The sequence below is a fragment of the Platalea leucorodia genome (assembly GCF_965183815.1).
Source record: "Platalea leucorodia genome assembly, chromosome: 3".
NCBI classification, from domain to species: domain Eukaryota; kingdom Metazoa; phylum Chordata; class Aves; order Pelecaniformes; family Threskiornithidae; genus Platalea; species Platalea leucorodia.
Window position 1 is genome coordinate 9,018,724 of NC_138825.1, and position 138,333 is coordinate 9,157,056.

Here is a 138,333-nt window from a genome sequence, read left to right on the forward strand (position 1 = left end):
AGTGTAACACTGGAAGTGAGTGGCAGACCTGAGAGGGAATTCAGTCTCTGAATTCATGCGTTTGAACCACAGAGCTCCCTTCCCTTTGAGGGCATGCTATCATCACACAGGTCTTCCTTTTTAAATCCTATTATCAGCATCATCATCTATCATGTATATGTGGGTAGTTTTATTAAGATGACTAACATATTAATAACAATCACTGTTCATTTTTAAGATTATTAACAGACTACTTAATTATTCCTCAATGGCATAATGGGTACGCTCAGCCCATGTCTATACAGCAGTGTCAAGCTGTGACAGTCACCTGTTAACCACGGTGATTCAGTGTGTGATTTTTTTTTTTTTTTTTTTTTTCCAAAGTACATACAAATGAATGATATTGGTCCATCTGCACTGGCCTATTTCAGGCAGAAATGGTATTGGGAAGGTAGCAGGAGTGGAAATGAGATGTTAGTGGCTGGCATTCGCTTGATTGGATGAAAGAGAAAAAACCAACAAAAATTCCTGGACCTTTTGTCAAGGAGGGGCTGTTTTCTGGCTGTACCAGTTTGGGAATTCGTTTCGGCAAAGAAGGGAGAGAAGGAGGACTGTCGTACTAGGACATTGGTGCTGTCTCTTGGGCAAGCAGCGCAGCAGCGTTGTGCCACGTACCTTGGGCTGAGAGCACAGCACACAGCTCTTCTTGCTCCCACTAAATGCTTTAGAAACTGATTTATAGGAATTTTCTTGAGAGCCAGCATAAGGGAGGTTCACTGATTTTATCTAAACTGTTTCTAAACTGATTCAGTTAAACTGCTAAAACTTTTTTTTCCCATTATTTTTTCCCCAGCGCGTATTCAAGGCCTTTGTAGGTTAAAGACAATAGTTACCATTACTGCTAAGCTGCTTTCATCCCTAGAGCTCAAGTGCTTTGCAAGGATGAGTAAGTGTTATCAATCTGATTGAACAGTTACATATGCCCAATTACAAAGACTTGAAGCAATTGTTGGAGAACCTAGTGAATGAAACTCAGGCTGTATGGGCTCAGAGAGCGGGGAAAGCTTCCTTGACCCGCTTCTGTGAAGCTGCCTCTCGCTTCTCAGAGCTGGAAGGTGGTCGTATGTGTTTATCAGAGTGAGAGGGTATATAAGGAGGAGCGTAAAGGAAATAAACGTTGGTTTATAACAGTTCTTGCACTTTTGGAAATTAACTCTGTGTAGTATTTAAAGTGAAAATAACTATTTGTTCTTTTGACTGACTTGATTTTTCTCTCCTGAAAAGCACTCTATCTTTGCCGAAAATGGTTTAAAAGGAGCTGGAACGGCCACATATTTCTCCTAAAACTGAGTGACGTGACTGTTACAAATCCTCTCATTCCTAGGATAATATCTGTTGAATACGAGTACTGCCGGTCATAGAGCTGTTCTGACCTTTTGGCGTTGATCTGAGCTCAGGAAAATGGGAAGGGTCATTGCTGCTGACTTGATGAAGTCCATGTGTTGAAACAGAGGCAAATACAAGTCAGCTTGTCAAATCAGTAAAGCAGATAGTGCCATCCAGGCCACAGAGTACATTTTATTAAAGGGTCTGTCTTGGAAAGGAAGGAGAAAAAAAAAAAATCTAGCAATGGAACTGAGGCTGTAGCTGTTCAGATAGTAAACATGCAGAGATTTCTTGTGCAAGGGGCTGAATGTCCTCACTTGTTGTCTCTTGAAAACGTAGATGTGGAAGGATCATGATTTCTTAGCTGGTGCCTGGGATCCTCAGCTAAGAGTGAGTAGTTCTAGGCTGTAGTCCCTTTTCCAAGACCTTGTTATATTTCTTCTCCAGTGACTGTAGATATGAAGTGCATAAATAGTCTTTTTGCCATGTCTGTGCTTTAGGTAATTATAGGCTAGGGGATTTCAGGATTGCGTTTCTGGACATGGCTAAACTTTAGCTCCTTGAAGCTTTAAACCCTTTTTGGGATATGGTACTATTGCACATTGGGTCATAAGCCTTAGATATAATACACAGGATTTAGTTACTGGAGTCAGAATGCGATTTCAGTAGTTTTAGTTTCCAAAACTGAATTGGACACACATTTTACTAAGGTTGTTTCAAAATGGAGGTTTGAGTTCTTGTATCGCATCTATGTGTTGAAAACTTTCTTCAGGTTTAGCGATAATACAAATGTTCATGCTTTTTTACTCCTCTATTTCATGCTGTCACACTTTTCTTTAACAGCTTTCACAGATAATTCAACAGTTCAAGTAAAAAAAAAAATTGAAAATAACTTTTAAACTTTTTTTTCAAATTCCATGGGCCAATGAGCCAACCTAGTGGTGCGGTGAACTGGCAAAGAGCCCTGGCTTTACAGCTGTTGTACAACACGTGAACATGAGCTGTAACCCACTGTGCTGTTCCTGGTGGAAAGATTTGTGAAGGTGAATTGTGGAAGGGGGGAGCCATCGGAGGGGGCTGGAGTTGTTTTATTAACACTTCTGAGTAGGCTGCGGCTTTCAGTTGGAGTAATTGAACATCTGGTTATGGACTGTGTTTATTTCTAGAGTAGTAAACAGAAGAGTTGAGGCCAAAGTTAGAATAAAATCTCTTATTGTATAGATTCACTGAAGTGTTGTACGCACATTTTGAGCAGCGTGGCTGGCGCCGCCTCAGTGAAACCTGCATGTTTCACCAGCTGTTAGAATATTACCCACACAGTAAGGAGCTCAGAAGAGAGGCACCGAAAGATTTAGAGCAATGCCACCTAGTGATAAAATATAATCTCCTGAAATAAGTCCATTTTAATTTTACAGGCTTTAAGATGCTTATTTCTTTACTGTACTCTTTGGCAATTCCATTTGTTAGTATTGAACTTGGACATCAAAAATGCCTTGAGGCATAGTTGGAGCTTTTGCTCAGCACTAGCTTAGATTTGTAGGTATGGCTCGTATCCCACCGAGAGCAGCGGGCAGAGCTGACCAGGAGGAGCCCTCTTGCCTCACTTCTTTTCTCCTGTCTTATACCAGTTAGTGGCTGAATGCTGATACCACTACTTAGCAGGAGGGAGTGCATCTGAATCTGACCATTTTTAGCCTTTGATGCCTGATAGTGAATCATTCCCCCCCACCCCAACAGCTGCTTGAATAAGGTGACCATCTGTTCCTTATTAAAAAAAAAAAAATCCTTTATTCAGTGCTTAATGTTCTGCAGCCTATATCAATTGAATATAGGGTGTACTTTGTCCCACATTTCAGCAATAATCACACAGAGGAGTCTATACAAAGATACAATGGCGTGATTTGCTAAGATCCATGATTGTTGCATAGCAAATAGAACACTGCAGGCTTTTCTTTCCCTTTTCCAGTGCGCATTTTTTCTGGTTTTCATATTTCTTTTCATTCTTGTATTTCCTGGTAATGCAAACAGTTATTCAGTATCTACAACACATTACTGTGGCCCTTTAATAGCCAAAATTATTTGGACTGTTCTATATTATGCACTTCCATAAGAAGATTGAATCGATAAGTTTCTCACTGAGATTATTTTTGCCTTGTGATGCCCTTCGTGATGTTGGTGATCCTGCTGCTTGATTTCCTCATGCAAGGTATGGCCGTGGTTCAAAGGGATGGCTCCTGAGAGTAACCTGAACAGGATATGGCAAAAAGAACCTGCCAAAACAAATCGTCGGGCAAAACACCGATGCACATTTGGGGAGCCAGATGCTCTTTCTTTTTGATGTTTTTAAAATAGCAGTCTGTGGCTCCGCCAAGACCAGTGTCCTATCACAGATATTAGGTGAGATACATGTACAAAGGCAAACCTGTGGTAAGGAGCAGACCTTTTGTTTCCTTTCCCATCTAAATTCCTTTGTCTTGAATTTGAAACTGTTGATTTGAAATGAAGTGTCAGCCTCTCCTCTTTCTTTGGTATTGTTGTACTCTCTTCTCTGAAGTGAAATTCAAATGGAAAATTTGCTGAATCCCATGTCCTCCCTTTGGATGCCGACGCAGCTCTGCTCCCATTGAGAGGCAAGCGTTGCAAAGAGCTAACAAATCATTGAGAAGTCTCTTGAAGGCCTGCTCCCCACTGCCCTTGAAGCCAGCATGGTAGTTCTGATGGAAAATAGGTTCTCACTCCTTAAAACCTGATCGTGTAGCAAAGTAAAACCAAAATCGGACCTGAAACAAAACCCAAAATAAACTAAACTTCAATTTTGCCCATACCAAGATGTTTACTGAAGATGTGAATTCTCATCCGTGCCTCATGGCTTCTCTATTTTCTACAAGTAAAATTTAGGCGTAGCCAAATGCCAGGTTTTTGCAGTGGTTTAGAAGTGAGCTCTTGAGCAGAGCCTGCACGTGTTTTTGTGATGTTCATTATAGTTATCTCGCAGCAGAAGTAATAACAGGTAATGCATTTCTTTATGAAGAGAATGATGATATGAGAGCAGTTTAGGGGACAAGCAATGTGTTTTTCCTAATGATTTATTTGCTCATATTTTTTCCTTTTTTCTTACACTGTCAGAATTGACTTTTTCTTTTTTAATTATGAATGTGCAGTGGCTTTTTGGTGAATTGTTTAGGAAGCCATGATACTGCTTAGTGTGACAGTATGTGTATATACACATCATAATTATTTGGAAAAGGACAGTGCTACAGAAAAGAAGGTGTAGGAATAGATGTGTTTGTTTTCATGCCAAAAATCCAGACAAAATTATTTCTGCTGGGGAGAATTTCAAAGAACAGATAGGCTTTGTCATCCATCTCCCACTGAATTTCAGTAGGCTTTGTATGGCCTGCCTTTTAGAAAATCCTCCATTTTTCTTTACAAAAGGCTGTTTATTGTTGTTGTCTACAGCACAGCACTTCTGAACCTCAGACTGGAATGAGGTTTCATTGTGTGAACAGTCTTAGTGATCATTACACGAGGTGCATGTGAGATGGAGGGAAAAAATTGAGTTTTCATTTCTCCCTATGCCTTTCCCATAGCTAACCTGTCTCCTCTGCGCCAGCTGTGGCTTCTAGCAAACAGCTCTTTGTGGCATGATTGGTGACACGGGTGGGCTGGTGGGTGGTGGCAGCTGCGCTCAGTGCCACCACGTCGGGATGTGGCACAATCTGACCCCTCCCAAGATCTGCAGAAGACTGCAGCGTCCTCTGAGCTTTGTGCCCCAGTTTTCATCCTGTGCCAGCGTCCCAGCTCCAGCGCCTCTGTACCAGGAGTGTGAGAAGGTCACTGGTTGCAAGGGGAAAGGTTTTTAGGCAGGGCTGGGGCATGAGACAGCTGAGTGTGACAAAATCTAAAGGCAGGTATGCAGAGATCCTGAAGGAAATGGACCTTAACAGGGGTAAATAGCTATTAACTTAAAACTGTTATTCTGCTATGAGGCTTTAAGCTATTTCAGGGGTTTTCTTTTCTATTTGTTATAGTGATGATTAAGACTTTTTTTTAATTCATGATGACATGAAGGAAAAACTGCTGGTCTGCAGCCTGTTCCAGGGAGGGAAGTGAACTGCAGGCCTGTGAAATGGGTACAAGAAAGAGCACAGATAAATTCACCTCAGTCATGTACCAAGCCACTTAACTCTAGCAGTACTTGGCAGCTAAATTATGAGAAAAGTGATCGAAGCAACCCAGCAGAGATGGTGGAGATTTTTTTTTCCTATCTTTGCCTCTACTTTTCAGTGGGCTGCAAGGCTTTAATATGAAATGGAAAATATAGAAATTTTGTAAGTAAGTTCCATCAAAAGGATATTCATACAATGAAGTCTTTAAATGTTTATTTTTCTTACTGCAATAAGCTGTGGTTTTGGTGGGCAGCTGTTTTTGTCCTATGTTTCAGCCAAACATTCACAATTAGTGCTCCACTGAAGTTGAAGAGCTCATTATTAGTTGTGCCACACCTGTATGTTGCTGCCCATTTATCTTCATCAAGGAGATGAACAATTACAAGGGCTCAGAAAGTTGAATGAACTGCGATTACTGCTCTCTCTTCCCCATCCTCCCTGAGCCTTTCTGTAATTCACTTGGGACACAGTTGGGAGCTTTCAGAGACAAACAGATTTGTTAGTAATTTGTGAAAGTTTTATCACCCATGTGGGTGGATTTCTTGCAGACTATCTTGCTGGATCTTTTGATGTTCCCTTTTGAGTTCAATTTTCAGTGTTTCTTCTGATGCATGATCTCTGTCCCTAACTCCACCTATCCAGCCGCTTTCCTTTGGGCCAGTCATTCCCATGGTTCACAGACATCTTTTTTTACCTTGACTTTCTTTTGGCCTTTTTCCTTAAGTCTGCTGCTGTTTGTTGGGTTTTGGGTGGTTGTTTTTTGTGTGGGTTTTTTTGTTGGTGTTTTTTTTTTTTTACACTAGTATTTCCAGGTCTCACTTAGGAGCTTTCTTTCACCCATTGTTATCTTCTAAAATGTCACTAAGACCATCTGCTCCAAACTGACTCTGCTGAGCAATTCTATTTCTCTATTGTAATTTGCACAGACCTCTTTTCCAGACAGGCTCGGTCTTCAGCAAAAAACTCAGTAGCATAAAACCCAAACAAGCCTGGTAAATGTGACAAGCGTATCCTTTTAGTATAAATGAACCACATATTTTCATTACTTTTAGTACCTCTCTGCCATGGCTGCCTAAGCTGAACATTTGTCTACGTGGATATTAAGCAGTGGCTAAGAGTCAGATTCAGGAAACAACTTCAGCACATGGGTAATCATATTCCCATTTAGCAGACATGTACACATGCTGTTGTCCCAGTGAAATCCATGAGGCTTTCAGCATGGGCCTAAACTTAAGCATATTCAAATGCTCAGTTAAACACTCTCTTCTTCCAAGGGCTTTATTTTTTCTGGCTTGTGAACATGTATTTTACATGCATGCTATTTGTTCTGTGTCCATTTCTAATTGTAAACTCCTAAAGTAAGCATAAGAGATTTGCTGTCAGTGTCTATATCAACAGTTATCACCTTCTGCCTGTCAGACACCATGTTGCTTACCAGCCCCTCTGTTGTTCCTTGTGTCTGGAGGTAATAAATGAAAGAAAACCAAAACTGCTTGAGGGGGAGATTCCACCCTTCCTTCTCCCATCCTCTTCGCTCGGCCCAGCTGGCCTGCAGTCAATGGATGCTGAAAACCAATTCTTATACTTTTCTTCTTTACTGTTTGCATTATGTCACTACACTAGTACATACAGTTCTTGTTCACTCTGACACTTGGCAGTATAACACTTGTATGGTTAAACGTGTGTTGAGAGGATTCTGCTTGCAACTTAAATTCTAAGTAACTAGAAACTGTGGATTAGGCTTCCAGTCTTCGTGTGTCCTTTAGGCTTGAAAGCTCAGTGCAGTCCCACATGGTGATGGCATGAAATATTTCATCTTAGTTCTTAATTCCTGTGTCTGGTAACTGCCAGCCTTCCTGGGTTCACATATCTTAGATACAAAGTGGTGCCTGCCATAGCTCTCTCTTCACTAACAGCATTTAACATATATAGCAGATCAGGAGCCATGTGCCTGTCAATAATGCTGCCGTTGTTAATATATTTGTAACAGTAATAAAATATTCTAATAGTATAAAGCAATGAAAATGTTCAGGCGAGTATTTTTAAATAGGGCAAATGATCTTGAAATGATCTAAGGTAACTGCATCCCAAGCTCTTTCATCTAGAACCTCTGCACAGAAACACTGGTTTTGCTTGGCTTCATCCGTTTGCTACGATAACTCACACATCCATCTTTTCACTGTTGTGCTCAAATGGCCCAGATGCGTTTTATGAAAACCCTCTTCGACAGTCATGGCTGATTTGGCAATCAGCCCAAAGTGAGCAATAGTAGCTGAGCTCTCTCTGAACTCATTTACTGTGGTTTCTGCTTTGCTTTCCTCATATCCGTGCTGCTCAGTATCAAAACAAACCAGTTTAAAGCTTGCTCTTACACACTGTCGTAAGATGATCCACAGCAAGGCTGAAAAATAGACATACCTTTAGAGTGCTTGTTCTGCAGTCTTTCTGAAGTGACTTTTATCCTGTAGCTGAAGTGGGCCAACTCATAGCAGTGGGTTGCCCCACTCGGCCAAGTCGTGGCAGTGAGCTGGTCCACTCAGCTGCCATGGCAGTTCCCGATAGCATTTCACTCCATTCTTTTCATACTGCACGTTCAATTACACAGCTTCTCTTGTCTTCTTGATATGCAGAGGGTATAAGGCTGTTCTTGCTTTTCTTCAAATAGGTCTGTTCATTCCCTGTCCTAGTGACTTCTACACAAGATTGTCAAACAATACTGTTTCACTTTCAACTGTGGGCTTTTTAACTATGCATCCAATTCTTCCCTTTTGAAATCTCTTCTTATGCCTTTTTAGTCCCATTTCTGTTGCTCCAAATGTAGGTATTACCTTTCAGTCTGCTCCAGGGTCCACTTAAAGCGTGGTTGTATGCTCACTTCACAGCTTCAGAAAGATAGGTTTAAGGGAGACTCAGAGTTGTGCAAAAGGATGCTCACGTGTTTCGCTCTCTCGTAACATGTGAAGTTTGATTATTGCAACATTCTGTTTCCAGCTCTTCAGAATGCTACTGCTTGCACATCTGCTAGGATGAGCGATTAAAGATGAAAGCAATGTAAATCTTGTACTTAGGACTTGGTTGACTTTCACAGCAAGGAAAGGAGTTCTTAAAACTTCCTCCTCTGCCATATTGGTCTCTTTTGGCATGGTGGCATCCTGTGCGGTCCCCAAGGAAAGAAACACCTCCTGTAAATGTTAGTATTTTGTTGACCTCGTACTGAAAGCCAACTACTTGTTGTAAAATAATCGTAGTAATTTAATGGTTGTTTAAAGATGTAGTCACCAATCCATTTGGGAACTGGAATTGTTAAACTAATTTTATATCATTTTTTAAACACTGTTGTAGTTTTGACTGCTAAAACGAGTGGTGGTGTTTATTCGCCTTCTGTTCAGATGAGCCAAAATTTATGGGGAACCTTAGTCTCTTTTACTGGACCAACTGGTGTAGTTTGGGGGGGAAAAAAAAGCAGTTTTTTTGATCCATCATATCTATGATATTGCTTGTGTCTGGGAGACCCTTGATATCGCATGACATATTGGTGAATAAATTGGATACAAAAATCAAAATGGCCTTTATTGAACAGACTAAAAACTGATTAAATGCTAGGTTCTTAAGTATAATTACAAAGTGGGAATCATTGTTGAAGTTGATTTGTTTCTGGAGAGGTTCCAGAGGACCGGGGCCAAGAAATGATCTCTGTAAGATCTTGCTAAATCCAGTACATCGATGTAAATTCATTACTGATAAAGTTTGTAGGTTAAAGAAGGAAGTTGTAAACTCTAAAAGAGCAGAGTGCTGAGTGATCTGGATTGTTTGGAAAGCTGCATGCAAGTAAATGATGTGCATTTCAATAAAATAGGGTAATACATATCTAGGGACAAAGATCATTGGCCATGCAGGATATAATAACCTGTCCTAGAGAGCGGCAGCCCTGAAGAGGGCTTGTGGGAGATAAGAGGTGTACAAGTCAGCACAGGTACTCTGCTGCACATCAGGGACCCTTGGTGGTAAGGAGACTGAATGAAATCCTTGGCTGCTGAAACACTGGGAACCCAGTAAGAATAGAAATATGACTTAACATCCATGTAGCGCTGGCCTGACCTCTGCTGAAAAACTATCTGACGCAGCTATGGTTCACAATTCGTGGATTAAAAAGATTTAATGGGAATGGTGGAAGGGATGGAAAATATGCCTTACACAGAGACTCAGGGAGTGCTATTGAGATGTCTTCATCATCACAACCTTAAAGCTACCATCTGGGGAGGAAAAGTTCAATACAAGTTCAGTAGTTACATGGACAAATTCATAATAAAAACAACACCTAGAAGTCAATGCAGGACCAATCAGTATTTTGAAGAGAGGCAGAGTTACAACTTTTTACAAATGGTAAGCAATCGTTGGAACATTTCCACAATGGCTGTAATAGATCAGTCTTGATTTTTAACTCGACTGGTACATGAAGGAAAAAAAGGACTACAAACCAGAAGTAAGAATTAATACAGATAAAGCCCTACAGTTTACATAAAGCACTAGGTTGAAAATCCTAGTGGTCCTGTCTGGTCTTAAACTTCTATAGTTGTCAACTCTAATGAACTTTGAACTGAGTTTTCTCTTCTTGGTGTTAATTCAGATCTGACTTTTAAACCCAGTCTTTCCTAATGTAATCTCTCTTTAATTTTTTTTAAATGTCATCGCTGTGCTGGTTTTGGCTGGGGTAGAGTTAATTTTCTTCAGAGTAGCTGGTACAGGGCTATGGTTTGGATTTGTGCTGGAAACAGCGTTGATAACACAGGAATGTCCTGGTTACTGCTGAGCAGCGCTTGCACAGAGTCAAGGCCTTTTCTGCTTCTCCCCCCACCCCACCAGTGAGCGGCTGGGGGTGCACAAGAAGCTGGGAGGGGACACAGCTGTGACGGCTGACCTCAGCTGACCAAAGGGATATCCCATATGGTATGACATCGTGCTCAGCAATAAAACCTCGGGAGAAGGTTGGCAGGGGGGCTGCTGCTTGGGGACTGGCTGGGCATTGGTCGGTTGGTGGTGAGCAGTTGTTTTCATTTGCATCACTTGTCTGTCTTGGGTTTTATTTATCTCTTTGTTTTTTTCCCTTTTCATTACAATTTATTATTATTATTATTATCATCACTATTTTAATTTTATTTGATTTATTAAACTGTTCTTATCTCAACCCATAAGTTTTCTCACTTTTACCCTTCCACTTCTTTTCCCCCATCCTGCTGCGGTGGGGAGGGAGCGAGCGGCTGTGGTGCTTAGTTGCCAGCTGGGGTTAAACCACGACAATCACATAGACAAAACCATCAAAGCTCAACGTTGTGAGGTTTATAAACTAGAGCCAGTTGGTGCTATCTCCTCAGCATCGCAGTGTCCCTGCCATGTAGTTCTTCTGTGGCACCAACGTGCGGAGCGGTACTGTCAGCCGGCAGTCGGGGATATCGGAAGATACACAGTGACTGATTTAGTCACACTCCTCACCCAGACCTGTGATATGGTCGTAGTTTCTGGATGTGTGCAGGATCTTGGCTTGCTGATTTGAGGGAGCCAGGAGGGGCTGTTCTATTGCCTTTGTTATTGATGTTCCTCTTTCTATGAACTGGCAACAAAATTGGAAGAGGCATGTCAACCAAGGGAAGACCTCTGGGGGAAGAAAGGCTTATACATATTTTCACAGACAGGAATTTAAAGTAGAGAAAATCCCTTTACCCTGCTTCTTTTTTATTTTCTTTTAGTTTCTAATCCTGAGGAGCAGCTATGGATGGAAACCAGTAGGGCCTCCATTGGCTGTCAAGCAGCCGCCAGCAGGTATTACTGACCCGAGGGTCTCACGGGCCCCAAGTCACCTGGAGTCATGCAGCAGGATCTGCTTTAATACTGGGAGAGATGATGTGAGGAGAGGTGTTGCTGAATATTGATGAAAACAAAGAACTTGGCTTTAAGAAATAACATAAAGTTGTTTTTAATAACTGTCTATGCTTAGAACAGGCATCTAAAAGCTGGGTTCTACTGACACAGTCTCTTAATGAGGCTGTAAAGATGTTTTCCTTCTCTACCATGCCATTTCTAATGTTTTACCTTTCCCTTGTGTTTGATTCCCCCCCCCCCCCCGTCATTCATTTACAGCACTTCTGGTGATTTAAATGGGCTTTGGATCAGGCTCCAAGTTACCATTTCCCTTCTGTTTGAATAGGGATTTTCTTTTATCCAGAGGAAGGAAATCAATACTTTGTCATGACAAACCCATGCTCATTTGGATTCACAATCATGCGCTGAGCTCCTCTGTCATTTTCTAAAGCATTTTAGGGTAATGGGAGAAGAGTCTCACTTGTGATCTTTCCTGTTTTCCTTTGTTTTCCCAGATTGATTTAAGTTCTGTACTCCATTTGACCATTTGTAGAACAGATTACAGTAAATCTATCATTTTGTTTGTTTTAAAGGCAGTACAAACTTTCCATGCTTTCTGTGCCCTGAGTCTTTCCCAGGGGATCATTCCTAGATCCATTGAGGGATTAAACTTTGGCATGACAAATCAACAAACATATCTGTAAGAACAAGCTAAACTATACTTTGATTTAAGCTTGCATATTCTGTACCATTTGTTTCCACTTGGAGTTTTGTAGATGGCAGAAGATTTTTTTACAGAACCTCTGAAATCCCGCAGCTCCCCATCCTTGGCCGTCTCATCCCAGGGCACGCCCGGGTGCTTTCTTGCCTCATGTTTGGGGGTTGCTCCGGGACCCTGGACCCCTGCGCAGCTGAGCGGCTTGGCTGTGCGCACTAGTGGTCGGAGCAGATTGGGGGGGCCTGGCCCTGAGGCTTTGGGCTAGGATTGCTTGCCCACCTCCCTGGGCCTAGTCTTCTGCGGTCCCCATTGCCGAGTGCCCCGGGAGGGGCTGGTGCGGGGGGCAAGCTCCAGGGGGTGTGCGGGGGGGCACTCCTGCCACTTTGCGTTTGCTGGCCCTGGCCGTGGGGCTTTTGCCGAAGTGTTTAGCCCTCCTGCCCCCGCAGCCACCCGCCTACCCGCTCCTGCTCTGGGGCTCTGGCTCTGGTCGCCCCCCCAGAAGAGCTGCAGGGCTTGGGGCAGGTCCAGAGCTGGGCTCGGGGTGCTGGACTGGGGCTGCGGGTGTAATTGGGGGGAGGGGGGGCTCTGTAGGGGGGGTTGCCACAGGCGCGGGTGGGCGGCGTACGGCGGGGGAGGCGCCAGGGGCGCAGCGAGGGCGGCGGGGGGTGCGAGCGGCGGCTGGGGCCGGGGCGATCCCGCCTCGCCCGTGATTGGCAGCGCGGCCGCCCCCCGGCGGGGGCTTTCCCTCCGGCCGCCGCCGAGCCGAGCCGAGGAGGGGCCGGGGATGCAGCGCCGGCAGCGCGCACACCCGCGCTCTCCCGCACACGCACGCCGGCGCCCCGCAGCAGCCCCCCGCCGCCCGCCGGGTCCCCGCCGCCCGGCTCCCCTCCTGCCGCCGCCGCTTTGATTTTTTTTTTTTTTTTAAATCTTCTTTTTTTTTTTTTTTTTTCCTTCCTCCCCTCCCATCTTTTGGGCGCTTCCCCGCCTCGCCCGCCCGCCCGGCGCCCTCCCCGCGGCGCGGCGGGCTGCCTCCGCGGGCGCGCAGCGCGGGGCCATGCCGGCGGGGCCGCCGCTGCTGCGGGGCTCCCTCCTCCTCCTCCTCTTCCTCCTGCTCTTCCTCGGCGCCCCGGCCCGGGGAGCCGTCTACACCAACCATTTCTTGGTGGAGCTGCACGGCGGGGGCCAGGCGGAGGCCGAGCGGGTGGCGGCGGAGCACGGCTTCGGCGGGGTGCGGAAGGTAAGCCCCCGCGCAGGCTCGGGGCGCTGGGGGGGCGCGGTGCCCTTCACGATGGGCTGAGGGCAAGCGGCGTCCTCCCGCGGGTGGACCCGGTAGGGTCCTGCCGCCACTTACCTGGGGAGAGGGGACCGAGCGGGGCGCGTCCCGGCTCTCCCGCGTTAATCCCCCCTCTCCGAGGCGATTTTAGGAGTAGCGGTGCCAAGAGCCATTGCAAGCGCGCCTCAGCAGCGGCCCTGAAGGGTGATTTTCTTGGACGGGAAAGCAGAGGAGTTTCCCACATGGTAGCTCCGTGCCTTTTGACTTACTATGTAAACATCCTCCCATTGAGCTCCCATCCTGCGGGGTCGGGGTCGGGGCTGGGCGCAGGAGCGGCTGGGTGTGCGCGGGAGGGCTTCCTGTGCACGGCTGCAATTGAAACCGCTCCGAGCACTTACAAAATAATTAAAGCCCTATCTCCATGGAGAAGCTCGCACACAATTTAAATGAAAGATTTCATAGGGGTTTATGACACTCAACTTCATGAGGCTGGTGGCTTCTTAATATCCCTGCTGTTCTCACAGAGAAATAGGATGCTCCTAGGCTGAAGAAGCTGCTCTAATATTAAGCATGATAAGCAATCAGTGCTTATCACTAATGAGTGTAAGTTGGGAAACTTCAAGTGCCAGTGGAGGTTTTTCTCTCTCTCCTGAGGTCCCAGGAAATCTGAGGTAGCCACAGTGCCAGAGACTCTCTTCCCAGCTCCTGGGGAGCCCAGCTCCACTAGAAATCTCTCCTGTTCAAATAATAATTAGGTCTCTGAATGTTTCAGGGTACGGTCAGATCTGGGGTGAAGGCAGGGAGAAGCTAATAGACCGCCCTGGTCAATATAATTCCTGGTAGAGTTAATGCCTGAGCAGCATTGGAGGAGTGTGGAGGGAAAGTGAGCTGTGAGCATTGCTGCTGCTGCTGCTGCTTGTTTGAGTTTTTTTCTTTCCCTGGTAGTTATGCAATGAGAGCCTAATCTGATTTCCAAGGAAAGGAATGAGAATGGTACCCTGAACTTGGATGAGTGAAATGGCTTAAGACCTTGATTAAAATAAGATATCAAAAATTAAAAAAACATATGTAGTGAGACTCCCTCCCTTCGGCTGCCTTGTGTCAACTCCAGTGGGGACTCATTAGAGAAATGAGGACAAGATCGTTGTTGCTTTGACCCAGCACACTCCGGCTGCTGCTAAGGTGCTTTTGGGCTCACAGCCTTGTCCTGATAGCGACAGAGCTGGGCTGCTGATGCCCTTGGGAAAGGATCCATTGTGGGGATTAGGTCTTGTTGTATGAAACCTAGATACGGCTCTTTGGTCAACAGTTTTCCCTTTTTATTCCTCTCCTGTTGGCACTTCCTCCCTCTTATCCTGGGGTTATCTGACTGATAAGGCCTTAGGAGGAGGGAAGGGTACTTTTCTGCAGAGCTGAATTTCTTATTGCTTTTGCTAGATGCTTTCAAATGATCCTCTGACCCATGTGGGGAAGAGACAGGGAGAGAGGGGATTTTGTAGGATGAAGAAGTGCAGCGTCTGGGCTGTTACAGTCTTCTCCCCTCCACCATGCCTCTTCCCAGGGTGCCTGGGGCTCGTTAGGAGACATACAGATTCTTCATGGAAATCAATCTTGTAGCTCATCGTGGCAGAGAGCTGGAGGGAAGTCCCCCGGGTGTGCGAGAGGAGAGTACCTGCTTTCCAGTACATGCCGCGGGGGGGCTGTTGACCGCGGACGCGGGTGTCTCTAGGAACGAAGCCGATGTGCGTGTGCTCGCAGGGTGGGGGGGCAGATGGTGGGGGGGCAGATGGTGGCGGTGGCTCCTGTACCGAGCACATGCTGTCCCAAGAGGTTTCTAGGTTACATCATCCTGCTCCCTGAAAAGCTAGAGAGCCTCCCACCCCTCCTCCTCAAGTGCAAGAGAAAATAGCACCCTACTATCTGCAAGGCAGTAATCTTAAGGAACAGAAAAAGTTGATAGGGTTTGGCATTTAGCCTTCTGTGTCGGAGGATAATCTACGAGAGGCTGATAGCAATCTCCGTTCTGCAGGGGAAATCTGTAACGGGGCTTGGGTGCCGGTAGTCGGGCATTAATAAAAGCTTGTGCCATCTACTCCGGTGTCCCTTCAGTATTGCTGAACTGAAGAGTCTCCTAATCTGTTTTGCTATCATCAGGCTTGTCTAGCGTCTCCGCTTACTGTCTGCAGACTCAGCTTTCATGGCGATAACGACAGTGCAGAAAGTTGAACGTGGCTGTGTGTGTGTATGGAAACAGAGCTGTTAGTGGTAAGCTCTTGGGGGAAAGTACCATGTGTAGATATGCTGTCTAATGAAATATTCAAAAAATACTAGAAAAAAACCCAAATCATACCACAAGGAGAAGTGATCTTTGTATACTTCAACCACACATACTGTTTGGACAATATGATAAGCTATTTACTTAAACCAAATCCAGTTTTACCTTTACCCATATTGGAGAAGAGCTGTTGTCTGAAAATAATCACCTTTATTTCAGTGCAGGTACTTTCCCATTAGGAGCACAAAGGCAGATTCAGCTCTTTACTGTGTATGGATTTAAGATGCGTATGAGAGAGACTTCTTTTATGCATGCTGTGTATCACAGACCTCCTTTAACATGACTTTACGGGAGCTGATTTTTAAATTATGTATTTTTATGGCACATGTTTTTTTCCTAATAACAAGTAATCTCTGAGCAAGTGCATGTTACATTTACTTAACAGCAGATTTCTGTAGAAATACAAGAGAAAACATTGCCTTGAAGATGAATGTTATGAACTGTGCGATGTGCTAATTGATTCTTTGGCCATGCTTCCTACTGTCATTCTGAAACTGCTACAAGGCTTCAGGTGGGCTAAAATGTGTACTTTAAATTCAGTGCTTGATGAATTGATTGAGAAGGGCTTGGTACTTACGTAAGCAGGTGCCTATGTTTAGATCTAGGATCCTAGCATGAGACAGAATCTCAAAAACACTGGTCATTTTTTCTTTAACCTTCCCTGAATTAATCCCAAATACAGACCTCTTTGCAACTCTGGTGCTCCTTTATTTTTTTTTTTTTTAAATGTTTGCAGTTTTAAATCCATTTGTACCTGCCAAAACTGATTCTGTATATTCCTGGTGAAACAGATACTGTGGTAAAGCATATTCTTTGCTTAACATGGTTAGCCTTACCATCTTCGAGCATTCAGGAGTCATGAGGATGTCCACCTAACAGCTACGTGTTAAATTGTGAGAACTGCAAAAGGAACAACAACTTTTTTTCTCTCTTCGTTTTTTTTTGCCTCCTGGCATGGTTGCCACCAGAATACGTTTCTTAATGCAGGCTGAAAAAAGCTGCTTTCTGACCTTGCCGTGCAGTTCTTAATTCATCTCTAACAAGGGGAGTTGGAAGAAGCATTTGGAAAGGTCTCCTAATTGGAGATCACAGTTTAGACTTCTCTTTCCATTTCATCAACACCACCGAGAAAATCTACAAAATGCCACTGTAACTAAATATTTTGCTTCTGGTAGCGTTGAGGTGAAGGGTTTTAAACAGTTGGTATTCAGTGGTCTCAGATTTTAAAATAAGAACCAAGCAAGAATTTCAAAAGATGGAGAATTTTATGTGCCCCAAAGCTGGTGTGTTTTTTTCCCTTGATATATCACCTGATCACCTCTCCCTCTAAATCTTGCAAAACCCAAGGTACCTCTCACAGCTGTGATTTTTCTGCTTCCCATTTTTCCTTAGAAGGCTGCTGGTTGAGAACCAAGCTTTCTGGAGCTGGCCAGGATTTTCTGGATGAAATGTTTGGAGCTTTGGTTTTTTTTACATTGCATAAATACAGACTTACCAAAAGCGAAACTGAACAGGTAAAGAAGCTATATTTCTTGCTGCAGCAGCCCACTTCTCTGCATCTAGGCTGGGAGCCTGTGAGGTGGGAGTTGATGTGGTGTGGAAGGCAGACTAGGAGGCAGAATAATGGGTTTGCAGCCTTGGGAGCTCTTTGCAGAGATTTCTTCCAGGGATCCTGAAATTTCATCCCGGAGTCCCCACACTAAAGCCCTGAAAATCCCTTCCTGTGTAGATCAGCCCCTAAATCTGGAGAAGAGGTGTTTGCCTAGCGTGATATTTAAGGTGCCAGGCTATGTTTCTGCATGCCCAGAATGCTCTGTGATGGTCCGACAGGATTCTGTGCATGTGAAAAATACTGGCTGCGAATGTGTGCTGGTATGTGTGTTTATAGATATAGATATATGTGTTTATACACATACATGTGTTTCTTGTTCCTTTTCCCGTAAAATACCTATGCATGGAGCAAAGAAGAGGAAAGAAGGGTGAATTCTTAGCCAGGCTCCTGGCTGACCCTGTGTGTATAGATATTAACCAGCTAATTTGTGCATATATGTGGTGGTCCATACTTTACAGATCAACAATCTTGTGTTGCCTTCACATGTGCTGCTAACCCAAGCGCTCGTGAAAGTGTTAGTTCTGGCTAGGTGAAGGCAGCGTGGAAACAGATGCTGAAGCAATGGAGCATCCCATGCAAAGAGGAGGCAGAGCCCAGGCCTCCCCACGTGGGCCTGCTGGAGTCCAAGGACTTAAGATCAAGCCTCAGACTGCAGTGTTTCCATGCACTAATACGTGTTTAATAATTAATTAACTTTGTGTTTTATGCTGGTCTAGAGGAAAGGGTGTTTGTTTGCAAAAGTAATCATTTATTATGGAAACAGAAAAACGTCTTAGAAACGGAAGGTACGATGTAAATTTTTTGAGGAAGAGCTTTAATTTCCTAGCTTTCGCTGTTGCAATTTTGTATTACTAGGATAAGAAAAATTAAATTCCATGCAAATGCTAATTGTAAAACTACTGAGGTTTCAATAGGTCATCTCACCATAGCAGCAAATGCTTCCGTTTCTAAAAGAGAGTCTGAGCCGATGTGTTTAAATTAGGGGGAAGAAGCAATTAACTAGCAGGAGAAGTTTGATCCTGCTGTGGGAAGGCACCCTGCTGGGTGGTGATGGAGAGCTCCCTTTTCCAGAAAAGCCCTGGAAGAAAGTAACTGAGGAGGCACAGAGAGAACAACCATCTGCCTTTGGAGGGATCCTCATCAGCTCCTCGTGGGTCGAGTCCAGGCGTATCACTGGGCACAGACTGGGAAGTCCTGTTTGCTCCTATTTACACTCAAGAGAAATGTTAGTGGAATGAAACTAGAGTTTTCCTTATATGTGGAAATACTGTATTCTTTCAAAATTATGCTTTTTTGATTTGGGCTTTTTAAATTTTATTTTGCATTCTGCCTTGGATGCAGAAACAGCCCCAGGAGCAAACACTGTAACTGGCTAACTCAGAACAAAATAAGTCCCCCATTAGTTAAATATACTCATTTATGAAAGCTGTAAAATTATCAACAAGAAGAAGAATGTAAACCACAGGCTCAAGTACATCCCTAACCCAGTTTCTGTAGAGCTCCTTCTCTACCAGAGACTCAAACTGACTGCTTGTTGGATGTGAGGGTTCTGTTTGAGGTATAAAATAATTACCTTGTCAGATTGTCATAGCATTTATTATTTGAGTGTAAAACAAGAAGGTCAGGCTCCCCTACTATAGATCCCTGCAGTAATTGCTCTATTACTGTTTCAAATACATGGTGTAGTTCTGTTTCTTGGTAAAACATGCACATTAACCCTTATCTTTACAGATAAGTTTTGTTTTGTTTACTGGGCTACAGGTCAGTAAACAGAAAGATGGGAAATTCTGGCTATTTATAAAGCTGCTGCATTTATAATTTTATTTCATATTGCTTGAACTCATTGGCGAAATTGAACCTGTGGTAGAGACCCAGGAAACGCGCTGCGAGTAATTCTCTTTTCACTTGGTTTTTTGATGCTACAATCCAGCTGGGGATGTGCAGTTATTTGTTTTCATTTAAATTATATTTAGTTTTGCCAGTGTCAAGGAGAAAAATAGAAAGAGAAGATGTATGAAGAAGTGAACAGCATTTCCAGAACGCTGTGATCCCAGCACAGCAGAACTAAACACGGTGTGTAATAGCTTATCTCCTGCAGTCCGGCCCCGAGTGCCTGCCCAAGGGAAGCTTGTTGCGGTGTGGTGTGAAGGCACCAGGGACAGCTTTCTGCTCCAAGAGCTAGTAACTCCAGGTCTGAGGGGCTTGAGGAGCATCAGCGCTCAAAGCGTGGATGCTGGGGGGTGCTACCTGCTGCCTGCTCCTTCCCTGACGTTGCCAAAGGTGGTGGAGCAGGAGCAGCTCACCCAGGCTCCTCGCTGCCAGAGGCTGTCTGCACGCCACCAGACCGCAGCCAGCCTCCCTGGCCAGCAGTTTTAGGATGGGGTGGAAAATCACCATGGAAATCAGAAGCGGCCCCCTGAGTTGTTTTCTAGAGCCTCTGCTCCAGAGAGCACTTGCGAGGTGGGGGAACCACAGGGAAACAGCTTGTTGCCCTGTACTGTGTCTCCTAACCCTGGTGATGTGCCTTTTCCTACTCCTGTGAAATCCCTTCCAAGTATTGCCTGTAGTGACTTCAGCTCCCCAGGTTATTTCTCTCCTTTGTACGCCTCTGTGTAAAAGAATCGTGTTGGCATGTGGAGATTTCTGTGCCATGCAGATGAGGGTCAGGATTTGCACCGGGAGAGACAGGATTAATATATAGGAAACAGATCTCTGGCTTTGTTTCCTTCACTTCGAGTCTGCTAGTTCCTTAGCTATTTCAGACCTGTGCTATGGAATTTATAGTCGAAGGTGTTATTTTAATATCAACACTAGATAAACAAAGATCATTAGTATGGTATCACCATCCTGCTGTCAGTCTGGGATCTCCTTCCTTCTGCCCAGATAGCTTTCTCGTAGATGACTTTCAGGCTATTTCTGGACTCTGCAACATACGGATATATTAATGGCCTGTATGTGTTTGAACTTTGGGATCCCATATGCTGTGGCTCTGTCTGGGGCCCTGTTTGAAGCTCTCATTCCTCTGAGTAGGTTTTCCATGTGTTGAGAGCAGTCTGAGAGCCATTTCTAAGAACCAATATGGGTATCTGTTGCTATTACCTACACCAAAGTTGAATTTGTCCCCAAACTTGAGGTTGCAGAGCTGTGCAGCAAAAGGATAACTGTTTTTGTAACAGTACCCGGTCTTGAAGATTTGGTTTTTGGTATCAGGCCAGATGGACGGATCCTATTGCTGTGCCTACAACCAGCCCCAGATGGTTTAGGTTACTGCGAATGAGGTAGAACATTTTGTTTCTAGCTCGGGAGTTCAAATCCAGATTAAAACTCTAGACCAAAATAAATTGTCAATTCACTCCCAGCTCGAAGTTCTTCCATTTCAGAACCCGTGGCATCCTTGGCATTTGTTTATTAGCGGGCAAACGGTCCCAGAGACTGACTGTGCTGCGAGGCTTGGCTCCTTCAGAAAAGCACGGTGGTGCGTTGTGGGGTGCTTGAATTTGTTATCTTTTAGAAGAACCAACCTTTGTGTGAAGGTGGAAGATAGCCGCCTATCCTCCTCACAAAATATGACAGGTGACAAGATGTAACACCCTACCCACTCTTAGAAAACTTTTACTGCTGTAACTGTACTGATGTAGTTAAAATGGGAAAACCAACCCAATTGCAGTGCTGTTACCATTAGTGTAGCAGTGCTAACATCTTTAATTCATTCCACGTCAGAGCAGTATTAGCAGAAATTTCATTTAAACTAGAGCTTTTACCAGTAAGACCATGTTGATTTAAAAAAAAAAAACAAAACCCCAAAAAAAAAAACCCCAACAACAAAAAGGAGGAAAAAAAAAGCATCAGACTTGCTGGCATAGTTGTACTGGTAATACTGTATAGCTAACGAGAAGTTTGTACGTGACCCTTTCCCTCATCCATCTACGGAATTATTCCAATTAAAATTAATCCATGCAACTCCAGTTTCAAGTGCTTGTAATAAAGTACTTACAAAGTAGTTGCTGAAACGTATGTAGAATTTATTTGCTAGATAGTTTCAATTAGTAAGTCCTGAGAAATGTCCGTGCTCATGGAAAATTCTGTGAAATCAAGCCAAAATGCTAAAATGAATGATAAATTCTGCCAGCTGTTATTGAAATATTATACCTGGGAAACACTCCTGTGCAGTTCCAATCCGTAGCATGGGTGTCTGATTTCTGTGAGAGCTGTAGTAACAAACTCAATGCTGTAGTTAATGGATCTAAAATTTACCCTTGTCCTGTAATGCTATCCCAGTCATCAGAAACCCTTTTCTTTTTTTCTTTCAGTTTTTCAGATAATTAAATGGGTCAGGTCTCTACAGGATGCTGGCTGCATGGTGGCTATAAATATTGCAGTGAGCAGCCCAGAGCTTCCATCCATCACTGGGCTCTGGTGGGAAGAAGCCGACCTGCTCGACTATTTGTCAAAGACAGGATTTCTCTAAGTAACCTGAAGCAGTCTGGTGTGTTGCTCTTGTTGTAAATCAAGGCGAGCTCTACATTTAACTCTTGTAAGTTCATTGAAAAAGCTAACCCTATATTACTGAAATGGAGATTTAATTCCAGCTCAGTGGTCCCAGGCTGTGCTTTGGGACAGAGCGAGCTGAATTTGGTGGTGTGTTGTGTGAAATTCTGCGTGGCCACCACACACAGTTTATCAGCTGGCGTGAAATCCAATTTGGTCATGGATTTATGACAGTAGCTCAAAAGTCTAACTCAGCTGAATTCTGTCTGTGTTCAGCACGTAGCGGGAGCTTGGACCTAAAAAAAGGAAATTACGAGCTAGCCCGATCTTACCATTTATACACTGGGATTATAAACAAATAAATTAGGTGGTGATGGCTCTAGTTTACTCACTGAAGGACTGAACTGGGCCGTAATGTTCTTTGTCGTGTATTACCTACCTTCTCAAACAAAAGTTCTGTGTAAATGTTATATTCTTAACTTCTTTGTCCACAGAAAGCAAATGGAAAGAGTGACCTCGGTGTTTACATCTAACCAGTCGGCAAGCGTGTCCCAGATACTCAGGACTGAACTCGATTATTTGCTTACCTGATGAGTAAAACAGTAATATGTCAGAGCTGCTTTCTCCTAGAGTATAGAACCAAACTGTGAAAACCTGAAACCCAATAGGTATATATTTTATTATTATTATTATTAAGTAGAGAAACTGGTACTGTTATTAGATGGGTGTTGGATGTCAAACTAGAGCCAAACAGGTGAATCTCTTCCTTGAATGGGTAGTAAAAGAGGTGGGATATAGCCTCTGCTCTCCTGATGACAGAGGATCCTCCTGTCTGCCTATTCGCTCTTCATGAAACACCAGTGAAAGGAAGAGGTGTGATTCTGAAATCCGCTCTGTGGGTGAGCACTGTCTTTGTCAGGTACTGTGCCACACCGAGTGCAGCAGAAGCTTCTGTTCAAGGCTTTTAGCTGCAGCCAAGATGCGGTGAGTTAGCTATAACCATGGCTGGTGGATTCCCATCGGTCCCACAGGGACCTTATGCTTCCCTGCGTCAATTAATTTTAGAAATGTGTGTCAACTAAATTTAGTGATGTAGAAGTTACTCTGAACCAATTGTAAAGCGGAATTGTCAATTCTGAATTTGGGTGAAAAATCAGAATGTGAACATACGTGCAGGTTTGGAAAAATGGGTTGTTAGCGTTGGTGGAATGACAGTTGTGGATCAGGACATCAACTGAATTTTGATTTTTGCAGCATTTCAGTCTATTAATTTTTACATTACCATTTAAATCCTAAAACTTCATAGGCAAATGTACTTTTCTTCCGTTAACTGTAAAACCATTCCATTTCTCCTACAATTCAGATATAGTTCAGAGCAAAACCCAGACAGAACAGCAAGTGGATTTTTTTTCTCTTTCTTCTGGTGGAAATTAAACTACTCAATTTCATTCTGTAAAATCCCTTTTTTTCCCCTTCTAACTGAACATATTTTATTCACATTAAATATATTGTACCTTGGTAGGAAAACCAGTATTCCAGGCTCTAAAGGCTGAAACATGCTGAGCGATTAATTAAGAACCTACATTTGCCTTGCTCGACTGATGTAATAAAAGCAAGATAACATATCAGCACACGTTGGATTGACCACAATTTCTGCTGGCAATAAACTTCAGTCATTTATTAATTGGTAGTAACAAACAGTAAAAAGACTTATTTCACAGCTGCCTGAAAGGTCAATGAGGTAGGTTCTGGGAGGAAGAGGTGGTGGTGCTATTTTCTTCTTGTCTCATGATTATTGCTAGCATTGAGGCAGATTTGGGTCATCCTTTTTCTTCTGTCTAATACGGAGCTCTCGAACCCACTCGGAGCGGTTAGGCTCTGTTGTGAAGTGACGATCGTACTGTTGTGTCCTGGAGCCGAGAGGAGCTCTCTCCAGCTCATGATGGTATAAGTAGTGGAAGAATTTGCCTCTGACCTGGTCTTGTAATAGTGGGGATTAATGTCTGTGCCTTTCTCTTAGCAGAGTCAAGCAACTTTACAAAAATAAGGAAAACAGCAGTGTCCTAAAATTTCTCTTTTCCTTGGCTCCACTGAAAATGTTTTTCTTAAAGGTTCCTTGCCCTGCTCTTCTCAAGCCTACTATCTTAAGTTTAAAAAAAAAAAAAGAAAAAAGAGAAGCAACAGTGTGCCCCCCCGCCGTACTTTAATGTCACATCTTTACTTACATCACAACTTTAATTGTTACCCATCAGCTTCTTTCCCATAAAGCACATATTTTTCTCCAGGAATTGGCTGCTGCTCTGGGAACTGGGAGACTTGTTCGGTGTGGTCTAACAACAGCAACCTCCCTGTGAAGCACTCTCTGTCAATCGGCTATTGCTTGGCAGCCTAGCATTAAACAGACATGGAGAGAAAGGAAAGAATAAAGGTTTTGAATAGAAAGAGAGCTACAAATCTTCCTTAAGTGTTGGTAAGGGCTAGCATCTTTGCATTAGTGCAGTTCACCTCTTCTGTGCTTTCTTGAGTAGCTCTTGTCAGTAACCAACTAATTTTGGTCTGAGCTGCTTTTATAGCACTACTTCATTAGAGCTTGAGTTCATGACGTTGCTTTTTGGTGCTACATTAGCTGAGCACTTGCACGCATGTTTGTGTCCTGCACACTTTGCTACATGGATGTAGATCTAAAAATAATGCTGAAGTGCTCTGCTGAAATGTCAGTGAGTAGCCATGTCTTGCCCCCTCTCTGTCCTTAAGATACAAGTACCAGTAATTTTTGGCTGGGGCATGCTACATCTTAATGCTGTTTTAAAAATAGCAAACTTTATCTCATGGCTTTTATCTCAGTGTTTTTAGAGCTGATGTGACACCAGGTTCCAGTGTGACAGTAGTAGTCAACCTGTTTGGTTACGTGCTTAAAAGGAGAGCTGGGTTGTAGATCAGGAACGAGGCAAAGTGGCCTTTGTTAGTAGTGCTAATTGCTGTCAGCAGTATTGATCCAGCTTAGTTAGAAATGTACCGTGGTCACTTCGATTTGCAGACTATACGTAAATCAAGTTATTTCTTATAATGTGAGTTTTCCCTAAGGCAAAAGTACTGATATGAAGAAGAGATATCCATCATGTATTATTTAAACATATTAAAATCTTTACCAAATATCTGTTGCTAAAGAGGTACCTGATTACAGACATACATATTGTATGTGTAGATATACTCATTAATATATGTTGACAATGGCACTTGGCATTTTATAGTTGTAGTTTTATAGCACAGTCTATAGTGCTGTGCAAACATTAATTAAATGAATCCTACCAATAAATAAACAAGTGCTTATTAGACTATGTCATTTTACACGCAAGACAACTGAAATAAGAACATTACAGCTGTAATTACCTGAGATTCTCCTGGTATTAGGAGGCGCGGGGGTTAGCCAGTGTACTGGGTTTGCATGGCAAGATTTTGGTAGCAGGGGGGTACAGGGGTGGCTTCTGTGAGAAGCTGCTAGAAGCTTCCCCTATGTCTGACAGAGCCAATGCCAGCCGGCTCCAAGACAGGACCCACTGCTGGCCAAGGCTCAGCCCATCAGCAATGGTGGTAGTGCCTCCACAATAACATATTTAAGAAGGGGAAAAAAAACAACCTGCGCAACTGCAGCCAAAGAGAGGAGTGAGAATATACGAGAGGAACAACTCTGCAGACACCAAGGTCAGTGAAGAAGGATGGGGAGGAGGTGCTCTAGGCACTGGAGCAGAGATTCCTTTGCAGCCCGTGAAGATCATGGTGAGGCAGGCTGTCCCCCTGCAGCCTGTGGAGGTTAATGGTGGAGCAGATACCCACCTGTAGCCCGTGGAGGACCCCACGCTGGAGCAGGTGGGTGCCCGAAGGAGGCTGTGACCCTGTGGGAAGCCCGTGCTGGAGCAGGCTCCTGGCAGGACCTGTGGACGCGTGAAGAGAGGAGCCCAGGCTGGAGCAGGTTTGCTGGCAGGATTTGTGACCCCACGGGGGACCCGCGCTGGAGCAGTCTGTTCCTGAAAGACTGCACCCCATGGAAGGGACCCTCGCTGGAGCAGTTTGTGAAGAACTGTAGCCCATGGGCAGGACTCACGTTGGAGAAGTTCATGGAGGACTGTCTCCCGTGGGAGGGACCCCATGCTGGAGCAGAGGAAGAGTATGAGGAGTCCTCCCCCTGAGGAGGAAGGAGTGGCACAGACGACGTGTGATGAACTGACCACAACCCTGTGCTGCTGGGGGGTGGGAGGTGGAGAATTCGGGAGTGAAGTTCAGCCCTGGAAGAAGGGAGGGGTGGGAGGAAGGTGTTTTTAAGATTTAGTTTTTCTTTCTCATTACTCTAATCTGATTTGATTGGTAATAAATTTCCCCAAGTCTAGTCTGTTTTGCCCATGACTATAATTGGTGAATGATCTCTCCCTGTCCTTATCTTAACTCATGAGTCTTTCGTTACATTTTCTCTCCCCTGTCCAGCTGAGGAAGGGGAGTGATAGAGCGGCTTTGGTGGGCACCTGGCGTCCAGCCAGGGTCAACCCACCACACCCAGCATCTCTGAAGAAGAGACTCTCAGAGCATTGGCCAGGGCTAAGGTACAAGGAGTATTTAGGATACAGCTGAAACTCATGTCTTGTGAGTTTTAGTCCTGGCTGTGTTCTACAGCAGAGTGCTACCGTGTGAAGAAGCAGCAGAGAGGGAAAACACAAATTAAATGGTCCTGGATAGAATGATCTTGGTGAGAAGGTTATTTGAAAAAGTGTGAAAACTTTCACAGAGTATTATCGTCTTGGCAGGTGCTTTGAAAACACAGAAGAGCCTTGAAAGAGTGGCTGGATACCCAGAGGAGCCCCATTGCTCCAAGCAGAAGACAGGCACGAATACCAAAAGTTTTGTTCGCCTTTGGTCATAAAATGTAGAACTGGCAAAACCACTTTTGGGGCACCATCCTCTTTTTCCTTGTATTCTTAAAGCATTGACTGTCACAGGCTAAATGAACTACAGTTAGTTAACTGGCTCAAGCACTCACCGGCTTTCTGGCTGTGACGTTATTTACACTGCACAGTTAAGGAGCAGTAATTCCTTGAGGTCACTACTAACATGATCAAGTTAGGAAAGTTAAGTCTAGAAGCAAGTGCCCCTGAAGAATGCCTGGAGTCTGATTTCTGTTTGTCCTTTTCTGGATTTTTGGGGGGCATTGGGGAGGGGAGGGTTGGTATTTTTTTCTTTTTTTTTTTTTTTAACAGGATGAGTAAAATTCTCCCAAATTGTGGAAAAATTTCATTTTGTGCTACTGATACCTGTTTTAAGAAAATGTGATTAATTCAACTGCTGATGGAATCATATTTACTTTATTATTCAAGATGATGTGTATGTTTGTCTGTTATGTGTGTGGTTGTTACGGAGCCATGTAGGTGAGTGATTGGAGGGGGCTGTCTCATTTTCCCGGTGGCCATTTGTTGGTGCTAAAAATGACAACACAACTGTTAGATGCTCACAGTGACGCTTCTGGGTGCTGAGCTCCAGGATTTCTCCGGGTGCCCAGGGCTTGGCTGAGGTGTTCTTCTTGCAGGATCCTCCACATCTATGTAAGAGGACACAGTGATGATCGCTAAGCCTTCACTTCAGGCTGTCAGCCAAACAGTAACAGTCACCTGCTCCAGGTAACGACGATCTGGATTAATCCAGACAGTCCAATGCGAGTGCTGGTGTATAAGCAAGAACATTCTCCAAATCTGGAAAGTATCCTGCTTTCAACAGTGCACGTGGTAGAATCGATAGTGGGTTTTATGGTTACTGGGGAGTAACAGATAAAACTCTCTAAAATGCACAGATCTGTTCACATAAACTAGAATAACTCTTTTAAAAGCCTCAAATGGCTTCTCCAATTCACTGATAAAACTATCAGCAAATTCACAGTCTTATCACTGATGGCTTATATGACTCTTACGGGCTTGCAGGATGAAGCTCTTCAGCGACAAACTTAACAACAATATAAATACAGTAAAGCGTTAAACCTCTATGATTCATTCAATTGTAAATCAAATTCCAAATATTGCCAACTTGAAACCAAACCAATGGAACAGTGCTTTGTAAGCTGTTGGAAGCACTATGTGTGATAATGCAAGAACAAAACTGATGAGAAAATGAGAACTAGACATTTAACATCAGAATTGATCTACCTGAATGTGGACAGCTGCGCTCCTCTTATGGTCTCTGGAGCGAAAGAGGTGCTCCTGGGACTCGGCTCTGCTCATTTTAACGTGGTCACCTAAAATGGGTCAGATGAATCATGCTCTGAAAGTGCCTCTTTTTTTTTTTTTTTTTTTTACCATGAATGGTATGGGGAGCTCAGATGAATTCCACATGGACAGACTGGACATGTAAGGGTAATAGCAGTCCACAACTGGTTCTATTTCTTCCATTTACTTCCCTGTATTTACTAAAGCCCTCATGTCCAACTGTTGGGAAGACTGTTTAACCTTGTGGTTGGTGCGTGTGAGAGGGACTAGATAAAAGGCTTTATTTTATCCTTTTGGATAAAATAAAATCCAAAGGCATATATTCTGCAAAGTCTTTGGATATCACATTTGACTTTACACTGTTTTTAGAGGAAAAGACATTTCACTGTGGCGGTGAGGGAACCTTTCAGAAACCATTGGAAACTACCGCTGGCTTGAGAAAGACTTAATAGAACTTTTTAAGCCAGGTTGCCATGTTCTTACAGGGTAACCAGTATCCTAAATAACAATAACAGGCAGCCTTGTTACCTTGCATATTATAATATTTCCATTGACTTTTGGAAAAAAGGAAGAACAGATCAGTGACCTCTCACCCAAGTAGTCACAATCCTTTCTTATTACCACCACCTGTTGCTGATTCCCTTAAGGGGTGGTTGGATATGCATATGACACAGAGCTGAAAATGTATCTAAGTCAGGCATTTCTGAATTATTTTGTAGGAGAGATGTTGTACTGTGTGTTAATCAGTTGATTTCATATGGATCATCTGATGATGATGTTTTAATACGAGGTTTACATTTTGGGAGTGTTGAAGCTACGGCTAACACCTCCACCTGCCAGATTTGCCAAGAGAAGCAGGTTAGGTTTTGGTGGAGGCAGCTAAATAAGACACAGGTGCAATGAGAAATGAGCCAGGAAGACTGAGTCATAACACTCGGACCTGGACCTGACTGTGCCAGTTTCAGGGCTGTTTGGAGCTTGTGCAGATCCCAAGCTCCACCTGAAATCCTTATGCTGAGCCTTTGGAGTAATTATAGCACACTAATGAGAAAGTGTGAAATCCTTGCCTGGGGCCGTGGGGACACAGCGGACTGGATTTCATGTTGGGTAAGCTCTGGCACAGCTTTAGTTCTCTGCGCTATTTCACATTTCTCCACCAACATTTGAATTAATCCTTTCTTGTTCGTGCTTTGTTCTGTGTTATTCCGATGCCTGGGGCTGCCTGTGTTTCTAGCTGGCTCTACTCTTACGTGGCCCTCGTCGCTATAGTGAGTGAGTGCCTTTGACTTCAGACTTGGCTCCTATCTGCGTATTTAAAAGTAAAACGATTTCTAATGCTAATTGGGGTGAGGGAAAATGAGAGAAAGAGAGTTTTAAAATTCATATTGAATATTTATAAGCATCCTCAGTGCATTTGGTGAAACTGGGATTAAAAGGTTTCTAATTTCTGCTGGGTGGCACTTTGTTGTGCTTCAACTATAATGGCAACTGAAGGAGTGAGGCTTGTGGGGCCTGTGGAGACTCCAAATACATTTTACTCGTGCCAGGTTTAGGTTTTATTTTCCGTTGGTGTAATTACTGAGCAGTAATGGGATGAAGAGCTCACCTGTGCAAGATTTATGGCCCCTTTTAAAGTCAGGAGCTGTGCTTGGGCTCTGTGGGGGTGAGATGCTTTGTTATACTTAAAAAAAATAATAATTTTTTTTTTTAATTTCGGGAATGGGTATTGTTTTTTTCCTCAGAGCAGACAGAGTTTCTTTAGCAGCAGTGTTTGAACCCTCGCGTGCCTGGCCACGTATTCATGCTAAGGCAGGCAAGGAGCCCTGAGGAGGGTCTTTGTCAGCCTGGCTGGATGAGGGCTTTCCGTGAATCCTGTTCACTGACAGGTCCATTTATGCTGATTTTGGTGACGATCAGAGAAGGCGACCCTCGAGTAACTTGTTATAAATCACCCTTTGCTTCTATTTTTAAATGATTTTGCTCCAAAGAAAGTTGTTACAGACTGTTGTCTCCATGGGTGACTTAGGAGAGGAACCTTAACAATAGGTTCAAGTAAGCTGGTTTTAGAATATTACACTATCAGGGAGAAATAGTTGGAAATGATGCACAAAAGCTAGCGCTGTACTGTAGGGATGCTGTGTTACGTGATACAGCATGAAAGGCTGCATGGGAAGACTGGGCAGAGATCAGTCCCATTAAAATAGGAGGGGGCAATCCAATCTGTTGTTAAGCTTTCTGCAGGCACCATAATTTGCTTGGGAGATGTATGTAGATAGAGCCCTGAAGCGAGTCAGTAAAATTTAATGTTAATGATAAAGAGTCAGTAACATTTAATCTTAAAGATAAGCCTGAGAACCAAGGTTTCTCTTTATTTTTGTGTTGTATTTGTCTCCTCTTAAAACTAGTGACAAGCTGTGAATGCTGGACCTGTCTCTGAGAGCCAGTAAAGTATTGATGCCACTGGCAGCTTTATTCAACATATTTTTTTATTTTTTTAAAATTTTTTTATTTTAGCATCTGTTCCTGCTTCGTAATACCTTTGCTACAGATAGGCTCTTCTGGTCAGATGATGCTGATGCTTTTACGGTTATTTTTCAGTGTTAGCTCTGCCCAAGGTGGCCCCAGTGCTGCTGTTCTAGAATGAGGAACAATGTCTGAATTTAGTCTTTCTGTGGCTTCTTTTCTTTAAACCCGTGCACCACTTTGCAGCTGATATTGATGCTCTTTGCTTTCAGACAGGCAAAACTACATCTGGTGCCACCACGTATATTGTCCGAGGCAGGACCAAAAAAGGACAGTTTGATTTTCTCTGTCAAGTAGACAAAATGGGATGGGAGCCATCAGTGCTGCCCCATCCTAGATCAGGTGCCTGTGAGGAACAGGCTGCCTTATACCTGATTTTTCCTTCGTGGAGCAAGATCAGTAGTTGAGGGCTCAGCAGTGGAGTGTGTCTTTTTTTTTGTTTGTTTGTTTGTTTTTCCTTCTCCCTTTCAATACCAGGGAATGACCGCCCAGAAGCAAGGCCTGGCAGGGGAGAATTGTAGCTGCCTGGTTACGGTCCTTCTTCCCGGGGGTGGCATCTAGGGCAGCCCAGAGTAAATTTCCTGCTCTTTTTGCTTGCTGGGGAAAGATTGTCAGATGTAAGGAGGAAAGTACAGAAAGGCTGGGAACCACAAATTTAACTTACTTATTTTTATTTCAATAATAATTATACCTGGACTTCTCTGGTGGAGCAGTAGTCTGAGAAGAGCCAAGATACCTCAGTCAGAAGTATCGATGCTAAAACTGTGCACGATATGAAGCGTTTCATCCTTCCTTCTATACCGAGTGGTACATCCTAGCCATTTTGCTTTCTAGATAAGCCTCTTCCATTTAAAGAGTTTTTCTTTCCTCCATTTAGTTGAACACTGAATTTTTAAAAGTTATTTTCTGGTCCATGTCCTTTTCAGGAAGGAGGTTAACAGGATTTCATCTCCACTTTAGATAGTGGTGTTAATAACCACAAGGAGGCTGCAAATCTGAAGAAAAGGAGGAGACAGGTGGATATATAAGGTTTTGCTCTACCAGCTGTGTTGTATTTGTGATTCTGGTTTTGCTTGTATGTGTTTTTCACCAGTAACTTTATCCAAATATCGCAAGTAACAAAGTGCCTGTAATTCCTGAGATTCTTAGAGTCCTACTTTGTATTGGACCATATTTACACATCAAGGCAATAATAGACTCTTTTCTAACTCTAAATAATCCTCCTCACTTGAATGTTCAAGTGCTTGCCAGTAATTAGTTATCTTACATAATTGCTAATTTTTCTCTGAGGGCAGGAAGCTTTGCTTCTGTCTTAGAGAAGGAACCTGAGCCACCAGGCTGGAAGCATTATTCCTCCGTGTTACATGCAGAGCCTGCTGCTGCTGAAATAGGAATTTTACTCAAATACGATTCCAGCTTTACAATGAGAGTATTACAGAGTGGCTACTGCTGGTGAGACTTTGGAGTTTTTTTATGTACAGGAGCCCTTCTGTTTTCATTTCACTTCATTACATGCACTGTTCATTTTGCTATTTGCTATTTTGCTTTAGCTCCAAAGCAGACTAGGCCTCCTGGAGAAGCTAATAGTGGGAATGTAAACCCTGCTGGGAGCGACCTGTGTCCTGCCGTTTGGTCGCTGCAGAGGAGTTACTGACTCAGTAGCAGGAGTTCATCAAAACCGAAGCACTTCAGGGGTTGCTTGTGGTATTCACAGATCTCAATGCAAAATCCTTATCAAAGCGTGCACCATTTTAGGCCCTTTGCTGGCATCTGACTTTTCCTGCATGTACATTCATTAATTTTAAGGATTTACTGAACAGTTTAGGTTCTTCCTGCAAATTGCTTGGTTTCTGCTATTAATTATTCACAATCCATGGTGTTTGATTGCGTCACATTTCAGGTATTGCCTTGCTTAGCTGCCTTCCTGTGTGTCCCCTCCAATTTCATTGAACCAGTGTGAAAACCACGCGAGTGTAAAATATCCGAGTTTCTCAAAGATTACTGGGATATCTGTGGAAAGAGTGGAATAGTCTGAGTCAAACTTATTCATGTCCATATGTCTGGTCGTTGTTGTACTAACAGTAATTGCTTTTGCTTGTGGTCAGACTTGAATACACTGGCTTTAAAAGTTCACAATATATTGCTTCATTCTAAGTGGCACTAGAAACTAACCCTACACAGGCGAACAGTGAATATGTGTTATATATTTCTAGATATCTTCAGAATTGCTGAGAATCTTCCTTAATGGAAGAACATCCAGATCAATATTTGACTGGAATTGATATGAATAGTCAATCCCGAGATAAAAAGAAGGAAAATAGACTGATTTCATTGAGAGAATTAGAGGGGTAATTGGACTACAGCTTGCAATGGATGGTAACGGTTAGCACAGCGAGATGGATTTCAAGCTGTAACTGATCTGGCTATTTAGATTTTTTTTTTCCCCCCCCCTGCATATTTTTGAGGCATAGAGCAATGTGTCCGACGTGGGGGACGGGCCGTTTCCTGGACAGTCAGATCTGTTGCCAGACTCTGGATTATGGAAATACCTTGTTATTCAGTTGGTAAAGATGACAGGGTTAGACTTTTTAAACACAAAACAAATCCGTTTTTTAAAAAAATTACCTAAACCCAGACAGAATTTGAGGTTTAAGAGCTGTGGCTCTGAGGATGAATGTGAAGCGTAGGAGACTTTTGTGGCCACTGCCATGAGCTTTTGTAGCCTTGTTTCTTCTTCTGCCTCAGCTGTTGTGTTCTTCACATGTGTATGGAGCTGATGCAAAATATTCTGATTATTTGCCCAGAAAAGCTCTCCAGTCAGCCCTTCAAATCAGCTCTAAGGGACCATAATGATTTTGACGAAATCTCCTTAACCTTCTATATACACTTAAAAAGAGGTCTTTTTATCGGAGCAGAATGCTTTGATTTTTTTTTTTTTTACAGTTACTTTGCATTTATGTATTACGTATCATACACAATGGAATTTTAAAAGTGAAAATGAAATGCTTTGATTTCATGAATATTAAATGTTTCAATTAACATAAAAAAGGACGTTGTAAGAAAAAAAGAAAACCCAAACCCTCACATACTCATTTTTGGAATGTGACCAAATTTTACACTTTCAGAATTCACTGTGAGTCTTCCATTCCCATACCACTCCACATGTATGCCAAAATATATTTGCAGAACTGCACCAGATACAGTGATAGATTTAATGAACCAGGAGATAATTTCATAGAAGGAAAATTATATTTGTGAACTGTATATAACTGTATACAGGAACAGAATCTGTTTTATTGCAGCAATATCCTGCTACCCTTATTCAACCCAGGTTTTCACAATGAATATTCTATTTAGACATCAGTCTCTTTTTTTCAGTAAAGAACTTTGAACTCCTGCTAAGAGGTTTACATTATCATGAAGTATAGATAATAAAAAGGAGAGGAGCAGGGCTGTCATGGCTCTTCTGGAATATCTCTTTTAAGTAGTTATTTTACATGCAGGGTAGTCTAACCTTTGAAGTTGAAATGTTCACAGCATTAACATATAACTTCCCAACAAGAGCCTTTTTTTTTTTTTTTTTTTTTTTCAACTTTTACAAAGAGAAGCTTAGTTTAAAAATACACAGTTACTTGCTTAGATTTAAACATTAAACTGGAATCTCCCTATTAAGTTGGAAAGGGGAAAAAGCTGTAGAATTTGAGATGCAAATGGAGCTTTCTAATTGACTGCTGGAGGTGGGATGCTGTTCTCTTAACACTGTGTCTTTTAGCCTTCTCCAAGCTAAATGTCTACTAGCCTTCCAGGCACTCTGCCAATCCTGTGGAGATGCATTTAGTAATGGCCATGCATCTTCCTTCCCTGGCACCTGCCTTAGGTGGGCCTGGAAAGCCCTCGGGAGGTGTTTGCTTGCTGCCTAAATGTCTTAGGCAGTAAAGCTGTACAAGACCGTTCCCACCTGGACGCTGTGAGCTCTCTGTTTTCCTAATATTCTTCTTATGTTCCATTTCCTGGTGTTCAGAAGACATTCCAAATACCATATTTTTCAGAGTGTGGAAATCGCTCTGCTTTCTGCCTTACTGCTTACGGCATCAGCTCGGGCGTGTTATAACGGCTCAGAAAAGGACTTGTGTAATGCCTTATTGCTGAGGGATGGTTTGTGGTAGTTTCAAGTCATTTGCAGTTCATTTTGTTCTTTTTTTCTGGCTTTTTCAGGAAATAGGAAATAATTCTGATGTGATTTGGGAAGCCCTTCAGATATATTGGCACTGTTGACCTTAAACATAAGGTGAAAATAGTACCAGTTGTATACAAGTGAAGTTACGCATTGTAAACCTGTCGCAAATAACTTTAATGCTGCTGGGCACACTTTTCAAAAGTAACTTGGAAGTGACATTCTTAAGAGCTATTTGAGCCTTTTGGCATAACTCTTCATAAGTCTTGGTGTAGATTCCTGAGTCACTTCACAGGTAAAAGTTTTCCATGTCATCCTTATTAGTAGCCAATAGCTCCATGATGTTTTTTTCTCTCTCTCTTCCTCAGCTCCCCTTTTTAGATACCGGATACTTCTTTTATCACAATGGCATTGCCAAGGCCAGGAGAAGACGCAGTCTTCAACACAGGCTTCATCTGGAAAAGGATTCCAGGGTAAGTGTTTCATCATTACGTGCACCCATCATGTTTTCTTTGTGATACAGGCTGTTTTTTAATGAGATCAGGGTGATGATCAAATATGTGGTTATAGCTACATTTTTTTCCCCATGCTTGTTTCAAGCTTGGTGACTGCTGTATGCACACACCTCCCAAACAGCCTCAGATTTTATTTTTATTTCACTACTACAAATATTCTTACGTTCTCTAAGATGTATCCTCTGTCCAGTAAGACTCAGTGATGCCATAGTGTCCAGGACATCTCAGTGCACTCTGTACTGTGGGGAAGGGCCATCCAGGGTACCTCCCCCAGTCATCCCCCAACCTCCCCCCGCCCTCCCCAAACTGCTAGTCCGTGGGTCATCCAGCCCAGAATACCTTGTGGTGTGAATAGCGATGTTTTCTCTGCAGTCACATTGGGACTTTTTCTCAGGGAATGGTGTACAGAAAGTGTATGCTGTCAAACCTCAGTATGTCTTTTAGAGGCTCTTGCTCACAGTCAGCAAATAGTGTGCTTGGTTTTCAGAAGCATAAACCACTCAGGAGGGAAAGGCCCCTTTTGCAGAAGGCTACGAGCTGGCACTAGCAAATTCTTTTTTCTTCAGAGTTCTTACACCAGTATAATACTGGCCTGGAGTGGAGCCAGGCAGTACAAAAGCGTACTTACTGCCCAAAGAAAGTAGATAAGCCTGAGGAATGATATCATGACAGCAAATAGATCTTTTTTTTTTTTTTTTAATCCTTCAGAAGGCTTTAAACTCTCTGCATTGTGAGCAAAAAAGAGGGGGGAACAATTTTATTCCAGACAGAATTTTATTGCCAGATATTATATGGTATTGGAACACCTATGGAAATGAAAACTGAGTAGGAAGAAAAGAAAAATAGGTTAAATAAGATCGCAATTGTTGTGACACCAGAGCAAGCAAGGTCTGATGAATTCCCAGCTTAATTTTCCTACTTCTGCAGAAATTTCAAGTGGTTCTGGGCCTAGGTCCAACTGGGATGCACACGGCTAGTCACTCCTGCGGCTGGGAGCCATGTGAGTGAACCACACAGATTCTAGGTGCTGCCTGCCCCCATCACTTCATCCTGAGACCTGAGTACTGGCAGCTTCCCTGGGGCTGCTGCTGGTCTTCCAGCGCTCTAAGGTACCTCTTCCTGGCCCCCTTCTCTAAAGCTGGTACCAGGTACAGATGAGGGGCTGCGAGGAAGAGACCCATTCAGCCCGCCTCAAATAGAAATTCTCAGGCTTCCCTTGTTTTGTTTACCAAGCAGGGATCAGACAGTAAACCTTTCAGAAATCATCTACAATTAGTGGATACTAAGCAGATGTCCTAGGAGAGGTGTCTTTCATTTCCCTCAACCACCCAATCTTGTTAAAAGCTATTTCAGAAAAAACATACAACTAAGTGAGTACGTTGCAAACTAGTGGCTGAGTAGAGTCATTGTGCAGGTGACTCTGTACTGGAAATAAATATTTCTGTAAGCCTCTGAAAATTCTACAAATATCTATGCTATTTGTATGAATCCACCAATTCTCACTGCAGCCTCAGTTATCACATGGCTGAGCACTCCCGTACTAATTCCAGACTGGCTCTTGCATTGACTACCTCTAGACTAAGTGTCTGCGGTGCTGTTAAGAACAGCTTAAATGAATCTACCTTCTCTTTCAGAGATGTTCTCTTTTGCAGTCATCTGATATTTGCGGTCTCTAGACTCTTGGTTAGCTTCTATCGTGTGCAATGAAATCTTATTTTTGCTGTTAATCTCCACTTCTTCCTGGTGCTGCATACCAATGGCTCGGCTCTCGTTGGCTCCCTCCTTTGATCTCGGGGAATAAAGCCCTGTGTTTAAATAACTTAAGAATATCTCCTATGTGAGGAAAAGGATGATCCTGGGTATATCCTGACCTCGTGGATTACACTGGGGGATGGAAGAGGGGTGGAAGCAACACTTCATTTCCACATGTAACATGACATTTTCTCATCTAGCCCTCCTACTTACTGTCCTGTTGGGTAGTCCTTTGAGCTCTTCTGATGCCATATAGGTCGGTTGCTTTTTGTAATACAATTTGAGCGCAATTAAAATCATTACTCTTATTTCCCTTCTTTCTTTTATATGTGGAGTTTGGAGAAGTCATTAAAATTCCTGTCGTATTTGCGTATAAGTGGAAAGATGAGTTGTGTTGACAGTACTTAATTTCAAACTCCAAAAATAATTTCTAAATTTAATGGCAGCTTTCTAGACCATTTACATTCAATTTTACTTAGCAACAAATGTCAGCACTGTCATGGTTAATATTGTAACGCATGAAGCCAAGAATAAAATGTTCCTGTTGTCAGGCTAGCCGGGAAGCAGACTTCCACCACAGGGCCTTACAAATGTCTCGGGAACCACTATGGTAAATGCTGTAGTTGCTTAGCCCTACCCAAATGTTGTGAGAAAGTGGCCTGCAGTTACTCTGTATACTTTTCACTTTTAAGGAGATTACAATTCCTAGCTAATTTTAATTATTAGTTGAAAAACAGCACAGATGTTCACTCAATTAATTAATGTTCTTTAATCAAGTAAGTCCCTTGAGGAACCATGTCAGTTTTTCAAGAGTCTGGGGAGATAGATGGCAGAGCACTATGCAAACAGGTTACCGCATCATTTTCATGCTCTGCATGTCTTTTAAAATGCTCGAAAAAGCTTTGTTGTGTAAAATTTACTGTATGTTTCTACCAAAATAATTTGGAGATCTGCTAAACATATGCAGCGGTTGTGTGATAAACATCATCGCTGTCAAGGGGGTGGGAATGGAGCATTATTAAGATGCCTTCCTAGAGATCCAGCAAGAACTGAATCTTTGCTCTGAGGAACAGCCTCATATACGATGGATTTGACGTTATTTAATACATTAGCGTTGCTGAAGCCTGAAGCGGTACCGGCAGCAGGTGCAGGCATATGTAATAGCGTCATATAGTGTGTTGTGCTATTGAACTGTTGAAGAAAAAAGTGCAGGCGCATGAAGCACCGTGGCTTTTGCTGTCAGTACAGTCCTCTCACCGTAGGATAGCAAATGCCACAGTGAATTGAACTGCTTCAAATGGAGACTGTTTAGTTATTTAAATTACGTTCTCTGAGCTACAGAGAAGCTTCCAGGAGAGGTCTGCTCAGAAACAACTCTTTTGTGTCAGTTGCAAATTTCCATGATTTCCAGGTGCACTTGCATTGTGTTATTTTACCCTGTGTACTTCTGGGGCCAAATAGATTTTGGGTGGGAAGAAAGTCCCCTTAATGTTTTTACATGTTAAAACTGGAATTTTTAATGAGGTAAGACATAGCAACAAGATATCCAGCATTCTCCATGCGAAATTGCATTTTCATCTGCCTTTGTATGTTAATTGTTTCAGCTGAAATTTCTCAGACCAAAAGGTCAGCCATTAGGCTTGGTTTGCCTTGGGAAACTTCACTTAAATAGCTGCTGTGCTTTACCCTGCAGCTGCAGGCAGGGAGGCAGTCCTTGCCGTGACCCATGGGCGCAGGCAGCTGGCAGGGGGTGACAGCAGGGGGCAAGGGCCCCAGGCGACATAAAGCCAATGAAGAGTTTGAGTAGGCTGGGACCGGACAGCGGAGTGAAGGTGAGGAGAGAATAAGTGGGACAGGCTGGAACAAGAGCCCAGAGTCAGAAAAAAGGTTGAGTGATGTGGGCATGGAGCCAGCCCATGGGCTGAGGAGGACATGGAGAAGCACAGGGGTGGACTGGAGAGACTGGAAACAGGGTGTCCACATTGACATCAAAGCATGGTGCCTCCTGAGGGCAGGCTGTAATGCAGCCTTAGGGCTAGGTGACCTTTTCCAAGGGAGACTTCCCTGTGAGCAAGGGGAAATGCAGCTTCTCTAAGAGCAAACTTTGTTTTTAATTATGAGGAACAGCGGTACGTTTCATCAGAGTGATTGCTCTGGAAAAGTAAATCCGAAATACGGAGATATTTGATACTGTCTTGTTCGTTAGGTTTCCTGTCTCTGAAAGTACAGCAGAGGCAGGATGGGAAGCAGAGACCTTTCCTGCTCCACCGTAGCTAAAAGAAAACCATGGGATTTGCTTCATTTTGATTTTTGAAAGTGACTCAGATTCTGGCCTCCTGTGGAGAGACTCAGCTGTATTATTAATAAATGTTTTGAAAAGTGGCCACATAAGTAAAAGGAAAGAAAAAATGCACGGTCTTTATGTTACCTTTCAGAGCAATACTTTTGTATTTTTGCTGTTGTTGGGTATTTTCTGTTAGTAAATAGTCTTCCACTGAAGGAGCGAGAGTTGAAACACAGTTTGTTCTCTCGAACATTATTTTGCTTTCTTTCAAGTTTTAGATAAAACCATTTTCCTCCCACACAGTCTCTCCTGTCAGACAGCTGCCAGGATTAATCCCACTGTAGAAAGAGGCTTTCATATACAGAGAAGAGCCGAGACCCATTACTGATATCTATATGCGAGTGCATCTGTGTTGGTGTTGGGGGAATAAATATATATGTGTGAAGGGGGGAAGGTGAAATGAAAATCTTCCACTGAGAGTGAGTGAGTTTGGCACTTAGATGATGACTTCTTTGGAAATAAACATCCTGACGACGGCAATTGTTACGTTGCAGAAAGGGATTAGAAAGGGAGACTTGGCTGATGCCTGTGCTGGTGCAGGAGTCTGGGGAGGGCAGATGCGTAGCTTCTTCAAGGCATAGTCTCTAGGTGCTCAGGGTTAACGGTATTTCCAAACTGCTTGTGTCAGGGGACAAGGGAAGAAAAGGGGGCTGTAAATGCAGAGGAGCTGAGCTTTTAATTAAATAAATAAAAATCTTCCATATCCTTCCTTGCCTCAGATCCCTCCCATGCCCGCTTAACACGACTGGCTTGTGGTCAGACCATTGCAACCTGTGAAGGCAGAAGTGCCCTGTGATGCCAGGTAGGGGATTGCCAAGTGCTGCCAGAGCTGGATATTTCATCAGTGGTCACCTTTAACAGGGGGAAGGAGGGCTGGCAGCTTGGGAGGAGCACCGCCGCTTAACAGGGAGCAGCCCTTAGCAATGGCAGCGTAATGTAAGTTAACTTTCAGTGCCCTTTCTGGCAGCGTTAATGACAGGCTTGAGAGGTTAAAGGTGGAGCCTTTTGCCTCACTCCCTTAGATGCCAGCACAGATCTTCCCCTTTGCAAAAATCAAAATCTTCCTGGTAAGATCAGGAGAACCCAGTTTTCCTCAGTTCTCCCCAGTTTTCCAGCAAGTGTAGAGTGCAGTGACCTTGGGGACACAAGGGGTGGGAGCCATGGTAGCTTTCCTTGCAGATTTGGTCAGGTATCTAATTGCTATGGAGGTGTAACCTGCTTCTCCAGCCTTCTGGTACTGGAGACATGCAATTCTGTCCCTGGAATGTAGCAATAAGAGCATCTTACAGTTATTTTTATTAAAATGGCTATATTTCACCTCTTCATTCCTGCTCCATGCCCCGCATCTTGATTTCCCAGCCTCCTGGACAGTGGCAGTGATTTTTCAATCCCTGATAAGTTTCTGATCAAACTTTGGAAGGTATTCCAAGATGCTTCCTCCCTCTGAGAAGAAAGCTGGCTCGCTCCTGAAAGCAAAGGGGCAGCAATACCAAAATCCATCCCGTAGGAAGGGGCCAACACTTAACCTGTGCACTGTGTAATCCTGCTGTTGACTCCCTGTGTGGGTAGAGGGATTCATTTCCATGCAGTTCACCACAGCAGTGACCCCAGATCTAGGCAAAACTTTTAACCTCTGTGGGGATAAACATTATGTAAGGTGCATGTAATGCCCAAGACTTACTACGCTGTCTCAAATCTTGAGGGGAGGCTTCAGGTCCCCCATGCAGTCCTCTGCCATGCAGGGAGGTATGGATGTGTGTGATATGAGAGAGAGGAGGAGAAAATGGCAGGATAAAAAGCCCTTCATGTTTTCAGCTCTTTTATGTAAATTCATGCCTCAGATGGTAGAAGTGACAGGCTTCTCAGTGAAGTCTGTTATAGCATTTTGCCCTAATGTATGCTGTCGTGGGGCTGGCATGCTGGTAGGATTATGCCCAGGAAAAGTTTGGAGCTGCCATCAATTTTATGAGACTATAGGGCAGCATTAGACGAGCATTGGTGTTATCCTTTTGGAAGGAAATGGAACATTAAGTAATAAAAGCTCTGCTTAAGTACCTGTAATAAATATTGAACAGCCAAGGAAAACTCATTAGAGGAAATGTCTTCTTCCAATGCTGAAAAAATCCCAGCCACCCTCAAACCTACATACTGTTGGTTGAAGCTGCATTGCCAGCTTGTTCACCAAACAAGAACTGAAGACATTTCTGTGGTCAATCATCCTGACGGAATGAAGCATATTGTACAGAAAACGGGCACATCTTCCACGCATGGATCCCTGGTTTATCTGTTTCTGGCATAAGTTGTCTTACGCTTTATCCAGTGTATTTGAGAAAGGGGTTCCAAGAGACTGTTCCAGTTCACAGAGGGAGGCCTGTTCTTGTACTAATAACTTTTTCAGGTTGATATAACCTTGAACTATATTTGTTTTGCTTTCCCATACAGCTCAGGGGCCTTTTCAAAGATTTTGTATTTCTAATTCATAATGAAGCCAGTTGGCAAGCATAATAAGAAAAAAACCTGATTTTCTTGAGGAAGCTCTAGTCAGCTCTATGTATTAGATCATCTGATAATTGATCGGATGTATGTCTTATTGCCGAGAGAATGTAACGCTTAAATGAAGCATTTTGCTTTTATGATATTTAGACCCTTTGCAGTTGTTGTTGGATGGTTATTTAAATGTACAGTTTCCTGAGTTGGGGTTATCTGAGAAGATGAAAAGGAAGAAGCAGCAGAGATGATGGTACAGTGCTTAAAAAAAGTCAGATGCAGTTAGAGTTGGCTCATGGGAAGGTGGAATTTAACCTGCACTTCAGGCGTGGAAAGAGAAAGGACCATACAGCCAGTAGGACAAAGATAAGTAATTGTGGGAAATATGCTACATGTGTTGTATCATCTTTGTCATTCCAAACAAGAAATCAACAGGGCTGTAAAGAGGAGATTTCTGATCTGAATCTGAATTCTCTCAGTGCCAGGAGGCACACAAGGCGCGAACATCGTTCTTCCACTTCGATCGGTCCGCTGCTGCATGCTCTGGAGTCAAGGGCCACAGCGCAGTCTTCCGTCGGTTTCCCCCTCAGGACACGACCGATCCAGCTCCATCTCCTCCTCCTCACTTTTTTTTTTTTCCTCCATCTCCGCCATTTCTGATGCTCGTCGTTTCTGCAACTTTTTTTTTTTTTTTTTTTTTTTTCCGGGAGGAAGTAGTTGGCCTCCTGCCCAACCCCCATGACTTGGAGGGCCAGTGGTTTTTCTGTCAGGGTGGCCTTCCCTTAGGCTGCGTTGGTTCGCGGCACCTTCTTCCATTTTATCCGGTGCACCCTCCAGAGGGGGATCCCCTATCCACCACCCAGGGGACGCGCCTTCTAGCTGTGCAGCCCCAGCCGAAGGAAAGAGGAGATCTAGGTGTCTGATAAGTGAGGAAAAAAGTTTTCCCACTACTTTTCCCCTCTTGCACTGCTGACAGAAGGAAGGAGGTACCACTGTGCCTCTGGAGTGCAGAGGATAAACTAGTCTTTAGGCCATAAAATTCTTTGTGTCTGTGATAGTGTCAAAAGGCAGCTGTTGGAAATTCAGCGAAGTAGCAACTTTGGTTCATGACTGTACTATACGTAATATAGCAGTGTGGCTGTTATCACTGCAAATAATGATTGCTAAATTCCCTGTGATTGCTGTTAGAAAACTGAATCTGAGGGATTCCAACTTCTTGTTGTCCAAGGCCTCTGTAGACTCTATATATGATCACAGAAAGCCCTCTTCAGCTAGATTTTGCGTAGTTGACCAACAGTGACTCCAACTGTAAAGCACTTAGCTGCTCTTTAATTGAGATATCACGATTATTGCATAGGAGTCAGTTTCTATAATAAGAATAAAAAGAACTCTCTCTTTCTGATATAAAAAATAATGAGGCCTAGAGTCACTCAGACACTTAAGCTGTCACTTAGGTTGACACAGTAGTCCCCTTCACTGCAGAGTAAGTATGTTAAGCACACTCACTGAAGAATTTCCCAGTTTCCAAGTTTGAATTCCTGATGTTAAGTGCAGTATTGCTGGCTTGTATTTGGACTGTGTATGCATATTGTATTTGTGATGTGCAGTACAGTTCTAATGTGAAATATCACAATGCTATTGAGTATAGAAAATTAAATATTTCAAACAATTTGCTACTGGAGCAAATGCAGTTATATCCAGCACAATATAAAAGCTAAGCTGAATTGATCTATTATTTCTATTTGTAACTAGAAAAGAGCTACAAGGAGGAAAAAACCCTGATCCATCAACATTAGCATTAAAGAATGTTGGAAATCTTGTATAGTTATATTATACGAAAAAGCACCATTAACTGCACATAGTAAAATAACAGGCTATCAAAATGACATCAAGCTTAAACATACATGTGTTTTTTATGGAAATAGTGTATAACTAAAATTACAGGGTAAGCTAAAACTATTTCTATTAGAAAAATATAAATGAATGTACTGCAAGATAATAGACTGATAAGTGAAGACGATGCTGTGCAGATTCACGTGGAGTTTTCCAAAAATAAAAGTACTGACGCACTGCAGTCCTGGTGCCATCGGGGGCTGTGGAGTCCGCATGGTCCGTGGTTTTAAGACAAGGTTAGACAGTGATCATAACTGACTCGGGTGTGTCTGATTCCTCCCTGGGGCCCTGGGATGGTTCAGATGACCTCTTAAAGTTGCTTCCAGTCACATATTATATCATTTTTGTGTCGCTGAACATGATACATGGGGTAAGGTGGGGTAAGGCAATAAAATGAGCTTTATTCCTACAAAAAACTTGGAACCATGTGGAAGTTCAGCAATTTTACAAAAACCTGTTGAGACAGCTGACCACAGTCATCCTCCACTCTGCTGCCTGTAAATTGCTGAACTGGTGTTAGTTAAGTTTCTGCTTTATTGTTGAGGTCTGTTCTCTTGACTGCAGCATCGCTCCCCTGTCTCCCTCTGCTTTTTCCTGTCTCTCTCTTGTTTCCTGCCTGATAAATAGTCTCTGTTTGTGGAGCAGGCCTTGCCTGTGTTATTTGTCTGTGCAATTTCCAGCCTTGAATCTTCAGTGGGGTCTGTTTAATATTATAATACAAGTAGTGGCAGTGGTGAGGAATGTATGTTTTAGGGTTTTTTGTTAGTAGGGTGTCGAGAAGTGTTGACTGTGAGCGAGTGACTTTGGATTAACATGGAACCTAGTGTGCTGAGCAGGTTTGCTTTGGTTTGGGGCAAGTTTAGTTTGGTTTTGAATAAGAAATGCAGTGCTCTGATGTGCTGAGCTAACAGTCACTGAAGGTCGTGAATATTTTGGCATTCGCCGGATCCAGGAATCCGTGGATGTAGTGTTGGTGATAATCATGCCTTTCTCCCTTGGGAAGCTTGAGCCAGCTGCAGCCTGTGTTGGTGAGACGAGGGAAAGCACCCACGGGTTGGCTTTGCCTTCTCTGGGCTGTCATCGTACCAGCATCTCCTGGCCCCATGCAGTGACCCTTTTCCTTCCTCTTGCCAGGGCTCGGTTCAGGACAGCTGGGGTTGACTTGGAAGAGTCAGTCATGGCCTGGGAGCACTTGTGCTTGATGATGGCGAAATGTGTGGGGTTCAGAAGTGCTCTCCCTTCCCAGGTCACCAACATTAGAGCTACAACAGAATCCAGACTGCCATGTGTAAGCCCACCTTCAGGGTTAACTTCATTTTCAGTTTAGAAAGTGTGCATGTTCAGCTGTACTTCCTTGTTTTCAATACAAGTACATTGTATGCTAGAGAAACTTCCTCAGGAACAATGCAAGACATTTTGGAGTCTATTTTCTTAATTAAGTAATTGCTTTGTGTTTTTTTTTTTTTTTAACCTCAATATGAGTGAACAGTGTGCTGCTGCGGCCAAGAAGGCCAATAGGATGCTGGGTTGCATCAAAAAGGGCATCACCAGCAGAGATAAGTCATTATCCCACTCTACTCGGTGCTTGTCAGGCCACACCTGGAATACTGTGTACAGGTCTGGTCCCCGTTACATAGAAAAGATGTGGACAGGCTGGAGGGGGTCCAGAGAAGGGCCACCAAGATGATCCAGGGTCTGGGAAGCCTGCCGTATGAGGATAGGCTGATAGAGCTGGGTTTGTTCAGCCTTGAGAAAAGGAGGCTTAGAGGTGGTCTCATCACCAGGTACCAGTACTTGAAGAGGAGCTACAAAGAAGATGGAGACTCCCTTTTTACAAGGAGTCACATGGTGAGGACAAGGGGTAACAGGTACAAGTTACTCCCAGGGAGATTCTGATTCGACACGAGGGGTAAATTTTTCACAATGAGAACGGTCAGTCATTGGAATAATCTCCCCAGGGAAGTGGTTGACTCCGCTACGCTGAACACATTAAAGACTCAGCTGGACATGGTGCTGGGCCATCTCATCTAGACTGTGCTCTTACCTAGAAAGGTTGGACCAGATGATCCTTGAGGTCCCTCCCAACCTGGTATTCTATTATTCTTTTGGCAAATCTCGAAGCCTAATAGAAAATTTGGAGAGTGGAAAGCTGCCTTTGAGTTAAACCCTTAGGAAAGATTGGAAGCACACTGGTTGACACATACTTTGGGAAGAATATAGAATTAGTTAAAATATCCCACCTGATAATATATGATGCCCGTGTATTTTAGACTGTGACATGGTAGACTTAGAACGAAACAAAATAGATTTATAACAGTTTATTTCTATTCTTTCTTGATTTCAGAAAATCAGCTGTTAAAACAGTGCCCGGGTTTCTTGTGTTTACGATTAGATGACCAGAACCATTTACTGTCTGTGACGTTGGCAATAAATAAAAGGCAGTGCAGCTAAGGGTGTACAGTTAAATCAATAACAACATAAGACTGGAACGTTTTTTGGTCTAGTTTTCTGGGGTATCTGAGCATGCTGTGCCAGGGCTTGCGTCACGGGCCTGTGACGTTACAAAACGCTGCCACCTTTCTACTAAGAGACTCAAGCTAAAAGAATGGCATATGTTACTATATCACACAATAAATGTATTATGTAGTGCATCCACTCATGCCATTTAACATACTTCACTGTTGTTTAAAATTTGATGAGTGTTTTCTTTGTGAACAGCATTTTGGTCTATGGGTTTATTGCAATCTGTTCCAAAACACTGTTGCTACAAGCATTCTGTGTTTCCAGATCTTCAAAGTGTGTATGCAGTATCTTAAGTATATATTAATTTTTTTTTTTTGCCACCAACTCAACAACCAGAAGCCAACAAGGAGTTATAAATACATCTGTGAAATCATTACTTATATGCATCATGCGTTCCATGAATACAGAAAGGGGTTTACAAAGGTCAGAGAAAGTTGATTGCGGTATTTGGAGATACAATGGAAATGAATTAACGGTTTAGATTTAAATTGTTTCGGAATACTTTTCTGTAGTAATTATTTGATGCTGCATTGGAACATGGCTTTTCAGCAAAATGGGTACCTCTAACAGCTGAGAATAGCCAATAGTAATTAAAATGCTAATATGTGTGCCATGGGTTGGTGAAGTTGAATAATGCTTCTTGGCCTTGTAAACTTCCATACTGAGGGGGAGAACAGGACTGGGTAGAATAAAACATTATGGAGAGACTTAAGAAGTACCATAACATCTCCACATTACATATTTTTCCTAATTAGTTGTATAATATCAGCTCCATACCCTCATAAATGGACTCTGGTCAGTATTACAACTTTGCTTGTATGAAGTGATAGCTGAATGGCCACATTTCTGTGAAGATGCTGCTTTATGTTTTATATTGATAGCCATCTACTGTCTGAGTGCTGAAAAGAAATACGCTGTTATTATGTGTATAGAGTTAACATTTCATAAATGTAAATAGTCGGTCTTCATTCATTTTATCTTTATTGGTTCCAAGCGTTATTCTTTCATACAGAGGAACACACAGTAAGGGATCCATGAGCCTTGCAAATGTGAAGTCTTCACAGAAGAACCAGAGTTGCCAGATCTAATTATTATTTTTATACTCCTGGTCTCTGAGCAGTATCACTAAGCTGATTACTGCTGGGCTCTAGCTTATGTAACACTGCAGTGCTATGCTGAACGTTAATAGCCGGTTCTCTTCTTCCTCACCACCTCTGCACGCTCTCCCCTATTCCTCTTCTTTGGAGGAAGTCCAGATGCATTGGTTGTATCCTTATCAAGAACCTGAAAAATAAAATAAGCCACTGGGGTGAGGAGATGCCCTCCCTGTGTTTTGTCTTGGGAGTCTGAAGCTGAGTGATTGACTACATTTGTTCCCATCTAACTTGGCTTTGTCGTCTGGCAAATAAGATAAACTCAGTCCTGAGCTCATCTTCTGTGTTAGGCCACTGATTTCCTTGGTGGTCAGCCAGCCTTCTCCTACAGAGCTTCTGGACCACTTCTGTCCTAGGTGTGGTTCCACCAAAGTCAGCGCTGTTATGCCTGGAGACATTTTCTCTCTGGCTGGCAGCTGCTGTCCCAGCCCCTCTCTTCTTTGGAGAAGCCCTGTTCTAGTCAGTGTCTGCAGAGTGTCTTAAAAATGTGAGATACCCTTTATAAACCTTATAGGTACCATTATAACTGCTGTTTTTTCCAACTCGGAACAAGCTGAACTCTTCTTGTAATAGCCTGCCTCACACGTTTTATGGATCTGATACCATGGGGCAACAAGCAATCTCTGGCACAGTTTGGACAAAAATGCTGATTCTCTTAGGCCAGGAGATACTGACATAATTAAACAGTGCTTGCTTTATTTTCTTTTCTTAACTGTGATGCTCTCCTGGGAAAATGTTCATTGGAATCCATTTTATTTGCTTTGGAACATGAGATTTTCTTGGAATAATTCCCTTGATTGCCACAGGAAGAGGATTTCTGTTCGGACGATTTATTTTCTGAAAAGAGGAAGGGAAACCTCCATGTTAAACTTCTATTTCCTTGTTTCCAGATCGAACCATATTCATATATCATAAATCTCAAGGGTCCTTCCCCAAGTTGTGCAGGGCATGTTATACAAAAAGGTTATGAAAATTTTTCCATCAGACAATCAACTACCTAAAGTTATTATTTTTCTAAAGAAAAAAATGATTTTTAAAACTTAAACTCATTTTATTTCTGATAGTGTAATCACAAAGTAACAGAATATACATTTTCATATTTGAAATACTGAATCAGGGCAAAAGTATTTTACTGCACCAAATGATTTTATTTAGCGAAAAAAAAAAGCTTAATTTTGTGTCAACGTTTCTGTTTGGAACCTTTGTAAGGTTCTGTTTCATGATCATTTTTGACTGTTTTCTTCAGTTTCATTATTTCTTTCCAACTGAACGTCCTATTTCCAGACATCCATAGGTCTGACTCCAGTTTCCACAATGGGAAAGGTGTGTTTCATGCAAGGAAAAATAGCCACTGGGAGACAGCCTCTGAAAGAAGCACCTAATTATTGGCCAGGACTACAGCCTTCTCCTGCTCACAGAAGTGGGTAACTTGCTGCTCGCTTCACTGCTGCTCTTAATTGAATCTAAATGGCTAAAAACAAACTTAAAGGCAGCAGTGCCACTGTGAGGGCTAGAGCTGCTCACAGCTGGGCAAACCGCTCGCTCTCTGATGCCAGTTAACTCTAGCAAACCTCCACTGGGTCTTTGGTCCATAGCCATTTTGAAAAATTGAAGCCAGGGAGCTTGGCACAAGCTAACTGTTCCTATCGCTAATTCACTGAACAGTGACAATTGGCTGAACATCTGCATCAAAAGGTTTTTTTAGTCCTGTTGGGGTGTTTGTCTAGGAAGCCATTGTTATCCAAAACTGCCTGGAGAGTTTATCACAAACAAATCCAGGGGAGCTCAACTCGCCCTGCCTTTTCTAAAAACATCTAAGGAGGCTGAGATTTCCCTCAGCCAGAGCATACTTCGTGGCTTCTTAAACCCTGTTCTGGGAGGTGATGGGAGCTGAGTGCTGCAGTCCTCCAAAGGAGGAAGCATTTTTTACTCACAGGCTATAATTCACTGAAAACCAAAAAAAAACCCAGTAGTTAACTTGAGACATACAGAAGATGAGGTGTGAATCTTTTTTTTTTTTTTTTTTTTTTTTTTTTTTTTTTTTTTTTACTTCCAGGAAGCTAGTTGGCGAAAAACCTGGAAAAGGGGATATAAATGATTGGGTTTGGTTAGTTATCTGGAAGGAAGAAAACTTTTTTCTGCAGTGAGCAGCTTGCCACTGAGCAAAAAATGGTTTTTGTTTAAGTTCAGAGTTGCCTTATGCAGTCTCAGTGGAATTTGGAGTTTAATTGTGAAATGTTCTCACTTTCATGTGTCAGTGAGGTTTGGAAGAAAGTTTGAGTGTATGAAAGAAATGCAAATTCCAGATTGAGATTGGAAGGTATGAAAAAGGACATTGCTTTTAGGAGTATGAGTCAAACTGACGTCTACTGGTGTCTTGCCATTCACTGTGGAATACTGAACGTTTTTGCATAGAGAAAGGATGTGTTTCCAAGAAGACAACTTGTTTACCTGCGAATGTTCTTTGTCGGAAGAATCTACCCGTCGTGGTTTTCTTATTAGCACTGTACTTGAGAAGTGTGTGCCGGGTGAATTACCTACCTGACTTGCAAACAATGAATAATTCAGTGTAAGCCAGAAAGTCAAATAAATCTTCCCAAATACTTTCTATCTGCCTACAAAATAGATGACAGTGAGAAAGGGACTACTTTGGTGATTTAACACTTGCAGATCTCCCACTGAAATGATCTGTCCGTCCATCTGAAATAATTTGGGGTCTTTTACAGTATGTAATGAAATAATCTTTAACTACAGGTTTCAAAGCATGTTGCAGATATGGATTATGCCCTTTTCACAAATGCTGGAAATAAGTAGAGGGGGGGCTTTAAATTTTTCAAAAGGTCATACAGCGAAGCAGAGCAAAAGTAGTAGTAGATTCCAGATGCCCAATCTACTGTTCTGGGGAAAAAAACAAACCAAAACAAAACCAAACAACAAACCCCCAAAAACCAAAAAGGAGGTTGGATTACAGCCATTTGTGGTCTTTACAGCACCTGGGCAATAAGAAAACTGAGATGAGAACAGTGAGGAGAAAATAAAAACCAAGAGATTAGCACAGATCCTCTGAAGCCTGAAAGACTTAGACAAAGGACAGTAACCTTAAACTGTAATTACTGTTGTCATTTAGTGTTTCCACATGCATGATCTGGAGGCTCAGGGGAAATTACTGTGCTAGAGGCTATCTAAGCGTAAAATAATAACAGAATTGTGTGGAGGCATTTGTCCCTGGGTATAATCCAGCACGAGCGGTCCTGCCACTGCTCCTGTCCGTGCTTCCCCATGGCTCATTCCAGCTTTTCCCAGGACGGTGCTTCCTCGTCCTGGGTAACAGCAGCAGCAGATGGAGAAACACATTTACTTCTGTAGCGTTAATAGAGATTTGAGCGAGAAGTTTTTGTGCTCAGGAGACTGTAACCTAAATAACATTTTTTCATTTACTGTTTCATTCTTTGCTGTCCAATAAGCAACTAATTTTTTGCGTAAACTATGCACTAGTTATTTGACTGAACATGCTGCAGTTTATACATTCAAAATATATAGGTGCAGTGTTTCCCAGAAGGAAAAATCCAACACCCCCCTGCCTTTGCATTTTCAGATAGAAAGAAGCAGAAAGTCAGGGAATTGTGTGTCTTTGTGCTACTTTAGACCTACTTCAGGCTATTGCTGCTGGCCCCAAATATGTGTTGATCGGCTGGGGAAGGTATGGTTTGTCAGAGAGATGTATCAGTGATTTCTTAGCAATTAGGGTTGCGTAGGTGTTGCACGGTTTTTATTATAATATTTGCTTATGGAAATCGGAGCTCTCTTGTGTCTCTGCAGGTAGGAAGCTGACATTTAGCTCCTTTCAGTTCTCCTGCCCCAGCTGCCAGGAGCATCAGTAGAACACCAGGACAAGGCATCTTCTTAGCTCTGATCCCAAACTGCAGCACTGCCTCCAGGCCGAGGTGCTGTCTTCTTTGAGCCCATTACCCTCAGATGGAGATGTGGAATGAAATGATAAATAGTTTTTGTCCCCTTTGTGAGGTGATTTGAAATCTCTTTTAATATGTTTTGCCTGATTGAAACAGCAGCTACCCACCTTGACTAGAGGAACTAGTGATTTTGATGAAAGACATGATGAATGATTTCCTTGAGATTTATGTGGGGTTTTTGTCAAGTCCTGAGTTAAATTGAGAGGGAACATAGGAGGAGGGAATAGGAGAGAATTTTCTCAGTTCTGCCTTTATTTTTTGTTGTGAAGGCTGACAACAGGAAAGGGATTTTTTTTCTTCTCAGCCCTATTTTCCATAAGGACCTCAGAGAAGTTTTTACTGGACAACACAGTAGCTTTCCAGGACTCTGTTTTCATAATAGATCTCAATGAAAAACAAACAAAATAACCATCTGCTTCCTTCATCCCTGACCAAACTATGACCTCAGTTACACGCTTGTGTAAGGTATGAGGAGCTTGTGCTTTCTTTCTCTCTAAACGTTGCCTGCTTTGTGAGTTATGATAAAGGAAAGAGAAACTCCCCTGGACAGTTTCCATCACCCATAGGCACCTGTGGAGGAAGGGGGTACCTGGCTTAGATTGGGAGGGAGGAGAAGCATGTGAAGGAACAACACATGCCTCGGGTGGGGATCGCACTGGGATTTTTGCAGTATTTCTGTGGAATTGGACACAGGCTTATGCTGACCCTCTACAAGGTCCAAGATGGAAATGCTGGAGAGGAGCCACCTGTGATCCACTGCTTATGAAGTGCACCAGCAGTGCACCTACACTAGGAGGTCTCCAGGCCATGTCCACGTGCCATTGCTGCTTGCAGAGCCCAAGCATGCTGATTCACCAGGCTCTGCATGCTGCTCCGGCTTCACAGTACGCACCCCCTCTGGGCATCCCTACCCACTTGTTCCCCCTCAACATCTCAGCATCTTTTCCTCACCAGTGGGTTGCGTATTCTGATTTGATTACTTCTTTGGAAACAGACATTCTCCCCTGAAGCAAAGAATAATAATTTGTCCTCGCAGGTTCAGCCCAGCAAGTTTGAACTTGAGTTCAACTGGAGGGAGGCTTTTAACAGTTTTTCTCCTCACAGGGATGGTGTTAAACACAAGAGAGAGATGTTTCTCCAATTTGCAGCAGTGAAAATCTGAAGTAATTTCACTGAAATGAATGGAGCGAGTCTGTATTTACCCTTGGGCAAGACGAGGTGGAACCTGGGTCTTTGCACTTCTGGAGAATTGAATTTCAGCCAAGAAGCTAATACCAAACGTGCCCTGTTGTTCCACTGCGGTGGTTTCACTTGATGTTTTCCTTGGTGGTGTTCCTGAGTTTAGGTATTCCTGCCTCCTCTGTCCTCACTGTTTATTCCTCTGACACCATTCCCACTTTTCTTGTTGCAGGGATAGCTGGTGTTGGGATAGGGAATATGACTGCATTTTTAAAAATTGTTTCGAAGCTAGAGCGTTTCCCTGATCTCATTTGCAATTCAGTCCAGGGTGGCATGTGGTGAAATGAAACAAGAGGGAGTAACTTCAGCTGGGTTGGCCCTTCCTGAAAGGGAGGTGAGGAACGATGAGGGGCCCTGCCCAGTAGAGAGGATGGTAATTTTCAGTCCTTTTCAGAGACCTCGGGATTTTTTCTATTTTTTGTTCAGGTTTCCCCATTTTGCAGAATACTGTTGTTACCCTCAGTCTCATAAAACGACATTTTGAGCCAAGACTTCGGCAGTTTCATCCCTTACATAATTCCACTGTATCTTTGGCAGCGCGCCATTGTTCGTCGTTTCCTTTCGTGATGGTCATTCATAGGTACAACTCACCTCGCTCTTAAAGGAAAGGCTCAATACGAAGGACATCATCTCTGACGTCATTGTGTTGTCAACAGCTTGCCAAGTCCGTGATTCTGTCATTTAGCACTGGATGTTTTACAGTTCTTCAGACTGCAGTGGCCTAAGACACGTGGGACTTCATATCCCAATCTAGGCATCTGTTCAAATTGCCATAAAGTCAGTCCTTCCGCTGTAGTACTTTATTTCCCTAGATCTCCCTTTCATTACTCTGTGAAGTACTGGTAGTCTCAAGCCGCTTCTTCAGTGCTTGCTGTAACACAGGTTAATGCTGGCATTTTGGAACTATGAAGAGCCCTTAAATGTGCGTGCAGCAGGCACTGTTAGTATTAACCAGAGATTCATCACTTTTCATACCAAAGAAATGTAATTTCATCAAGGAAGCTTTTCTGTTAGATTTTTATTCTGTGGAAACCATAACATGAATTGGGTCTCAAAGTTTGGACACAAAGAGCGATTTCCATAGAATTTGCATGCATCATTTTTGATTGCCTCCTGTGTGAAGCCTGAGCAAATGATTTTCTTCCATGATTTGCTAAACAGTTGTCTCAATGGAAATAGACCAGGAAGAGCAAGAAGTATATAATGAGGAGAGCACATACACAGGAGTGTATGGAAATCTTTGGTGATAAGCAAAAACATATTTAGGGTTTAGTCTTTCTCAGTCCCTTGGGGTACAGCCTCCTTTCAGTGTGAATAGAGAGGTTCCTATTAATATTGATGCAAATTATGTATGTGCACTGGGAGGAAAATATACTCCAAAGTCTAATTATTTTATGCTAATAACTGAACTGAAAAGATACTCCCTCATTCCTGGCCAAAAAAGCAGCAATAGTTCAAATAATTTGCAGCAGGATGATCATTTTATCACTTTATTTAAACCAGCCTGTGCTTTGACCCAGTGGGGACAAGGGAAAATTCTGGCACCAAAATCCCTGCTAGTGCACATACAACTCCAATTAATAATGAGTTTTGTAGTGTTTGGGGGCCAGTTTTCATTGCTCTAGGCGGTGGATAAATAGAGGGGCCTGTGACAAATCTGAACCACTTGGATGTCCTGGTCCCTTGAAATCAAGGCAGAAACCCCTTTGTTTCTAAGATTTTTGAAAATAATTTTAATTGTGCAGATGGGCTTTGGAGAGAGGCTTGGCCAGCAGCCAGCAGGACAGGCTGCTGGAGAACATGGGCAGGGATGTAAAAAGCCTCTCTGCTAAGGGGGTTGTTGAGAAAAGCCATAAAGAATATTCAGACCACGCTTCTGTGCCTTGTTCTGCTCTGTCTCCGTGATGAGCTAAGGAGAGTTTCAGCTGGGATAAACTCTGAGCGTATTAATACGTGTCTCAGTTTCACAGGTTTTTCTTTCCCTTTTAATACTCTGTGTGCTCTGTTACGTTGGGGCCGGCTCTGTGCCCCAGCATGGCATCTCTTCCCGGCTTTGTCGACCCCACCGCTGCTCTCTGTTAGGTCTCCTGCCTACAGTCTCACACTAGGTGGGATCCCTTTGCCAAATCGCTTCTGTCCTGGTGGCTTTCTTGGCACGAAAAGAGCTGTAGACTTTGCCTGGGGGAACGTGGGTTTGATACACGGCTCAAGCCGGGCACTAGGCAGTTCAGGGGCAGAAGGGTGGTTTTCTGCCACTTTGTGGCAGCCAGATCCTGGGATGAGGTGGGAAAAGTGCCCTGATGTAGATCTCTCTGCCTTGGCCATGCTCCCTCCCACGGTGCTGGCCACCAGGGAGCTCTGCAACTGTGCTCTCTGCAAGCTCCATGGCAGGAATTGAAGGAGAACATTTGAAGATGAAAAGAAAGGATTCTGACGTACGGCACGTCATGACAAGGATCAAGGTCAGTCCTTTGGAAGTACCAGATTAAAAACTGATTTGGGTAAAGGACAGAATTATAGGACATGGACTGTTTTTTCCTTTTTGTAAACCAGTCCCTTGTTTCCCAGCTTCTCCTCCCTTTCCTCTTGATACAGAAACTGTTCTGTAGAAACGGTTCTGTTTTGATGCTTCCTCTGTGGCAGATGGCCTGTCCCTGGCAGCTATACGCTGCTAACCCAATGTTGTACAGCAGTGATACATAAACCTCTGCTGATTTTATTAACGTGCTTTGTGACAGGGATCCATAAACCTCTGGATCTAGGAGCTGAAGAAGTGCAATTGCAACCTTTATGGTGTACAGCCCGATCGATACAAATCATCAGGTGCTTCCTCCTGGGCTGGGAAAGGCATGCACGGGAGCAAGCTCCCCTGTCTTTTCTGCCCAGTGTATTTATGGTAATAGAATAAAGAAGTAGCTGTGCTATAAACAACCACTCTGCTGTTGGGTGCATGAGCAGATACGTGAATGTGAGCAGCAGCATAATTGCGGTTTTCCCTCTGTCATAAGGTTGGCTTCTGTTTTGTGTCTGGCTTCTAGTTATGAAATTTCCTGAGAGAAGACATTGTACAGCCCATGTAATTCCCACCAGGCAGCACTTTAGGAAGATCAGTGGTTTGCAATTCTGTATCTCATCTCCACTGAGATAGCAACAGAGCTCTGAAGGCGTTAAAAATGGACAAGAAAGGCTCACTAATATATCACTACCGTTCAGGCGAACCTTGAAGTTTAAGTATTGCAGGTTTGAAATATTAGAATAAGCTTAGACTTTTTGGCAGTTGTTGCTGTATCACTCCAGGCAGGCAGCTTTGTAAAAATAGGCTCTTTTTTTTTTATTAAAGCTAAATGGGCCTTCTGCAGATGTCATTACCACCTGGCTGGGGAGGTGTTGACAGCAGTGGGCAGTAATCAGCGCTAGCAACCTGCCTGCATGGTGCAGTGGGGACCTGAGTCAGAACAGAGACTGCAGGAGATGTCGCAAGAAGAGAAGCGGCCATTTGTGGTGGCCGCCTCTGCCTGCACAGAGGTGCTCCCTTCCACATCAACTGAAAGAGGTGCCTCTTCAGGAGGTATTCTCCCCAAATTGAAGCTGCATCTTTTGCTCACAGAGCAGAAGAAATAAGGAAAGGAAAAATTGTTTCGAATAATGACAGTGCAGAATAGGTTACAAAAGAGGATTGTATTCTGGAGGGTGCTCACAGTTGCAGCCAGGAAAAAGAAATCAAAAGATACTTCTGTCCTTTCTGAACCCAGGTTTGGGAAAGCCTGGATTCTGCATGATGGAGCCAACCTTTCCTTCACCGTCACCCCATGAGTCCAGGTTTTGAGGACCCACAGCTAGTTTTAAGTAACTGTTTGAATTCAGACTTTCTTAAATAAATTTAAATCAAATTGATTTTCAGCTTGGTTCATGCACTGTAGGTAGGACAGCAGCACTGACGTTACTCTGCCTTCCTTCCCTCCTAGTGCCACGATACCATTTTTATTCTGGGAAGTTGCTCTTCAGCTGAGATTCTGGCAAAAATTTTGTATGAAAATTTTTCACTGCCACTGGATCCAGTGGGGCCCATCTGCTTGGAAGGGCCGTAAACAGCAGAGGAAGCTGAAATAAACTTTTTACTCTAAGCCCCACTGCATGAGAGAGGAACCTCAAACAGCTCCCAATGCTGTTGTCATGACTGAACGCTGTCATTGGGCTTGGGAGGCAGCTATATAAAAATGCTTGTTTTTTTGACTTAGAAGCCATTTAGAAAAACACATGGAAAGCAAAATATATCACATAAAGGATGGGGCAACATGCAGCTCTTCAATGAGTGTGGCATTATGGCATATTTACTGTTAACATGGGAAGGGGATAATCTGTGCCGGTAATTCCATGAGAGAAAATGTGAATTGTATTTTTACAAGCAGATCTTTCAAGGCGAATGATGAGCTATTAGATGAAATTTGAGTTGGAAGGAGACTGTGGAGAATGAAGTGGAAGTATGACGACTTATAGCACAGGTCAGAAGCCAGCTTTTAAGTGCAGAATCACTTTGGAGACTAGGGGGTTTATTTTCAGTGCGTGCTGCTGAGTTACTTTAAGGTCTCATCCTCTGCTGACTCAGTTTCCCTAATTGATGATGCATGCCTACACAGGCATATCGCAAGGCTCTTCCAGTCTGTATATATGCAGTACACTTAAACATAATGTCTGTAAAGCCAATTGGCATATTCAGAAAGGAAATGCTTGAATTTAGAGGTAAAGCTGCTACAAATGATGCTTTATGATTGGAAATGCGTTTGGGCATTAGCACAAATATTCACGCATTTAAAAGAGGTCTCTTCTGCATCAGGGTGGGTCAAGGGTACGCTTTGAAAAAGAGAATAATTTTACCTGTCAGTTGAGTCTGCCCATACAAACCAAACTGAACAGATTTTTTTCCAAGTGGTATTTTCTCACAATCCCCACTTATCTGGAGACTTGCTTCATGAAATAAATTAACTTAAAATCAACAGAGTTAGAGGAATCTTTAGCCTACGAGCACTCCCGTTCTTTTGGGATGTATCAGATATTCGTCGCTTGTGTGGAAGCAGCAACTGTACCGATGGAATCTTTAAAAAGGAGGTTATATAAAGGTGGACTCTGTAGTACCTCTCTCCTTGTAGCACCAGTGAGCTGTTGTGGAGCAGGAGGAAAGTCCTTTGCTGGAAGACTGCCCAGGAACATAAGAAACGGTCCAAAGTTATAAATGAACAAATGATGACAAAGATGGAGTTATTAAATTAGAAGATTCAGCATCATGTGAGCACCTCTCTTCTTTGCACAGAAATATCCAAAAACTAGTCTCAATGCCAAAAGGTTTGCAATCTTAAAGATGAACTGGGCCTGATTCCCATTTAAACTAAAACCCTTTTATACCACAGAGAGGCTGCAAATATAATTTAGGCCTACTTTGGGTATCACCTCAAAGGTTGATGGTGGCCTTTGTAATAAATGAAAATCACTCCATGAAAAGATTTTTACTGTTGAGGAAGAAGAAAAAGGTAGTGTTTGGTTTGTTCCCACCCCTCCCGCCCCCCCAAGCATGATGTTTAAAGAAAGGTATATCTGCAGTGCTTGGCCAAGGGGTGTGAGAGAAGGGAAAGCTGTACTTGTAGCAACTAATTTTACAGCTAAGAAGGGAGGATCTGCAGTTGATAGTGCCCTACGTGCATGAGGCCCAATTTTCTTTTCTGTCACCAGGCATGCTGTTGTTCACACCTGTATGGCGAGGTGGTTATTCTGATTGATTTGGAGAGGCTGATCATATCTGTGGCCCAGTGTCACTGATGAGACCGTGAAGTGCAAAAGTTACCCACAAGCTGCTGATGAAGTGTCCATGTGGTTTGCAGTCTTTCCAGATCCACTGGAGAGACTAATGCATGCAGTTATAGCCCATCTCCGGGGAATTTCTTTCTTAGAGATCTTGGATTTTGTAACTGAAGTGACCGTCCTGCTGGCTTGCAATGAGACAGTGTTTGAAATATAAATTACTTTGACTTTTCTGTCGTTATATACGATAAAATGTAATGTCAGCTTCTCTGTGTAGAATAAGAAGGCTTTCATTCCTTTGGAAACTTCTTAAGATTTCAGAAATGCTCCTGCTCTCTTTTTGGCTTGTCTAAGCAGTGAAAAAATTGGAAATAAGAACAGTATTCCTAGAATAGCCAGCACCTGTGATAGTATATAGATCCCAGTATGGCCCTCACGCCAAACGGAGGAGAGCGCAGAGGTGTGACGCAGTTTCCTTGTTCTTGAGGCAGTACACTGCGTATCAAGTTATCCAGGGCTTTTTCTCCATCTTAGTCTTTCCTCTTAATAAATTCTATCCTAGAGCAAAAAACCTTTGTCAACGAGGGTGCGATCCTATGAAAATTTCTGTTTTACCAAATTGGCATTTTCCATTGCAGAGCATCCATACTCAGCATTCATTTTACATTGCAGCCTAAACAACTCGCTTGCATTTCAAAGTAGAGGCTAGAGGAGCGCTATTGATTGCTTAGCTGAGCAGGTTGAATATGATCTGCAGCCTCCTCTTACACATTGATTCCTTGTCTCTTTACTCACTGCTTCCTGAATGTCACTGAACTGTGAGAGGCCTGCTAAATGGACAAAAATATTGATTTCTTTTCCCCTTCTTTTATTTTTGAAAGCTCCTTATTTACCAAGCACTGAACTAATATCAGGAAAACGAAAGGTCACAAAATAAGGCAGAAGCAAGTCAGTTCTTGGATGTTTGTTTTTTTTTAAATATGGACTTGGTTGAAACATGAATTCTTTAAATTGTGTTCCCATCAAGAAAGGTTAATTGCCTGAGTGGAACCTTTGGGTTCAGGCTGTTCACCTTCATATTTTACTGTTGTCTGATTGATGCTGAACTTGTGGGGTAGTTTCCTAAATGGCTGTACCTCTGGTGTTACGTTTTTCAGCGATTTTTGCAGAGAAGTTAGTGAGCAGCCCCAACTATGCTGGGTTTTGCTGTGCATACCAGTTGGTAACAGTCAGAGTTTAATGGTGGCATTTTTATTTTGTCCCTGGTTTATTCTACTGGGAGTGTGGCATTTTTGCAATATCATATCCAGAGGGAGGGGAAAGATGTTTGATGAGCACAAGGTGGAGTCAAGGAAAGCTGAGAAGATGTCCCAAGAGGGATGTCTGGGGATAGCGTAAGTGTCCAGAGGCTTTAGTATCTGCTGATGGTCTATATAAACTTAGTAGTGTTTGTGGAGGCAAATGGGGCTGGTTAGAGAAAGGGGAAGACTAGGACTGATGTCCTTGATATTCAGTGATACTGTTTCAACTAGTAACAGAATAAAAGACAAACAGCAAGGTAGAAGGAAGGCTGAGAACAATGAAAAATGGACATATTTTACAGAGGACATGACTTTCCCTAGAAATCAAAGCAATTCTCATGCTGTCTATTCTTGTAATTATGAAAATAGCCATTTAAAAATATATAAACCAAGAGTGATACAGGTATTTTAATGGAAAGAGATGCATTTTTACTTTCATGAAGTCTTTCAAATTGAGAACAATTTTCTTCGTGTATGCTTTGCTTAGAAATGGCGGGGAAGGTTGTGATGATAAACTTTGTTTCAAAGGCTTTGTGCTTCAACGTCTGCTATGTCTTTGCTGTAGTGGCTCTAACTGCACCTACCAAGGAGTGGCAAGATAGCTTGGGGAAAGAGTCCCTGTACAGAAAACTCCCCAGGGATTAATGGATACAGGTATAAGAGGCACTTGGAGACTCTGTTAGGAATAATCTGCCAGAGACACCTGTGGTTGACAAGAGGGTTGCTATGCATGGAGAGATCCATGAGAACCTTTGAAAGTTATTAGCTTGCTCGAGAAGAGCAGTTGTCATTTGATTAATAAATATTGGATCGTCCGTGACACTTGCAAACCCCCTGACATCACTGCTCCTTCTTTCTGGGCCTTGAAACAGGCTCAGAAAGTTTGAAATCAAGCAGATGGACCCAGCTATGTTAAGACAAAAGGCATCAGTTTTCTGCATTGCTATGGCTGGATGGCGTCTAGCAGCCTCACCACCCCAGGTTATCAGTTCATAGCAGAAATGAGCTGTCCCCGTTGCCATTTAAAAGTGATTTAGTTTTGTTCAGTTCATTTGACTTTAGTTACAGTTCAAGTAGGTCTGTACTTTCCTCACACTAGTGAGGACAGTCAGCATTATTCCTTTTATTTTGTTGTGGAAAGTCATACAACCCCATGGTTGCTTTAGGGCTTTAACAAAAATGTAGAAGAAAGTGAGATGGGTGCTCCTCTCTGACATCTTCAGAGCTTCTTACCAGCAAGCAGCTGTGGGACAACAGAGGTGATGAGTGTGTACTCTGAATGGGGTCCGTGCACCTCCAGCCTCCTAATAGCCATAACTCTTTTATGTTACGTGGATGGAGTGGATAATAAAATTAAATATCTTTCTGTTTATTAAGACAGAAATCAGAGGTGAAAAAGACACAGTCACATATTAACTCTGTGCGGGGTTTGGGAGCAGAGGGGTTGTCGTTTGTGGGTAGGACCCCGAAAAGTTGCTGTTGGTGCTTGATATCCAATTCTCTCTTTTTAAAGAGAGTTAGGTGTGTGTATCACTCTGGCTCACTTGAACTTCTCTGCCTCCATCTTCTGTTGCCATCATGTTTCTTTGGATATCAGAAATTAATGACAGGAGCAGTTGGGACAGCTTTCTACTAGTTGAAGGTGGTTTATTTGATGATGCCTTTGTGCATCTGGACGCACTGTTCCAAACCACCTTCATGGGAGACTGATCTTCAGTACAATTCATAGGGCCCAAGTCCAGCCATCAGCCTGACTTCTTCAGCAATACAGGCTATCGGTTTCCAACTTCTTTCTTCACCTTCAGGAGCAGACGTGTTGACCCTGAGGCTTTAGAGAAAAAAGAACCACTGCTTCCTTTGGTTGATCATCTCACTGCTATGTTTTCTTTTTAAAAAGCCATGAAAGCCATGCCTACTAGATGTCATCAGTGGGACTGCCGTTTTCCTCTGGAATTTGGCCCCAATTCTCCCGTTCTGAAGTTCTTGATTCTTGAGGTTCGGGGTTGTGTGTACTGTTCCACTTCTGTGCACTCGCTGGTATAATTTAGTAAATCTGTCATTTATGCTCAGTATAACAGAGTCATTTAACTGCAGGAGCTCACCAGTACAATTAACCCTGTTCCATCAGAACGAGGAGCTGATTATCTTGGCATTCACAGGAGCATAGAGCACAGTTAGAGTGCTGCGGTTTCTGGCCCTCCCGGGGCAGTATTGCAGTCAATTGATTATTTTGTTAATTTGTTCTGCATCAGTATCCTGCTGGTTTATTATCATCCAAGTGACTTTATGCACCATGCATAAGTACAAGTATATTAAAAATCAATACTTGAATCTTTTTTCCTTGTAAGGATGTTGCCATCCATGGGCTACCTTCTTTGATACGTGACCTTCATTCTGATGACAGCATGGCTAGGAACTTTTACATGATTTAGTAACATGCTAATAAGGTAGATGCTCAGATTTTGCTCTCTACTTTAATCCTGTGTCCTAATGAAGAAGGAATAAATGAATTAAGAATGAAATAAACAAAAAGCTGTTATTGCTGATAAATAAGCCTAATTTTGAGACAGTAAAATTCGTGCTATTTTAGTAAGAATATCTTGTTCCTTCACTAGGTTCTAATAAGTATCATCCTTCATAGGCTCAAATCATTTAGAGATGCTGTCACCAGAAGCCTGAGTGTTAGGAACGCTGTTTTTCTTGCTTCAGTTAGAGAAACAAACATTTAAGAGATGGCATGAGGTTGCACTGTGCATTGGGTTGAGGGCTGGATTCCAGGTCTGAACTTGACACAAGCGCATGGGATTATGGCTGTTGTAAGATCAGCATGTTTTCCAATGATCTTCTACCATTGCACATGCAAAGATGTTTTCTCTTGTATGTGTTTTTGAAACTTATTACCTGCGACGTAATACTTAATGCATTTATGTTGCTGATGTCACAGGGAGGCCTGCTCTTCTTTAAGAAGAAAACCATAAGATAGAAGCAGAATCAGATGCGGTCCCTCTCCTGATCTAGACTAGATATGAAGGCACAAGTTTCCAGCTCTGGAAAAAACACCATTTTTCTAATGCAGATACCCAGTTGGCAAGAAGACTAGGGGTCCTGAGTCAGCTATCTGCAGCCCTAAATGGGCAATCCTCCACTCAAATAATTGGTTTTGTATCATTCTTTTCCAATGATAAGTTTGTTCTATTGGGATTTTTTTTCTGGAATATATAGGTGTTATCTGATCTTGGGATCATTGTTTTCTAGAAACATTTTCATCAGGAGAAAGGCAAGTTCTTACTTCGTGCTAGGTTATACAAGGCAACTGAATGAGGCAATTTGTAGCTTATGTAAGTGAGAAGCTACCAAGGCCTTACCCAAACCTTTCAATTCATTTCATGACTGAAGAGCCTAATCTTTTCTGGATGCGATTGTCTAAGTTACCATCATGACTGAACATGAGGAGAACCCCCTTGTTGCTGGAGTGAAAAAGAGAATTTCTGAGACTGTTACCTCTGTGGATGGTAGCAGCCTGTATGCCTTTTCTCCATGTGAAATATTCAGAAAACAGCCTACAGAGTGGTTTTAGTTCAGAGAAGGTTATACCTCCTTGAGGGGTATATTTCCTTGTCTCAGGAAATTATACTATAATGTAATATAATATAATACAAAAAATAAATTATATTTTATTGTGAAGATGGAACAAATCAGACAAATGAGATGATTCTGAAGAGGGAAACCAGCCTGTGCTATTTCTGCAAATTGCTCCCCCACTTCCTCTGGGTTGTCTTAAAGAAAAGCCAGGGCTCCGAAGCATTGCTTTTTAATTAGTAGAAATCCTTTTGTACTAAATCCTAATTCAGTGCCTTAATGCAGCAGGTCCTGCAGAGCCAGCAAGCTTGCGTGGGAGCGCAAACACATGAAATCTTTTTCTCTGGCATCCCTCTAAGTGAGGGCTGGCTTCTGTTCATAATTATTTTCTGTGGTGACAAGCTCGGGGTTTGCAGTCGCAAGCAGAGAGGCAGGGGTGGTAACGGAGGAAGGCATAATGACAGGTGATTGCTCTGTTGTCTCCATGGCATCACTGAGCCTTATCTTAGAGGTATCAAACAGTGTGCTTATACCTTTTGTAACTCTGTTGAGATACCTGGCGCCACTAAGTACACCTAGTGTGGGTCCTACTTAATCACTGTCCTCTTTCCAGCTTATTTTATATTAGGTTTTTTCTTTCTTTTCAATCTGCTCTGCTTTTAATGAACCTGCACGAGTAATGGAAACACATGTGTAAGTGAAAGCACCTACCAATTCAATGTTTTATCACTTGGTACCTTTAGTTAAGGAGTTAGTGTTGATACAAGTAGATTTTTAGAAACATTTGATACTGCCTTTTCAGGGCACATTGCCCCATCCTGCTCACTATGAATTGGTATTAGGATTTCAGGGTTATAATGAAGCAATATAGCTGTGAAGAAAATAGCTTTTAGCCCCCATCACTTGGATCCCAGTTTCATCTCAGCCTTAGACACCTCACTGAGCACTGTCTTTTGAGGCTCCAGCTTTAATTAACGGAGACAGAAGGACACCTCCAAGAATGACTCAACTGACATAAGATCTGATTTAGCCTTTGGATGGATTTCTCCTCTGTTGATTTTGACTGACGCTATGTGAGTTACTGCGACACAGCGGTGTGACTCCTGTATACGTCGTCTTAATCAGAAATGCCAAAGCCACACATGTAGAAGTGGTTCTCTGAGTTACTAGATTTATTTAATAACCATGCATTTTTTTCAAGAAAATGACTAAGGAAATGTTAGGGGGTTTGCTGCCTTCTTGCTGCACCTCAAGGTGTACTCAGTTCATGTTTTAAAGCATTCCTCTTTGATCAAGAGGGCTAGATTTTAATCTTCTTCTTCTTTTTTTCTTTTTTTTTTATTTTGAATTAAATGCTGGGACTTAGGCTGTCTTGGTTCCAGGTGTTAGGCTAAAGAGTACAAAAAGAGTATGCCAAACTTGACAGCACTTCTGCAAGGTCTAGGAATATGTTAGCACATATTATAACAATTGCAACCGTCAGTGATCTCCTTTAGGAGTGCTCTTTTACGTGGGTACAAATAAGATGATTATGGTCTGACCTTTGTGGTTCCTGCCTCCAAAGATATTTGTGTGTCTAACTTTTCTTGTTTTCTACAGTGCTTAGTTAAATGTTTTTGTGGGTTTACTGATCATAAAGGAAAGGATCTCTAAAAAACTGTGGTGACTTGTGTTTCATAACCAGTGTTTTTATATCTTATACTTTAGCCAGTCTGGTCAGTTTAGTGGCTTTTTTGCCATTTAGTTTTTCTTGCCAATGTATTTATTTATCACTTATTTATTGCAAGGATAATCCCTGAAAGTAGATTGCTCTACAAGACGTTTTTGAGAACCTCAGGAGTGTGCTGAAAGCACACAACCCCAGATATTCTTCTCCCAGCAAATCTCTTTGGAAGGAAAGGCTATCTAATACTCTGAAAATGCCCTGGAGAAAAATTTGAAGAATAAGCGTGGTTGAGGCCTGCATCTTCATTTTATCTAATGCTTGTAGCTTGGAACAGTGACATATTGGGAATTAGTTAAATAATTTTAGCTTCTAATAACAACAATGTTTTTATATTGGTGGCTATGAAAAAGAAAAGTATGGCAGGAAGATCCATGACACTAATGATACCTGAATCTTTTTTATGCAGATTCTCAGGTATCTAAAACACGTTCAAGCGGTAGCTTTCCTCCAGATAGGACGCTTCTGGGTGCTCTCTCCCACATAGCCACTGTAGTAGTCCTTGAGCTCTCTACATCTTTGCAAATTTTGACTGAAATCAGCCACAGGTTTAGAATTTGCAAATGAATGACACGGACACAAATCATGTGATTTCATAATCCTTATCTGTCATCAAAACAAGGCTAAAAAAAAATCTTTGTATCTGTGGTTAAGAATGTTGAGCTAAAGATGTAAAAATTAACCCTTCCAGGTAAAGAAAGCTGTGCAACAGGAAGGCTTCAGCAGAAAGAAGCGAGGATATAGAGACATCAATGACATTGATATCAACATGAACGATCCTTTATTTGCGAAGCAATGGTACCTGGTAAGTTTTGAAAGAAAATCACGGTAATCATAACTAAATAACTGGCATTCAAGCCCTTTTGTGCTGTTGCAATGTTTTGCAAGAGTTCTTTCCAGATATGTCGCAACAACTTGGGAATGGATCCGAGGCTCTGTCCTGTTGTTTTTAATTGTACCTCTTTTATGCTGGGAAGACCCGGCACATTTCAAGAGCTAAATTTCATTTCAGTCAACGGAAAGATCCTTAGAAGGCTTGAAAGAGAACTGTATTGGTGTCCTGTGGGCATTCCTGGTGTGCTGATGTGACCCCTAAAACTGCATATGAATCATGTCTTTGAGCTGTTGCCAGGTAAAATATTGTTATAGAATTATAACAAAAAGTTCTAGTGCAATGGCTAGGAAAAGTTGAGGTTTTTCTTTTCTTATGGAAATTTGAATATTAATTGGTTTTCTTCTATCAAAAGCAGAACATCTGAAAACTGATGGATTTTGGCTTAAGCTAGTGTCAAAAGAAATTAATATTTTGCTAAATTGTTTCATTTTTAATGTGTCATATTTTATAGGGAGACGTCTTTAGTCATAAAAGAAAAATTAAATTTTTACATAAAAGTAGCCAAAATGATATTTTTCTATTTAAAAAGTTGATAAAGTAATTTTGGTCAGTTTTAATGTTGCAACCTATTTATGATGAAATACTTAGTAAATGCAGTACTGCCTTGTTAACTTAAGAAGGGTCTTTCTGCTTAAGAATAGTGTTTCTTGTGCTCTTTCCTTTTAATCCATTTCTTGTGTTTTATGAATCCATCCAATATGGCTGGTTTGTTGTTTGGTGTTGGTTTTTTTTTTCTCCCCTAAGATGAGTTTTCAGATGAATGAGGGCACATTAGCATTAATGGGACTTCATCCTTGATGAGATGATAAACTAAAGTGTGGATTAATTCACTTCTTTCTGGTACTTCAATCAAAATGTTGCAGTGATAAAAATAACAAAATTGTTATGAAGCTATACGTTTTTTAGATGATGAAGTACAGTAAAATGTGTTTTGAAATAAGATGTGTCTGACGCAAAATGGAAAAAAATTCTGGAACAGCAAAAGCCATATTATTTTTCTGATGGAACTTGAGAAATCTGTAGATGTTGTTGGTGAACATGAGTAATGCCAGCAGATACTGGGGATTGCCCGTACTGCAGAACCATAGAATCACACACACACAAGGCTGGAAAGGACCCTTGAAGTTCATCTAGGGAACTTTCCTGCTTAAAGAAGGGCTAACTTGGTTATCAAAGAAGTTGTTTCTGGTGCTAAACCCAGTGGTCATGAATTTCAGTAGATCCCGGCTTTCAAGAAAAAAAACATTTCCTGCTCATAAAAAAGTTCTCTGTAAAATCGATTGGTCTAACTTCTGCCTGGATTGACCCACTGCCCTGACATGCTTAAGTAGAAAAGTCCTTTTTTGGGTCCAAAAGATTCAGTGTTTAATCAAATCTTGTAAACCACGAAGAAGTGAATTTACCCAGGGTTGGTTTGCTTTTTTGGTTTGTTTGGGTTTTTTTTTGTTTTGTTTTGTCTTGTTTTACCACTGCATTGTTGCAGTTGATGTGATTATGTACAGATGTGTACTCCAAAGCAAATGGGATATATTTTCCATACCAAAGATACATGCAAAGATATAAAGCAAAATTCAGTGGCTGTGGAAGTGTGTCTATCAAGTAAAAAAAGCTATTCTTCCTTTTTCACTGATGTATTAGATTAACACTGGTCAAGCAGATGGGACTCCTGGACTTGACCTTAATGTAGCTGAAGCATGGGAGCTGGGATACACGGGGAAGGGAGTTACCATAGGAATTATGGATGATGGTAAGTGAAGACTGCATGCTAATTAATTTAAGTAGCTTTTTCCATGTAATCAAAGTCAAAAAAAGATTAAAAAGTAATAACGGATTGCTTATAGTGGTGAGACTACCAGCCTCCATAAAGACTTTGAGATCTTCAGGGAAAATATGTTACAAAGACTTCACTGGGGATACTGAAGCATGGATATCCAAGCATTAAAATAGTTTGCAATTATCGCTCAGATATCTTCCAGGGCACACTGTAATGGCCATTAAGCCAAAGGAAACACTCCCCGTGACTTCTGTAGGCACTGACGGGGGGATGTAATTGCTGTGCAAAAAGTACTTCAGAAAATGTTTTCTGGGTTACATTATTCTCAAAGTCATACTTGACAGCTGAAATAATTAAACACTTTCATGCTGAATGTCAATAAAGACCTGCATATTAAATATATTGCTAATTTGAGGCTAAGTTCAGGGAAGATGAAGATAAAAGGTGCAGTTGAAGTCGCAGCTGTTTTACTCACGGGTTCCTCGCTGAAGTATAGAAATTCTGTGCAGTCTCTCAACACTTTTCTTTGGGCTAAATTTTGGATGTTTTCCTGTTATGGTGACTGAATAATATTAAAAATAAGTAAATAAAATGTCTGGATCCACATATGTTTTCTAGGGTCAACTGAGATCTGTCCTCACTTATTTCTCTTCCTCATCTGCTTACTCCTAAGACAAGGTTTTTGTGGAAGTAAGAAAGTAGACTCAGACATCTGTATGTTGATGAGAGATCAATCTCATGTGAGAGATGGTCTCTCATGTGATGTCATGAGAAATCACAATTTCACTGATCCCACAGAGGCAGAACTTAGCTTTCAGAACAGCTAGGCATGACTGTGATGGGGATGATGACAAACTATTTTGAGCTTCAGGTGAAATAAAGCTGTTGGCCCATCAGATACAGCTTTTAGAGAAGGGAATAATTTGTTTTATACTCACTTCCAGTAAGTCTGGAAGAGAGCACCTGAATAACATGATTCTTCATTGAGAATTTTGTTGTCCATCTACCATTTCGATCAATAAGGCCCTCCACAGATACAAGGGTGTCTTCATGCATATCTAGCGCTAAGGACCCTACGTAATGGGAGATAGTCGTTTCATCAGAGTAACCGCGGTAATACGTCATTCTCCTTGCAGATAAAATTGGGCATATAATAGTGTGGTAGTTGGAGACACAGGGCAAAGTAACGATCAAAATATAACATAAGATTGGTGGCTGTTCCTTTGCATGTTTTAACTGGATATGTAATAGGTCAGCTTATCTCATTTGAGTGTAGATCTGCTGCTTCCGTTACACCATCCACTGGGATTTGTATACTTGCCGTAGGTAGAAAGATACCATGCATTAGAATAAGTATATTCTGCATCACCGCCCTGTTACAATCTTTAGCACACTACCAAGGTGTGGAGCCTATGCTCAGATATTTGCTATAATGGTCTAATCCAACATTAAAAGTTCTCTTTCATACACATAATTCAAAATGTTTGCCTTAGTGATTTCCCCAAGTCTAGCTTAGCTAATTTTCTGTCTACTTAGTTTACAATTTTCAGTGGTTAAAAATACTCCTTTTTATATCCTGTACTGACTCAGTGCTTACTGATCCTGTTAGTTTTGGTATGCTTTGAGATGATAGAACTTGTATAAAGATAAATCGTGATTTAAACTAATCTTAGTAAGTAAATATGATCTAGTCTACAAACCAGGTCAATAAATTTTGTCACTGAGCTCACCTTTTCAATTGGCACCTGAATTTCAACATAAATGATCAAAAACTTCTAGTTGGGACTGCATCAGAAATGGTAAACCAGTTTAAAAGTCCACATTTAAAAACTGGAATCTCACTTCAATCAGTTGCATTATTTGCCATGATCATTTTCCTCTGGTTGCAAAGGAATCTTATTCTGTGATCATTAGAAAATCTTTTTTGAAACTCTTAACCTTTGGTTTCTCTTCTGTCATTATTTTATTGCAGGAATTGATTATCTGCATCCTGATCTTGCATCAAATTACGTAAGTGCATGTTGACCTTTTCTGTAAAATGTGGATTTTCTTATTGTTATAGTCCCTCTGCTACAAAATTTTAAATAATGAGTGGAAAAACAGTACGGATGAACTGCTGATCTTACAGATGATACATTTCACATTGAAAGAAGCAGAGTGAAAATGGGACTGCCTGTGCAAGGAATGGAAAGGTGACAAGGCTCTTGGTGGAGGAATGACAGTGCTACCTCACGTTAAATAAGCTGCAGCTTGCAATATTGGATTTAGGACAGAAATGAGTAACCTGGGAATTGGCTCTAAATCCTGCTATTAAGATGCAGAATGCACCTGTCACTTGGAGGGCCACGGAGCCGTGGGCTGTGGCAAGGCATGTATTAGCCTGTGAAACCTCCAGGAACAGCTTAATGCCTTTATAACAGATGATTTGATCCAGTGCTTCAAAGCATGTGCAGGGCAGATTGTGTATTCTCAGCGCACGCTGTGTCAATTGATTGTTCCTCAAACCTACCTCAGGCTTCAGACCTTCGGACTAGAGAATTTTTATCTTAATTCTTCCAGGCTCACCCCAACCCACCGTTGACACTAGCACTTCTTTCTCCAGGCGTCTACAAGGGCTCCCAGCACCCATGGACTGTAGGTTGCCTTGTGGTACGCTGCTCTCGCACTGTGCCTGCAGCAGTGCGTTGGGTAACGGGTGTCAGGAAGCTGTGGCTCCTTACTGGGGGGGTTGCAGTGTCTCTGCTTTTAGGTCTTGCTCTTCTCCTGCAGTTGGTGGCTTCCTGAGGGAAGCCCAGGCTTCTTCAGCTGAGCAATGTGGTTTAGATTGCAATCGCAATTAAATGAAAAGAATAAAGACAAATGGAAATTTTGGTAAAAACATGAGCTCTTCAGATAGAACAGCTCCAAAATGAGAAAGAGTAAGACAATTATTTTTACGTACTTGCAGTTTGGAAAATAGTAACACACGGGATGAAAATCTGTTTGTTGTTGCAAGTGGCAAAGCACATTTGGTAGAGGGTAAATGGGTATAGAAGGTGTTTACTTTGGACAAGGAATTTGGGAAATAGCTGACCGCAGGGGTAAAGTGCAGGATAGCCAGTTTCACTCCTTATGAACTGGCTTAATAACTTGATAGCAGCTAATTAATCCCTGTGCCCTGACTGCAAAGTTCTCTCCCAAGAGGAACAACTCAGTAGGATGTTCCCATAAATTGATAGATATAAAGACGTTTGTAAAAGGCAGCATTTTTCTTTGCAGGAATTGTGCTCCGTGTGTATGTTCTAGCATATGATGTGGGCAAAGGATGCGCTCTTTACTCACTTTTCAGCAGCAGGCATGGACAAAGTATGTGGGAATATTCTGATTCTAAAAATCATGTTTCAAGTAAACAAGCAAAAAGTCTGTACACCGTATCTGACATAATGTCAAATAGGAACAGTTCTGTTGTTAACAATGAACCTAGGATCATGCCCAGAAACCAAAAATAGATTTCTCAGTAATACAGTGTTTTCTCTTTTAATTCTTAAAAATATTTTATGTTTGATGGATAAATATTTGTCAGGCTTAGCAGCAATGTATTGTGTTTAGAGTGACAATAGTGAGTATTCTGGAAATTAATGGAAAATGACACAGAGAATGACAGTGCACAGGCATGATGCTAGAAATCGGAAAATAGTAGAGCTGGAGAGAAATCTGAGAGTTCAGAAAAGAAATTTTGGGATGAAAATTGGAGAGAAAAAAAGCTGTCTGGATATGGGGACAACAAACCTTTAATGGCAGTCATGAAAGACTTGTGAGGAGACTGATCTTGAGATGAGAATCTGAAAAAGTTTGTGTAGGAATTACTTTGTCCAAGCAAGGAGTGGTCCAGTAGTGGAGCAGTGATGAGGCTGTGGAGGGACAAAAGAAGATTGTTTGGCCAATGCAAAATGCAGAATTAGGCAAGGCTTGTGCAGGGCAGATCAACAGCCAGACACAGGGGAGAAAAGACTGAGGAACAAGTGATTGGTAAAACAGTCATTAAAGGAGCAGCAGAAACCCCATCTGAAAGATCACAGTCTTAAAGGAGATACCACCCCAATGTTTTTCATACAGAAATACAAAAATATGAGCTATCACATGAAATCTGTGGTTCTAGGCTGTCACAGCATGGGGGGGGGAGAGGAGAAAAAAAAAAAAGCTTGAGTTTGTATACTTCATCTTTTTTGCCTAAGGTTCACTTTTAATTCCGTGCTGAATATACCAGAGGCCACCGCAAGGAAACGTGCTGACAAATTAGCACGTTATGTGCAAGGTAACCAGTAAAAGGGTAAACTCGGTAACCAGTAAGAGGTGCTGGCACCTCCTCGCGCAGAGCCGGCTGCAGTTGCTGTATCTGAGAGGTGGCTGGCTGAAGGGCAAGGTTGACTCCTGCTCCCGCTGCTAAATTCTGCCGTCTCCTCCCTCGCCCAAGTGCAGCACAGCGGTGGCAGGGCTTGGTTCACCTGCACTCCGCCTCTCCTCCTCCCGCTGCAAGGCTGTGCAGGCCTCCTAGAGTTCTGGGAGATCCTGCTCTGACAGCGTCTTCTGTGTCTCAGAGACCACAGGGGCCTTTTTTCCCAGTAGGCAGTAATTTGGACATGAACTAAAGACAAGGACTTAAATTCATCTGAAGGAAACATCAGTTTAGACCTAAAAATGCGATGAAACAAGTCTCTTGGGAACGAGTTGTTAACTTGAATCGGGCTGGCATAGCAATTGCAGTCACCCTTGTACAGTTCCTTTACCACACGTTTGGTATTTCATGACATTTGCATTTTGGGGCAGCTTTCTTTTAAGTTATACCGTCTATTTTTAGGAAATTAAAAGCCTACAGTTTATGTTTCTCAAGTGTGTAAATGCCTGCATACCCTGGCAATGTCTGTACATCTTGCTTGGAAAATTGGGAACAATTAGAAATTCTCTCAAAGGTGGTGTTTTTGGCACTAGAGCATTTTCAAGTATAAAAACTTGGCTTTGATTACTCAGTTTAATTTGGCTTTTATGTTTTTGACTTGCTGGTTTTCTTGCTTGAATAGTTTAATGGGGGTTAGCACTTAGACAAAATGGGGGGTCATGGAAGAGAGCGACCTTTCTAAAGAAAAAAACATTTTGTATTTTCTCCTAAAAACTGCTGAACTATGACCTATCATATGGAGTGCACTCTATCCATATTTTTCTTTGCAGTTTCTGAGCTTTACTGCTTGAATCATCCATTTCTTTTTTCATGCGCTTCGTATACGTGGAAAGGAGTGTGCCTGCTCTCCCAGCACCCCCTCCCAGCTCGCTGCAGTATAACTACTTGCTTTTCTGGGATCAGGGGGTTATGGCAAAGCTGGAATTTTCCATTCTGCACCATGAATGCAGAGAGACTCATTGTGAAACGATCGATACTTTCTTCCAAGCCTTGGAAACCCTGCAGAGGTTCAGCCTTCAGGAAATTACTGTTTTGCCACAAAGAGAACCCTTCATTATGAACTGATAATTAAAAAGCTGAAGCCTAATATACTCCATGGTTTTCTTTCAATTCAGACTGTACGTACAAAGCCAGAAATTTTCAGGACTGACTTCTCCAAGATACGGCATCTGAGTGAGAAAGACTCCTATGAGTGAAGTAACAAGGGCTGCATATTAGGTGAACCGTGCTGACTTGACCCTGATGATTGCCCCACAGAAATCCCAGCTGAGGTAGTTGCCCAAGTCAAACAGAGTTCACCTCTAACTGGTGGCGAGAAAAACGTTGCCCTTCCAAGACAGAAGTGTGTTGGAAACCCTCTGAAGACCTTGAAAAGCTCCGAGTGTCTCTGCACTGGCATTAATATCAGCCCAGGGGATCCAAATGGAACGTAAAGCCAATGCATAGCAGAGTCAGGTTCATCCTTCCCTGGTGTCACCGAATGATTTCAGTTACCTTTATGAGATCCAGTTCGTACGGCATGATTTTCAAAAGAGCCTGAGACAGTTACACGGCCCTTTCTTACTGCATTTCAAAGGGTTATTGAGCACGTGCACTAGACACTTAATGTCAATAAAGCTTTACTGCTAATACATCAAAGGTATTTTATGGGCAAACTCTGCATGCTGGCCATTGATGCTAGTACCTATTTTTAATTGCAATGTTGAAATAATGCTTACATTATCACAAAATAGGGGACAGAATAAACTGTTTCAGATGTTTCAGCACTAATTGGATTTTAGATTGTTTGATTTTATTTGGGTTTTTGGTGTTGCTTTGGGGTTGGGTTTTTTGCTAATAGGTTTTCTAAAATAAGCACTAGCATAACAATTAAAAATTATCAACCAAAAAACTGGGATAAATTCACAAACATCCTTCTACTAACACTGAAAATCTAGTAAGCAGACGGTTTGATGGATGCTGTTAAAGTAGATCGTGGCAGAAATTTCATCAAGAAATTGTTGAGACAAAATGAAACCTCTTTTTTGCCAGGATAGAAGGATGGATCAAGTGTTTCAATGCCAGGCTGAGTGATGCCTTAGCAACCGAAACTGATGGCCTTCTGTTGGGCTGTTTATGCTGCTCAGCTGGCTTCTGACAGCTAGGAGGCTGGTTTTAGCATTTAGAAGATGATCATTCAAGACGTGCAAGACAATGAAGTTTCACCGGCATAAATTAGAAGTTACTGGGAAGAAAATGAAGTTATCTGTTTCAGACTTGGCGATTTTTTTCCTGTTATTCTGTGCAGGATCAGCTTCTGGGCTCACCCCTCTGTTCTGTGCAGTCTTGGTTTTTTTTTTTTTCTCTGAACATATGAAAGGCTGAAAAAGAGATGATGCCTCCTCTGATAAGATCAACCACGCAAATGAGGTTCTCTGCGTACTTGGAAGGCTGTGCTGCATTTACCACATACAGAAAATGCTTCACATCTTGGAAAACATAATGGGGTCCCGCAAGCAGTCCTCTCCTCCTCCCCTGCTCCTGACAGTAGCTGTTCTTGCAGGTACTTGTTACAGTGGAGCTCGTGTGCTGCAGTCTAAATAAGATGACTGTATAGTTCCTCTTCTCTGCCTTATAGCTACATAATATGGGCACTGCTAACGGGAGAGAGAAGCCGTGGAGCTGTGTAAAGGAGATGTCAGTGTCTTCTTGCTTCGTGAAAGATAAAAATGTTTTGTAATCATAGATGTTATCAAAGCTTTCTAGCTTTCAACTCAATTAAAAAGATGGAACAGCAAAAAGAATTTGAAGATTGTTTCTCCTCTGGATCATTTCATATGGTCAGAGAGCATAGAAAGAGGCTTTTTCTGCAAAGGAGGTTGCAGCTTGTGAAGGAGAAGTGATTGCCTTAAGGAGAGATGATTTGTGTCACATACAGAGCTGTGTTTGCAGCTGAAAAGTGGATTTCTCACACTGAAAGATGTCATGCTAACTGCTTTGCTAAAGCCCGTTATGAGAGATCTGGACCCTGAATGTGCTTGGCAACTTCTGGGGCTTGGTGCTTAGCACCATCTATACAGCTGGAGCTGGCACTGCTCCACTGATGTTGGCCTCTTCAGGGAGACGCACTGATTTATACTGGCGATAAAATATCCTCCAAGCACAATTCCTTTAGAATCAGAAAGATGCTGACATATTGTAGTGGCGTTTGCCCGAGATTGTTTTCAGAGCAATGAATGCTACAAAAAGTTTCCAGCTTTATTCTATATGAGAACTACCTGAAAGGGATAATCTTCAAGTTAAATGCATGCCTGGTGTGCAAGCAGTGTGAGATGGTGCCAAAGACGCTCGCTTTGCAAGCTAAAGACCACACGTTGTCCGCAGCGTTTATTTTTCTCTGTAATCAATGTACTTAATTAATCAGCTGCACACTGAGAAAGTGCAAGGTGGCTAATCGCTTTAATCATTAAGCAGTGGTATTAATTTTCACTTAAAGCATTATCTGTGGAAAGTAAATTAAGATTGTTGAAATGAGAAATGCACAGGGGTGAAAGAGAGCAGATAAGGATATTACTGCATCAGTTCTGGCTGGTGCTTTTGAAATTGGCTTGTGCCTCTCTCCAGGTCTTCTCCAAAAAAGTTTTTGGAAATATTTTCTTCTTTTATTTGGACAAGAAAAGTAGAGGAAAGATGTTAGTCCTCACTGTTTGCCATGGACGGACCTGGCATTGCTTTGTTTTGGTTTTTTACTGTCTCCCTTTCTGCAGACCAATTAGCTTTTGGAACTGGCCAGAAATCTTCCATTAGAACAATATTTTTGCTAGAAAAGATGAGTGTTCTATAAAAATGAAAGTGTCCCTGGGAAAATAGAAGTGAAATATTTTTATTTTTGATCAGTTCAATCTAATTTTAAATATTTGGTCTCTAGAACACACTGAATTAAAACGGCAGCAACAAAATCCCACTCTGGTGCATGGTCCGCTTGGGAGCTCAGGGTCAGATACACAGTCCCCTGGAGGCAGTGCACGCTGTGTGATTTTAAAACCAGTTTCAACAAAATTAAATAAAGAGCTGCTGTTTGCCCACAGTGAAAATATCACATTTTGGGTTGAAAAAGACAAAAACATTTTTGAAGTTTTTTCCATTTGGAACCTTTTTTTTTTGTTTTCTGTTTTTCAGAGAATAGTTATTTTAACTGCTCATACTGTTTAAGACACTAACCAGTGTTGAAATCCCTGAATATCCATCAGCATTGAAGTGGAAGTTAATTAAAATTCATGCTGTAGTTACATTTTGGCTACCAAGGTACCACCAGGGAAGTCTGAATGAGATGGTGCGTGTGGGGAACACTAGTCCCTCACAAAGCCTCATCAAAATTTGACAGGTGTTAGGGAGAGACTTTCAGGCCCAGTGATGATTTTGATCTTGGCAAGGAGAGTCTCACACCCCCTGTTACCTAGTGGGCATGCAATTTAAAAGGAGAGTTTTGGCCAAGCCCTTTGGATAAGCCAAACTTGCAGAAAAGGGGAGCAGAGGTACGAGGAGTTTGCTTTTTTCTGCGAAACCATAATAGCCTAAATAGCGTAGATAAAGATGCAGATGACCTCCAATACTTTAAACACCTCTCTTTCACTGTGCCTGTAAATTAATTTGGTTCTTTTGAAATGAATTCAATTTTTTCTGTCCTGGCACTTCATCTTGACACGGTTGTTTGCTTTGCATTGTTTGAATTTAGTTGTATGCATTTATGTTCTCCGTATTAATATTTTACTTCTCAGTAGCTCTGTAGGTGGTTAAGATATTTTTAAACGCCTGCCCTATTTCAGTTTGCTTTGATTTAAATATAATGTTCCTCATTTCTGTTGCATTCCCAACAGAAGCAATAAGCATAATGAACATCTCTTACCAGAAAACAGAATAGCAGTGCACGGTGTCTAATAAAATATTGGATTCATTGAAGTCAATGGTAGCTTTTCCATTAAGTTCAGAGCAATCAGAAATTTGGCAGATCATATAAATAACAGGTTTGTAATGTTTTTTCTAGTGTGTATTCCTTTTTTTTAATCATCACAGTAAGAAGCATAGGCTTCCTAGCTTCAACTGAGCAAATAATGATACCAAGAGCTGTGGAAACCTGACTGCCTGGGATAACATGTTTTACGGTAGAACAAGAGCTTTTATTTGATGAAACTTCAGCCACTTCCAGTGCTGTGGAGCTGTTGTTTGGTGAAAGTTAAATGCATGTGGTAGTGCATACCTCAGTCACACGGTCCCTGTGCTGTCCTTACTTATAAGCTTTGATGTAGATTGGGGATCATTGGAAGTGTTCTGCAGGCAGGTTGTGGTCTGGATTTTATTAAAGGAGGTGAATCTTTCTTTGAATATGTACAAAGGAGAGCACAAAGGCTATGTTCAAGGACTTCATAATTTCAATGCTAGCACGTGTTTTTTAGGATTACTTCTTGTGAGAAATAAAATCACTTTAATTCAGTGGCTCTTCACTAGTTGCAGAATTAGTCAACAGTGATACCATGTCTGACTGATGTAATTGTGAATCTTTCTTTCAGTCAGCTAATGATGTCTAGGACATTTCTTAAATTTATGCATCCACTAAATTACTGTGAAAACATTAGCTATAATCAAATATACTAATCTTTAAGAGAAGAAGCTGGAATGATCATGTACTATTTAAAAGCATAAACACTTGCAAAATGTGTTATGTGTGGATTTACATGACAATGTCTGTTCTGAAGATCCCAGCTTCTCTCCCTGAAATTTTGGATTTAGCTGTCCATTGGTCTTGCTGATTCCACATGGAATAAACAATGCAAACTTTTTAATTAATGCAAAAGCATATAAATTGGTCCATTAAAATCCCTGAGAACCCAACATGTCTTGACAGATATTAGTCACATTATTAATACTCCCCTGGAATGCTCTCAAACTATGCTAATGAGGTCAACATGCAACTGGAATAAAACAGAGTAGATCTTAAAGACCTTCTAACTAAGGCATGTAAGTCAACCTGTGTTTGCTTTTTGTGACAAAAGAAACGTAGATAATAGTTTGCAGAGTCTCTTCTCTGAAATGTTCGCTTGCTTTTGATTCACCTACAGTGTTGCTTTTATGTGTCCATTCGTCGTCTTCCATATTCATGCAATTTAGGTGAAATGCCAGTTGAGCAGTTGTTAACAGGTTCTTCTCTTGTCAGCTGAGAAACCTTTCAGAAGAAGGAAAATACCCAACCGCTTTCCTGCTTCATCTGTTCTTACTTTCAGCTCCTCTGTATCACCAGAATAACTCTCCCTGTCCTCCCCGCTCCATAACCACCATGGACCAGGTCTGTCTGTTGTAGCTAACTCCCCAAAACGTCTAAGCCGCTTTGATTTTCCTCTTCTGCAAAGACGTAGTTTGCTTGGTTGGTAACAACATGATTGGTGTAACCCGTTAAAGTGGGCACCCTTGACATCCTGCCAGATTTGTTTTACGAGTGGCATTATAACGGCACGTCCCGTATTCCGGCACTGTGCTGTGAGCGTTGCTGATAACTGATCCGTTTTTAACGACCCTGACTGCGATGCCTGTTGCAGTCGCGGAGAGCCATGTCGGTGCCAACTCCCGCTAACCACACGCAGCAGCAGGGAAGTGTTTGCTCTCCCAGAGCAAGTGGCCGCTCTTCACCCAGACCATGTCGTGCTAAACAGCTGGGTTCAAATGACTGCAAAGTTTGTACTGCAAACTCTGAGCTGTAGATTTTCTTCCACCAATGGACAAAATTGTCCTTTATCCACCACGTGATGCTAAAGAAAGAGACCTTTGTGCTGGGTGTGATCTGAATCCTGCCTACTGCGTGTGGTGGGAGAGCCCGTGGCAGATTTTGGTGGGCTTTGAGAAGAGTAAGAGGGCTTAGCTCCCCTTCTCTTCCAGCTCATCCCTCCGAGAGGCTGTAAGTGCTGGCTGCCACCAAAACACTGCAAACACAACCTTTACTGCAGCTCAGCACCCCGCACATATTTGATGTACTGACAAACTTGTCAGTTATTCCTTACAGGAATATAACTAAGAATAATGGACCTGAACGTCATTTCTCTGCTGCCAGCTTTGTACCTCTATTACTCTCTCAACTTCAGTAGGTCACACTAATACATAACCAAAGTACATGAAGGGGGAAAAAAATCCACGTATTGGAGAGGGAATGTGGGCCAAGTTTTTAATAAAATGGAATACTAAAGCTGGATGAAGTGTGTGTTCACAGTGTTTTTCGGTAAAAGTCATTGCACTCTTTGTATTTGCTATTATGATAAAATAATTCAACGGTTCATATATCTAGCCACTCAGATGCCAATTTTTTCTCCCCCCCCCCCCCCCCCCCCCCCCGAGTTAAAGAAATCAAGGAGTTCATTTCATAGTCTGAAGCTTTAAAGCTTTACATTTGCTGCTTGCCCTGAAAATCTTTAACAGTAACTAGTTGCTTAATTTATTTTTATTTTATTAATTGAATTGTCTTAGCAATGTGCCTCCCTGTGAACATTCAGTACCCGTTCTGTATGTTGCAGGTACAGCTTAAAAATTCTTGTGTACCCCCTCTGAAAATTAAGGAATGTTTGGCTGAGCAGAAATAGGTTTCATTTTTTTGTAGGTTAACTTGCTTTTGCCTTCAGAGCGCTGGCTCTGAGTAATTAACAACTGGTGCTGTGCTTCAGGTTTCCTCCACATCAACCTGACCATTGTGGAGCAGGCTGAGAATGCCAAGAGGTGAATTGTGAAGCAGCCTCTTTGTTATAAGCGCCAGTTAATTTGGCTGCTTGCTTTTTAATAATAGTCTTATGCCTGCCTCAATTTCTTCTGCTTTTTCCTGTGTCAGGTGAAGATGCGGGGAAGAAGAAACAGAGGGTATTTCAATAAACTTTGTTAGGAAAAAAAAATAATTCTTCATTTCTTAAAAAAAATCTGCCCGATCTAAATTTTCTCTGTCTCTCTGTGATTCTTTTTTTTTTTTGTCCTGTTTGACTGTGGACCTCTGAGCCAAGCATTAGCAAACAGTCACAGAGGCTTAGATGGCATTTAGCTGGATGCATTTGGACTTCCATTTGGTTTACTATACTGGGAAAACATTAAACAGTCTTGGTACCTAAGAATGGACTTCATAATTTCCTCTCTTCTTTGAAGCTTGAAAAAGTTTGTGCTTAGATCTACCTGTGTGGTATACGGTGCTGATATACCGCCCAGGTGCCTTATCCCTATGTGCAATAGTTTGTTCAGCTGCAGCTTTCCTTTTTGAAGATGCTCCCATGCTGAAGAGCACCCAGCCGGCAGTGTAACTTGTGTTGGTTTTCTGATTTTGTCTGCGGGGGAATTAGGAAAGAAATTAGTGGGGAAAAAGTAAAATAAGAGGTTGTGTGACACCCTAGTGCCAAGTGATATGTATAGATCATCAGTTGACAAAGGAAATCTGTCTAATCTAGAAAAAGAACACAATGTAAGATGATCTCAGTGAAGCAATTTTTCTTCATAACTGTTACTTTAAAAGTAATGCTACCTTTATGAAGATAAATAGAAAGGTTAACAGGAGACCCCGTGTCTTCCTCAGCTGTGTTTTTGTTTGTTTTTAAACCTAAGCAGTGAAAAAGTTTCAGCTTTGCAAAACAAGAAGCTGCATCAGAGGTGAGACAGTGAACATGCCTTCCTACGAACTCTAATAACGGGATTGTTGGAATTGTTACCACTTGTTGCCTGAAATATTTCTACTGTTAGAAATTAAGCAGTAGTCACCTCTTGTTTGTAGTATTATTCAAGTATTATTCAGGACCCAGCACACTTCTCTGCTTCATCCATTTCAAATGATGCTCTGATGTATTATTCTGTGACTGTTTTGAAAAGGAGGATGGCAGAAAAGTGTGCTGCTGTCTTATTCATTATTCAAGATCTGGCTGGTGTTGTCTGGCTGAGTATTTTCACTTTTATGATGTACCTGTAAGAACTGGGTAAAAGGCTTATGTTTCTGGAGGGAGATGATGATATTCACCAGCAGGGACTTCAGTCTGTAAGGTTAATATTTTTGAACGTAGCTCGTTACTTTGTGGGTATATTCTCGGTGTTGACAAGGTCTTGAATGCAGCTCTGAATTTGCTGGATAGTGATGTAGGACATGTAAATTAGTTCATGTAGAGGCAGAGCTGTTTAAGAAGTTGCAGGTTTTTTTCATTTCCATTTAAAAAAAAAACAAAACCACAAACCACAACAAAATAGAACAGCATGCTTCCCATGGCAGAGAGGAGGGCGCTTACTGTATGACTACTGACTTAGCAACAGCACCTCTGTTTTTCATTAATGACCTTTAAGCCTTATAGCACCCCTCCTAGGCAAAATATCATGTTGCCTCCTTTTTTTGCCTCCTGGTGAGCATATTCCATTTTCTTAAGCTTGTGTGTACAAAACTGAATTTCATTTTCCACCACATGACGTTCAGTGTTATTTTAGTACAGTTTCTCTGAGATGTTTTATGTTGTAATTTGAGCCCAGGGGTTTGCTCGTTCTTTGAATCAGTAAAGAAATCAAACAAGCAAAAGGTATCTTTCTGCCTCAGATCTCTGAGGATTTGCAGTTGCCTGAAGAGGGTAAGACCAGATGCCACCTGTGTTAAAAATGTTTCTCTTCTTTTAAAAGATACAAATCTCTGGGCTAAATTCACCAGTGCTTTAACGTCATGAATAGAATCAGACTGTAACCAGCGGGATATGTGTCTTTAATTGTTTGTCTCCTGGACTAGCATGTGAGCATAGGCACATTTCCCGAGTTAGGGAGAAAAAGAGAAGTATATGTGAATTACTCTTCAGAGGCTTGTAAAGCCCTATAAAAATTTATGGGCTTGCTGCATTATTCAAGGTACATAATTTTATTACAGATCCGAGCAACGCACAGGACAACTGATTTATTGTTATTGTCATATTTTACATAATGAATGTTTTACACGGAAGATTTTACTGCACGTATTTTAAAAAGTACAGGGCAATTCTTCGGAAAATGCTGGTCTAAGCTTATGTTTAAGGAAAGCAGAATTTTATACACAGGCAAAAGTAATCTATTTGTGTCGTGGTATACAAGCCATTACTTAGTAAATGATTGAAAGAATCTTATCATCTGATCCAGTACTCTTCTGTTAGCATCTTATTTGGGGTAGATGCTAGAAAGCAGAAGTAAGAGATACGCCTTAAAATACACTACCATTCCTCTTTGTAATAGCATTTTTATGATATAATAGGCATTATTTATGAGTTATTGTGTATAGATGGTGACTGATAAACATCAGGTTCAAATCGCTTTGCAACAATGAACTGGTTTTGATTGAACATGGGGGATAGGATTCATCTCGTTCTAGCACTGTATGCCTAATGACTAGTCTAAGGCTAGACCACGGTCTATGACCAGTGCCTAAGACTGGTGGCTTGAGTTGCTCCCCGGAGGAAAAAAACAGGCAACTACCTTGGATATTGAAAACCAAATATTAGACCCTTCAAGTCTAAGAGACGTAACTGCCAGTAGGCTAGTTTGGCATTAAAACTGGAAACTGAATCACCTGAATTGAAAAGCAAAATGTTTTCATTTCAGTGTGCTGTTGGAGGTCCTCATCTGCACTGGCTTTGGTTGCCACCTCCTGATTAAATCTCCATATTAGCAATAAATTCCCTCTTACTGCCTGCTGGGGAGTCTAGCCTGTGGAGGAGAATGGCAGACCACAGATTTTAATATTCACTTCCCAAAACACAAGATGAAATATTTTAGCTATCCACTGAAGCAATTCCCTTTTTGGTCCGGTGTTGAAACGGATTTAATTTGTCACTGGTTTATGCTTTAAAAAAAAAAAAAAAAAAAAAAAGGTTGAGGCTTAGATATTTGGGGATTTGATCTTTAAATTAGGAACTTGAAGCAGTCCATTTGTACTTGTCGCTGCTGTTTCATTACCCATTCCACTGCTTCCATAGTGTGGGCGGAATATTCCTTCATGAAGCTGAAACTCGCTGTCTTTTCTCAAAGACCCTAATGAAGATAAATTGTGCAGTCAGCAGTTGTTTTCTTTCCAAGAATTCTTCTTAATTTTGCACTTTGTGGATGGTTCCTGCTATATTAGATATCTTTTGACTGCAGTGATCCAAAATCAAGCGAATAAGAGCTACAGGATGTGGAAGAGTACTGCTCAACTTGGTTTATAGCCGGCCTAAAGCAACCTTTCCATAAGCTGACATTTGGTTAGCTTACACACAGCAGAGCTGCAGTCTGCTGTAGGGTGGCTGAGTCATTCGTGCTGGAATCCCTTTGCCTATCACTAGTCTGCACAGGAGTGGTACATCTGCACAACTAGAAGGGCTTTTCCATCCATAATTCTTTGCACAAGGGAATTCTAGAGTCAAGGGCGGTTGATAGCTACCACAAGATGCTTCCACGTCTGATGATGTCCTGAAAAATCAGCCTCACCAGACCCCCTTTGAGCTTAGGGTCTATGTAAGTAGGAATGCATTTCTTCCAGATGGGGAAAAAAACCACAGCTGACCCATGACTGAGTTTAAGTTCTCATCTGTAGAATATTTTTGGAGTGAAAACAGAAGTTCTGACTGAATAAGGAGCTGGCAATATATTGAACTAGTTACATTTAATACTGAATTAGACCGTACCTACCTGAAAGAAACGATCTGAAATCACTGGAACTAAGCTTAGTGATTTGCAGTCTGCATAGTTTCCAGGCCATGTCTAGTCCAAGGCAGTAGCGTAAGAAAGTTTCTTTAATTTGTGATTGAAATGCATTTCTCTCCAAAGGTTGCCAAGCTAGACTCTGTGACGGAGTAGGTTTTATCTGCTAATTAAATTACTGAGAATCATTGTTTCTATTTTGACTTTACCATAGGATGTGGTTTTCCAGCTTGTCCTGCTAGGAGTAGATACTATGCTCGTTAATAAAGAACAGGACTGGATCTTCTGTTGACAAGTTAATTTCTTTTTACTGCCTGTTTTGGATGAAACCTGGCCCTTTGTGCAAATCCTTGTCACAGCTCCCCTGGGCACTGCAGGATCCAAACTCCCGCTGTTGCATTGAGCTGGGATGTCTGTGCCACATGGCTTTTGCCAGGCGAACTGGGTGAGGCCCAAAGTCTGCTAGCTCAGGATCCTGCCTCCAACAGCAGCCAGTCATGGATGCTTGGGGAGCCGTATGGTCACCAAGCCAGAGACTGCATGGTATCTACCTGATTATGGCTTTCCAGCCTCTAGCATTCACTGTTTTGTGGACTGTTGGAGAAGGAGAAAGCACAGCATCTAATACCCCTTCCAGATTTATCTTCTGTTAATTTGTCTAACCATTTTTTGGTTTCATTCAGGCTTTTAACCTCTGTATTGCTGGGGGGCAATGAATTTTGTAACTCATTACATGTTCTGTGGAAAAGTGCTACTTCTTGTTTTCTGCTGCTTCTAAATCTCCCCTCTGATAATTTCTATGGATTCCCACTAGTTCTTATATTATGAGAAGCAGTAAATAATAACTCCCTGTTCACCTTCTCTGTGCTATTCATGATTTATAGACCACTGTCAAATTCCCCCTTTCCCTGGCTGAAAAGTAATGTTCTGTTTACTCTTAGCTCATACAAATCTATGCCATTCAAAGTGCTGTATAAGCAGTTGTGGTAATTAAAAGAGGTAAATTAAACATACACCTGGGCACAGAGACTTAGAAGTGCTGAGAATTTGTGGCTGTAGCTGATGTTATTGGAAGGCATCTTCAGGCTGAAAATCAGAGCTTTAGTTTAGAGAGATTAAGAGATCAATAAGGATACTCGCGAAGGGATTCAGCTGTGTCTGAGCTGGAGAACAGCATCAAACCGTGTGATAGGCATTCGGCAGATCTCTGCTCCATTCAAATGCTGCAAAATATTTATTGTCCCTGTTGAATATAAGCAACCAGGCTTTCTGAAATGATCACCCCAAAAAATTACTGTACAGTAACTTGAAAGATACTTAGTTTTACCCTCCAAGGATCAAGGACAAGGTTGTCCCCGTTTTGTTCTGGCACAAGAGTCTTTGAGAGTTAGGGGTTTTGAATCCAAAACCCAAAGACTTTGGTGCTACCGATGGACTGTCTATTCCTGTACCCCAGGAACTGAGAATCTGCTGAAGGGGAATGTTTTTAGGAGCAAAGCTATTCATACACGAGTCTCAAATTATCTTCAATAGCGTGCTCAGCCAAATCTGAAAAAAGAATACAAGTACACATTAATTAAGAATTAACATAATTCTGTTCCTTGAGTATGGTGTTTATTAAAATATAAACTCTGTGAACATACACTTGAGAGGAAGCTTCTAAATATTTTTAAAAGCTTAATTTTCAGTCACCCTTTATTTATTTTTTCATTAAGAGAGAAGAAAGAAGATGGCACTTGACTTTCTGAAACTTTCCATTTGCTTCTCAGATATAGCATCAAAAAGTTGCTGAGTGTCCTTAACTCTGCTGATGGGGCAAAATCAGGAATGATTTAGATTTATATGAAAAGCAGAGGCATGGGATGAGATTTTTCAAAAGCGCCTGAAAGCTGCATTTGTTCAGACAACTACAGGACCAAGAAAATCTGCAAAGGGATTTTCAGGCGTATGTGCTGACCACTAACGCAGATTTCACATTTGAATTTTGAGAAACTTATATTCTTAGGCATTGAAATGCTTTTAGAAATTTGACGGTTTGTTGTAGTACCACAAATGAGTTTTTAAAAAATAATTCTATGATGGAAGTCCCAAGTGTCTGGTTGCTTCCACCACTGCTTGGAAAATAGGGTTTAACCTTTGTCCTGCCACACCAAGTAGCATAACACCTAAATACTCTTGCAAGTGTTGATGAACAGTACCTCAGTAGCAGCCTGAGCTCTCACACCACCTCACAATTAGCCACACTATTTGGAAATACTAATGGTCCACGGGAGGCTTTGCACCCCAGAAAGCATCTTTCCCTAGGCTTGCTGATGGGGGAAATGCACAGCACAACAGGGACCAGTTTGCATCCAGATGCATCTCACAGAACGAAGAGGGAAAAGTTTACTAACGATTCTCAGCTCCCCCTCAGTTTGTGTTCCACTTTGTCCTGCACATCTGTTTTTCTGTTGATTTACTGAACCTCTTTGTGTTTTGCAGAATGCCAAAGCCAGCTATGACTTCAGCAGTAATGATCCCTACCCCTACCCCCGCTACACAGATGACTGGTTTAACAGGTAAATGGGTTTTCATCAGCCTGCTCTTCACTTTGGTTTGCTTAAGAAATTATAAGTATTGGCTGATATTTGTGGAATGTCTGTTTTCTGCTAAATTCTGTGGTTGCCAAAACAGAAGCTGCAGTCTCACTACTGCTTGAAAATCAGAGGTTACTTCCAACTTCATTTTTTTAGGTAGCCTCTAGATAATGCTGAACCACCATTTAATGGTTTATAAATGAAGTTGCTTCTTCAGAAGAGTATATGTGTAAATTGTTTGAATGGGTGATAGCCACATACTATTTTCTGTCAGCTATCCTGGGACATTATTGTAGCCCAAATCTGTATATGCTTAATACAATTTTGACTGGTTTCCCATCTACTGTGTCTGAGGCAGTATCACTGCTAGCTAATTTTAAAGGGAGTAAGCTGGAGACAGGAGAACGCTTTGGGGGGGAAAAAGTCTTTTCATCTGATTATAGACTAAGGAGGCAGAATAGCAGCATGGTGTAAAAACAATTAAATCTTGCATAAGTTCTGAATCATCTGTCTTTTCACCATGATTTAAGGACAGAGTACATGGGTAGCATTTCAGGGCTGATTCTGAGATATTTCTAGCTACTGGAGGAATTAAAGTCCCTGTACACTGACTGGGAACCTGTTCTGTTGTGTTTATACACCTGGAATGAACAGTGCAGCTGTGCTTGTTGTGTTATTTCTCCTGAACACATCATGATTGCACAAGACCCGCTCCTCCTTCAATATGTTCTGAACTTAGCCAGTTTCCAGCAGGAGAGGGTCTGGTCCTCAAGGTGTGGTATAAATAAGAATGGCCTAAGAGGAAAGGCTTCAGATTTTAGGAAATGTGACCTTTTTTGTTTCCCAAAACTCATTTTTGGTTAGAATGGAATAGAAATGTGTGTCGACAGTTTTAAAAAAAGCTCTGTGCCCTGGATTCTGCATCTGTCCCATGAAAAAGCCTGTTCTGTCAGGCTGACTGCTCCTAGCAAGATGTAATGTAGTCAAGGGTGCAGAGTCCAAGGCACACCCATAAGTTGTGTTTATTACCTGGTGATCTCGGCATCCAGCATCTCCGGCTCTGCGGCATACTCCCCAGGGTCTGTAAATTTGTAAAAATTGTTTCAGGATATTTTCAATGAAATTTCTAGAAGTCTTCTAGATGCAAATATAATTGATGTTGCCAGCATTTATATAGCAGCAGCACTGAGAGTTTGAAAACTTTTAAAGGTTTCAGGGCTAAGTCTTAGTGCTTATCAAAAAATATTTTAGGCCTATTTGATGTGGTTTTCATCTCTAACTTAGTATGGGTGTATGGATGGCCTCTGAGTTTTGGATGGGTTTTTTGTTTTTATTTCTGAAGAAATCAATTTTAGTTCTGTCAGACTGGCACAACAAAGATGTGGAGCAGCTGTGCTCCCACCTCCGACGCAGGCTTCCCGGAATGGATCAAACAGATTTAGGAGCTGTGATGTCCTCCTTTGTAGTCCTGCCATTTTTCAGCCAAAGCAAGATGCCAATGAGATTTCTCCTTCATTTCAGGAAAGGGCATCTGACACTTTCAAACTAGTATGAATCCAATTAGTGAATGGAAAGTCGGAGAAAGGCTAGGGCTCTAATTTGTGAAGGTCTGCTGCCTTTCTTGCTTTATTTATGCAAAGGATCTTTGTAGGAGAAAGGTATCACTTAGCTCTGGAGCAGCACGGAGGAAAATTAAATTTAGCTTTAGTGGGTAATGGTAGCTTCTGTCATTTTCAGTGTAGAACTTCATAAAACTGTGTTCTGCCAAGCCCCATTAACACCGACTGTGCTGCTATCAAGTATTTTATAGTGGGGCACAGTTTGCAGTCCTCACGTGTTCTACAAGGTGGCCCTGGAGGCAGAGTTACCTCCTAAAGTCTCTTAAAACAGGCCTTGAGCATCCTGGATGTGGCAAGGGTTACAGTCTCTGGCCCCAGGTGCCTCTGGCTGACTTCAGGCACCCAAGTGTGAAGAATCGAGGGTGAGCAGCATGGTCATCTGTGACCCGATCTGTAATTATTGAGAACAACATGATTCGTGTTTTCAGGGAACTGCATCACGTTCTTCTGGTTTTTTTTCTTGAGGGGATGGGGAGCTCAAGTCAGCAAGTCAGGAGCAGAAAAGCAATGCAGAATTTGCTTTGCTGATTTCCTTCATTATTCTTTCCAGAAAAAATTGATACTTAGAAAGTATGGCATTCTTTGTCATGTACCTTGAGGTTTCTTTGGTGAGAGAGGGAATTTTCTGCCTTGCAAGGTAAATCACAGGAGCAAGACATTGAGTAAGGCATCCCTTTCCTGCCTGCACAATTCAAGAAGGCTTTAAGATGCAAGATTTCATGTTTTCTCCAGGCTAAGATGCAAACCAACACACCATATCCAGCTGTTCAGGAGCAGTTGTGACTACGTTTTTCTCTGCATATTTCTTGGCTATACTCTTAATCAAGCTGATGTGCTCTTATATAAGCTATTGTCATAACTTCTGACTCCTGAATTATTATTACTGGTAGGTTACAACCGTCTGCCTATGACAGTCTGTCTGTCCATTTGTGTAGCTGCAAAGGTGCGTCTGAATAGAGAGTAGTGACACAGAAAAGCCATTCAGAGAAACCTGCAATAAAGGCTCCATTTTGCTCAGTTTTCAGTCAGTGATGTATCTCCCATTGAATTTTATGCATGCAGGAGGATCAGACTCAAAATAGGATAGTGTAATATCCCTTTTTCCATAAAGAATACATTTCTGTGTGAGCAATTCAAGTGATTTGTGGAACAAGAAGCAGAGGAATGTTTTTTAAAAGAGATGAACCAAAGGGCTTTTGTGAGATGCCAGCTGCATGTGCAAAGTGTCATTAGACTTTAAGAAAAAAGGGGAGAGGTTTTTGCATGGAGTATTTCATTAATCGCAGCTGCTCTGCTTGTAAGCACAGATTCCCCTTCCACTTTGTGCTTTTTAAGGCTGCTGGAAGCACTTTGGCCTTTCCATCTAACAGCCATTGGCCTATGAAACCAAGCAGGCTGGGTTTTGGAAGGGGATGGTGTGGTGCCTCGGGCAGGGAATTGCAGTCGGGCAGTTAGGCTGCTGTTAGAGGGAGAGGCACATCCCTTGGGCAGCCAAGGGATTTATCCCCCTGCTTACCGTACTGACTGCTTGACTGTGTTCAGACCCACAGCTTGGGGACCAAGCCAGGATAGGGGACACTGGGTGCAACGTGGGGCAGGGCTGTGTTTGAGCTTGAGGAGCAGTGAAGGAGCCTGAACCAAGCCCTGTTCCCAAAAGCAGAGGCAGCTCCACAGCACTCGGTGTTTTTTAGGAACCGCTTTGGGAACTGCCGGTGATTTGTAACACCCACTCCTCCTGAACCACAGTTAGTACCTTGCCGTGTACCATGTTGTGCAGTGCGGAGGTACCCACAGGAGTCAGAGATAGCTTGGCCTTTCTGTACAGCCCTCTGATTTCTTGTTGGGAGCATGCAGAAGGCACGACTCAGGGCTCCCCATCTCAGAGCACTGAGAGTACAAATTTCTGCTATGATATAAATAACCAATAATTATTTCCACTCCTGTAGCCTTTGTATTCTGTATATTCTCTCACCCAGGTAATAGTTAGCTGGGCAAAAATTATTCGCTATCTTGGAAACCCGTATTCTTCAGAGGTAAAAATGTCCTTTACTTATTATGGATCCAAACAACATACCATTGAGTCAAGGAAAGAACTTCCCTTGGCTTCCAGACAGTGCTCATTAACAGAGTAAAAACACCTGCTCCCCTCCTCCTCATTTTTCAATCAATACAATAGAAACAACATACTAATTGAGAATTTGTATAAACAGATTTAGCAGCTCTTTCTATCTGCAGTGTTATGACACAAGTGTCAAGGAGGAGCCACGGCACTACTGCTGGCTCTGGGCATCTTTGGATGCAGGCAGAGTGGCACGTTCCTCAAAGTAGGGGAACGCTTTCCCTTGCCCGAACGCTCAAATGCTCAGAAGCTGACGATGTCATGTGAGTAAAAAAGGGGTGGCATTTGCCCCACGAAAGTGTCCCTCTGAGCTTTGCATGTCTAAGTGCTGCCCAGTGTAAGCAACTAAAGTGTTAAGATAGGCAGATCGTCCCAGCTATTGAGACTGCAGCTCTGCATAGCCCTCCCCCGGCAGACAGCTGAAGTTAGGAAGGATGAATCCTGTCCTTTGCTGTCTGCAGAAGCATTTCAAAGCAGATGAAAACGAACCCCAATGAAAATCTGTGCCACCTCTGACTCCTTTAAAAAACGTGTCAATAAAAGGGCATGTACAATAGCATTGGCAGTGGGTTTTAGAAATAGAAATAGTTTTCAGAGACAAAGCAAAGTGGAATTTTCATAACTAGTACAGATACGTTATTTAAACCAGCTGAAGACAAAACTGACTTTCAGTTGAATCACCCTCTCCCACCTTAGGTTTTCACGAATGTTCACGTAAAATGTTTGCATTTATATAATATTTTTGGAAAACTTGCTCTGCATGCTACTGTATGGTTTGCCTTTGAAGTAACTTGCTCATAGGTGAAAATATTCTTAATTGTTTTCTATCCCCTTGTTTTAAACATTGAAATAAGAGTGAAGAGCTGAATGTTGGAGAGAAAAGCTGTGATTTGTGCCTATGACATGGGTCACTTCATAGAAACCACAATGGGTTTATCAATGATACATGAACAGCAAATAGGGCTAAACTGGAAAAGTCTGCTATTTGCCATTAATAATTCAACCAAATGCGTTTCCACTAATTCACATGTGATATTTATTTTTTTTCCCCTCTGGTCAGCAGCACGGTATCTAAACCCTGAGTTGCTGGAACAGGTCTGCATGCAGTCTCCATCATGTGGGCCAGTGAGCTGGGGAGGCAAGGTCGGGGAGAGGACCTTCTGATAAAACCCTTTCACCAGGAAGGTCCTAAGACAGTTTTTTCCGCTCTGTGAGAGAAAGAGCTCACTTGGCAGTGTCACTGATATTTTGCACCCCAGCATCAGTCAAGACAATTTTTTAACAAAGCCATTTATTCTGCTCCGTGGCTTGTAGCTAGCCCACAGGTGACTAGATAATGAATGCCTAGCAACGGTATATTTTTTTCACAGTTCCTTGAACAAGGGCATGAGGGAAAACCTGCTTGATTGTTGAAAGAAATTTCTCCAGCAGTTGAATAAGAAATCTGTATCGTTCTCCTCTCTGGCCTCTTTGTAAAGGGAACTCTCAAGAGATCTTCACCCTTTCATGATCAAGACACTGTGTACATTCAAGGCCAGTCATTTTTTTTCATGGAGCTGCCTTTAAAAATATATTCTTCCAAGTACAGAAGGAAAAAGAATGTGTTGCTTCTCACCACTTTATTAATGTTGCACTCACGTTTGCCAGAGATGCTTAAAGGGAGAGAGAGAGAAAAAAGATGATTAAAACAAAACAATTCTCTTGCCTCCTGGGATGGTTCATCTGGTACTCCATATAGCCTTTATAGTACAGCACTGCTAATTGCATGAATCCTTAGCATGCTATAGGAGCAATGCCAGTTTTAATGCACAGAGTGGATTGATGTGAGCAGTAGGATGGATTCATATCGATTCAACATCTTAAAAAAAACCTGACAGCAGCACAGGTTTCACTAGTTTCTCTGCTGCTGTGCTGTTTTTTTAAATCCAGATTATATTGTCCGTATTTATCTTCTCTGTGGTTTAATTTCTGTGATGAATTAGGAGAAAGGAAAATGCAATCTGCCTTCCTGCAGGACTGCCTCAGAGCCACTGCCAGTTAAAGGGTCTCTGTTAAGAGCTGTAAAGCACTTCAGAGACGCCAAGTGTTCTCGAAATGCCGTGTCTCAGCCCTAACCTGGACCTCCGTGTCAGAGCAGAGACGTTTCCCACTTGAGCAGAAAGCAGTAGCTCCCTGAGCTGACAGCTGGAGCACCTTGTCAGCTCTCCTGGGAGTTAGGCACTGGAGGAGAGGGATGCACGTGCCTTGGGTCCAGCCAGCTGTGGGCCTGGCCAGCCGGGCCACAGCTCTGCTGCTGAGGAGCACAGTGACCCTTGTGGCTCCCTTCTGCTACTCCAGCTCAATACTGCACCCACCTCCTTCCATAGCATTTTTTTTGTGGGCAGTGATACGCTCCTGATACATGTTTGAATAGCAAAAAGGCAATCAGACTTTGTTCTGCGGGGTACAAAATAACAGGTATCACGCTGTCAAGTCACAAAAATAAAGGAATTAGTATTGATCTTATTTTTACGCTGTTCTGTCAAGGGACCGTTTCTACTGACTAATAGTTGGTAACAAAGCAGAACGTGTTTGACAGAGTTAAAAAGAAAAGGTCTGAATAACTTCACAGCTAAATGAAGCATAACTATGCATGTTAACCTCGGAGCAAGCAGTGCTCATACTGCAGAGGGGAAATTGATTATCTCCTGCTTCAGGAGGGAATGAGCTCATCCGAGTATCCAAGTACAGCACTCAACAGTTCGCCGTGGAGCGGTTTTCCTCTGAAGTGCTGGGAGCTGACTACGAGGCAAAAACCAGATCGCAGTGATCCAGCTCAATCCAGCACGTGCGTTGTCTGGGGCTCACGTGGTGTCTCTGTCTTCCCTTTTGCAGCCACGGGACGAGGTGTGCGGGAGAGGTGTCTGCTGCTGCCAACAACAACATCTGCGGCGTGGGAGTTGCGTATAACTCCAAGGTGGCAGGTACGGTAGCAATTCAAGCTGTAAATGGTCCATACGCCACTGTGCCTCAGGCAGAACTTCTCCTGCAGAGACAGGGAGCATTGCCCAGGACAGGACTGTAAGTTGGCATTGGGCCATGTGTTTATTACTTTTCACAGTAGCTGGGGAGAGGAATTTCTGCAGGGCTTTGCCTTTTCAATTGAGGGTCTTACACAGCCTCTTTAATAACATAGCAAAGGAACAGCTCTGCTCCTTCTTATGCCAACTCCTGTTTGTATACTTGATTTTGAGTGAATAGTTTCATTTTGAGTGAATAGAATCATTTGTGACAGATCTCATTTTGCAGGAAGTAAAATATAAATTCCTGCTGCACTTAGAAAGTATTTGAAAAGGCAAATCCCGTGCCGCTCTTATTCTTTAGGCTCTCACAGGGCAGGACCTGCAGTGCTGTAAATCTCTGTGGTCGTTGGTTTCCTCTGTTTTAACAAACAATGCAGAGTGGTAGGAGCAGATGCACAGAATGAAATGGGTGGTGCCTGGTGCCCAGCATCCACACCTTGGGTGTGTTGGGTATTTTTACTTCTAACCAGCTCATCTGCACTGATAGACTGAATACAGTGATTGGAGTGAGCTAGGCTCTTGGACAGCATGTGTTGGTTTAGTTTAATCTGAAGAAATCCAGTTTTCCCACTCGAAGACTGTTCCATGATGAGAACCGAGGCACAGCAAGCAGACATAGGGGCTTATGAATTTCACTTTCATTCCCCGATCCACACCAAAACACCAGTGTGGATGCACCCATTGCTTCCTGGGAATAGTTCACAGTGTGTTTGCATGGGCAGCTCTGCTCTGCTTGGCCAGTCCCTGTTTCACCGCGGTGTCAGAAGAATCTGGGGAAGGCTACATTTCACCTGTCACCTACACGATCTAAAGCTGAATATCCATGATAGAAGGGCACCAAGCAATGTTTGCTAAGCTGTTACCCCAAGAAATATCACTGAGAGTTAGTAACTGGCCAGGCAGGTCTAGTGCTTGTCCCCTTTCTTCAGTAATGGTAATGTCCCCTTTGGGGATGGGACGTTTCACAAAATTTACATTCTGGCAATAGCCACTTTTAGAGGAATGTGAATTGAGGCATGGGATTTTGGCTGGACCTCATCTGTATTATTAGTATAACTCTACAACTTCAAGCTGGTTGCTTAAAAATCAAGAGGTGAAATGAAGGCCTTTTCTGTTGACCAACAGCCTACAAACAGCTTTCCATACTTCGTAGCAAAATCCCCACCGGTTTTTGGAAAAGCCAGCCTTTCCTGCCCGAGGACAGCACACACCTGTAGCACCACCGTGTGGTCAGTGGGAACTTGGAAGCTCATGAGAGCTGAGTCTGCTGCTGACGTGATTCAAGGTCCATGTTTGCAGGTGGAATTGGAAATCTGGGGGCATCGTGTGTTTTGCTTCCTCTACCTCTTTTTTGCCCTAAAGTCAAACCAAGTGGCTTGGCTCCTCCTGTTGTTCTTCCACCTCCCTGGGGTCAATAATTAATTCTGTGGTTTTAGTGCAGATCTGCATTTTACATGCACATGAAGGGATTTCTCACTCATTGAGTTTGACTTCATAATTTTTTTGCCTGAATTAGCATATCAGGAATATCCAGCTTTGGTCTGGTTTCTATTTGAAGTTTATACCACTTTTTGCCGCCTCACATTTGGTACATGGATTTCATGTTGAATGTAGTAAAAGCACTGGTGTCTAAATCAGGGTCCTTGCTGCCATTCACACTGTTGGGCTCTGTGGTATTGATTTCTGTCCCATCTGTGTCCTAAAACTGTTGGGAAAAACTGAACTTCAACTCAAGGCTACAAATGAGAGTTGGAATGTGTCCCTGGTTACTCAGGTCTCATCCATCTCATCCATCCATCAGGTCTCAGCCACTGAGAGGTTGGCTATCAGTGAAACTGTCCTATGGGGGGCATGGTGGATGTGAGGGCTTGCGCTGCTGTCTTTGTCACGCTCTCTGGCTTGCTTAGGGCCAACTCTTTAAGGTTTTATGAAGTTGGAATATCCTAGGATTGTATCAATTAAACTTTAACTTGATTTCTACTGCAGTACGGGTTAAAGGAAGCAGGTTTTAGTTTGCTTTTTTATCTAAATACTGGCCATATTTTGCTATTGCGTCTGCATGTTGACACAATGATATTTTCCAGGAAATTGTTGTGTAGTGTGTTTCCCCTCTCTGATTAAATTCTGGAGAAGAACCAAAATAAACAGAAAAATTACTTGAAAGACTAATGAAGAGTCAACACATCACTGAGTATAAATTAGAGATGGAGGGGGGCTTAATCCTTTTCCCTAGTTGTTACAAAATACTATTTTAAATAATATTAATACTATTTACATGCTATGAAACAGTGAGATTGCTGACTACTACTGTTTTAAAAGTGTTTTCAAACAGTAGATGGAAAATACTATGTAATTAGAAAGCTAACAATAAAGTTCTTTCTCTTTCTGGGCCACGCTGCATTGCTGTGGCTGGGTGTTTAAGTGCTGCCATCCTGCTGGGTAAGCACACCCTGGTGAAATGTGAATGGCGAGTGCGGGATTACTGAGTGGGTGAAACTGCCAGTGAATTAAAATACCTGTAACTGGGGGACTTCTCGAGTTGCTGAGATTTCATCTTGTGCTGGATAATGCAAAATTCATGTTTATGTTGATTAAATCTACAGGTATTCGAATGCTCGACCAACCGTTTATGACAGACATTATTGAGGCTTCCTCTATCAGTCATATGCCTCAAGTCATAGATATATATAGTGCCAGCTGGGGACCAACTGATAACGGAAAGACTGTGGATGGACCTAGAGAGCTAACACTGCAAGCGATGGCAGATGGTGTGAACAAGGTAACAGTCTTATTAAATAATCTGAGTACTGGGGCAGAATGATATGTACACACTTGCACTGGAACCAATGACTTGGGAATACATGGTCCTCCCACAGATGTTGCAGAACACAATGCAATTGTGTAAGCTGTACCAACATTTGGCATATTCCAAGGTCTATTCATGTTCTCCCTGCAATATTGTGGCATTGCTTTTATTGCGTAGTCTCGGGATACTGTGCTTTCTTGCATGGAACTGTGTTTATCTCTAGTCAGCTTACATATGCTTTTCATAGGCCATCACAGCCAAAATGGAAGAGCCTGATCCTGTAAATATTCCCCAGGCTGAAACATCCAGCTGTACTACTGACATCACATTGTCTTTTTTGGTGTGCTACCAGTTTAATTATTGTTCTGGATTGGTAGTGTCTTTCAGGTCACTCATATATGGTCATGATAGCTGTGATTGAACCACAACTGTTCAGATGTCCATGGAGTAATATTATTCCCCAGTAGCAGGAGCCTCCTTGTTTATTCCCACCTTTCCACCTCCTTCTAGGAACAGTCTGTGGTCTCTCAGGATCATCCTGGAATCTATTAAACCTGTACTCTATTAGAAGGTTGGGTAAAATGTGTGGCACAACTCAAAAAGAAAACAAATCAGTCCAAAACAAACAAACAAACCTTGTGTGGCTCTGTCTCTGTCTCTTTGGTGTCATGCAGCCAGGACAGCCACAGCTGCTCCTGGTTCTGTAGGGAATGAGCCTCCTCCCCTTGGTTGATCGTAGATGGGTTTCCATAATGAAAAGATCTGAAATTCCCCAGAACATCTGGGGTGGTTTTGTGTGGGAGCTCCGCAGTTACTCATTTTTTGATCTGAATTATTTCTTCCTCTTGCTTGTGCCAGTTTCTCCCACTCTTCATCACCACCTCGCTGTGAGCAGCCTATTCAGTTTACCATGTTTTGTGACACGATAATTAAATCTACTGCTGTGGTAGGTAGTGAAGCATCTAAAGCTTTCTCAAATCCTAAGCCCCAAATGTTTTGCCTATAACAGATGAATTATAGTCATCTTCATGCTCTCGCCCGTAAAATTGGCAATGTACTGCAATAACACAGGAAGACTTGTCACAAATTTTTCCTTTTCTGCTTAGTTTTGTAGTATAAGCTTTACAAACCTCTGACAAGCTCAAAGTCCCTCTGAAGTCATCTTACACAAGCTGTGTTTCTTCTCATGACTTTCTTTCATTTATCTAGTGTTTCCATAAAGATCCCCTTAAATAGCCCTGTCTAGGGGACAATCTCTTAGGTATGCGACACAGTTGATATATTTTTAGCAATACCTTGATGTCTTATAGTTAGTGGATACTTGATCTTCTTTCCACTGATGTTGTTTGGAGCAGACATAAACTCTGAATATAGAAAAATTCCCATATAATTTTTGTGTTATTCTCCTCCCATGCAGAACTCATCTAAAAGTAACAGAAAAGGCACTAATAACCTTGGCAGGGGAATGTAAACTGAACTACATAGAGGTATTTTACCTTCTCAAGAGCAGCAGGTATTAAACTGTAGTCATGTTTTTTTTGCAGTTTGGTATTTAAAAGATCTTTCAATTAACTTGCTATGGTATCACCATATGCTTTAGTTTGTGGAGTTACGTTGGAATTAACCTTCTCTTTAAATGCTAAGTATAGGAGAAGGGATTTTTCTCTTCTGTTTTATTGTCTGGTCATAGTCCCATACTTGGGAGTATTGGGCATATTACTTCTTTAATGCCTTCCCCTTAGAAATGTTTGTAATTCTCCTTAAGAAATAATTTGCAATATTAAGATCAGACGGGGCCCTGAGATCTCTTGGGTTGAATGCTTGTGAAGGAGAGAGAATGGTGCCAGTGAGCTGCACTCTGGGAAGGATTGCTTTTGTACCTTGTCAGAAAGCATAAAATTAACAGGAGAGCCTGCATTAGGAAAGCAGTTATGTCAAACAAGCATTGCAGAATTAGAGAGTAGAAGGAACGATATTGGCTTCTGCCTAAGAAAGATATTGTTGTCCAGGGACAATTACACTTAATTTTATAGCGGCAGTATCCCAGCAATCTCCTGGCAATATGTGCATGAAAGAGGCAGCTCCACCCCAAATAAATCCCTTTGCATTGCAATCATAGCTTTATTTTGCTCCCTTATTTTGCTCGTTACATTTCCTGTCATAGAAGGGTTTTTGGGTATAATTTGTTCTGATCTTTTTGTGGAGAGCCAGATTTTCTAAAGATATTTCAAGATGTCAGTGGATGCTGGGTACTCTCTGCGGTGCTTTGAAAAACCCACTACAGACTTTCCTGCATGTAAAGGAAGACTATCATGATATCACACCCTTTTATCTAGTTTAGGTCTGTAATATATGCACCAAATTCTCTATTGACTGTACAAATGTAAATCTAATTTATGATCATTTTTCAGAATAAAACCCCTTCTTATTAAAGAGAAAAGTATCTTTTATAAACTGAGAGACAAATAAATGTAGGAATTCTTTTTCTCAGTCTAGGGCTGATTCTCACCAGTGATGGTTCATGAATTAGTGATGAAGCTGAAATATTGGCAGGGAGGAAGCAACATGCTGAGAATAAAAACGTGTTATTAAACTAAAAGCAATACTTTCAAATGTCCTAGAAGGAGATGTAATCTTGCGCAGAGCAAGATTAATATCCTTGCTTCTAATGCAATAAACTAAAAATAAATAAGTGGGAGTGATACGAAATTCTTACGGGGAATATGCAGTTGACTGAGTTGGCAGACACAGGTACCATTTACCCTGTTGCCAGCATACGCGGGAACCCAGCTCAAGGAGGAACTCACTGACGAGAGTTTCATCCTTCCCCCAAACTCGGTTCCACTGTCATGTCCTTTTGAAGTCCTCCTTCCAGAGCTGCTGAGATGCCGGGGGTAACTAGTCACCTGATAACAGTAAGATGACGTTAACTGCAGAAACTGTGAGACTTCTTCTTTGTATGTCTGGTTTTATGGCTTGAGCCGTGCAGCCATAACCAGGTGGGCTAAGGCTGATACATCTTCTTACCTTCCTTCTTCCATTTCCCGTTCCTGGCATTTGTAAGCTAGTTCTTACCTTCTGTCTCAGTCTTACCTTCACTTCAGCGTGCTCTTCACTTGTAAGGTAAATAGCATAAATAAAGGCAGCACTAAAACAGCGTAATTAACAACAGCAGAATCTGTCCATCACATTGGCAACGCCTTTATGGGCTCTTTTACTAACAGCTTTTCTAAGGCTGAACACAAAGGGGATAGCATGTGCATGAACTCAGTGTCAGTGTAATACATGTAATCAGAAGGTATTGGGGACTCAAGCTGCTTTTTGTTATTAAGCTACGATCTCACTCATTTTTAGTGCAATCTACACTTCACTGTGTTATCTCATGACTTTTGCTCAGGGGCAGTAGTCAGCAGAGTGAATGGGTCACTGAATAGTGGTAGTTGCACCGCAAAGATAAATGAGCTAGCTCACGGCTGAATTAGCAGGTGCTTGAGAATAGGGATTGAAAGAGTTTCATACACACAAACATCCACAAGCAGTTTGGCAGTTACCAGCACTGGTTTGACACAAACAATCTTACCTAGTGCAAATTCCAGCTGCTAGAAAACACGTACTTGGGATGTACTTGGAAAGGATTTAATACAGCTTCTAGTTTTTAAAGACCAGGTTGAAACTTGTGAGTATCTAGTACCTGCCTAATGAGGAGGTCTTGCACTCACCCTTGGCTGTGGGGCACGTGATGCTGGCTGCCAGCTGTAACAGGAGGCAGTGCTGGACTGCGTCCAAGACAGATAGCCTGTTGTGGACTACCCTAAGGGATAAGGGGCAAATGCTGTTCTGTCTGGTGAAAGAGAGATCCAGAGAATGCACTCTGTCACTCGGTCTCTTTCTCTAAACACACTTGCCAGGAGCAAAAAATTGATATCCTTAGTGAGATTTTATTATCTGGCCTCTAGACTTCGTCTGAGCCACATCTATGGTCAGCAGCAGGTTATGGGGTCTAGGGAGAAAAGGTATATGTTTCTTTACGGTCTCAGTAAATCACCAACCTAACATTGTTCTGGGCTTGTCTCTTAGCCCTGCACCAAGACCAGGCTGCTCATATGCTTGGTTTCATCACTCCTAATCACTCTGTGTCACATATTTGCAGATATATTTCTGTGATGAGCTATGGCGGGATTTTATAGCAGGGGCAGAAATACAAACTAAAATTTAGAGCAGAGCAAGAAACCAGGATGATGGGCTCAGGACCAAGCAGCCCAGCAGTGTTGAGCACAGCTAGCTATCTCATCTGATTGAGCGGTACTTTCATTTCAGAGAAGGGGGAGTGAGCTGGTGGTAGCATTTTATATATAGCGTGGCTGGACAAAGCAATGCTTTGTGATTTACATATCCCTTGTCTGACCTGTGCTTACCCACTTTCGGGGCTAGACAGCTTGGAGGGACAGGTAGGGATAGTAGATGGGATTCCTGTGACAACACAACTCTCTTAAATATAGACTTTTTGTTCTCTGGTACCTTGCATCCAGAACTGTATCAGCAGTCATCTTAAACAGGAAAAGGTAACTAGCTCAAGAACTAATTCCACCCATGTTTTATGGTACCTTGTGTCTTTAATGCAATATCCAGTAAACGTTTCTTATTTGCCATTTTATGAGTCCAGTTCTTTCCAGCTTCAGCTATTGGAATTTAAGGCAGTAAAAAGAAATAATCAAGCTAAGCTGGTCTCTACCTATTGCGTTTTTATGATGTAGGCTTTTATATTAGTAGGTTGTGAGGAATTGCTCACGGACTGAATTAATTTCTTGAGACTTTGCCGGCTCAGCCAGAATATATAAGACATGATCCATTTGTGCTTGTGCTGGTGAAAAACGTTGTTGCTTCCATAATATGGTTTTACCTAAGAAAATGCTGCACAAGTACAAATGGCCAGGGGAGCAATATTAAGAATTTATAGTCTCATTATGGCTCTGTAATTGGGCTCACCAATGAAAGAAGAAAGGATGGTGTTAAAAACAGAAGGAAATATTTGTCATTTGCCTTTCTCCAAGGCCACAGATCATTGTGTTATTGTTCTTTGAAATATGCTGAAGATAGCACATTAATAAAGTATATGCAGTTAGATACCTCTAACATCATTTTATTTGCTCAGCAGCGGAGCGAGGATAGGGAAATTAGTTTGTGATCTGGCAACCATCTGATTACTCCATTTCTGAGGAAGCCTTACAAGCTTTATAACTTGGGAGCCCTCTACTATCATATTGCTATTGTGTCTGGAATATGCATTATGATTCCATGCCTTGTCTTATTTATGTAAGCTATAATCAAACCTTATTAAAACCCCACACGAGTATGTTGTATCTGCTTGGAATTCTGAAGTCACCCCGTTCATCTGACGGGATATTTTCAGGCTTTTATAAAACAGCACGACCAGCTTTTCTGACCTGGTGATGGGATACAGGACCTTTCACTGAGTACGTGACCCAGGTTTGGAGATCAGTCTGTGACCATCTGCTCTCCTGCCACAGGTGGGGGAATGGGCATGTGCCTCTGAGGACAGCGCTAGGCAAAACCCCAGTGCTACTGATTTCTGTTGTGATACTGGCCTCCTTAGGGATGCCTTGGTCAGCTCAGGACCTTGGCTGTCGTAGGTTTGGCCTTCGCATGGGCCTGTGACAGGGTTAAATATTGCCCTTCACAAAGACTCAAATGACTGTCACATAAAGAGCAGAAAGCTGCGGCTGGGCCAACATGGCAATATTTGTAAGCTCCAAATATAAATATTTTCTTTATTGACATGTAAATTACTGTTTTCTAAGGCGGCAAGACAATAATGTAGCCTCAAAATGTAGATTTGGCTGTCTCACTCTGACCCCAGGAGTGTGTTTGCCTAATCTCTGTGGTGCAACTCGGTAGCCATGTGCTTTTGCTTCCCAGCAAGGCTGATGCTACAAGCCCGGAACCTTTGCACAGTGTTGCAGGATCCACAGGTGAAGCTGTGAGGCCAGGGTTCACCACACCAGTTGGGAGCTCTGGGCAGAGACACCAGCATCGTCACTGTGGAAAGTAAATTGGGTGTTTAGAATCTTTTCTGCTGTGGTAATCTAGTTCACAAATACTGAAAAGAGGATGGGATTGATTTTTGCGAATATTATTGATACCAGAAGTATGCCTGCAGAATTGTTGGACTAGAGTAATGCATTATCACTTGTACTACACAGCCTGGGATCCAACAAAAAAGGAATGGATAATTAAAATGTTTTTTTCTCAGCATTTTCAAAGTTCCCTGCCCATTTCCCTGCTGGACTGAACCCTAATTGAGGCCTAATGCTCCCTCTCTTCACCAAAAGTGTAATTTTCCATTCATTTCTCTTGGTTAACAGAAGTCCATCCAGTTTCAACAGTAATTTATACATAGAAAATGGCTCAAGCGTTATTTTTAGCGAAAGGAGGTATTAACAATTATGCAATTAATTGGGGGTTGGTGGCTGGGAGTTCGGTACTCTTCTGTGACCAAGTCTAGAATAAGTTACATAAAGCCTTTTGTTAGGGTTTAACAAGTATAGGGCTTAGTTGTTTGCGAATCTCGTATGCAGCAGTCTCTTGTACTTGGGCAACTATTACTTGACCCAAATAGTTTCAGAAATCTGCTAAGAGGAAACAGCCAGCCAGTTATTGAAGGCAACAAAATATGAAAGGGACAAAAAGAGGAGAAGCACGACTGAAACACGGTTCCAAGTGACGGTCGTCCTCTGTGTAGCAGCCGAGTGTTTACCTGAGTTCCCGCTCCTACCAAAACAGCCTTTCCTCCTTCCCCATTGAATGCCTGAGGGTTAGACAGGCCAACAGTGGAGGGATACCACCTTCAGCAGCGTTGAATTTGAGTAGGATAACCCAGCTGCTGTGACTTGTGGGTGTGCTGGGCAGGCCAGACATCTCGGGCTTTTCCAAGGGCACAGTACAGCAGCTCCAGGCTTTCGGAAGGGGCTGGACATGGGAGAAGTGCTAAGGCATTCACCTCAAACAAGAGAGCTGTGCCCCCGAACGTGTGCAGTGGCAAACTTTGGAAATCCAAATATGTTTCCTGCTTAAAACTTTGGTGTCACTGTGGTTAAATTGAGATTACTTGGCTGGCCGTCAGGCATGTGTTTCTGCCGAGATTTTGCTTCAGATTTTGGCACTCCCCAAGAAGTCAGTATAGGAAAGGAGCAAAGGGATCCAGGAAGTCACAGGCTACCAGATTGCTCTGGGCAAATCAGCCTGGCGGATGCAGAGCTAGCTGGAGGAGCCAGGCGAGCGAGGGCTCAATGGGCTGTCCAGCTGGCACCACGTCAGCTATGCAGGAACACGCGAGCAGGCTTCTGAAAACCCTGGCAGTGCAAAAGATGAGCAGCGGTTCAGCGATGCCAAGGACTCGCTGCCTCCAGCTGGCTTACGCCGCATAGCCAGACTGCTCGGGCTCAGGCGTGGTGGGGAGACCAAGGCAGAGCAAGGTCTCTGCATAGGCTCCTGGACATCCCAGCCCAGTGCCCCCCGCCAAGTCACGACAGCGGGCCAGTGGTCCCACAGCTCTCCCACAGTCTGTCCTTGCCTTGGCCTGCCCCAGCCTGGGGGCACGATGGCGATTTCGCGTTGCTGGCCTGGGCTGCAACCTACACTTTTCTGAGATAATTAGCAATCGTTACTGAAGGATGCGGATTTTAATTACAAAACACGTAAGGATTTTCAAATAATTCAGTCCTGAGGAGAAAGAAATGCTCTTTTCAGAGGAAAACACAGTTGAAATTAACAGGGGATGGAAACTGAGTCCTAGTCATAAGTCTGTAGGACCCATGGCAAAGACTTGAAAAATCTGTGGAATTTTTCACTTTCCCTGGAAAACCAGCCTATCTCTTACCGTAGCAGGCACATAAATTGCTATTAAATTACATAGAAGGTGCTGAAACACTTCTGTTTTCTTAAGGGGAAGAATTACAAAATAGCTATCATATGTCACGCAAAAAGAAAGGTGCTTATAAAATAATACATGCTTTGAATTTGTTACAGAAAGCAATTTCCAGTTCTGTAATTTGTCATATTTTTTTCAAATGTGCTTCATCTGCATTTTCTTCCTTAGACATGGGACGGTCCATAAGCATCAGCAAACCATTTGGCTGTCCTTATCCTGAAATACCTTTTCACTGCACCTAAAAAACCCCACCTCCTCACAGTCAGGTGCTGCTTTTTTTTCTTCTTATCCCGAGCCCATCTGCCTGCTGGTGTCCCGATGCTCTCGTTCCCTGGTACTTGGCTTTTCAGGGCAGGAGTCCATCCTTTGTTTTAAGCTTGTACTGTTTGGAAACTGTTAGTCCTAATCTACGACTGAAGGATTAGGCCAAAGCCAAAGGGCATTAGAAACGTGCTGTAAAGACTTTTACGTTCCTTTCATCCCTCTGTAGCAAGCCCGATGGCCAGGCGGGAGTGGGTGAACTAGAGGAGCCAAGGTGGAGGCTGTGCCATGTTAGAGGCCCATCTGTTATTCACACGGGCACTTCCCAGCCTTGATGGGAAAGGTCAGGGAAGCTGGAGGAGATTTATTTGTCAGTTTTTATCTGGATAGTGTGATCCAACAATCAAAACTTCAAGAAACGCTGGCTTAGGCACTAGCCCAGCAAGCATGATGAATGAACACAATAACAAAAAAAAAGTTCAAGATGTGCCTGAAGTTACGTAAAGTGAATTGGGCTGCAGTCCCCTGCCAACTCACTTTTGCAACGTAGTTCAGTAAAGAAGTTTTTCTGGGATTATGCTCTTTAGAAGATGAGAAAAGGGGTAAGAAAATTTCTCAGGGATATTTTTTGCTGGTAGCACAGCATCCCACGAAGGACACTGGAAATAGAAAACCTGCTGTTTCTGCAATGAGAGCTTCTCAGTAGCTGTCTGTGACTTTCTAAGCATATAGCCTTGCCCAAATTTAATTCTGGTTCTCTCTGAATTGAGAGGTGGGCCTCTCTTGGGCTAGCGCTAAATGCACCGAGATCCATTTTCAGCTCTGAGTGAGACGCAGCTTCAGATGGCTCAGAAGTGTGGGTGCTTCACTGGGCATCGCTTTTGGGGGAAATGAGCAGGTTTCAACAGGATTCTGGAGGAAAGATCCTCTTTAAAATGTATCTTATTATCTTGCTGGTCTTCTCTTTTTTTCCCTGAATCTTCCTTCAGGCTCCCTCTGGTGTTTGTAGTGTGTATTACTACCACCACTTCCAGTCCTGGTTTTGGCCTGAATTTACAGCAGCCTAAGTTGAGTGACATCACTGAATTTTTCGTGGTTCGTATAAGGTCGAGATGCACATAGGAGTTTTCAGCTGGGTTTAAATGTGACACTTAGTTGACCCAACTTAGATTTTTCTGGTTTAGACTGCTACCATCCAGAGAATTGAAAATTCACTTCCCCTGAAGCCATACATTCTGTCTGGTGAATGAAACAATGCGTGAGGACAGCCACCAAAGAGTTTGCCTGTGCAAACTATCCAACTACTGCAGGTCTGGCTGTGGGAAATGTAAGAAACAAGTCCTAAGCATCATTGCAAATAATGCCGTGAGCTGCTCTCAGTTTATTCCAGTAGTGTTTGCTCCTCTTTCCACTCCTGGCTAAAATGGAAAGGCGATTGAAATTAGAGTGTTAAGAGGTGAATTATGGTTTTTAACTAAGCCATACTTGTGGATGTGATGCTTATAGAAGTGGTATCCTGAGGCCATTCTCACCTTACAGTAATTACATGCAGAAAACCTGTCCCCAGCAGCACTCAAGCAGGCTAACTCCACCCATGAACTCGAGTCCAAATTTCGCTTCCTCCGTGGATTCCCCCTGCTCCCCACCAGCAATCTGTTACGCCCATTTGCTGCCATTCTGCCGCAAATCCCACTCGTGGGGTGAAATGCTGCACAGCAATACCCGGTTTTGGCAGCACGGAACAATTTGCCGAGCAGGGCTAAGTCTGCTTCCCCATGCTGAACACTGCAGACGCTAACTTCCAGGCACCAAGCTGCTTTTGTGAATTTATCACATGAAAATGAAGTGTTTCCTCTCCCTTAAAAATGGCTGGGAGGAAGAGGTTGTTTAAGAACGGGTCTGTACATGCCAAACATCCTATTCCTGGCACCCGCAGCCACCTGCTCTCTGCGTTGGGCAGCAGCCTGCCTTTTTGGGACAGAGAGGGATGTGCTCGAGCTGCCGCCGAGGCTGTCCAAAGGAGGCAGATGGTGGCAAGGTGGTGTGATGGCATACGTGGGCATGATGGCAAGCTTGGGATGTAGCTTCTGAAGTGAGTCCAAAGCCCAGGGTTGGGCCCTGCAGGGGAAAAAGTCAAAGGGAAAAAAGGCATAACTGTTCTTGTTATGCTGAACTTTTTTATTTTTTAAAATAATTTGCTGGAATTAATTTCTTCTTAGAGTATATATTTTTGCAACAGTATCCTCCTCCTTTAAAACTCAAATGCTTGATCTCAGATCTTTATGGGAGTTCTTAGACCGATTTCAATAAGCTTTTTCATAGTCATCATCTTTATTATGAAAATCTATGTCCTGAGATGTTATGTACCCCAGTGGCAGCAAACCTGCTGTGCAATTCAGTGGATTATAATGCAACTCACTAACGTGCTTGAAGTAATGAGGTTGCTCTGTTCAGTGGGGTATGATGAAAAATAGAAGCTGCTGCTGGGAGCTCAGATTTGATTTAAATTCCTGGCAGAAAAGGTTCCCTATTAAAATACCATTGCAGGTTGCTATGTTTGTATGTTGTTTAGCTTCCATTTCATGCTGGACAATGAAGAGGCCAGAAGAGATTTTTTTCCTACCTTCTGCCCAATGCACATGAACAGTACGTTTAAATTGAGGCCTTGTGCCCTTTGTTGCTGTTGGAAGTAAAACATTGGTTGCATTAGATTAAATGCAGAGAGACATGGTGTCTGTGCTGGAACCAGTGGGAGATCTGAGCTTTGGGTTCAGTAGCACGGATCTTTCCCTGAGTGTCAGGGTTCTCAGGTCTAACGCTCTTCCAGGCAGCCCCTACCTCTCCTAGTATGGGATGAGGAGAAGGAGCTGAGTTGATCCCTTCCCACTCCTTGCCTATCTGGAAGTTGGGGAGAGGATATGGATTTCTTTCCTTTAACTAATGGGCAGCCCTTATAGCTGCCCTTCGACTTCAGTCTCTCCCATCCATCTCTCGCCTTCTCTGTGTAATTGGTAGACCATCTTTCTGTAGGTGATTCATATGGTCCCATAACTTTATTTTCTGCTTAGTAGTAGAAGCTGGTTTGTCAGAAAAACAGCTCTGAGTCAGCGATACCTTTGGAGAAAAATCTATTGAGAGAAAAAGGTGCCAGCTTTACAGTTTTTTAGCCATTGCCTGACCCTAATTGGTTCTTAGAAACCCAGCGTGTGAGATGCCCTATATCCCTTTTAAAAGCACACTTCCCTCATAGCACTTAGACCTTGACATAAACGCTAACGAATCCATAAAACGTCGTAGCATCTGGCACAGGAGCCTTCAGGGCATCAAGCAAAACAGGAGATAAATGGAAGTGCTCTGTGTACGTAAGGTTGCAGAACTGGCTGTGGCTGCCGGTTAACCGGATTTAATAACTTGCAAAAGTCCATGTTATTTCAGCTTAAGTTTGATTTAGATTTTGTTTGGACCAGTTTTCTCCTTTATAGATGCCTAGCTTTACAATTAGATGTGCAGTTTAAAGTAGCTGCTATCTCCTATTTGCAATTTAACCCAAGAGGGTCAACTTTCCCCTTTCACAGGGCCGAGGCGGCAAAGGAAGCATCTATGTCTGGGCCTCTGGAGATGGTGGCAGCTATGATGACTGTAACTGTGACGGTTATGCATCGAGCATGTGGACAATCTCCATCAATTCTGCTATAAATGATGGACGGACAGCTCTGTATGATGAAAGCTGCTCTTCAACCTTAGCCTCCACCTTTAGTAACGGGAGGAAGAGAAATCCGGAGGCTGGCGTGGTGAGTCCAGATATTATTGTCCTGTTGCTGCTGTCTTTGTGCACTCCCACGACCTATTACAACTCCGTCTGCTTTGGAGCAGCAGATGGTCCTTTGTTGAGACGGATATTTTCTTATCTGCAGTACGTGATCGTGCCAAAACTGTCAGCTGAGGAGATGTGGGATTAATATTGGGAAAAGCAATGATCTTCCATCTCTTAGAGCTTCATGTAGTTGGTGCTTCCTTTTATCAGAAACCAGATTTAGACGTTCAATTGCACTCTTTCCATAGTACAGTGTGATAAAAGGTCTCTGTAAAAATGTAAATGAAAAGTGTCAACATCTGAGATCATGCTTACTTGTACTGGCAGAGCAGTCATGAGCCAGACTTCTGCTCTACTAGAAGCTACCCAGAGCAGAAAGACATTCAGTCACTGCAGAGGAAACGGGGGGGTTCGGATCACCCTCAGTCTCATACCGAGCAGTGCAAGAACATCGTACTCAAGTCCCCTACAGGGCTGTGCCTACAACTGGGGAATATGCAGTTTCTGTTCAAGTGTAACTGGGATTCTCTTCCCCTGTACTGACCACTGCTCTTCAGCACCTTCAGACTAGCCAGGACATAGTCTAATTCACAGAGTGGAAAATTCAGGTGTAATAACTCAAGGTCAGTCTTTGCCAAAAGCCTTTGTATGTTTTCCTTGGCCCTGTCTCAAACCCAAAGACACGTTGTAGCATCCTAAATGCCCCTGTGCAGTAGCAGATGGAAAAATACTGGTTTCTGTCTTGATAGCGGCTGATATCAGCCAAGATGATCTGTGGCACCTTTGTAATTATCACCGTAAAATATACTTCTAAGGTTTCCTTCTGGTCTCTTCTAGTGACTGATCTGCATAGAAGATAGCAACTTGGTACTGCTGTTGGTTCTGGAGTTGCACAAATGTTAAAAAGCTTAATTCTGCTAACAATTCTGGTTTCAAATCCTTCTGATAACCACAAAGGAATTTTAAGGCCTTTGGTTAGACTGTGTTTGTATGAAATAAATGACATCCATATGAGTTTATGACTTCTAAGTGGTAACGAACATTGTTTTCCTACATCATAATTTATTCTTGCATTCCCACCTTCTGTAACTATGTCTCACCATGGTTTTAAATTGATACACTATTCTAAATAAGAAAACAGATCCTAGGAACAAACACACAGGTACTCTGAAGAGCAAGGGCACGAACTCCACTTTCTGTATTTTTCCGAGTCTGTAGCTGCAAGGAAAATGGACTAGCTAGTTTCATTAATTATGTTTAATATCATTGCAGGCTACAACAGATTTATATGGCAACTGCACCCTGCGTCACTCAGGAACGTCTGCAGCTGCCCCTGAAGCAGCCGGAGTGTTCGCCTTGGCCCTGGAGGCTAAGTATGCTGTTGAGAAATTCCTTGTGAGCTCTAGAGAGAGGGCCTGCGGTTTGTTTGATGTTGTTCATCATACAAGCTGGCTGGCTGTGGCATGGGGCTAGAACGAGCAGCTAACAAGCTGCCTGCTGCAGCGGTGATGGAGCGACAGTCTTGCCAAAGCCATGTAACAGATACATTTTGGCTGACTCGCTCTCTGTGTCCTCTCCATCCATTGCTTCCAGGGGTTTGTCTTCTCCAGCACTGTTTGGAGGGAGAGATTATTTCATTTCTTCACATATCCAGTGGGAAATGCCCAGCCTACAAAAACATAAGAACGAACCTACGGTATCAGAGAGGAGTTCATCTTGTGCCACATCTTCAATGACAGATGCTTAGGGGAGAGTACAACAAACGGGGATGAAGAGCAATCTTTCAGTAACAGCTTTGGCAATCAGTGGTTTGGAGAGAGAGCAGTCAGCCTGTCCTGTTTAATAGCCGCAGGCAGATTTATCTTCCTTGAATTTGTTTAACTCTTTTTCAACTTGTCTGTATTTGGCACCTGTATCATCCAGTGGCAATCAGTTCCACAGTAATAATAGTTTTTGGCGATGGTGGTGAGGAATATTTCCTTTGTTTTTTCTTAACCCATTACTGGTAATTTGCTTCTGTGCTACATAATTGCTCTGTATATCTTGCTTCATTATCTTCTTCTCTAATGATTAGGAAAAGTTTTCCTTACAATAACCTATGCCATCTTTTTACTTTCTGTTAAATTATTTTATGAAGTGAGACAACATTTGCTCAGGTGTACAGCTTCAGTTGCTGTAACCACAGCATGAAGTGAGCACTATGCACATAGTTTTCTTCAACAGTATGCAGAAGAATGAAGATTTGGCAGAGGAGACAAAGTTTCTACCATTAGCAGAGCAATGATGGTTGTGCTCAGAGCATGACTTGGGCCAAGTCTCATTTTTCAGGTTTTATACATGTAAAACACACATGCCAAGTGTTTAACTTTAGATGATGAATCCTTCTACTATCAAATTCATTCTGTGGGACAGCCACGATGTAATAATTAATTATAGCCCTAAAAATACAAAGGTTTAATGAATTTTCTGACCACTTTAACTTGGATTACAACCTTAATATCTCAGCAGTAATTACCACTCCTCTTCATCTGGGCTATCCATGAAGGCTGGAATCTCTTGCCAAACTATCATGAGTAGAAATTAGACTAATAATATTTTGCAATTGGGTTTCTAGCCTTTGCTGAGAAGAAGGGTGGGGGCGGGAAGATAGAAAGAACTGTCAGTGTCTCCTGTCTCCTTCCAGGCTGGCTCTATTAAGCCTCCATTTTAGCATGCAGAACTACCCTGGAGGAGTTACACTAGCCGTCACAGGAATGGCTAACAATTTCCCATGCAGATGACTGCTGCCTGTCATGTGTCTTTCAGCTCATATGCAGTATATGTCTGACATGTCTCTAAAAACAGACCAATCTGTGAAATGGAAAGTACGGTTTTAAGATATGTAGCAGCTCTTAAAAGGTTTCAGTAAGAATGATGCAAGTGATGTCTGGTTTTCAGCTATTTTGTGTCACCTTGGAAAAATGTCAGTAATTTGCTATTCTGGTGTACATTCAGCATGCACACATGCTTATTACTTGGGGCACAGAAAACTGAAAAGCGGATCTTTTTAGGTTGATGGTTTGAATCAGACATATTGTAATGTTGAAAGAGTTCATCATAAAACAACTGGAATAGCTTTAGTTATGTAGAATTAGAATGTCAGTTCTAAAGCTTTCAGAAGACGTAAATCTATGGTACCTGATGAGATGCGTCCCAGAATCCTGAGGCAATTAGCTGATGTAGTTGCCAAGCCACTCTCCGTGATATTTGAAAAGTCATGGCAGTCAGGTGAAGTCCCTGGTGACTGGAAAAAAAGGAAAGATTGCATCCATTTCTAAAAACGGTAGAAAGCAGGACCCTGGGAACTACCGACCTGTCAGCCTCACCTCTGTGCCTGGGAAGATTATGGAACAGATCCTCCTAGAAGCTATGCTAAGGCACGTGGAGGACAGGGAGGTGATTTGAGACAGCCAGCACGGCTTCACCAAGGGCAAGTCCTGCCCGACCAACCTAGTGGCCTTCTGTGATGGAGCGACTGCATCAGTGGAGAAGGGAAGAGCTATGGATGTCATCTGTCTGGACTTCTGTAAGGCCTTTGACACGGTTCCCCACAACATCCTTCTCTCCAAATCGGAGAGATACGGACTTTATGGGTAGACTGTTCGGTGGATGAGGAATTGGTTGAATGGTTGCATCCAGAGGGTAGTGGTCAGTGGCTCAATGTCCAGATGGAGATCAGTGATGAGTGGTGTCCCTCAGGGGGTCCGTATTGGGACCAGTACTGTTTAATATCTTCATCAGTGACAGATAGTGGGATCGAATGCACCCTCAGCGAGTTTGCAGATGACACCAAGCTGAGTGGTGTAGCTGACACGCCTGAGGGACAGGATGCCATCCAGAGGGACCTGGACAAGCTGGAGAAATGGGCCTATGTGAACCTCATGAGGTTCAACAAGGCCAAGTGCAAGGTCCTGCACCTGGGTCGGGGCAATCCCCGGTATCAATACAGGCTGGGGGATGAAGGAATTGAGAGCAGCCCTGCGGAGAAGGACTTGAGGGTACTGGTGGATGAAAAGCTGGACATGAGCTGGCAATGTGTTCTCGCAGCCCAGGCGGCCAACCGTATCCTGGGCTGCATCAAAAGAGTGGCCAGCAGGTCAAGGGAGGTGATTCTGCCCCTCTACTCCGCTCTGGTGAGACCCCCCTGCAGCCCTGCGTCCAGCTCTGGGGTCCTCAGCATAGGAAGGACTTGGACCTGTGGGAGCAGGTCCAGAGGAGGCCACAAAAATGATCAGAGGGCTGGAACACCTCTGCTATGAGGAGAGGCTGAGAGAATTGGGATTAATCAGCCTGGAGAAGAGAAGGCTGTGGGGAGACCTTATTGCGGCCTTTCAGTACTTAAAGGAGGCTTATAAGACAGATGGGGACAAACTTTTTAGCAGGGCATGTTGCGATAGGACAAAGGGTAATGGTTTTAAATGAAAAGACGGTAGATCTAGACTAGATATAAGGAAGAAATTTTTTACAATGAGGGTGGTGAAACACTGGAACGGGTTGCCCAGAGAGGTGGTAGATGCCTCATCCCTGGAAATATTCAAGGTCAGGCTCGATGGGGCCCTGAGCAACCTGATCTGGTTGTAGATGTCCCTGCTCGTCACAGGGGGGTTGGACTAGATGACCTTTAAAGGTCCCTTCCAACCCAAACTATTTATGATTCTATGACAAGTGCCTGTTTCTCTGCAGTGCCTAGGCAAGCGGCACGAGAATAATAACTTATAAGTGCCCTTCCTGTCATCGTAATCACTGCAGATGTAGGAAGACAAGAGCTGATGATGAAAAATGATAACGAAATCTAGACAAATGTTACTTGACTGCATCCACCCATGCTAGTATATCACGGGTGACAAACCCCTGCCATTCCTTATAATGCAAGCCTACAGCCACCCACAGCCCATATACCCGTATTCACAGAATACTGAAATGACGAACACCTTGATTGATACAGCTCATCAGCTTTCTCAGATTGGGGCTTCTGTGGGTGAATCTCAGAAGGTCCATGGGAGAAGCAGGAGGAGCAGGCAAGGAAAAGAGGGCAAAATTTAAGAGGACGGCTAGGCGAAATGCTGTCATCATCCTTTTCTTTCTGTATTCTTTTCAGGATTTGGTACAATATCCTACTCATTTTATCAGCTTAAAAATTGCACGGTGGATCCATAATGTGTAGTTAAAAGCAGTTGTTTTCACGAACAGGGAAACAATCAGAAATGATTTTGCAATTTTGTGAATATATTTTGGGGAAGTACCATACAGTTGAAACCTATTCTTGTTCCCACTGAAATCAACAGAAGCTTTTTTTATTGAAATGTGTATAGATAGAATTTCTGTGTGATTCATAGAAGCAAATTTTACCAAAAGGCTTACTCAAACACCCTGTCTTTCTTTAATATATGCTTGGAAATACTGTACTGTTTGTTTTCCATGTTGCTCTTCCACAGCTCGGATCTGACATGGAGAGACATGCAGCATCTGACAGTGCTCACCTCCAAGAGGAACCAGCTTCACGATGAGGTTCATCAATGGCGTAGAAACGGCGTCGGGCTGGAATTCAACCATTTGTTTGGCTATGGTGTCCTAGATGCAGGAGCAATGGTTAAGATGGCGAAAGACTGGAAGACTGTTCCCGAGAGATTCCATTGTGTAGGAGGGTCGATACAGGAACCTGAGTAAGTGAATAGTCTGGTATATGTGTTTGGCTTCTTCCAGGTATTAGGAGACCACAAGCATGCATATATGTTGACAAAGACATAGATAATCAGAGAAACATAATGGATTTTTTTTTCTAAGAAAGCCTGACATCACAGTAGCATTGCAGCTATTTCAATAAGTTGATAAATGACATGATCTTTCAGTTCCTGGTTTGCTGGAGGAGCACATTCTACAGGTGTATCATTCTTCAGGTGTATCATCATTGCTAGTGCCAGCAGTCCTAATAGCAACATCTGTTTCTCCTGAGTACTTACAGGTATGTTTGTGCTAAAGTTTCTGTGAATAAAGAGCCTGTGCACAAACGAAAGTCTGGGAGGCTGGCACTATAAATTACATGAACTGCTGCTGCATGAAATATCTGTCAGCCAGGCCATATCTCCCTGTGACATATTCCAGCAGACAGTTTTATCTCCAGAAGACTGAAACAATCATCTACAGGTACCAGTGATTCAGTTTGAACACTACAGCGTTTAATTGTGTTTGGTTTATGTTCTTCAAATCTCTAATTGCAGGCTAGGTAATCAAATTATTTTCTGATTTACCTTCATGTGCTAAAGTGAATGAGTCAACAAGTGAATGAATTAATACTAATTGACTGCAACAGCTATAGTTCAATTCAATTACTTGAAATACTAATCTAATAATGGCCAATTTATGTCTATACCGTTTGAAATTTGACTTTTCAGTGCCATTTTTGAAGGCATCATTATTCTATTGGAAAAAGAAAGCAAACCAATATGCCACCCTCGCACGTAGCTCAGCCAGGCAAAGCGTAAGTTTGTTGCCAAGCTCCAGATGGGTTTGTGTTTGCAGGATCCAAGGTTCTCAGCTGAAATCTGAGTTTTAATTTATCTGGCCTACACATGCTCACAGGTAGGAAACAAATGAGAGTGCTGAAGCTGATTTTGAGCTATCTCTAGTTTATTCATAATTTAAATGCAGACAAATCATCTCGTTTATCTTACTGCAGCCCCATTTATTGAAATGGGGATCATCCTAGAGGAAGAGAGAAAATTTCTTTCTGTAGGCTTGGCTCCATGCGTTAGACAATGCGGTAGAAGTATTCTGGCAACAGACTGAGCCAGAGGTGGCCAAGTGCGATGCAGTAGCATTGTCTCCTTCTGCCTGTTTTTCTGTCTCGTTTCTGCTGGTGAACAGATAGAAAAGCAGAGGTGATGGTGCATTTCCTCCACTCCAGGGATCTGGAACTGCAGTAAAGCCTCCCTATAGCTGTCGTTACCCAACAGGCTCCAGAGTTGAGAAATACATTGCCTTGTATTGGTGTCTTTTGAGAGCAGCGCCCAGCACAGGCTTTGTGCTTGCAGCACACAGATTTGTAAAGAGGAGATGTGAAAAGCGTACAACAGCAGCCAAGTTATTTCAGCCAAGTCAGTCACGACCTAAGCCTCCTAGCCCTGCTGCAGTGAGTCTCGGTGTGCAGTCTGTGTGGGTGTCCCCCTATAATTACCTGACACATGTTAATAGTGCTGCTGTAATATTTATGTCCCCAAATGAAACACTGACAGGAGATAGTAAGAATCACGACTTGCAACGTCTACATTTTTTGAATTACACTGTAAATAAAACTAGTGAAGTCCCAGCATCTCCAGAGATTCCTTGGAAATGGAAACTACGCTGCACTTCTGCCATGGATAATTGGGTTATTTTTCCAGTTTGGCCTTGCGGGAGCAACATTTTCTATATATATTCTCTACATGTTTACATAGATACAAATTTTTGTAGATACAAAATACATATTCAATATATATTTAGGTAGGTAAGCAGTTGATACAGAAGTGTGTACCATAGGAGCATTGTCCATTAGCAGAAACAGGCCAGGAAAGAATTGACAGCCTTGAACATACACTGTGCTGAAAGCAGTCAGTATTTAAAGTGCCGCATTTCTCTGCTGTATGTAGAAACACTTGTTACCAATAGGAACTTTCCCTGAAGAGGGATTTGTGTTGGGTCAGCAAAAAGTAAAAAATTCAAGTCTGAAGCTGGCTGTTCCAGGGCGATACAAAGATGATTTAGGACAATCCTAGTCCATTAGCTGAGGAACAGGAGCATAGGAGTCTGCTGCTAGAGAGCAGTTAGCTCCCCCTGCTCATCTCTAACTGGGTACTATACTTCATGCAAAAGTGAATATTTTATATATATATAGGTGTATATATCTCTCTATATATATATCTCGATTAGGCAGCGGTACACTGTGAGGCTGTGGCAAACCCATCTCCTCTTCGGTTCCTTTCGTGTCAGGCTTTTTCCACTGCCCCTGCTTCTTTTTGTTTCTCTGGGGAAATTCACCTGGACTATTGTAATTAGTTTAGCAAAGCAGAGAGCGTTGGATCCTAATTAATAGGAAAGGGGGAAACAGAGCAAGCCTTTTCTCATGTGTTTCAGAGAGCTGAGATAACTTTTGCACTGCAGCACTTAGGAAGGTGGAGAGAAAAGCTGTCTGCAGCTGTCAGGCTGTCTGCGAAGCAGATGGAGTGGTAACACTGCTCTTATTTCTTTGGGTTTTGGTGTTGATAGATAGAAAAGACTCACACTGTGGGGTCCTCCCTCATTTACTGGAGGAGATAGAAAGCACTTATCACAACTGTTGGAACAAAGCACTGTTTGACAAAGCTTTGTCCACTGTGTGAGACTGCTGTGAGACAACATGAATTCAGGTTGCTTTGAGGATGATGCTTCCCATGCAGAGAAATTGCAGGTATATGGCAACTGTGGGACTATGATCCTTCACCTCTGGCTGGCATAGAGTGCCTTTTCCTTGTATTTTGGCACACAAAATAAATCTTGAGGGTATTATATGTTTAAATATTTTAGCTATAGAATATTTATGTTATAGCAGCTTCTGCTCCAGGGCATCCATAAGATTCAGAACAACGCAGGTTTCTCAGTTGAAGGTAAGTGTTTAAATGCCTTGAGGACCCGGACCTGATGTCTTTTTACTCTGCAAGTACTCCCAAGAAGGCAATACTCTATGAAAGGGGGGCAGAGGCTGGCCCCAGCCAATTAGTGAGGTACTAAGCTGTAATACCTGGAGCGCATCTCAAGAAGAAGAGAATTCCTGGAAGCTCGGCTTGAATGAAATGCTTTCACTGGTCTCTGAAGAACGCGCTATTTCATTAGCAAAGGGAAAAGGCTGGCACTTACTTGTTTTGAAAAGAAGGTATTAATTATCACAGTGTGGTCAATGCCCTTTAAAAGGGACTCTCTCTCTTATTTTACTGCGAAACCTAGGTCACAGAGAAGCCACTGGAAGAGGTAGTGACAAGCTGACTGGAGTCTTTTGTGACTTCTTCCCTTTTTTAATGATTGCAGTAATTCTTGTCTTTCAAGTATTTCTTTTAGACAGAGGAAAGCGTCACACTGCTCACAGCTCGCTGATGGCGAAGACGCAGAGACTTTTGTTGACGTTTCCAGTGTAGTTTGCCAGCCAGTTTCTGAGGCAACTGGTAATTGCCACTGGCATCCTGAGGCAGCCTGGGCCGCTGGCAGGGCGCTGCTCCCGGGCCAGGCACCCCTGCCCTCGGGCCTGCGCTGGGATCCCCAGCGGGACCACGCAGCGCACAGCGACTCCCGGCCTCCTCTGCGAGAGCCGGGGAGGCGTGGGTGCACCTTGCGCAGGGCTCTGCTCCACCTGCAGGCCTAGCTTTCTGGTAGTACCTGGGACAAATGTCCTTCAGTTAATTGTGAGTTTGCCTTCATAGGGACTGAATTATAACCGCCAAGAAACTCGTGACTTCGAGGTGCAGCACTTTGGCAGCTCAGTAAACAAGTGCAACTTCCTTTCTCTGTGTGTGTGCTCCTGCAGGGGAGCAGTTCAAGGACAGCAATTTTAATGGAAAAATATTTTTCAAATGGGCTGAAACTGGGATCCCATGTTTGTGCTGGTTTCCGAATCAGAACAAGGTTGTAGGCTTTAATGTGGCTGCGCTGAAATGCCGTGGAGCTGGCTCCTCTGGCTCCAGGCAGCCGTTCGCTGCTGTCTTTTAAGGCGACTGCCTGACACGACTGACTGCTCGCTGTTCTTCTACTGAATATACACATTATTATGCAATTACCCAATATAGTAGCGATAAGTAAAGGCAGCTATTAAATATGTTAATATTTCTTAAATAGCAGTACGTTCCTCTTAATTGTATTCCTTCTCTTTGTGTAGGTGTACATTTCATAATGTATTTTCAAATTAAGGTTTTGATATCACTTTCTAAAAAGAGAACGTTCTCTTTCTGGCTAAGTTTGCAACTATTATTTCCTTACCTTTCCATCTATTAATAAGGAAAATAGCGCAGGGTTTTCTGTGAGACACCAAAACCCAGTAGTTTTAGAATCAGCCATGTCATGCTGTCTATATCCTTTTAATTTGCTTACTTATCTTTTGAACTGCAGAAAGATACCACCAAGTGGCAAGCTGGTCCTCACGCTTACAACTGATGCTTGTGAGGGGAAGGAAAACTTTGTCCGATACCTTGAACACGTCCAGGCAGTTATAACTGTGAATTCCACTAGGCGAGGAGACCTCAACATCAACATGACCTCGCCAATGGGAACAAAGTCCATTTTACTGAGCCGGCGTCCCAGGGATGACGACTCCAAGGTGGGTTTTGACAAATGGCCTTTCATGACCACACACACTTGGGGAGAAGACCCCCGAGGCACCTGGGCTCTAGAGATTGGGTTTGTCGGCAGTCTGCCGCAGCGGGGCGTGCTGAAGGAGTGGACACTGATGCTGCACGGGACTCAGAGCGCACCGTATATAGACCAAATAGTAAAAGATTATCAGTCCAAACTGGCCATGTCCAAGAAGGAAGAGCTGGAAGAAGAATTGGATGAAGCAGTGGAGAGAAGCCTGAAGAGTATACTGAGCAAGAACTAGTGCTGTTCTGCATGACGGTGTCTTTCCTTCCCCAGATCCCTCTACTCACCTTTCTACTATCCAAACCTCTGTGTTAGACATAATACAATGATCGTCTCTGTAGCCAAATTATCACACTTTCTTGATTTTAAAGTCTTATATCTCGTCAATAATTATTTTAATTACCACTGAAGCAATCCTTTTTTTACTCTAAACCACAAATATACTGTCCCCCACCAAATACTATGTACAGTTTGTGACTGTAAATGATTTTTCTTTTGTGTCATACAAATAGGTAATAACCTGCAAACAAGTTGATGGCTTTTCCCTTCATATTTTTGTGGTAAATGTTGTTTGTATTAAAAAAAAAAAGAGTGAATTTTAACATTGGCAGTTGGTGATAATGGGCACATTTTTAAAAATTACCGTGAGAGAGGGAATCACAGAGAGGTTGGCTGGAGAGATCTTTGAACGTCTAACAGCTCCTTTTGCATCACTGACTTCAGTGGGACTTTCCCCATTGGGTTCAACCAAAGTAGCACTAGACCCTACAAAAAGAAAGAATCCAGAGATGAAGAAAATTTACCAAGCCAATTTGCCGAAATCCAATTCTTCTGAGAGTTTTCTTTAATATATACACTTCCACAACATACACGCTAACACTTCAGCCACAGGATGGTTCAACAGGCACGCAATAAGGAAGGTGAAGTGATGCCAAAGCCGGGTGACCAGGGGAAGTGCTTTGCAAACAGGGTCAGGGCATTCTAGAAGCACAAGTTTCAGTTTTGGGTTGTTTGTTTTTTAAAAAAATTTTGGCATTTTCAATCAATTTACCATCTTACAGCAGAATGAGCACATAGGGAATGAGCTGTAGGATTTCTGGCAACCTGTGTGCAGAAGTGTATCTGCTCATCTTTATACCGAGGTGTACCACAGCAGCGCGAGGCCGCGTCAGCATTGCCAACCACGCACCCCTGTTTTCTGGGGTTCACAACCGGGCTGTCAGTAAATTGCTGTGGGAGAGATTTGAAGTACGCAGTTTCAGTCCCAAAGCAATTTTTTATTCAAATTTCATTTTTAAAAATAGAGATTTGTTATTTTTATGTTATACAAATATATTTAAGGAGAAAAATATGCCTAAATTATTAACGTGTAATGCAAAGTTGGTCTTCTTGGGAAATAAAATGTAGTGTGTTTGGGAAGATTTGTTGGTAATCATTGCTCTTTGCTGTTTAAAGAGTCAGTCCCACCCTCGCTTTTCATACACGAGTAAAGTCAGTCTCTCTCACCCTCAGAGTCTGCTTTGGCTATCGCCGTGAGACGTAACATTCTCCTCGGTGGGGATTACTCATGATAGTAACCACTACATGTTCTCAGGTGTGAGATCCCAAATTTAACCTTTAAATAATAAAGGGTCTTGATTCTGCAAATATTTAGGCACTCACTCACAGTAAAGGCCATCAGTGGACCTACTCAAATTCTAATTTTAAGGAGGTGCTTCGGATCTTTGCAGGATCCAAGATCTACTTTTTAGCGGTGACTAGTTTCAGAATTTTATTATGTATTTTTAATATGCAGAGTATTCATCTAAAACATTTTAATAAGACTTGTCCTGGTTAATCAGGTGCAGAGTAGTAGAAACACATTAAGTAAATATTTATCTAACAAATTAAAAATGTAACCCAAAGGTTATATATGGTGCACACGTTTCACTTAAGAATGTATAATCTATGCTGTTGTTTCTAGTGAATATCCATCTTTTATCTTTTGGTAAAAGGCCTGTTCTTTCCTTTGCAAATCCAAATGCAAAATAAACAGCTCAACCTACTCAAAGTCTGTGTGAATTACACTCTAAACCAAGACAAGCAGCCTGGGGAGACTGCTCCCAGGTTCCTCGCTGCGTGCAGCAGTCCCTTCGGACAGCCGAGTCACGCTGGGATAAAACAGGCGCCGGCAGGAGAAGGATCAGGCCCCGTGTGATTTTTATTTTTGAAGTTATTTGTTCAAATACATTATAGTGCCAACTGTGTTTAATTTGGTGATTTAAAACTTAACCTAAGGACAGGATGGGTCCACTTCAAAGCATGAAGGCATGAGCCAAAACTCACTGAAGTGCAATGGGTCAGGGACAGGTTTGCTTGCATCTGCCGACGTGAGTGGATCGCGCTGGCGGCAGTAGGTTGCTGTGGAAGGCACCCAGTTCTCAGAAAGAGCAGCGTATACATATCAGAGGGAAGAATTTACCATATATATATATATTTATGCATACACCTGTATGTCTAAATGCATATGATGCACCTGTGGTATCTCTCTCTCTGTGTATATATATTACATATGATATGTATATTCAGAGTATGTTACATATATTTGCTTATAAATATATATATAGAATTACATATGGTATGTAATGTATAATGCATATACGCACATCATTACTTTTTGTGTGTATGTGTTCAAAGAAAGAGGTAACTGGAAGCTTCTGAAGGACTTACTTCTAAAATGTGGAAAAAGTTTTGGAATATGAAAAGTCCATGTGGAAATCTTAAATGACCGTGTACATGACTTTCCATTGCGTTCATGTAATTTTGCAGTTCTCTGTTCAATCATTAAATATCTTATAAAGCAGCAAAATAACTAGATGGTTGTTCATATTTTCATAATGCTGACATAATTTATTAAGTGAAAGATCCCGATAATGAGTGATATACAGAAATGGTGAGTTTTGATATAAGTATATATATAAAGCTAAGTGTATATACAATATAGAGATCTACTTCAAATTCTTCAGGATTTTTGCATCGGGGATCACTGAAAAAATATGTCCAGTTAGACTAAGTTTTTATGGTATTGCTGATGGAAAATAAAGTTAATTTGTTAGTATTTATAATAAAGGGGAAAATGAAGCTCATGATTTGAAACAGGTGAACACTGTTTAACTAAAGCCCTGTGATGATGTTTTATAATATGAGTAAAATAAAGAGCTGTTGTAAACTGGCAGGTCCTATCATCATTGCCTATCTGAAGGTACACGGGAGGTAACCTGCTGCTGCAACTGGGATGACTTCCTACGCCTCTGCTTTTTATATATACTATATTATATATATATATATATATATATATAAAAATATATATATAAAGGAAATTTGTATCCCGTGTATGCTGGCTACTGAGAAAATAAACATGATCCTCCAAAAGAGTTGACAGCACCAGATGAAGACCATCAGGCTTTATGTTAACCCTGTGATGCGGTGGGACGTAGCAGATGAAGGCCGCAGGCTGGGAAGAGCCTTGGGCGTTACTTACGTGGTCCGGACCCGCGGGCTCCCAGGGCAGCTCGGCAGCGGCGCGGGTGCTGAACTGCTGCCGGCTGTGGGGCAGGGGACGCTCAGGGAGGGAGACAGGGACATTTTTACACTGCGTTTCATAAGCAGTTCTGGCCCCGAGGAATTACAACAGCAGGTTTTCTTCTCTGCTGTTTGGAACACACTGATCCACAAAAAAAACCCCCCTATTTCCTCATCCTCCCTACTTCCCACCCGCACTTTTGGGTACTTTTTAGCTCGTGTTCCTGTAGCACAGGCTACATGTAATTTTATAATTTCTTACCATGTCTGCAGCAGTAAAAGATGGCAGGGAACCTCCCGATCTAGTTCCGATTGCCACAGAGGCACGAATGTGCCTGTAGTAACCTAGGTCTCATCCCAGGTGCTGCTCAATAAATGCTTACAAGTATTCACCATTACACTTTTTACAATTAGCATTTAGACACTTGGTTGAGAATTTGCATTTGAGAATGCATTTAAAGCAGCGGTTAGCCCATAAATAATGAGATTTATGCTACCTTTCAGCACTGTCATTATGAACAATAGAATACTAGTGGTCTTTTATATAATTTTCATACAAGTTTACAGAAAGATGCCTGTCATCTGCAGCCTTACCGCCATGGTTGTGGCAGGCAGGTCAGAGATCGTAGGGGAATTTAGGCCTTAGTTCCCCATGGTCCTTGACTTCTGCTGCTGGTGGTGCCTGTGATGCAGCTCAGCACCAGCTTGGGTCAAGCCTTGCACCTCGGCGTTGCTGCCTACGCAATGCGTGACTTCTTCAGTACCACGTGCCACTAAACCCGCATTAGGAGTGGCATTTATACTGCTCAGCAAGGCTTACGCGCATCAGAAAAACCATGTCGATGTCAGCAGCGTAGCGTGGCGACACCACAGCACAAGGTAGCTGAAGGTGGCGGGGCGACTCGCGCGCCAGCCGCCTGGCCCAGGCTCCCCTGCAGCGGTGCCTCTTTGCCATCGCTTAAGGCGGGTCTATGCTGAACCTGAAGCGCTCTGTATGGCAGTGAAATGAGATGGGTGGGGGAAGGACCCAGTTCTGGCTCGTACTGCCTGAAGCTGTTTACACCCTGTTTTGTGATAGAATTACTAAACAGCCTTCCTCTTGCTGCAGTTGGGTTTGGTGGTGGGTGGGGTGGGTGGTGTTTTTTTTTTTTTTTCTCCCCCTTTCCCCTTGCAGTAGTAAAAAGCCGTTTTCACCAGCAGGTATTCTAAGCAGCTCACCAGAGTGCAGCCTGCGCATGCACTGATAAATTCCTTCTCTGCAGTTATTTACAGTGTTAATAAATTAAACTGAAAAGCAGCACACATCCTAGCAAGAAATGTCTGGCACCTACTCCCACAGCATTTCAATAAAGCAGCAGTGACAAAAAACCCCCACCCAAATAAAAATGTGCCTATAGGTGGGTCACCTGTCCCTGTTTCAAAGAAGAAGGTGCCACTTTATCAGCCATAATAGTCAGCTTAGCTGCTATAAATGCATTGGAACTCAATAATGAAAAAAAATCCAACAGAGTATTGAAGGAAGGTCTCAGGTGACATAGTGCTGAAGCTCAGGCTCGTCAGCTCAAGTGGCGCTTAGCCCCGGCCTTCGCTTAGCCCCGGCCTTCGCTTAGCCCCGGCCTTCACAGCTGACGAGCAATCAACCCGAAAGCAAAAGGCGTAGCAACGCCGAAAGCTGAAAGGAAACCTTTGATGGGAGAAGGAATGTGCAGAGTCCAGACACTTCACTCTATACCTTGCTTTAGTGGGATTATTTGTGTGCCTGAAGTCAAGCTGAGGCCTCAATGATGCACCAGCACTTTAAATGGTGCTCAGGATTTGCATATACACAACTGAAGCATTTCCTTCCTTTTTTTTTTTTTTTTTTTCCTTTTCTCTGAGGCAAAGATTTCTGGAAGCTGCAAGAGGCTGTTGCAGAAGTGCTGCGTTTTGCTTCCCCAGGCAAGGGGCCGTGGGAAGGCACCGCGTGTTCCAGCAGCCCCGTGGCGCCCCGTGGGCTGCGGCAGGATCACGCGGCAGTATTAAACTCTGTCAACCGCTACAGTCCGAGGAAATACTTAACAAGAAAATACCGAAACACCCAGTCGTCTGAGTTGGCTGCAGTCTGCTCAAAAGCTTGTTGGCATTCGTAAATCCCTTAGTTGTGTTGGTGAGGGACAAATAATGTCTTTAGTATCTTTTATAAGGGTTATTTCAAGTTTTATTCTGAGAAGATAGGCAGTAAGAGCTTATTTCAAATACAGAGAGTTTGTCTTTAAATCCAAAAAGAGAGGTCTGCCGAGCTCACCTCTATTTCAAGACTGTAAATGAGAGAGCTTTGGCATAGGTTATTGACCAGGTATCCAGCCCTTCCCCTGGAAAACCTCCTGCACACCCCGGCAGTTGACGTTTACTAGTAGGGACCGTCGGTCAACGGTAAAGGCAAAACAAACCCACAGTGGGTATCTTCTGTAGAAGGCCAAACTTTTATTAAATGAACCAGATGTCACAAGTTAACAATTGCAGCTGTCTGAAGAGATGGGGAATCGTACGGCAGCTATAGGAGCAGCAGAGGAATATGCAAATTTGTCCCCGATACTGTGGAAAGCTAGGCAGCTCTGTAACAATAATTACTTTCAACTTGTCCTAATCACGAAAATCAATTGCATAGGAGGTGCCCATTACTTGTTGCCCTGGAGCGCGCTCATGGTCATCGCGCCAAAGGTGAGCCTACATCAGACAGAATCGCCATCAAGGTATCAATCTGTTCCATACCAAACAGCAAAAATCTCACTACTGTATCATTCGGTCAGGAAAAAAACAGTCATTTAATAACTATGCCAGACAAGTTGACTATCAAGGGGGGGGTGTGTCACTTTAAGAGCCTTTGTCACCTGGTTTCTTCTTGCTTGTCTTCTCTATCATCGTCTCCACAATCATCGCTGTCTCTTCGTACGTCTGAATTCTGTCGTCTGAAAACTTCTCGATGGACTCCACCACCTCCACCTTCTCGTAGCTCATGGAGCCGGGCAAGCCTGCTTCCCTGAACAAAAGGGCCTGCTTATCTTCTCGATCATATTCTGCCTCTCGAAGGACTCCTGGCTCGGTTGGGCTTATCAGACCAGGGGAAGGAACTCTCTCAGGCTCAGAGATTTCCCGATACTTTGTGATTTGCTCGATTTTTCCTCTTGTTTTTTTGCCCCATTCAAGTATGTCTTCTCTCTCTTCCTCTTTCTGTTTCTCTTGAAGAAGTTCAAACTCTTCCCTCCTTTCACAGATAGCCTCTTTCTCTTTTTCTGATGGTTCAGCAGGTTCTGGCAGCTCCGGTATGGGCTCCACTTCACCACCGTTCATCACCTTCCCGTTGCTCGTGGAAACTGTGATCCCTCCCACAGCTGGGATGGAGGGGGCCAAGATGCAAGGCTCTTCATAGCCTTCCTCCCCTGTTACCAGCACATAACGCCCTTTGGGATAGGCATCAGGTTTAGGCTCTGGTCTCTTGCAGACTCTTATCTTCTCCCTCACAATGTTACACAATTTATCGAAGGCTTTACTTATCTGGGCTCCATCGGGTACGTCCTCAGGGCCCGTTTCTTTTTCGTCAAGTTCTAACTCTTCCTGCTCAGGTTCACATGTGACTGAGCCTTCGTGCCTAAACTCCAGCTGATCTTGGTCAAAACCTTCCAGAGTTCTTTCGTACATTCTTTCAGGCGAGAGACCATCGGTTATGTCTTTAGACATCAGCTCCTTTTTCCTGGCAATTTTCTTTGTCAGAGCTTTTTGTCTGGGCTTTACACTGGCAATGTCTTGCATGGCCTGGGTGATATCTAGGGAAAAATCAAAACAAAGCAAACAACAAACAGTGCTGAACACAGCCGCTGCAAATGCTAGAGCTGCCTCTCACCCTCCCTGCTGCAGCTGGAGAGCTGAATGCAGCAGCAAATGTGAGCACAGCTTCTGCCAGCGCATTAAACAGCCTCTTCGTTTGCGTGGGCCCCCTCGGCCAAGTCGCCATTTTGCATCTGAGGTTGCCACTGCCATACACAGCGTGAGGACAGGACAACCGTGCGTGTAAGAGAGGCAGCTGCACAAAACGTTCACCTGTCAGGCCTGCATTAATGCTCAGCAGGGGCGTTCAGCGCCTGCTGCTGCAGTCGGGCTCAGCACCTTCCTCCCAGGCATCATGGCAGAGTTTGGCCCTGTTAACTAGACAAGAAACCTCATCTCTGAAGGCAGCGACTGAAGCCAGGTGCTCAAAGTTAGAGGCATGGCCTGGCAGTAAGACTAAGTGGAAACAGCTTGTCTGCCTTTTACAACTCCTGCTAGGGTTTAGGGAGGAAAGAAAACCCCAAAGCCCTATTTAAAACTCTCCCACTGAATGCAGCGTTGCTGGGCAAGCGGTCCGGGCTGGACAGAAAAGGTGAGTGTCATCACCAGCTCTTCCAGCACTTCTGAAGATGGGCTCAGCAGTGGGACTCCTCACCTTTGTGTCCCAGGGGGGCCAAGAGCGAGCCAGGCACCTCCCGTCACGGCACTTTTGGATATGGGCAGATGCAGGGAGGTGGGTCAGGAGGGAGCAGCGAGCGGCCGGCGGGCCCAGAGCTAAGCAGCCGCCCAGCCAGCGGCGCGGTGCTGAGGAGCAACATTTTGGCATCACTCGAACACCGACATTGAGCTCTAGGCCCGCGCAGAGGGAAGCCCCGCCTGCTGGCTGTGTTTCTGATCTCCTGGGCAGTCAGTAGCCACAGACCCCATGAGAGCTCAGCAGCAGGAGCAGGAGCACGGGCAGGCAACTGATTTCCATGGCATGAACAGCTAGAGCAAAGGAGGCAGACGTTGGTACCGGGAATTAGGGGAACACGGGGACAGACAGGTATTAATATGTTTGCCCCAAGGCACCCGTTTTGTGCAATGTCACAGGTACAGTAATGCACATAAAATGCCCTGCTCGCCTTGCAGGTAGAGAGCAGAGGTGTGGATAGAGATGGGCCGAATCTTCAGTGGGTACAAAACAACACTTCACAGGACAGGAGTTATTTACAGCTGCTGAGGATTTGGCCTTGTGCATTATGGACCCATTTCATGTAAAAATGCTACGGTTCACAGAGCAGTTTTAGAAAAATTACAGCTGCACGCCAAAGGAAAACCTCATTTGACGGTTTCTCTCTGCTCTCAGGGCAGTTTGTTGCTAGTAAAACCCTAGCGAGCCTTGGAGTTAAGCTATAGTAAGTCATCCCATATGTTAGTACCTACAGCACCTTTCTACGAACCAACTCCCCTCTTTGTTACAAGCAGCCTTGCTAGTTTAATCTTGGCCATTTCCTTGTCACCAGGTTTACAAGCATCCTAATTCTAACAAGCCATCGTACAACCCGGAGGAAACCCCATTCAGAGGAAACCAGGCCATGGGACACAGGCCCGAAAAAGTGTCCTCTGCCTGCCTGCAGCACTCAACATGCCCTGATGCTCTTTGCACGTGACTAAAGTGTTGGCCAACGACTCGCAACAAGTCAGCACAAAACCCCCAGCTCTTTCTGTAGTTTCAGGTGCCTTCTGACTTTGCTCTACTGATTGGCCTAAGTAGTAAATGGCAGAAATTAGCAAAGAAACTCTTTTGCTTGTGGTTTTGGCCTTTGACAGCTTGTCCCAAAGCCAGCTGAGGTAAGCTGAAATCGTTGCATTTACTTAGCACGCCTCAAGTCAGGCTGTCACGGCTGGTTCGTATGGAAGACAAATGGAAAAAACAGCTTAAAATACAATGATGCTGCTCTTGACAGACACGGGAAGACATGTCACAGGTTTACCTCTTCCCCTCGAAGCTTGAGGCTGGACAGGTCTATAGATCTGCGTGAAGAGTGTGACTGGCGTTCCTGCTATAGCAGAGTTTAACCTGCCGGAGAAGACGCGCATCGGTCAGATCTCTCCCCCTCATTTCCATCAAGAGCAAGTGAAATTGCGCAAAATGAAGCATGGAGGTTAAAGAAACTTATTTCTCTGTGGTGAGGAGTCAAAGAGAATGACGGGGGCCTGTTTCTTGTCTGGGGAAAATCAACACAGCCACAGCACCTTCGCAGGAGTTGGGCTGGTTTCGACCAGCTGAAGACATGGGATGCTCCATTAGGTAAAGTACACCAGTAATTAAAACCCATAGCAACAGGTTTGTAATTTAGCACAGCACTTTGAAAGGATGGGAAGATTTTGGATGGGCAACAGTCAATTCACGCCTAGCAGAGGTCAGCAAGAGCTGTACGTGCTGGGTGGTAAAATACGAAATTTGGTAGCCGGTACGATATTACCTGCATATGCCTGACTTCAGAAGGGCAAGAAGAAAACTGAGCAGTCTTCCTTGGAAAATATTTGAGGAGTCAGTGGTATTAAGGGCTAAAAATTAAACCTGAGAAGCTGGCCTATATGCAGACCAGTTACTCTATCTGTGGCCTTTCCAGTCTGTTCTGCTAGAATTTGAGATAGTATTTTGGCCTGTAGGGAGGATGTATACCCTGTGTAGATATGCAAGAGATACACATTTGGATTCTTGGCACTGAGAATTACCCTGATCAGATACTCCTAACCAGAACACAGTGTCCAAAATGAGACGCTGAAAATTGATGAAACATCTGTTCCCCAGATGTGAGATTGCCTGTTAGTGTGTGTCCTTCCCCTGCACCTTCTGGACAACCCAGAGCAGCGGTTTGGGCGCTCCAGGGTCTGGCTCTGCCGGCGCAGGCAGCACCGGGTGCTGCTGTGAAAGCCCAGCTCCTTTTCTCGTGTGAGGCTGATGGTTGACATTAGAGGGAGCCAGTGCTCCTCCGTAGGTTTAAACACAACCCAACTCCCTGCAAATTTCTTACATTCTACCCTTTTTCCCCCTTGCTTGAAGAATGGGGCTGCTGTGAAGTGTTTTGCTTTACAGGACGTTTGCCCTGTCTGAGCCCTGCGAGACCAACCTGCCTGTAACGCCCCAGCAAGCTTCACTAACGCCCGGGCAGTGGAGAGGGTGTTCAGTTTGCTTTCATATGCTCCCTGACCTCTGTGCACTGATGCCAGGACAGTATATGGAAAGGAGACTGGATGGAAAAGCTCAAAATAGCTCTGACCCTCTCCTTGGCAGAGGCTTGACCAGATTTTGCATCTATTTAGATTCCCGTCCCTGGATATTTACCAGTGAAAGGTGTGAAATGGTCATAGCTTTGGGTGGATCAAATGCCCTTAAACATACATTTCTCAAAGGAGCTAAAGGAGATCACTGGCCCCTTTGGGAGAGTCCAGAAATCCAGCCTTACCGGCTGTCCTCGTTCTCGATGATACGTTTGTACCGTTCCAGCTCGTTCTCCAGGGACTGCTGGTAGATCACCAGCTGGCGGCAGTCGGTCGTGTACTTCTCCAAGGTCCTCTCGGCCTCCTCTATCCCCTTCCTAAGGTTTTCAATCTGCTCATTGTAAAGCTGAATTTCATCATCATAACTTTCCTGGGTGGTTTTAATCGCTTGCTCCAGCATGGTTGTCTGGTAAACAAAATTGGTGGGTAAAAGAAGCAGCTCTGAAGCATTCAGCATCCCCATATTTCAAGGGTAATTAAAGGCAAGATGTTTTATTACGATGTGCGAGGCCGCACTGCTGAAACGCAGTGGCAGTTTCACTGCGTTTGTTTAGTTATTCAAAACCAGTAACTCTCCCCCCACCCCCTTATCTATCCCAATGCTTCTGTTCCGCAATAAGCACGACGGGATCGGCGTGAACCAGGGGAGCAGCTGTGTGATGTCTCCTTCCCCATGCACGCAAGGCTGGCTGATGTCTCGCTGCGTGGACGGCCTCGGCAGAGCAGGCCGTGTCTTAAGAGGAGAACAAAAGTGCTTAACTGGGAAGATGTGCCCGGGCAAAACCTGTTCTTCCTTCTCTGTGGTCTGCAGACCAAGCACTGAAGGTTAAGGAAGGGTCTTTTTTTAAATAAAAAGCTTCCCTTTTGAATTCAATTCCTCGGCTTTTTTACTTTAGCAACAAAAATAACTGCTGTGCAGTAAGGCCTCAAAGCCAGTCACTGGAGTGCGCATCAACCAGGAGGTGGCGATGAGCCCCTTGCAAAATCAAGGGGCAGGAATTACAGGTGGGATATTTGGCAGTGTAATTCTGCTCTCACTTTCTTCTGCTATTTTTGGCTATTTATTATAGTTACTTTATCACTTGGGATTTTTTTTTTCCCCCGTTTCAAACAGCTTTTAAAGACACGCACTCACAAAAAGCTAATGGGGCAATAACCGACTAATGGATTCTTTAATAATTGATTTATTTCTATATGTTACAGGCAAGATTTTCAAAAACCTTTTAAGAGCCTAAATTTAGGAGCTAAGTCCCCTGCTATTAGTTTGGTTGTACTGCAGTGTACCAGCAGACCAAGAGGTTCCACAGACCCCTTTAGTGCCCAGTGCTCACGAGGTGGGGTCGATAACCTCTCTGCGACACGGTTATCAGGTCCAGAAAGAGGAAAGCAAAGGAGCTCGAGGACACCTCAGTCATCAGCTCCAGCCTTCACTGTCACAAGCAACCATGCCATTGACCTCCATTCAAAAAGTTATTTCACTCTTTTAATCTCAAGGCATGAGAAAGAATGAATTAATAAACTCTTTCTAAATGGGACATGAAGATTTGATTTTCAAAGCAGCACGGTTAATTCCCCAAAGAGTGCCTCTCTCTGTTTGCCAGCAGAAGGCTGATTTTCTCCCCTTTTTTCCATATTGATTCATTATCTCACTTATCACTATATTGATTCTTGCCCTTCCCAGGCGCATGTGTCCTTTCCACCAGAGCACCAGACATGAGAAAGAGACCAAGGAAAAGACCCGGGGGTAGCACTGTCCCCGAGTGCCCTAGTGAGAGAAGTTACGCTCAGGAAGTTAAGAGCTGCTGCTCTGACTGTCCAGAGGAGTCCAAAATCCCACCAAAAGGTGTTTTATGCCAGTATATCCCTCCCCCCAGCCCAGATGGACAACTCGAGGCGCAAAGGAAGCTATATTTGGGGGCATAAGGTGGTCATTCTCCATCCCCATCCGCTAAGAAACATTCGACTGTGTGTAGGCAGACCTGCCACTGGCAACTGTACAGGACTGGTTTCTATTCACTGTAGCCTTTAGCTGCTCCTCCATCTCCTGCCCCCCTTGCCCCTGCACTGCACGCTTGCTCGGAGACACTGGCTGGAGGAGGAAGGTTGATTTATGGCAAGTTTGGCTGGGAGATGGGCAGGAGCAATGCATGAAAGTCGCGGCCAGTCATTTTCTGCAAATCGGGAATTGGCAAAAAGCAAGTCGTTTTGGTGCTGGTAGCGTCTAAGCGCAGGAGAGGCGTTGACATATTGCTTAGCAGTGACAGGGATGAACGCAGGATGCCAAATGCAGCTGTTTCAAAGGACATTGAGTTTTGATTACCAAGTCTGTCCAGTCCTCCTCACAGCAAGCTCGGCATTGGATGTGGCACTGATGGAAAGGACTAGACAGAGCCCTGAAGGTCCCCCATCGTTTTTCATGGAGCCAGTTTCCAGCCTGAGCTCAGTAAGTAAGAAAGTGAGACGAGCCCCATGTGACATTTCCATCCACAGCCTCCTGCTGACTCCATCCCACAGAAATCTAGTGACAACACAGAAACCTTCTCCCACCAGCTACTCTGATAAGCAAAGTTGGCTTCATTGGGGCTACAATACCTGCAGCCCTCCCTAGCCATCTAAACCTCATGATTTGGGCCACCAAGAGAATGAGAATGAAACAGCTGAAGAAGATGGAAAACGGAAAACACATCTCCAAGTCAACTGAGTTCACCAGACCCTGTTAAAGACCACGTGGCCATAAAAAGAGCACAGTTCATGAGCGTCACAGTTGTGTTTGTGGCTAGTTATGGCAGTACCTCTGTCTGCAGTTTGTATTTTTGTGCCTGTAGCTGGCAGAGGATGCTCTTGTATTCTTCCAGCTGGCTCTGCAGAACAGGGATCCTCCTCTCCGCTATCAGTTTTTCCTGGTCGGAAGAAAAAAAAAAAACACACGTGTGTACAGGAAAGTATGTTTCACTCTCTTAAAGAGAGTCAAAAGAAATTCTACTACTGGAAATAAACTCTAAAGACAAATAGAAAATTACAAAAGATAAATAAAAAGGTGGGTATTGAAGCTCAAGAAAACCCTTGTGGCACGGCTTTAAGAATAAAAGATGTCAGATAGCAGGACTGTAGAAGCACAGCTTACATTGAAATTAGGCCCTTGTAGATGTAGCTGTTCATATCTTCTTCCAACCAACAAACGTTCTTGGCATAGCCACTCACATTGGTGGGAATTGCCAAGTTTTCGTTTAGTCTGTACCAATATTTTGAGTTACAAATTTTCACCACATCTCACCCCTTCAGGACAAGATTTACTCTCTGTAAATACTTAAATATCCTGCCAGCTCTTCCTCAGCTAGGAAGCACAACTACTTCAACTACCTTTCAACTAGCCATTGTGGGGGGCTAATACATATTTCCAAAGCTACAATTAGTTTTTTCTCTCATATTCAGCACTTAGGCACAGTTGTTGCCGTTTTCGTCTAACATTGGAGTGGGAGTTAGAGGATCTGGGATGCTTTAGGAATAAACATTGACTCTTTCTTACTTAGAACAGCATGTATTTACCAACAGCAATACCTACCTCACATATGCCAGTGGTTATCGGGGACACGCGGGGAGTTGTCTGGATGATCTGCTGCAAAACATTGACGTAGGTCTGGATTTCCATAAGGTTCTGTGGTGAAGTAAAAAACATTTTCATCAGAAAATGCCATGGCAAGATGTGCCCTTCAATATGCTCCACTTCTGGGTCTTATTCCTAGATATTTACTTCTTTCAGCATATAAAAGTCCAGTTCATGTTCAGAGTTGGTCTTGGAATGTGGTTTTAGACCTGATTTTGAATGCATGTGTGCTAACAGTTTCATCACGCTGAGGGTACGTTACAGGCATTTGGCTAAGTGACAATATAGTTCATAGTCTTAATTAAGATTCCGTGATTTCTGACTTCACGGGAGATTTTCAAAATGAGGACCACAAATACCTTTGCATGTGGTCCAAAAAAGTGAGCCGCCTCTTTCAAAAGCAGCAAAGATGGGACAGTGGCCTGATGCCAAGCCTCACAGCTCTCCCAGGAAGGAGAAGGGGGCTGCATGTGTTAGTCAGCTGCAGTGTAATCATATGGCCACAGGCTTATTTCTGCTGATTAACTGGAATGCTCTGGCCCAGAAAATTGGGAAAGCCCCTCTGATGAAAGCAATAGCTTCTTAGCATGAAATAGAAGACAGCTTGACCAGTATATTGGGCTGAATCATGGTAACAGGTCAACATATTCAAGACATCGCTACAGGTGTAGACATTGGACCCTGAGGGAGTCAATTCAGATGCTTGCAGCCGTCCAGCCATTGGGCTTGACCTCCACACTGCAGCTGTTGTGTCCGCTGAAAATATACAGTTTACCCACCAAAACACAAATGGGATTTGCTTTAATTTGCCACTGGAACAGATCATGGGGAAGGGCTACGCTTCACACGCGTCTCTAGGAGAAAGATCTAAAGAAGATGGCAAATTCAGCCTGTTACCTTCTTGTATCTGTCCTTTGTGGCATTAATGTCATCCTGCAGGAACTGGGACTCGATCTGCAGCTCCAGGTTGCACAGCAGTGCTTCATCAGCTTCCTGCAATGCAGAGAGACGTGGTACGGTCAGTACGTATAGCTGGAGTGCCAAAGCCACAGCAGCCACTTAGCCATACCGTGAGTCGTTGTACATGCGTGGAGAATTATAGCCCACTGGGAGAAACAAAAGTAATATAAAAGCAACAAACACTAGGCACTTTATTCATCGTGTTCTCCTATTGTACATGCTACTTTTCAGCACAAATATAATTTATGATACAGTTTGGCACTGGCACTGTCAAAATATGTTCACCATATGCTTTATGAACGCTGGGAGCCAAGTAATAGACGCTATGAAATACCAGTCTGTGACGTTAAAAGCTTGCAATGCTGCATGAATCTTAAACACATGACATCAACAGACATTGATTTCTCTAGGCTTTATGACAGGACCTGAAGTATCCTGAAACCTTTTTAATATCCCCAGTAAAGAATTCCTTATTAAAAAAACCATGATGGTCCAAATTATTTTCAGTCCTTTTAGTGTGTTCTCAAATATCACAAATGTTTGTCAGGTTTGGAGTCATTTCTGGAAATAAAAATGACAGATGAGCAAGTCCAGAAAAAGTCAGCTTGCTGCAGAATTTTCTAATATTGGGGTTTGTGAGGAAGAAAGTTCATAAAGTCCAATTAATTCAGAGGACAAGGCATATGACTAGCAATCATGATCTCAAAGTACATAGGTATGAGTGGCACTGGTATTTAAATCCAGTGAAATCTCCATTTCTGCCCAATGGTCTAATTTAGATTTTTCCCATCTTATGTTATTTAATGCAAGGCCGTGAATATAAAACAATTTTATATTGATAAAACAAGTGAGGCGTGCTACCACTGAACTGTGTCAAGAAGTATCTCTGCTTTGAGTCTATCACCTGGTGATGTTGGATGTCTCGTAGATCTCCTATTAGAAGTCACAGTCCCTACCCCTGGCCTATGCCACAGACCAGCATGTCCTTCCTCTTCCTCATTCATCTCTTTTTGGATCTGAAGTCTGGCTAAACTGCTGTCAGAAATTAAGCCATATTTATAAAAGACAAAACTAACCTTTCAAGTGTTAAAATCTATTCAAATATAGACCTGGTTACAGGTGTGATCTCCAGATCTTGAGTGGCACCCTGTCCCCACTGAAGGCAACAACAAACGCTCTGCAGTTTCACAGTCTTTGTCAGGGAATCCTGATATAACCGTTCCATTGAGAGTAACACTCAACGGAGCATGAAAGCTCTCTTACAAAAAAATGTAAGACAGGAGTTTCAACTGGTTCACTCACACTTTTGGTTTACTACGGGAAATAGTTATAAGCTTACAAGTACCTCTGTTTTCAGCAGGACTTTTTCTAGCACGAAAGACATGATAAAAGATGGAAAGATGCCTTTTTTTGTTGTTTTTGACAAGTCGGTTGAGCATTGCATTTGATAGGATTTGGGATGTTCCATGGCTCTGTTTTCCCTCTGCTATAGCAGTATTTCAACTACTCATTTAGTTCCAGGTATTTTATAACTTTTTGATTCATATATATATATATATATATATATGTGGCACCTCAATGCCATAGGTAAGAACAGAACAAGAAATACGAATTTCACTACCCCTATCACTCATCATAGTCTCAAAGGTGCTACAATTGTTATTTCTCAGAAAACTTTGGTGTACTTCACGGGAGACCTAACTGGAAACAACCACAGAGTTCATGTGATTGAAAAACGGCGGATGTAAGTCCTGACTTTACAGTCAGCTTTACAGCTGGAAGAGCTCTACTGAGCTCTAGGACATCTTACCAAAATATGAGATGTCACTTCTAAGAGCAGGAGATTTAAAAAACAAACAAAAAAAAAGGTGTCCCTTTAAAATTACCTACGTGCCATTACCGGCTATAAATATCTCAGTGAGTGGATCACGGGTTGCAAATAAAAGACTGAAATCTATGAGTACAGCATATGACTGGTAGAAGGGGATTTTTCTTTTTGCACGTGCACAGCATGCGCTATTCCAAAAATGTGTAGATGTTAGCTGTCTCATTATGCTGCTGAGCCTCCCAGCCAGAGACCTCTCCAGCGGTCTCTCTGCTTTGTGAGACAGCGGCTCATTCAGACACATCCAGACCAGCACATTCGGAGCCAGTCATCAGGAATTCCCGCTGCTTTTCTGCACTCCTCTGCCTTCCTATTGAGAGGAAGATCAGCAGGACAATGGCCATGTTGGGAGGTTTAGGGGGGAGCCAAAAAAAGCCCCCAGGCCCCTAGATAATACTGATAAGCAAATATTTCTGCATGTAATAAGCAAAAGCACCATTCAGCTTTCCAAAAGTTCCTTCAAAGGGGAGAAATACTTCTGCTTTTATTCCCTGCTTTCAGATAGACCAGCTGCATTGATGCTGCGTATGAGAACAGCGCAGTGCCTACACATTTTCTTCTGAACTTTGCAGTATTTGCTATTGACTCAACTGCCAAAAAACCATTCTGCTTTAGGTGCTGATTCTAGAAAGCTGATCCATGTGATTAAGCAGCATTTTCATTTACTGTGGAAGAGAAATCCCTTAGATCTCACCAGAACCACTGTTTGCTGATTTTCCAAACTGATTCTCCATCTGTCGGAAAAGGCACGAGCTTACATCTGCACATGCAGGTTTCAGGCTACGTCCTGGGCACTGCACAGAAAATCAGCTGTGTTCCCTCCAGCATTTGGTGCCCCAATACGAGGAGCTGCTGCAACAGGGGCAGCCCAGATGCAGCCTGAGATAAAAACACCTCCTGTGGCTCAAGATCTCGTCAGCTGTGCCTGGGGTTGTCAAATCAACCCACTTTAGCCACAGATTGGCTGAGAGGAACCGTGAAGATGGACCCACCAGTTCCAGCTACCCCTTACAAGATATTTGCCTCCACAAATATTTTTAAGAGCTCACAGGGTGTCCAAGAGCCCTGCTAGCACACTGGAAAATAGCACTGATGCAGGATATCTAGAGCTCATTGGAGACAGAAATGCTAAAACTCACATTTCTTTTTAATATAAAACATGCATATCATTGATATGACAGTGCTCAAGCAGAACTGCTCCTGCCATTTGTAGTGGGAAAATAAAAAAAATCTCTATTTAATCCACCTGTAATAGTTTCCCAATACAGAAGATAAAGGATAAACTGTGAAAAACAGAACTGGGGAAAGATACAATACAACTTTCTTCGCTCAGATGAAAGCTAGTAGCCAGAGAGGATGAATCAGGCTTTCTCAGTTTCACAGACCTGGTTTGTAAACTTCCTAAATATGTTAGTAAACTTTTATCTTTTCTCTGAGCATTATTATTATTATTATTTCTCTTTCCATGGTATTAGTTCAGGAAAGTGCAGCTCGATGTAAACATTCCTCACGTTTCACTTTGAAAGGAACCAGTCAGGGCGTTTTGTGGCTTCTCTTTTGTTTGGAAACCTAATGGGAAGCTGAGGGTCTGTCCTGGGAAGGGACAACCATATCCTGCAAGGGACTGAGGAGCTTTGAGACCCACCAGAACTTCAAGACTTGGACACAATCAGCATTTTCTCATGCCATGATATTAGTTCTAAATAAACTTTAATACAGTAAATACAGTAGCTGTATTAAAAAAGGGGGGGAAGAAGGTATTTAGCAACAAACACATTTTCTCTGGTCATATTCCAGACTCTTAGATATGTGTATTGGCTGCACGGTATGACTAATAAATGGGCTCTTCCTATCTCTGTGTGTAGACTCTGATTCACTCAGAGAGAAATTGTCATCTGAGTTCAAAAAAAAGAGTGTTAAAAGAGTTAACAAGAGCTATTAAAGGCACCTAAACATGTCCCAGATCTTCAGCAGAGGTGAATTTGCAAAGTTCACATTGGATGTGAAAGAAACAACACACATTTCAATTCCAGGTCCCAAACTGAATGCAGGAGCCATTTGCTGATGCTCTGAGTGTTACGCAGTAGAACCTCCTAGTCCTTGGTCTTACTGAAAAGTTAATCAAGTCCTGAGCACAGCTGAGGCTGTTGGCTGCAGATAGCACGTGCTACACGACCAACAGCAGCAGGACTGTACAGAGCAGGGTGCTACACAGTGCGTACACACACGCTGAGGCTCAGCCATTTGCACAAGACTTCGGAAGGGGGATGGAGGGGAAGGAGAACTTTTCATCAGTACGTAATGACAAGAAATGTCTTACTCTGGCATTTTATCTTCCCACTGCTTCTTCAAAGCAGCTTGCTGTAGCAAACAAAACCAAAGGAAAAAAATGATAAAGACTTTTCCTTTCCCATTTTTCCAGGCTTACCTTATTAAGGCGTTCAAGGGTTGCTTTTAGCCTCTGCTGATATTCACGTTCATTTCTGTACCTGCAAATACAACAAAGGAGATGAAGTTCAATGGTTCATCCTGCTGCAAACTGCATTGTCATCCGCACTATCATGCACAATATATGCTTCATACTAAAGCAGAATACGAATCTTGAAATGGCCCAAAAGATTTATTTATGCATTTGCATTAATTTTTTTTGGTCCCAGATGTGGAGAGTAATTCCAGCATTGACTAAATTCCTGTCCTCGATTTACGTAGCAGAAGACAATGGAATGTCACACATTTGCTATTGCTTTTTCACAGAAAGCCCAGGAATAGATTATTTACAATGAAAGTCTGTTCGATTGGCATTGGACCTACAGTGACAGCCATTCATCAGTGGTTACTATATTTGCTACATG

General features: G+C 42.8%; 2 protein-coding genes across 2 annotated transcripts in view; one reads left to right on the forward strand and one right to left on the reverse strand.

Annotated features, from left to right (window-relative positions):
• Positions 1-13,162: 13,162 nt before the first annotated feature.
• Positions 13,163-121,551, forward strand: PCSK2 (proprotein convertase subtilisin/kexin type 2; the record flags this gene model as incomplete). Its single annotated transcript, XM_082306263.1, has 12 exons — positions 13,163-13,345; positions 35,124-35,228; positions 65,721-65,834; positions 67,563-67,671; positions 69,671-69,708; positions 86,279-86,355; positions 92,986-93,074; positions 95,777-95,952; positions 107,764-107,979; positions 109,275-109,375; positions 113,477-113,704; positions 118,149-121,551. 12 exons carry the CDS (start codon positions 13,163-13,165, stop codon positions 118,633-118,635), a joined length of 1,923 nt encoding a protein of 640 aa, XP_082162389.1. The 3' UTR covers positions 118,636-121,551.
• Positions 121,552-124,811: 3,260 nt separating this feature from the next.
• The window catches only part of BFSP1 (beaded filament structural protein 1), a gene marked incomplete at both ends in the record, with an annotated part of 20,982 nt that continues 7,460 nt past the window's right edge, over positions 124,812-138,333 (reverse strand). Inside the window, 7 exons of the mRNA XM_082305909.1 lie at positions 124,812-125,761; positions 127,739-127,824; positions 129,218-129,438; positions 131,825-131,932; positions 132,595-132,687; positions 133,534-133,629; positions 137,910-137,970. Coding sequence (XP_082162035.1) covers positions 124,812-125,761; positions 127,739-127,824; positions 129,218-129,438; positions 131,825-131,932; positions 132,595-132,687; positions 133,534-133,629; positions 137,910-137,970 — 1,615 coding nt within the window. The remainder of the gene's footprint in view (positions 125,762-127,738; positions 127,825-129,217; positions 129,439-131,824; positions 131,933-132,594; positions 132,688-133,533; positions 133,630-137,909; positions 137,971-138,333) is intronic.